General features: G+C 39.5%; 5 protein-coding genes across 9 annotated transcripts; 3 read left to right on the top strand and 2 right to left on the bottom strand.

Annotated features, from left to right (window-relative positions):
* Positions 1-12896: 12896 nt before the first annotated feature.
* ABHD18 (abhydrolase domain containing 18) lies at positions 12897-50014 on the bottom strand. Its single transcript, XM_080929164.1, has 13 exons — positions 49911-50014; positions 40457-40564; positions 39615-39699; positions 35206-35306; positions 29343-29421; positions 29153-29247; positions 26152-26169; positions 21411-21549; positions 18536-18625; positions 17756-17857; positions 16996-17374; positions 15895-16057; positions 12897-15595 (listed from the first exon to the last, which is right to left on the bottom strand). Exons 2-13 carry the CDS (start codon positions 40546-40548, stop codon positions 15544-15546), a joined length of 1395 nt encoding a protein of 464 aa, XP_080785290.1. The 5' UTR covers positions 40549-40564; positions 49911-50014; the 3' UTR covers positions 12897-15543.
* LOC308430376 (cytochrome c, somatic) lies at positions 27810-28338 on the top strand. The gene has a single exon (XM_080929526.1). The coding sequence runs from the start codon at positions 27875-27877 to the stop codon at positions 28190-28192; it is 318 nt and encodes a 105-aa protein (XP_080785652.1). The 5' UTR covers positions 27810-27874; the 3' UTR covers positions 28193-28338.
* On the top strand, positions 43099-43647 carry LOC308430155 (FUN14 domain-containing protein 2-like; the record flags this gene model as incomplete). The annotated part of the gene is made up of 1 exon (XM_080929280.1): positions 43099-43647. One exon carries the CDS (start codon positions 43099-43101, stop codon positions 43645-43647), a length of 549 nt encoding a protein of 182 aa, XP_080785406.1.
* Positions 50015-50261: 247 nt separating the features above from the next.
* On the top strand, positions 50262-77487 carry MFSD8 (major facilitator superfamily domain containing 8). 2 transcript variants are annotated; one of them, XM_080929191.1, is made up of 12 exons: positions 50262-50395; positions 58035-58129; positions 60437-60480; positions 62218-62458; positions 63403-63516; positions 65178-65322; positions 66591-66646; positions 69195-69303; positions 71217-71351; positions 72787-72890; positions 72976-73223; positions 75245-77487. In XM_080929191.1, exons 1-12 carry the CDS (start codon positions 50331-50333, stop codon positions 75449-75451), a joined length of 1563 nt encoding a protein of 520 aa, XP_080785317.1. In that variant the 5' UTR covers positions 50262-50330; the 3' UTR covers positions 75452-77487. The 2 variants fall into 2 exon arrangements, with proteins under 2 accessions (XP_080785317.1, XP_080785318.1); XM_080929192.1 differs by lacking the exon at positions 71217-71351.
* Positions 77488-79808: 2321 nt separating this feature from the next.
* Positions 79809-95546, bottom strand: PLK4 (polo like kinase 4; the record flags this gene model as incomplete). Of its 4 annotated transcripts, none has more annotated exons than XM_080929377.1 (16): positions 79809-79911; positions 81123-81229; positions 82546-82665; positions 83259-83403; positions 84105-84196; positions 84276-84409; positions 84884-85033; positions 85520-85622; positions 85929-86033; positions 87186-87547; positions 89399-89499; positions 90475-91390; positions 93739-93853; positions 93933-94028; positions 94689-94784; positions 95517-95546. In XM_080929377.1, the coding sequence occupies 16 exons, from the start codon at positions 95544-95546 to the stop codon at positions 79809-79811; spliced, it is 2775 nt and encodes a 924-aa protein (XP_080785503.1). The 4 variants fall into 4 exon arrangements, with proteins under 4 accessions (XP_080785503.1, XP_080785504.1, XP_080785502.1 ...); XM_080929378.1 differs by having other exon boundaries at positions 86010-86033; XM_080929376.1 differs by lacking the exon at positions 95517-95546 and adding an exon at positions 94918-94950.
* Positions 95547-108921: the final 13375 nt, after the last annotated feature.

The following is a 108921-nucleotide window of genomic DNA, read 5'->3' as shown; positions in this document are numbered from 1 at the left end:
AAGGCTACTGGGCGGGGCGTGCAGAGGGCGAGGAGGGCCAATGGGCGGGGTGGGCAAAGAGGCGGGGCGTTTATAGGCCGAGGCGGGCCGATGGGCTGGGCGTGCAAAGAGCGAGGCGGGCCAATAGGCGGGGCGTGATAAAGACTAGACAGCCAAGAGAATCAGCGTTTAGTAGGCGAGGTGCCCCAGGACCAGGGCGAGGTGCCAGTCGGGGTGAGGGGCGGGGCGGGTAGAGGGCGAGGCAGGTTAGGGGGCGGGCACCCTGGTGAGTGACAGGCTACTCTCGGGCACCCCTAATCGCTGCGGGCGACCGCGGCCTGGGGAGTGATCGGGAGTGCGGCGGGCGTGGTTTGGTGAAGGCCCCGCCCTAGCGGCCCGGGAGGTTGAACCTGCGGGAGCACCCGACAAATGTGACCCAGGGACAGGGAGGACTTTTCTCGGGAACCGGGAGGACCAGAAAGTCCATTTGTGCTAAGGTGAAGCGCTTCTGGCTTTCCACGAGGACCGGTCCTTAGGACCCGGGAAAAGTTTCCCTATAACGCTATGGGCTCCGTAAGCACTCCTGATCCGGAGCCAAGTCCAGGTGTAGACCCAGCCGCGACCTTACGAGAAGTGCACTTGTCCGTCCGGATTCTAACCAACAGGCAACCAAATGCTTCTTGAGTGTTCTTGAGTAAAGCAAACACTTCACACCTCGCCACCTTCTTTGATTTTTCACTTTTTCAGTGGGTTTTGATGTTTTCAAACTAGGTCTCCTGTAGCACAAGTTGACCTCCATCTCGAGGCTAGCCCTGAGCTTTATTTTCCGTTTGCTTTTGAGACAGTGAACCACTCTAATCCAGGCTGCCCTGGAAGCCATCAATTTATACCAGTCTGGTTCTGAACTCAAAGGAATGCGCCTGCCTCAGCCTTTTAAATGTTGGGATGAATACAGGCGTAAGTGCTAAGCACCAGCTAGTCTTGAACTTTTTTTTTTTCTTTTGCGATTCTTTTGGAGTCCCTAGGGATGGGATTGGAGCATAAGGACCACACCGAACTGGCTTTGCACATTCACAGTCTCCATCTAGATTTCTTTTTTTAGATCCGACTGCCTCTGCCTCCCAAATGCTATGATTAAAGAAGTACACTGCCTCACCAGCATGAATTATTCTATTTTTAAGTACAGGAATGCGAGTACGTGTGTGTACGTGTTTGTGTGCACAATTGTGTAGGTGCCCTGGATCACCAGAGCTATGGGATCCTCCTTGAGTTGGAGATACAGACTGTGGTGAACTGCCCAGCACCGTGCTGGAAAAAAAAAAAAAAGTGGCAAGCGCTCTTAGTCTTAGAGCCATCTCTCCAGCCCCTTAGCTTTGGACAATTGACTGGGTGAAAAAAAAAAAAATACAGAGGAAAGAACATGGCTGCTCCTAGGAACAGGAGAGAGGAAGGAACAAACTACAGAAGCCAGGAAGCCAAACGTACAAAAGGGACATGCCACCAAAATGGTTGCATTATATAGGGAAGAGCAACCCAGTCGCCGGGGCTGAAGAGTGCAGTGGCGGGGGGGGGGGGGGGGGGGGGGGGGGGGGGGGGGGGTGTTGTCCCGTAACTTGACCCGGACCGAGGAAAGCAAGGAGATCCCTGCAGCCAGGTCCCCTTTGATATGTTAAATAGGCACCTGGGGCCATTTGACTCCACCTCCAATGCTGGGATTAGAGGAGGTGAGCCATCACTCCCCTTTTGTTGCTCAGTCCTTCATTTGTGGAAATAGCGCTTGATTACAGCTTAACTATATTTCCAATATTTCTTCCCAGCAATGTACATAGTACAGATAATATTTTGGTAAGCCTAGCAAGCACTTTCTTTTTAGCACTGAAATTTGATCTGCGATGATATTGGCCAAACATGCTTCTGGTTTAATTCTGCAAGGTCATTGAGAGCTATGCCTACTGGTGAAAAAGTTTTCTTCCCCTCAGGCCACCCCCAACCATGTTAAATAGTGTACTCACCACCTCATACATCACATCAGCTATGAACAGCGAGGCTTTACTGGTTTTCTACACAGAAATCTTCAGGTTAGCTGACCCTAAGCAACCTCCTTAAATTGGTTGATAGTCAGTGAGGGCTATACTTCATCTGTATTGCCCAATGCCAACTTTTTTTTTTTTTTTTTTTTTTTTTTTGGAGACAGGATTTCTTTGTGTAGCCCTGGCTGTCTTGTAACTAGCTCTGTAGATCAAGTTGCCCTCTGATTGACAGAGATCCCCCTGCCTCTGCCAACTGAATGCTGGGATTAAAGGTGTGCACCACCACTGCCTGGCTGCTATCTGTTCTTGTAATCAGTGTTCGTTTTTCAAGACCTGTTGGGAAATACTTATTTCTTGTATAGGATTGTACCAACAAATACCAGTCAAGAGGATTCTGCACACACTGTATTTGCTTTTTACCGTCAGTTTATTGAAATATAAGACTGAGTCAGTGGGAGAAAAGGAAATATGACAGTGTCTCTCTATAATTTCATTTAGTTGTGCTGTTGTGTATATTTGGTGCACGAATGTGTGTGTGTGTGTGTGCGCGCGCGCATGAGTACATGTATAAAGGTCAGGGAGATTTCAGGCAGCATCCACCCATTTCTATTTTTTCAATATTTTGTTGTAACACCTTTGATTCCAGAAATTAGGAGGCAGATTTCTGTGTTTGAGGCCAACCTTGTCTACAAAGTGAGTTCGAGAACAACCACGTCTACACAGAGTAAACCCTGTCTGGAACAACTATCTTCCCCTCCCAATAAGAGAGACAGACAGACTCCTTAAATCAAAGTGAAGAATGAAGAAACAATGTTTCTAGGGACAGGATTTGCTTTGCCTGAGAGAACTGAGAGCAGCTGTGGTGTCAGGGCTCCAGAAGATGGTGGCAGGGTTTAAAGCCTTTATTGTCCTGCATTGTTACTACTTGTGGCAGGAGCTGTCTATTATCTATCTTTCAAGTGCTTAGAACTCCTGCTTCCTCCTCCTGCTGTTGCTACTGCTGCTCCTCCTCCACCCCACCTCCTTCTCCACCTCTCTTTCTTTCTTTCCTTCCTTCCTTCTTTCTTTCCTTCCTTCCTTCCTTCCTTCCTTCTTTCTTTCCTTCCTTCCTTCCTTCCTTCCTTCCTTCTTTCTTTCTTTCTTTCTTTCTTTCTTTCTTTCTCTTTCTTTCTTTTTTTCCCCTGGAGGCCCAGTTTCTCTGTGTAACTCTGGCTGTTCTGGAATTCACTCTGAAAATCAGAGATGCCCCTGCTTCTTGCTAGGAAGTGTGTGCCACCGTTGCCTGGTCATAACTGCTTCTTGTAAAGAGCTTATGCTTCTATTGTTGTTCACTCTAGCCTTTTTCTGTCCTTTTTGTTTGCTTCATGTTTTGTTTCTGAAGAGCAAGCATGAAAACTTTTATTAAGGAGTACTATCTCCCTAGGAAGGCATCTGGAAAATGGGTTGTCCTGTGTTTTGTTTGGTTGCTTTGTATTTTTTGCTTCATTTTATTTTGGTTTGTTTATTGTGACGGAGTCACTTGGTAGCCCAGGCTGCCTTGAAATTTGCTATGTAACCTAGACTGACTTCAAATGTAAAATTGACCAGATTAAGTCTCCCAAGTTCTTCCTGGAGCTGTAGTTATACACCGTCCAACTTGGCAAACCTCCTTCTCCTGACCTTGCACCAGAGAAGTCTAAGCACCCTAGATAGTGGCAGCGTGCAGTCTGGCCCTCCAGTATCTGTATATTACAAAGGTCTGCAGATATGGAAATTCACAGTCCTCACTCCCCAAGGCGGATCACCAATGTTTATCAGCACAGTTTTCTATCTACCTGTTCTTTTATATTTTTTATCTTTTTCTCTTTTAGGCATAGTTACAATAACCACCAGCCCTCAGGGTTCTGTGCTAGGGTCCGATTCTCTGAAGATAATCCATACCTCTGTAATTGGTCCTTTTAACAATTTCAAATTATGCACTTTGAGTGTTCCATCTGTTACTGGGCACCTAGCTGAGGCCATTTGCCATTGCTAACCTCCCTTTTTGTTCCTTGACTTTTTCCTTTATAGCTGGAATACAGTTTATATCTGATTCTTCCTGTTTCCTAGTTCAAAAACTTGAGTCAGGCAAGGTGTCAGGCACTTATAATCTCAGCTACTCAGAAGTACCAGAGGATCACTTAAACTCAGGATTATGAGGCCAGCATGGACAAACAGGGAAACCTCTGTGTCTAAAACAGTGCTGGAAGGGAAAGCTCATGTCGGCGGTACCAAGTAAGCACTTTGCCATTTGTGCCCATTTTTTCTTCTAGTCAGAATAAATGAGTTACTAGCCAATATGTGAAATATTTGTCCTTGAATAGGGATTATTCATCCCAGCCTAAAGAAACAAGTTACTTGGTTCAAAACTCTACTATGAAGGCAAATGAGAGGAAACATCCTCTAGCTAACAGCTCCCCTTTTTTGAGACAGTCTCATGTTACCCAGGCTGGCACTGAATTCTTTAAATACCGCAGGAAAAACTACGAACTCCTAATCATCTCACCTGTAGTTCCCAAGTGCTGGAATTACAGGCCTGTGTCACCATATTCACCTAAATCCTTGGTGAATGGCAACCACCTTCTGGTCCTTACAAGTCAAGAGACATGATTGTCATCCCCTTCCCTCCCTCACCTTCTATACTAGTTCTGTAAGAGCCAAAGCTATGCTGTGAGTTTTAATTACCGAGCCTAAGAGAGTTGCCTCAGTTACAGTTTTACTGCTGTGAACAGACACCATGACCAATGCAAGTCTTATAAGGACAACTTTTAATTGGTACTGGCTTACAGATTCAGAGGTTCAGTCCATTATCATTAAGTTATTTGCCTAAGTATGACAGCATCCAGGCAGTCATGGTGCAGGAGGAGCTGAGAGTTCTACAGCTTCATCTGAGGGTTACTAGCAGAATTCTGGCTTCCAGGCAGCTAGGTGAAGGTCTTATTTCCCATACTCACAGCGACACACTTACTCCAACAGGGCCACATCGTCTGACAGTGCCTTTCCCTGGACTGAGCATATACAAAGTATCACAAGATCATGAATCAAAATACTTCTTATCCAGCAAACTTTTTGTCCAAGGACAGATAATTCATAAAATGGTGGAAGCTATTGTTTATGGGACATAACAAGCCGAGTGTTTTAACAGCCCTAAACAGTTTGTTTGACCCTTGCTCTACTGGATATGCTTTATCACATGTAGGTAGGAAGCATGCAGACAGGAGGTATATAGGTAGAAAATACATCAGGATGTATGTCTGCCTCCTCTTGACTGGATGGGAAATCTGGAGGCCTTACAGGTTGCCTTTTTAAGTCTCCACAAAATGTGACTTGTCATTTTCTGGATGCCCGAGAATGGACCTGATCAGAGTCCATCATTCTGGCCAGTATTTAATTAAAGCTTTCTTCAAATTGGGCTTAAAAGTGTGTAGTGGTTTTATTCTCGCCTGGTGGGATTAACAGTTCCTTCAGCAACAAGAAGCTGCCATCAGTGTCCGAGGCTCTCGCTAATCTTACCAATTACTGGATCTTTTTACTGCTTCCTCCACACTGCCATCACCCTTCCTTAATGTGCCACTGCCTGGTAGTGGCTTCTCTGCCTCCGCTAAGGCCCACTTCATATTGTGAGGACCATGAGAGATAAATATAAAATGTAGCAGGTGTATTAAGTTACTTGAGATTACCCCTGTAATTTAATGGGAATTAAAATCTAGAGAACATAAGGTTGCTTCTTGAGCATGGACCTCTGTGTCTTGAGAAGTTATGAAACATAAAATCATTCTTAGACAACCTTGATGGCTGGATTGTTCAAATTAGCCCTTGGAAGAAAAGTCTTGTTTAGAGTTTGCTACCAACCCCTCAGAGGATTGAACCTGCTCCCTCCCCCCCAACCCCCACTCCAGGACATGTTTATTTCATGAGAACATAAAATTACTATTACCAAGTTACCAAAAACCCAAGGTTCATGGAGTTTTCCCGGATGCTAGAGGCTTTTCAATGCCCGATTAGATAGAATTTGTGTTGAAAACCTACAAATCCAGGGAGAAAATAAAATGGAACTCAAAGATCTTTCAAACTTTCTGCAAAATAGCCACTTTTAGGGTAAGTGACTCTTTAAAAATCAAGATGGTGAATCATCCTTGCTTCCAACTGCAGAACTGTAGGCCTTTTGTCTTGTCTATTGTAATAGGGCCCAGTACTGTTTCCTATTCTCTCTAACCTATGAGCCAGGGTCAGTGCTGATCACATGTTAGGCTTTCTATCCTCGCAGAATCACTGAAAGGAAAAGCATCTGTGCAGCTGGTGGCCCAGCACTAGGAGGCTGAGTCAGGGGAAGTGTGTGCTTCAGGCCAACCTGAGCTAACACAGTGAGTCCTGTCTGGCCGACAGGAGACCCTATTTCAAAAAACAAACCAAAACAAGAGCTAAAGAGTTGGCTTAGCATTTAGGAACACGTGTTGCTCTCACAGAGCACCTATACAGGTACACAAACATCTATGTTCCAGTTCCAGGGAATCCTCTTCTGACCTCCATGGTGCCAGGCACACATATGGTACACATACATCTATGCACATAAAACACCCATACACATAAAATCAAGGTCAATGAATCTAAAAAGTCAAAATGCATTTTGAAAATAAACACTTTAGAAATAAATTGTATATCACTGTAATGTGACCCCTCCTCCCACCCCCCACACCCCCACCCCCATTTTTCCTATTTAGTCATTGACAGCAAAGTAGTAGTTTCGTGGGCTCTATTTTCAAGTAACACATCACAGTATAGCTCTTAGAGCAACAGAAAATTTGTATCTTCAGACATTTTGTTTTTATTATAATTTTCATACTCCAGTCATTATACTTCTACTGGTCTACCCTTTGTTCCTCATCCCATTCCTCCTCCTCCTCTCCCCCAGCCTGTCTCCAAGAGGATGTCCCCACACCCACTCCACCAGACCTCCCCACTCCCTGGGGTCTCAGGTCTCTTGAGGGTCAGATGCTGCCTCTCTGAGGCCAGACCAGGCAGTCCTCCGTCCTCTGCTGTATATGTGTTGGGGGCATCATATCAGCTGGTGTATGCTGCCTGGTTGGTGGCTCAGTGTCTGAGAGATATCGGGGGTCCAGGTTAGATGACACTGCTGGTCTTCTTATGGGGTCACCCTCCTCCTCAGCTTCTTCCAGCTTTTTCCTGATTCAACCCCAGGGGTCCCTGGTTTCTGTTCATCAGTTAGGTGTAAGTATCTGAATCTGACACTTTCAGCTGCTCGTTGAGCCTCTTAGAGGGCAGCCATGCCAGGCTCCTGTCTGTAAGCACATTATAACATCAATAATGGTGTATGTCAGGTCTTGGAGCCTCCCCTTGAGCTGGATCCTAATTTGGGTCCGTCACTAGACCTCCTTTCCCTCAGTCTTCTCTGCATTTTTGTCCCTGCAGTTCCTTTAGGCAGGAACAATTCTGGGTCAGGGATTTTGACTGTGGGATGGCAACCTCATCCCTCCATTTGGTGCTGGAATCTACTGGAGGTGGACTGTACAAATTCCCTCTCCCCACTGTAGGGAACTTCATCTAATGTTCCTCCCTTTGAGTCCTGAGTCTCATCTCCCAGGTCTCTGGTACATCCTAGAAGGTCTGTCACCTCCTACCTCCAGGGGTTGCCTGATTCCATTTTTTCTGCTGGCCTTCAGGGCTTCACTCCTGTCCCCCCCCCCCCATACCTGATCATATTCCCCTTTCTCCTCCCTGTCCCCTCTCCTACCCAGATCCTCCCTCCTTCTGTCCCCTCCCCTCTGGATTGATTTCTTCTCTCTCCCAAGTGGGATTGAGGCATCCTCACTTGGGCCCCTTGGCTTGCTAACTTTCTTGAGTTCTGTGGATTGTAGCCTGGGTATTCAGTACTTTTTTGGCTAACATCTGCTTATTAATGAGTACATACCATATATGTCCTTTTGGGTCTGAGTTATCTCACTCAGGCTGAAAGTTTACTTTTGACTACAAATAGAAAAATGTTCTGTAAGAGTAAAACCTGGCCAGGTTGGTAGTGGTGCATACATACCTTTAATCCCAGCATTGGGGAGGCAAAAACAGGCAGATCTCTGTGTTGGAGGCCAGCCTGGTCTACAAGTGAGTTCCAGAACAGCCAGGACTACATAGAGAAGTCATTGTAAAACAGCAAAGACAGTCTCACCGTTTAGCGAAAGCTGGCCTTAAACTTGAAATGTTCTTGTTTCCACTTGAGAATGTAAGGCACAAAACAACTCTCCAAGCTTAGGTAGCTTTCAGTATAGCAGTTTTGCTAAAATAGGAATTTAGTATCCCAAAGGCTAATGTGTCTGGGCTAAGAACTTCCTGTCTGTAACAGCAGAACTAGAATTGACAGCTGGCTGTCTCTTTCCCTTTCCAAACTAGTTGGTGTCTTTCTTTCTCTCTGTCAAGCTTTTTGATACAGGGTTTCACATAACCCTAGATGTCTTTGAACTAATGGTCCTCCCAGCTTCACATCTGTGATGGTTTGTATGTGCTTGGCCCAGGGAGTGGCATTATTAGAAGGTGTGGCCCTCTTGAAGTAGGTGTGTTATTGTAGGTGTGGGCTTTAAGACCCTCATCCTAGCTGCCTGGAAACCAGCTTTTTCCTAGCAGCCTTCAGATGAAGATGTAGAACCTGCACCATGCCTGCCTGGATGCTGCCCTGCTCCCACTTTGATGATAATGGGCAGAAATTCCGAACCTGGAAGCTAGCTCCAATTAAATGTTGTCCTTATAAGAGTTGCCTTGGTCATAGTGTCTGTTCACAGCAGTAAAACCCTAAGTCAACATCCCAAGTCTTTCTTTTTCCATAAAGATTCATTTATTTTATTTATATGAGTACACTGTCACTGTCTTCAGACACACCAGAAGAGGGCATAAGCTCCTATTACAGATGGTTGTGAGCCACAATGTGGTTGCTGGGAATTGAACTTAGGACCTTTGGAAGAGCAGCCAGTGCTCTTAACCACTGAGCCATCATCTCTCCAGCCCTTTTTCTTATAAAACAATGTTGGGCGCTGGAAAGAAGGCTAGGCTATTCAGAGTGCTCAGCTCAGCTCACTGTTCTTGCAGTTCTTGTAGAACTTGTTTTCCCACATCTATAGCAGATAGCTCACAGCTACCTGGATACCCTTTTCTGACCTCCACGGGCACCTCCACTTAGATGCACACACACATATACAGACACACACATAAAATAAAAATTGAAAACCAATAACTTATAGGGCTGGAGAGAGAGTTCAGCAGTTGGCTCTTGCAGAGGACATGGGTTTACTTTCCAGCACATGTGATGGTTTACACCTGTCGGTAACTCCAGATCCAAGGGATCTATCTAATGCCCTCTTCTGACCTCTTTGGGCACCAGATACAAATGTGGTACACATATATACATTCAGACAAAATGCCTATACATATAAAGAAAATCTAAATTAAAAACTTTCAATAACACAAATAATGGTAATATTTAATCCCTTAGCAATATTTTAATGAATAAAATAAAATAATCAAATAAAAAAAGAGAAAAGTAGACTGCTCTTTTCCTATTCTGAAGAAACCAACTTTATTTTTTAAGTTTATGTATATGGGTATTATACCTTCATGTATGTATGTGTACATGTATGTATACACACTATGTTCCCACAGAGGGCATCAGATTCCATGGAACAGGAATTATGAATAGTTGTGAGCCACCATGTGGGTGCTGGGTCTTCTCTAAGAGCAAGTGCTCTAAACTTCTGAACCATCTCTCCAGCCTAATGGAACAAGTATTATTGTTTTGAGACAGGGTCTTCTTGTATATCCCAGGTTGGCCTCAAATTGGTGAACCCCCTGCCTCATTTGTCAGTGCTGACATCATGTGCAGTTACCACTACACTCACCCGCCATTTCAGACAGCATTCTCTGAGGGTCTAATCTAGCTTACTATCGCTTTCCCTATAGAGGAGGGGTATGAATGAGTGAACTCTAGAGTTGAATCTATTTTTACATTTAAATTAATTCATTTTATTTACCGTTGTGGATATGTGTGAGAAACATGTGTTTGTGGGTATGCATGTGCCGTAGCACACATACACATCAAGGAAAACCTGAGGAGTTAGCTCTCTCCGTCTATCTTTATATGAATTCCAGAGATTAAACTCAGGTCATCAGGCTTGCATGACAAGCATGGTCACCTGCTGAACCATGTTGATGGCCCGTCCATGTTTGTGACGCTTGCATTGCACACTAGGTAGCAGAAGCTCTGCAGACTTCTGGGTCTTCTGTGTGGTCTATGTGGTCCTTGGTGAAATGCTCTGCTGCTTTTGTTATCTCTGTAGTACACTGTGTAGTTTACCACAGTCTGCATTTATTCCTTTGAGTTTCCCACTGAAGAACCTGCCTGGTGGCCAGCAAGCCCCCAAAGAATCCCTGTTTCTTCCCCATCTAGTGCTAGAATTACAGGTATGTGCACAGCTACATTCAGCTTTTAACATGGTTGTTGACATAGAAACCTGGACCCTGTGCTTGCACAGAAAGCATTCTAACCCCGAGCCACCTCTCTAGCCCTTGAATGTGATTTTTGGTATGTGCTAACATTAGGAAGATCTGCCATAACCCTGTGACCTACAAAGTCATTGATGGGAAAATGAAGGGAAAAAAGGCTCATGGCTTTCTTTCTTTTTTTAAAATTATTTTTTATGTATATGAGTACACTGTAGCTGTCTTCAGACACACCAGAAGAGGGCATCAGATCCCATTGCAGATGGTTGTGAGGCACCATGTAGTTGCTGGGAATTAAACTCAGGACCTCTGGAAGAGTGCTGAGTCATCGCTCCAGCCTGACTTTTTTTCTTTTTTTTATTTTTCTGATATAATTTTGCCTTTATTATATTAATGAATTATTATTTTGTAGTGGTGGTAACAAACTCAGAACCTCACAAATGCTACCCCTCTACCACTGAGGTGTAACTAGACAAAGTGTTTTTGTTATTGACTGGCCTTTGAGTGGGAGCAGCTGTATTCCTGGATAGCTGCTTCCATCCCAAGGAGATGATACACAGTAGTTTAAAGATGTTTGACAGGAACAAGTCAGGGCTCCATGGGTTACCTGGCTTGGGCACTGGCATACTATAGCTCTGGCCAAATCCTGTCCACACTTACAGAATAGCTTCCCCACACCCCTGCCTCCACCCCACTGGTAGGTATTGAATCCAGGCCTTGAACATGCTAGAAAAGCACTCTAAAGATGAAAAGAGGGATATTTTATGGCACACGAAAAATCACATGAAGTTCAAATTCATTTCCTCCTTTTTTAAAAAAAAAAAGATTTTTAAAATTCTTATTTTATGTGCATTCGTGTTTTCTCCTAGTATATGTGTGTGTGCTCGAGGATGCCAGACACCCTGGACCTGGAGTTAGTTACAGACAGTTGTGAACTCCATACGGGTGCTGAGAATTGAACTTGGGTTTTCTGAAAGAACAGCCAGTATTCTTAACCTCTCAGATCATCTCTCCAGCTCTCAGTCCCTTAAGTAGAACACTGCTGGAACACAGCCATGTTTACTCATCTGTTTTCTATGGCTGCTTTATAATGTACTAATTCAGCAGTCACAATTGATACTGTGTGTGGTACCATCATTACTTTATGTTATTGTGACAGGTATGGAGAACAATCAAGTATAATTTCATAAACACACTCCAAAGGGTCCAATTTGTTCCAGACCCCTGGGAGGCAGAAGCGGGAGATCTCTGTGAGCAGAGACCAATCTGGTTTATCTATATAGCAAGTTCCAGGCCAGCCACAGCTACATAGAAAATGAAATAATTTGCCTAGGGATTATCATCAGAGTATCAGGCAGAACCTATCAGTGCAGACATTCTCAGAGCAAAATTATGCAAGATGTCCTGGTGGAACAGCCTTGACACATGAATATTTGAACAAAACTTTGAACCTCAATTAAATAAATTATCTCCTTTGGGGGAAAAATCTGACTCTCAGTTCAGCATGGTACATAGCCCTTTGGTACCAAAGCTCAGGAGGCAGAGGCAGAGAGGCGAAGACAGAGGCTGTGGCAGATAATTCTGAGTTCAGGACCAGCCTGGTTTACATAGAGTTTCAGATCACACAGGGCTACATAGTGAAACCTTGTCTGAAAAGAAAATTATTGATTTTTTGAGACATTTTCTCTGTGTAGTCTTAACTCTCCTGAGTTCAGTCTCTATACCAGGCTGGCATATGACTCAGAGATCTACCTGCCTCTGCCTTCTGGGATAAAGGCATGTACATGCATGTAAGATGCATGTACACACCAATGGTACAGGTATGGAGTGAGTCCAGCTGACTTTGAACTTTAGACCTTCCTACCTCAACCTCTCCAGTGTTGGGATTACAGATCTGAGCAACCACATCTGCCTTCTGAACCATTCCTTGGCAGCCTTTGTCCAGGATCCCATTCCTCCCAGCCAAAGGGACTCCTTGGTTAACCGACACCTTGAGGTTTTGTTTGCAGTATGTTTACTATCTCTAGTGTAACCACATTGGAGCTCAACACCGAGAGACATGTGTGAGAATGTTCTGCTCCCGAGACCACATGGTGCAAAGCTGGCTCTGAAGAGATACTGATACTGTGTTAGAGCCCTCCTTACTTGTTTCTACCTTACCATATCGGTACACTATCTGGCAAACAAAATCAGCTCAAGTTTGGATACATAAACCAAATGAAAACATGCTTCTGGTAGTTGGAATGATATACTTCTTTATAAAGAAAAAAAAACACAAAGCAAATAATTTCTAAAATAGATTTTATTAGGAAATATAAAATTTGGCAAATAGTTTAAAAACTGTTATATTGTCAATATTATAATAGAGAAAGCACCACACTAGAAAGACATTGATAAAATGATCGAATTACAAATTTAGTAAATCATGAAGTCTAACTACAGAACTGTATCTCCAGGGTCTTTAGGGCTGAGTCAGAGATATAAAGTAGCAGTTACTTATGAGAATACCTACCCTTATGTACACCAAATAAAATTGGGTCAAACTGGCCTGTAGTTAGCTACCTGCAACTCTGTTCTGAATGAATCTGTAGTATTTGATAGACTTAATCCACAAAGTAGCAGGAAAATGGCAAGCAGGACTCCTTTGAGAATATATTCATTTCTCAAAGAATATGTACAACTTGTGTGTTTGTGTGTGTGTTGGGGAGTGGCAAAGTTCAGGGTAGGGGGCTGGAGAGTTCAATACAGGAGGCGGGATTTGGAAACCAGGCAAGAGCTGAGGGATGGTGGGAGAACCTGTGGTCAGGTTTGATTTGATATGTTAGATAGGTTTGAAATGCCATTTATCCCAAGGATTTTAGATTTTATAGTACTTAAGCTACTATTTTGCAGAGTAAATTTAAAGAAATGTGAGTAAAGGCATTTTCTTCTCTGAGTAAGTTTAGGTAGTTTGGTGAATGCTGTCTTGAAACAGCCACTTAAAAGATGAAAGCCCTTGGCTAGTCTGGAATATACTATGTAGACTACCTTGGCCTTAACCTTGTGGTTGATTGATCCTGTCTCCCAAGTGCAGAAATTTCAGGCATCCACTGCCAGTAACACCCAGCTTATCCCTGGTTGTCTTAAAACTCCTTTGTAGACCAGGCTGGCCCTGAACTCCTCCTCCCAGTGCTAGGATTAAAGGCAGGGTGGGGGGCTGGGAGTGGGGTCGGTGTGCCACACTCTTGGCTTGATACCTACTTCTTTTGTTTGTTTTAAAGACAGGTTTTTTTTCTGTGTAGTCCTGGATGTCCTGGAACTCACTTTGTAGACCAGGTTGGCCTCCAACTCCTGGGATTGAAGGCATGCACCAGGGCCAGTACCGTCACCACTACCGCCACGGCATAGTTTTATTTTTAAGGAACATTTTGTACCTGTAGTCAAAAGTAAAAGTTCTGAAAATACAAAACTGATCTACTTCTAACAGCTATAAGGTAATGTTACTTGAAAGTGGTGGCCAAGCGGCTAGAGAGACGGCTCAGTGGTTAAGAACACTGACTGCTCTTCCAGAGGTCCTGAGTTCAATTCCCAGCAACCACATGGTGGCTCACAGCCTTTTGTAATGAGATCCGATGCCTGCTGATGGTGTGTCTGAAGACAGCTACAGTGTACTCACATACATAAATAAATAAACCTTAAACAACAACAAAAGTAGTGTTCAAGAATATATTACTCTGCCATCAATGACTTCACAGTGAAAATGTTTAAATGGCTGTTAGAAATGTTAGTGACAGAGGCATAGCCTCTTTTTAAAAAATTGCAGAAGGCAAGTTACAATCCACATATCCTCACTAGACCAGCAAGACCTAATTTAAATTTAAGGACAATACAGATTTCAAAGTAAACACATTTCCCTTTTAAACATTTTAGCTCGAAGAAGTATGACATTAGCACCAAATATCTATCCATATAATTTCCACTAAAAAAGTTAGCAGTGTGCAAAACCTCATGTTCTTCTGTACAATGGTTTAATTTCATATGTAACTTAAATTCTGAAATTAAAAGGTCAAAGCTGTTAACTCATTCATTTAAGCAACTGAAGAACAGGTATATAAGAAATGTCTGATAGAACCCACCATCTAGTACAAAGTTCTTTTATTATTTCCATTTTCAACATAAAACATGTATAACCCCCATTTCCCAAACACTTCAAGCTTTTCATTTCCTTTGGCAGTGCTGGGGACTGGCCTCAGAGTCTAGATAGGCTGGCTGGGTTACATGAAGCATGGTCTCAGCCCTGGCACTTCAAGAGACAGATCTGTTTGCCTCTGTCTTCTACCTGCTAGGATTAACGGCATGAGCTACCATGCCAGGCATATTTTTTGAGACAGGGTCTCATGTAGCTCAGGTTGGCCTCAAATTTGCTATGAAAAAGAGAATGACTTGATTCTCGACCCTCCTGTCTCCACTTCTCAGATGCTGGGATTACAAGTACACTACCGCTCAGGACTCAGGATGTTTTCACAGCCCAAAGCTAACACTGGTTTAACATCTTAGGTATTTCTATGGCAATAAATAACCTAAAGTTGAGAACCAGATTGTAAACCCACTACACAGACAAAAAGGATAGACACAGGTTTTTTAAAATCAAGTTAACAGCAAAAGTGCCATATAACAGTATACAGTACATGTGATGTTACAATCTTAGTCTCAACAATTCTATTAAAAACCAATAGTTTCTATTTATTCTGAATCAATAAATTATTCACAATTAAAATGTTTTCATAAATAGTAACAACAGATGTTATATAAGGTATATGAGATTTTCTAAAGAGTTACAAATGCTTCAGAATTGTATGGTTCAAGTACACTTTTACATTACTAAAATATATCTACAGTTGTAAATGACCCGTAACACTGGCAATACAGACTAATTTGGCAACAATCAGGTATGTAGAACTGTCTGCTTGTTTTTCACATCATCATAGGGCGAACTCTTTTAGCAGGAAACAGGATGTTATACAATACATCAATCGAATTACTTAGCATATTTATGAAGGAAACGTTCAAAGGCATCGTAGATGGCTCGTCTAAAATGAAATGTAAAGAATTAGTCATTGACAAACATGAGGAAGGACAGATAACTATTAAATTTCTAAAATTATCTCTGGTTAAAACTATGTGATAAAATGTGCTTCTAATACCCTACATCCTTTATTCTCTAGAGAATACAGAAAAAGTATACCTCAAAGTAAGAAATAAAATATTATGTATTTTTGTTTTATGTCTTGTCCACTTAATTCCTTGTTGGCCTCCATATAATTGTTATAGCAAAAAATATCCCCCAATCTAGCAACAAATAAATAGATGGCTAGACAGATCATCTTACCTGAAGAGTCCTTGTTTAAAGAGATAAGCACTGATATGACCCCCTTCTAGATACCGGATTTCACAACCAGGCCAAATTTCTTGTAAGCTTCGAACTCCTGTCCGTGGAATATAGGCATCCTCTTTGGCTTGTACCACTATAATGAGGCTTGGATCAACTGGAACTAAGTATAGAATTTTGATGCATTAAAAAGTTGTTTGATTTTTTTTCTTTGATAAATACCTAAAAATCATATTCTCAAAGAAAACGCACCATAGCTGAATCTGGCATCCTAGTTACTTGGATTTTTCAGCATAAAAACATGTATCCAACTACAGTCTGACAACGTAGACCCTGCCTCGGATCCTGGGGTGATGGCTAAGTTAGTAAAATGTTTGCAACACAAACATGGGCACATTTAGATGCCCAGAGCCCATGTTAAAAAGCTGAGCATATGGCTTCACTTAGAGTTCAGCTCTGAGTAAGTACAGACACTGGACAAGCCAGTCTAGCGGAATTATTAACCTCAACTGGGGTGGAGAGTGACCGCAGAAGACACTTGTGTTGGCTGGTTTCCACATGTGTACATACAAATCAACATACACACAAAGAAAAAAGCAATGTACCATGATACCCCAATATTCATCCAATAAAATGATTCTTAATATAAATTTCACATAGACTGGCCTTAAACTCACATTGTAGCCAAGGAGGATAGCCTTTTCCTCCTGTGTGCTAATGCTAAGATTACAGGCATGTTCCACCATTACCAGTCTATGCCCTGCTGGGGATTGAACCCAGACATTGCGCAAGCTGTATCTCTAGCCCTGAAAGGAATATCCTAAAGATACATACAGAAGTGAGATCAAAAACACAAGACTGCTAAAGAGATGGCTCAAATGGTTGAGAGCGCTGGCCACTATTCCTGAGGACCTGCGCTTGGTTCCCAGCTCCCACATAGTGGCTAACAATCAGCTGCAGGGATCTGACACCCTCTTCTGGCCTCCATGGCATCTGGACTGTATGTGATGTACAAGCATGTATACAGGCAAAATACCCACCCACACATGAAACAAATATTTCCACACTCCCGGTGTTCCTAGTTTCCTAGGCAATTCCTACCTGAGAAATTGGCTACATGAGTGCATTCATCCATGACTCCTTTCATGAATATTAAAGATCCTTTTTGAAGATTGCTTCTTCTTTGTTCTCTGCTGAGTAGGTGTAATGACCGAGGGTTGTAACTTGCAAAACAACTTTTGTTAGTTGAGAGTGTTTGGTTCAAGCACTCCATCTTGGCTGTCTCTTGCAGCAGCTGTCCTTTTGAAGTAGCACTGATAGATGTTTTACCAGAATCATGGCACTCAGCGTGCTTTGGGGATACAACTTGGTCTGTCATATCTAAATTTAAAGTTCTGGAAACCAGATTCAGGTTAGTCAGCTTGTCTTCATTGCTAGGGAAGTGTTTCATGAACTCGTGTCCCATTTTGAAAGAATCTGTCTGAATAGAGAAGGAAAACCATTTAATATATATTAGAACTTTATAAAACATTTAAAAAAACAGAAAAGGTAAAATGCTTAAAATGGCATTTTTTTCAAATGGTAAATTTCATGTGGGTGAATGTACTATCATCCTTACAGGGCCAAAGGAAAAACCAGATGACAACATTTAAAGAGGATGAAGATAAATGGCACATTACTGTTGAACGTTTCCTAATAACATCAAAGTTGCCAGACAGTAGTGGCACACGCCTTTAATCCCAGGACTCAGGACTCAGGAAGCAGAGGCAGGCAGATCTCTGAGTCTGGTCTACAGAGTTCCAGGACCTTGGCAAAAAACCAAAAAGGAAACAAAACCAAACCAAACCAAACCAAAACTTACCCCACAGTATTCAAGCATATGAATAATTTCATCTTCATAAACTGTCTGTGTATAATACTGCTTTTCCAGCTCCCGCCAATTAATTGATTTACTCAGTACACCCTGAAATAAAGAAAAAAAACCATGACATATGACACAGCTTGTCCAGCATTTATTATTATTATTATTAATTATTATTAACTAAGATTGTTATTAATTACTGTATAAGAGTTAGTGAAATTGGGCTTGAGATTACTCATATCCTTGAGTGGAGTCTGGGAATTTGATCAATAAGCAGCCTTTTCACTGATAAGGAATTTTCAGATAAGAGTGGACAATCGGTCACACTGTTTGAACAGGTCTGTGCTGTTTGACACTGCGGTCCTTCTGACTTCTGGCACACTGGAGACAGGGCACCTAACTCACTGACTGCAGACTCAGTGAAGAGCAGCATCTATCTCACTGTGACAGTGACTGCAGGGTTTGTTGAGCATAAACCATGAGACTCAGCTGAGCAAGCACCCATGGAAGCCTGCATCAGGTTTGCCTCATGTACCTTTTCCTTGTATTGATTTTTCTGTCACATCCTTTTGCTAAAGTTAGGCTACACGAGCGTGTGTGTGTGTGTGTGTGTGTGTGTGTGTGTGTGTGTGTGTGTGTGTGTGTGTGTATAAAATACAGAAAGGAGTTGATGTGTTCTGGTATTTCTTCTTGTGGTTACCAAATCTAGAAGTGACTTTGGGGACCCCTAATGTAACTATGTAAGTACATGTTATCAAGTATCAACTGCAATCCAATTACCGTAGTGAAGACCCCAGACGCTGTAGACCAAGACAGACATGGAATCAACGGCATGGGCTTGGGCCAGTTGGACACTGCCAAGGAGGCCATCTGTTAATTAGAAAACAGCAAGTTTACAGAGTTTCTGTTCTTTAATGTGAAGAATATAAAATACTAAAAAGTACTCTGTATAGTGGAAAGTGGGTAAGATATTGAACACAAGGGGTGTAAGATTTATAGAATGCCTGTACATTATAGATTCAACAACATATATGTTTCCTTTTAGAAAGCAAGAAACTATAAAGGCTTTATTTTGAAATGTCTGAGGTAGTCTTGCTGTGTCCACAGGCTTCTGCTGCTTCACATGTGTGCTATTTCTTCCTTGGTCTCTCAAGTTCTGTGGTTACAAGCATGCACTTGCCACACCTGGCTTCGAGTAACATTTTGGATTTAAGTTTTTCTAATTCAAATGATCATCTATAGCAAACTTCACATACATTTTAAGACCTAAATCACATATACATAATAATGCTAATGACAAATAGACGTCACATAATCAATAAGCACACAGGTCAGGTACTAACCACTAAGTGCTTCACTAAGTGCTTCACAAAAAATACAGTGCAGCAAGCAACTAGGGTATAGTACCATGGAAATGTATGGAAAGTCAAGCACAATTTACAGGTGAAGTTGGGACTCAAAAATGGGTTTCTTTAGGGAGTTGTAAAGCTGTCTCCTCAACTAGGTGATACACTAGTGCCTGACATAGCTAGAGCCCTGAGGAAAAAATGTGCATTTTAAGCAGGAGGAAGCAAAGACCAGACTTAGAGCACTGAAGTAAAAACAGAGAGGAAAACCTTAAGAGAATCCAGGCTGTACTCAGATCAGTGCCTTGCTCACTTAGCTCTCATCAGAGAGGCTTCTTGAAATAGTTGAGAACAGAGACCTACACTGGACAATGGGAGTTGGAGGGGCGTGGATCTCTGAGTTCAAGGCATGATCTATCTACAGATCTAGTTCAGTGTAGATAGGGCAACAGAGCAACCATGGGGAGAGGGGAAGGGAGAGGGGGAGGGGGAGAGGGAGAGAGCTCCAGAGGTAGTGGATGACTGTAAGGAAACAGTGTCTTCTAGACACAATGGAACTGATAACAAGATCTCACAGAGACAGGAAGCAAGAACAGGTTCAAGCTAGATTGGCTGTCTGCCCAGAGAGAGAGAGAGAGAGAGAGAGAGAGAGAGAGAGAGAGAGAGAGAGAGAGAGAGAGAGAGAGAGAGAGAGATAGATATGAAGTGGGAGTGAGTGAATTGGGGTAGGGGTGGGGGTTGGTAGTGGTGTCCTCACCCCCAACCGAAGGCTGTCTAAAATTGGTACCCACTTAAAAGGAAACAAAGGAGTCTTCTCCAACTGAGTCTCACTGAGCATACTAAACACAGTTCAGGTAGGCTACAGGGCCAGGAACAGATAACCAACACAAAACAAATTCAACCGCATCTTTGTAGACTTTTCATCTCATTTAGCTTTGTTTGGACAATTTTGTTTGGTTTTGTTTTGTCTTATTGGCCTAGTTTCCAATTTCGTGGGGTTTTTTTTGAGGGAGGGAAGGTGTGTATTTATTGTTTCTATTTGTATGTTTTTGTTTGTTTGTTTTTTGAGACAGGGATTCCTCTGTGCAGCCTTGGCTGTCCTGTCCTGGAACTCACTAGGCTATGAACTCTGAGATCCACCTGCCTCTCCTCCTGAACTGCTGGTACCAAAGGTGTGTACCACTACTGCTAGCTACCACCTGACTTTTTGCTTGTTTTTCTAAGAAAGATAAATGGTGTGGATTGGGTGGGTAGGAAGGTTGTAGGGATCTGGGAAGAAATGGGAGAAGGAAAAAATGTGATTAGAATATATTGTATAAAAAACATTTTTTCCAATAATAAAAAGGGGGGGGAAGACTTGGCACAGAGAAACCAGTTAAGAGTCTGTTCAGTGTAGTCTAATAGACAATGTAAACATTCATGGTACTGGGATGGAGAAAGGTAATAATAAATGAAGTGAAAATTATCAAAATACATTCTATGTATGATGAAGTGTCACAAAATATGTTAGACAGTTAATATGTACTAAAAAAGATGAACGGCAGCTTCCAGTTCATTTCTCTTCCAACCAATAAAAGCAAGGATATACTCTGAATATACCGAAAAGACCCCTGAAATGTTAGATTTTTGTAATCAACCTTTTTATTATTTTTTTTTCCCTGAAAGGTGCGTCTGTGTATGACCAGCTATCCTAGAGCTTGCTCTGTAGATCACAATAGCCTAAACACAATCTGCCTGCCTCTGACTCCAAAGGGCTGGGATTAAGGCATGCAGTTTCTTCATTTCCTGAAACCCACTCTGGAGGCCGGGCTAGCCTTGAATTTAAAGATCTGCCTGCCTCTGTCTCCCAAATGCTGAGATTAAAGGTATTCACCACCACTGTCTAGCTGTAATCAACTTTTCTTTTAAAAATTATTTTATTTATTTATTTATAATATAAACACGCTGTAGCTGTCTTCAGACACCAGAAGAGAGTATCAGATCTCATGACAGATGGTTGTGAGCCACCATGTGGTTGCTGGGATTTGAACTCAGGACTTCTGGAAGAGAAGTCAGTGCTCTTAACCTCTGAGCCATCTCTCCAGCCTTGTAATCCACTTTTAATAAAACATGAAATCCAAAATCTGAGCTATACCTGAAGTTGTACAATATATGCTTGTCTACATAAATTACACAAAATAACATTACTTTCTTATTGGAACTATCTCTACTTTCACTGACGTTAAATTCATACTTCAAGTACAATTAAAATTACTCCTATTTATAATTATAAGCATGATGGTAATAAAATATAAGCCAAAAAGACTCACATGTCCTCCCATGGATATTCCAGTCATCCCAAGAGGGCCATAACCTTCCCTCTCCAGCCAGTGCAGGAGAGCTGCGGACTCGAGAATAAGAGCACCTCCCATCACAAACAGGTCAGACACATTTTTTAAGCTGGATCTCCTAGCCTCACAAAACAAAATAGAAGATGTTTTATTTCATGCATTACATTTTAAAAATGTATTTACTTATCTAACGATCTATTTATTTTATTTATGAGGGCTCTAGCTGCATGTCTAGCTGCCTATCAGAAGAGGGCATCAGCATTCATTTTCGTGGTTGTAAACTACCATGTGGTTGCTGGGAATTGAAGTCAGGACCTCTGGAAGAGCAGCCAGTGCTCTTAACCACTGAGCTATCTCTCTAGCCCAAAATTTACTTTTATTTTATGTGCATTGGTGTTTTGTCTGCATGTATACCTGTGTGAGGATGTCAAACCTTGAGTTAGACAGTTGTAAACTCCCATGTAGGTGCTGGGATTTGAACCTGGCTTCTCTGGAAGAGTAGTCAATTGCTGAGTCATCTCTCTAACCCCTTAAGTGTATTGATTTTTTTTTTTTTTTTTTAGACAGGATTTCAGCTGCCTTAGAACTCTGTAGAGCAGGCTGGCCCTGACCTCAGAGATACACCTGCCTCTGCTTCCTAAATGCTGGGATTAAAGGTATAAACCACCATGCCTGGATAACATTTATATTTTTTTTATAAATCTGGGCTACACCTTTAATCCCAAGGTGAGTTCCAGGACAACCAGGGTTATACAGAGAAACCTTGTCTCAAACCACTCCTCCCCCCCGCCCCCCGCACCGAAAAACCCTAAGAAATTGTGTACAGTTGTGTCTATTGATACATGATCACATCTATACATGCCACAGTATCTGTCCAAGTCAGAGGACAATTTGGTAGGTGGAATTAGTTTTCTCTCTTCACATTTACATGGTTTCCTTGAATTACACTCAGGTTGTTAAGCTTGTGGAGCTTTTTAAAAAATCAGTTTAAGCATTTTCACTTGCCCACAATTTCATTTTATTTTCCTCCTGAGAGGAATGTAGCTTGGGCTAGCAGTGAACTCATGTCACCACGCCTGACTACAAAAACAAACTTACTTTTGAGACTGGGCCTTGCTGTGATACCAGACTGACCTCAAATTCTCTCTCCATCTTCCTGCCTCAGCCTTAGTGCTGGGATTACAGTTATGTGACATGAAACTCGACTACATTAATCTAAATAAAAACCAACAAACCTCAAATTTTCTGTTTTCAATTTTTTAATACAGGTCTATTATAGCTCAGGATGACTGAACTTCTGACCCACTAGCCTTTGCTTCACAGGTGCTGCTGGCATTACAGGACGGCTACTCTGCCCTGCATCAGGAGAGTTCTCACAAAGAGAAGCCTGTTTTCTGCAACTAGAGGCTCCATAGATAGTAGACGCTACACTGTGGGTGGCTGAGGTTCTGATTCCATACTGGTATCTCATCACAGAATTAATGTAAGCGGCACCAACTACATGATCATTAAGTGAATTTGTACGTTTTGACGGGATTTCACTGGAATGCTGAAGCAGGAGCAGGGTTCAGGTCAGCCTGGGCTCCACAGTGAGCCGTTTCAATGTTGACAAGAGCAAACCATATGCTCTCTTCCTTTAAAATGGATCACATTCTATTTGAAAAGATGCCACTTTTTGTTTTCCGTTCTTAAGGCAGTTTTCTAACTCATTATAAAGTTTATTTCGGCCTTGCATGGAAGTTATGAATTCTGGAGTTCTGCTCCCTGTTATTCCTTGATTCTTTTCACAGCACAGACTAGTGTGAGGTTCTGAGACAAGGATATTTATGGTGGACCTGGTCCAACTGTTTTCTTTTGCAATCTCTGTTTACTTACTTTGGATGACTTTTTAAAAGAGAGAAGGGAAACAAGATGGCACTTGGCTGTAATCCCAGTACGTGGGAGGTTCAAGTAAGCCAGTGTGGACGACTGACTGAGGCATCTCATTCAGTTGTCACCTCCCTGACCACAGCCAAAGCAAGAGCAGTAAACTGCCAGCCACTGGTACTCCTGTTGTGTGCTCTGAGAAAAAAAGCAAACCAACTGGACCACCATCACTACTCGTTTTCAGGACTGTGGATCAAATGCTGGGTCTTGTCTACATTGACGCCAGTTCCACCAGCACCACTGCATTCTTGAGTACATAAGAAACAATGGTGGGTTTTGTTTGTTTGACACAAGGTTTCTCTGTGTAGCCTGACTGCCCCTGAACTCAGAGATCCACCTGCCTCTGTCTCCTGAGTTCTGAGATTAAAGGCATGTTCCAGCACACCCAACAGGATGATTTTTACACCTGTTCTATGAAGAAGGTGTAAGTGGAACTAAAAAGGCTAGATTATATAATTAGCAAATGACAAGTTATCATTCCAACCTCAGTCTGTCTTTTACTAAGTCAGACTGCTTCTTGTTAGTCTAAATAAACTCTATTCTTTCTTTTTTGTCCCAGGGACAAGGTTTCTTAATATTTGCTGTCCTGGAACTAGCTCTGCAGACCAGGCTGTCCACACAGATCTGCCTGCCTCTGCTTCCTGAGTGGCAGGATTAAAGGAGTGTGCCACCACTGCCTGGCAAACTTGGTTTTTAAGCAATTTATGGATAAGGAAAAAAATAGCACCTATATTTGATTTCTGGGTTTGGCTCCAGACTGAAAATTCTTGAACTATTTAGCTTGGACTTTAACTTTCACATGGTTTTACAAAGTTCATCCTAACACAGTCCTCACAGTAAACAAGGAACACCGAGTGCTGATTCAAGGCATTTTCCTCCTCTGTAAAAACTGCCCAACCCCCTGCAATGGTCTTCATAAGGCCATTCCACTCTTCTGTGAAGACAGCTGCTTGGGAACAAGTGGGTTCCATGATCACGGGCCCACTGTCACACTATGAAGTGAGTGCAACACTGTGTGGAAGACCATGACTGGATAAGGCATTGTTAAATCAGCAGATGGTACTTCTGTGCAGGAAAGGAAAATCTATAACCAGAACTAAATACTGTTAGGGCTCCCCAACCCAAAACAACCCAAGGAGGCACAAGATCTTTCTTTGGATTAGGCAGCAGAAACTGACTCGTGAGGAGAGCAGTGCAGACAAGGGAGCTGATGGTGTCCGTAAGCATTCATCGTTAGGGAGTGGACAAAAATTGATTGTACTCAGTCCCCTACTGATCACCAGGACAGCAGAACTGAACTGCAACCCCTGAGCCAGAATGTTACAGAGCTTTTAAGCTCAACCCCCACTAAGATCTGTGCCAGGTTACAGCCACAATTTTCTATCAATCAGAATCATTTGTTCTTTCACAGACAGGAACAGTCATTATGTTTTGGGAAACAAAAGAAGAATAAGGAGGAAGTTAGCTACCTATCTGGAATGCTCTCCTACATCTTGGGAACTTGAACTTAATTTCAACTTATGATCAAAATAGAGTGTGAAAACAAAATGGCAGTACTTAAGGTTAAGTCTCATTTGTTTGATCCCAGTAGTATTCAGATAAGGACAAAACTTTGCCCTTTCCATGAAGGAAAGACCAATGTAGTCCATCTATCAACAGGTCGCTGGTCACCCTGGAGAAGAGTGCCAAATGGGGCTCGGTGTTAGATCTGGTGCTCAGCAGCAGCTATAGCCAGGTCAGCCTTGGTGAGTGAAAGCCCCTGTTACCCAGGTTATTCGTAACCTCCATCTCTGCAACCATAGCCACTTGGTTCATGGATCCACTGGGCAAAGACAGGGAAGGGATGACTGAGGAAAAAAAGGCTGACTAAACTTTTTCTTAGCCAAAGTCACCTTTTGATGAACATTTGAGAGACAAGTATCTTTGCCCATTTGGAGAAATTACCCAATATATATTTCTGACCAATTTTCTAATCACACTCCTTCCAAGTCTTTAAGGGAAAAAAAAAGTACTTTAAGAAGAACAAAGTTTCTGGTGGCAGAAGGACTGCTGTGGCATAGGATGTGGATTTGGTTCCCTGTCTCCACATCAGGTAGCTCAGGACCGTGTGTAATTCCAGCTCCAGGAGAATCCAGTGTTCCAGATTTTACGGGTACCTACACTCACATGTACATACCAACCACTCCACTCCTCAACAGTGATTTAGAAATATGTATTTAAAAAGGACAAAATTTTATTTTTTGTCCAGGTATGATTTCACAAATATAATCTGAATCAACTAAGGTTTTAAAAATCTATCACTTTATCAGACATTAAAATGTAAAAATTTTTAAATAAGAATTAAATTTGGAGGGTGCTGAAGATATGGCTCAGTGGTTAAGAGCACTGGCTGCTCTTCCAGAGGTCCTGAGTTCAATTCCCAGCAACCACATGGTGGCTCACAACCATCTGTAGTGGGATCTGATGCCTTCTTCTGGTGTGTAGGAACATAGCAACAGTGTACTTATATAAATGAAATAAAAGAATTAAAAAAAAAAAAGAATTAAATTTGGAGGCCATACAGGCCTTTAGGAAGCACTTAAGAGGCAGAGGCAGACAGATCTGTCAGTAAGAGGCCAGCCTGGTCTACAGAAGAGTTCCTGAACAGCTGGGGACTACACAGAGAAACCCTATCTTGGAAAAACAAAGAAACAAAAAGAATTAAATCTATATCCTTACTAAGTTTTACATGTCAGCCAAAGACACTATCCTAAAGACTGCAAAAATAGAGATAATGAGAGTGATATATACTTACACTTGGTCCTTGGGCTTCCTGCAGCCATTTAAGAAGATGGGTCAAAGAGAAAGTTTTAAAATAATTAAACATACTCATTGCAGAACATATTATAAGCAAAACAGTTAAATTTGAATACAATACCCAAGTAACTACTTCCTAGTTACTTCAAAAGTTGCTTACAAGTTCTCATCTCTTTTAACTTAATTGTTTTTAAGACTTACATAACTTTATTTAGATATAATCACAAACCAAATGATTCAATTATTTGAAATGTATAAATTAATATACTCACTATACTTAAAAGGTTGTGCAATCTTCAATTTAGATAGAAGTTAAAATTTATTGATATAATTTTATATACTTATTTTAGAAATCTAAGAAATATAGAAAAGCATTTAAAACTACTTTCTATACAGACATAGACACTAACATTTTAAAAATTATCCAGTATGGGTTTTTTTTTTTTTTTTTTTGGTTGTTGTTGTTTTTTTTCTTTTTCCATTCCACATGTTTGTGCTTCTGTCTTGCTTTTAGGGGCCAGGATTTACCCAGGACCTTTTACATTTGCTCTACCACTGAGACAACATGGGTTAATGCCCAGTTTTTACATCTTAAATACTTTCATACATAACTCTAAACTTTTATTTAAACCTAAAAACGGTTACTATTTTGTACTGAGTACTTAATATTCTGTATTACCTAAGAAATTACTCCCACTAGGAAGTGAGAAAAGAGATATAAGGTAAGTGGCAGGTCTGAGGGGATGAGCGCAGAAGCAATAAACAGCACAGCAACTGTGTCCTCCAGTGTCACGAGCCAGGCTACTCAGTAGTTTCTGTACAGTGCACATTTCTTCTTTTTTTTAATTGAACAACTTTATTTTAAAAAACAAAGATAAATGTACGGATTTTAAAAGCATTTTTGCATAACAGTATATGAATACATTTTTGTCAGTACTTGCACATTTGCTTCTAATGACTTATATAAGTAAAGCCACATGAGCACATTTCTAACTGTTTCTGTTTTGTTTTGTATTGTGTTCTTAGAATAAATTTGCCAGACTGAAAAAAACTACTGTCAACGGATCTTCAAGTTTACATTTCCCTTTTATTCTCCTGTGTGGTGGAAGAACTGAATCTGGGAACTCTCACATGCTAGGCCACACTGGGCCACTTCTGTGCCAGGATCAGAAATGACTCTGTCTTGAGTGTGTGTGACCTCAGACCTGCCATTTACCTTCTTATACCTGTTTTCTCACATATAAGTGGTAATTATTTATTAGGTTACAGTACAAAAATATTCACAATTTTTTAAAGTTTAAAATCATGTATCAAAGTATTTATGATGTAAAAACAGGACATTTACCCATATTGTCTCAGTGGTAAAATAAATGCAGAAGGTTCTGGGTAAATCCCTGGCCCCAAAAGCAACTCAACCACATATCTCTGCCTTCCTAGTACTACTGGGGTTTAGGCTCTTTCATGGTGTTCTGGAGATCTGGACCCAGGCTCTCAGATTCTGTGTGCAGGTACTTTACAGGTTTATCTGTTTCCCCAGGCAGGTATGAAAAGTTTTAAGAGATTGAGCTGAACTGATTTTTCAGTCATTTGTAGTAAGTTTCTCTTTCACAGTAGCTTTCCTAATACTGTGTTTATTATTTAAGAAACACTGGTGAGAGAGCGGGACGTCTGGCTAAGAGTCTGAGCGTTTGTGCTGTTGACCAGCCCCGATCGACTTTAAAATGGGTGATGTTGAAAAAGGCAAGAAGATTTTTGTTCAGAAGTGTGCCCAGTGCCACACTGTGGAAAAGGGAGGCAAGCATAAGACTGGACCAAATCTCCATGGTCTGTTTGGGCGGAAGACAGGTCAGGCTGCTGGATTCTCTTACACAGATGCCAACAAGAACAAAGGCATCACCTGGGGAGAGGATACCCTGATGGAGTATTTGGAGAATCCCAAAAAGTACATCCCTGGGACAAAAATGATCTTCGCTGGAATTAAGAAGAAGGGAGAAAGGGCAGACCTAATAGCTTATCTTAAAAAGGCTACAAATGAGTAATTTCACTGCCTTATTTATTACAAAACAAATGTCTCATGATTTTTAATGTGTACCATAATTTAATTCATACACCAAATTCAGATCATGAATGGCTAACAATGTTTTTGTTGGACAGTCCTGATTTAAGTAAAACTGACTTGTGGTAACGTGAAAAAAAAAAAGAAAAAGAAAAAGAAACACTGGTAATTGTCAAATTATTCATTCCTCTTATTAGCAGAAATGTGCATCAGTTTCTTTTTCTTTTTTTGAATAATCTGACATCATCCTGAAAATTAAGTATTGTTCTAAACCTCTACCTTTACTATAAATGCATTTCAAAAATGAACACTTCTTTAACAGCAAATGTTTGACTTAACATAAGAACCCTAAGAAATAGAAGTATAGTTTATCATTATTATAAATAAGATGAAACTATTTATGTTAGTCTCACTATACATCTAAAGCTGGTTCCATCTCACAACTTTTCTGCTTCAACCTTCTGAGCACCTGGGGTTACAGGAATTTCTCTCTATACAGGGCAAACTGTTTACTTTTTTTTTTTTTTTTTTTTTTTGAGATAGAGTAGTTGTGGCTATCTTGGAAACTGCTATGCTTCAAATTCACAGAGAACCTCGTGGGATTAAAGGCATGAACCACTATTCCTGGCCTTTATTCTTTTTTCTTCTTCTTTTTTGTTTGAGTCAGGATTTCTTGTACCTTTGGCCGCCTTCAAACTTACTATGCATCCAAAGCTGGCCTTGAACTCTACTTTCCATTACATTTCTTTTTATAAGGCATAAATCATCTTTTTCATTCTCGCTTTTTAATAATTTTCTGAGCTGATAACTGGATGCAACTAGTTTTGAAAAGTTAGTTACCATGGGGGCTGGAGAGATGGCTCAGTGGTAGAGAGCACCAGATGTTCTTCTTTTGAAGAGTAAGTATATAAACAAAGAGAGAAAGGAATGTTTTAAGTATCACAAAAGGATATAATAAGGGTTTTCTAGCAACAATGAAGCCATTCTGGCCTCCTTAATCATAGGACGAGCCATGAGCGTTCTGCGCCTCCAGTAATGCTTTGGAAAGAAGAGATGACACATTAAGAATGTGTGCTGAGGAGAGGTGCTAAGAATTTTCTAGGTTTGAAGTCCTATGACGTCACAAGTCTTACATGGTCTCCTGTTCCAGCCAGATGAATGCATACAGGTCTGTATCTGCTGTTCCATTCCTTAGGGACAATAAACTGGAACCTATAAAAACATGAGATTAAAAAAAAAAGAAAATTAGCTATAAACTACACATACACATAACCATGTATATGTTTTTAATTATTTATGTTTAATTAATTCATGGAGAAGGTCTGGCCATTCTATAACTCAGGTAGGCCTGGAACTTACTATGTAGGTAAGGCTGCTCAAACTTGTGGCCTTCCTACCTTAATATCCTGAGTGCTGGCATTACAGGTGTGACTCATCATGCCCAGTTCTACACTCTCAAGTTGAAAAGTAGCATAATTAAGCTTTCTCTCTCTAAAAGGATGGGCCAGTGGATTTACATTTACTAACATTTATTCGTATGTGTGTATATATGTATGCGTGGGGGTGGGTGTGCCCTGGTGCAGGTCAAAGGTCAGAGAACGACTTGCAGGAGTTCTTTTTCTCCACCACCTGAGTCCTAGGAATTGAACTCTGTCAGTCTTATCAAAGTGTCTCTATCTACTCAGCTATCTTACTGACCTGAATTTTATCCTGAAGTAAATACTTAGAAATTTGGCATTTGACTTGTAACTATGTATCCAAAAACTACAGTATTATAAACCTAATTTCTGTTAGGAGGAAAAAACATGAAAGCAGGAGGAAGACTTAGAAAGATTAGGGATTTGGTGGGAGGAGTAGGAAATGAGAATACTGGAATGCTGCAAAGGATATTATGTTTATAAATGAAACTGTAAAAGAATTAAAAAAAACAATTAAAAAGGGAAATTACCTATGAAACCACAGATGGGGAGGAAACAACAAATAAATTGCAGGCATGCCAAACTTTTGGACACGGATTTATTTAATGTGGCATGGTGTTATTGTCAGACAAAACTGGAGCGATGTATCAGCAGTTAAGAGTACTTCCTGCTTTTTCAGAGGGTCTGAGTTCAGTCCTAACAAGTATACATATCAGATTGAGTAGCAGATAGCTTACAACACCAGGAACTCCAGTTCCAGGGAGTCAGAAAGTCTCTTCTGGCCTCCATGGGCACCTACAAGCATGTGGCATATACTCACAGAAATAAATACAGACACACTTGAAACTAAACAGTTGCTTACAGGATACTTGCTTGCCTGGCATGTGCAAGGCCCTAGGTTTAATCCTTACTGCTGCAAATTAAGTATTTAAGAAAAGGAAAGAAAGCTAACAATCTATATAGGGAAAGCAGGCTTCCTAACATGCACTTCTGTGTCTAGATTCAATTCTTCATTCTAACAGTGGGGTAGGAGCAGCTTTCTTGACTCAGCTACCTGTACTTAGTAAAAGTGAATTTAGCAGATAACATACAGATCTGAAGTACAACTCAAAGTCAACTTCACTTTCAGGAGAAATAAAACTTCACATATTGACAAAACTTAAGTTAAGCATCTCTTTCTCCCCCTGCACCCCCCACCCCAGGGTTTCTCTACATATCCCTGACTGTCCTGGAACTCTCTGTATAGACTTGAACTCAGTAAGATACACTTGCCTCTGCCTTCCAAGTATTGGGATTAAGGGAATTCACCACAACCAGCCAACAAAATAATTTTTAAAATTCCATTAAGATAGTTGTATGACTTGGTAGTTACAACAATTATTAAATTATATGCTTAAATTGAGCAGCTCATATTTACATAGATATATGAAATGTATCTATATCTTTATGTATACATATACACACCCATATATATACATATATACACACATACATATATTTATCTTCAATCATGATAATTAAGATATACAAATTCTCCTAATTTTTATCCCTATAACAAAACAAAACCCAGAAAACTCCCCAATGTATAAGCATTTCTAAGGAAAAAAGATAAAAAAGGGGGTTGATCAATGGCTCAGGTAGCAATGTGAGACTTCCAAGAGTCACTGTAGTAGCTAAGTAGATGAGATGTAAGCAAGCATTTTTATTTTTACCCATGTAAAGATCTAGGATGTAGCTCAGCTGGTGGAGACTTGCTTTACCTGCAAAAGGCCCTGTGTTCAATCCCCAGAAAAACATAAAACTGACCTTAGTACATTCCTGTAATCCCAGCACTCATGAGTTAGAGGCAAGAAGATTAGAAATCCAAAGTAATTCTCAGCTATACATCGAGTTTGAGGCCAGTTTGGGATAGGTGAAACTATCAAAAAAAAAAAAAAAAAAAAGGGGGGGGTGGCAGGGATGGGGTATGGTATTCACTTGTGATCTCAATGCTGGGGAAGAATTGGCTTGTAGCCCAGCTAGTCTAGTCTAATATGTAAGCTCCCTGAGACTTCATTTTAAGAAAAAAGGTGGATAATTCCTGAAAAACAACATGGGCTGTTGACCTATAGCCACCAACCCCCTTCATGTGGATCCACATATATAAGCCCCCCCCACCAATAGACACACACACACACACACACACACACACACACACACACACACACACACACACACACACGAGAGAAAGAGGAATTACATTGAAAATTATAATGTCTGAGAAGCTTGGTGAGATGGCCTCAGCAGGAGGAAGTGCTTGCTGCCTAGACAGATGGGTGCACTTGAACTCTGCATCCCACATTGCAGGAGAACCAACTTCTTCAAGTTGTCATTTAACCCCTGCATGTATGCACATCCACACACCAATATTTTTTTTTTTAAAAGAGCCCTAGAAAAATAGGATAGGAAGCTTTTTTATTTGTTTTACTCTTTTTAAATTTAAAACATATTTTAGATTATGCTTCATTCCATTTATTTGTTTGCTTGTTTAAAATCTGATTTCAATAAATAAATAAATCTTTTTTAAAAATGGGCTGGAGAGATGGCTCAGCAGTTAAGAACACTGTTCTTCCAGAGGTCCTGAGTTCAATTCCCAGCAACCACATGGTAGCTCACAACCATCTGTAATGGGATCTGAGGCCCTCTTCTATTGTGTCTGAAGAGAACGACAGTGTACTCATACACATAAAATAAATAAATAAATCTTTTAAAATCTGGTGTCACTATGTATCCTAGGTTGGACTGGAGCTTGTCATCTTCCTACCTCTAACTCCTGAGCTCTGGGATTTAAGTCAGTGAAGCAGTGCATGCTTGTCACCCTAGTTCTTAAGAGAGACAGGAGGATGACAAGTTCAAAGCTAGCCTGGTTAGGAGCCCTTGCTGCTCTTGCAAAGGACCCAGGTTCAATTCCTAGTACCTACATGGTGGCTCGCAATGTTAGTCTCCAGAGATGTGGATGTCCCTCTCCTCTACCTTCTGCGTACTCATGGTACACACACATGCAGGCAAAACACTCATGCATAATGCATATGTATAACAACACATACATATATATTTAAAACACTATTTTTAATATCTAATTATATGCATGTTAACTCTAGGTATGGTGGTATGTGCCTTGGGAGGCAGGCTCACAAGTTCAAAGCCAGTCTCAATTACAGGTGAGGTTTTGTGTGTTTTGTTCTTACACAGGAGCTTACAGAGCCATCTGCCTCTGTCTCTCAAGTGCTAAGATTAAATAGTTTTAATAGTCAGACATAGTTTGTGTTACTATGCCTGACACAAAGATGATAAATGTAGTTTTTTAAGATTTTTCTTTTTAAATTTTATGTGTATGTAACTGTGCATGTGTTTGGATCTCTTGGAGACCAGAAGAAGACATCAGATGTTCAGGTGGATCTCTGAGTTTGAGGCCAGCCTTGTATACAGCATGGATTCCAGGACTGCTAGGGCTACACAGAAAAACCCTGTCTCAAAAACAAAAACAAAACCCAAACAAACAGAGAATGTCTCAAACAAAACAAAATCAAAAACAAAAAAAAAAAAAAAAAAAAAAAAAATCTCCCAACAAATCCAGCAATTCCATGACAATAGACAGGTAAAAAATATATGGAAGGATCTTAAGCTGCTTTAATGAACAAAATGTGCCATTTAAGTATGAGCCTTGGAGATTTACTTCCTTCACTGATTAGTTAGGCCAAAATGAAAACAAGCAGTCTCATATGTGAATGCCAAGGAAAAAAAAGATGTTGGTAGATGTAAAATAGCAATGATCTCTTCATGTAGCGATTATTAATACTTTTATTTGTATTTTATTATATCTTAATGCAGTATGTTACTATGCCCACTCACCCCCAACCAGATGGGTAAAGAACAGAAAACCAGATGTCAATGTGCATCAGTTGGGAATTTCTACTCATCAAAATAAATGCTTTAAGATTATGCCACTGCAAACCAGCACCTAGGAGGCTAGGCTCGAGGCTTGACAGTTTTGAGGCTAGCCTGGACTATATCTAGTGACTGTGCTCCAAATACTTTCTAAAAACAAAAAATAAATGCTATTGCAGAGTTAAAGTTGGTAATTTCCCTATTATTGTTGTTTTTATCAACAAGAAAGAACTCCCTTAACTCCTAATAAATGTTGAAATGATATTTCTTGGACTGAATGTCTCTTTCCTCCCTCAAGCCACGTTACCCACGGCCTTTTAACCAAGCTCTCCCCCTTTCTTTAAGCTAATACCTAAACAATTTTCTAGCTAAGACTGAGAAGATAGATACAAGAGGGCACAGATTCAAAGAGTACAATTACAGTATATAAAAACAGCAATTCCTTTACCACATATACCATTAATATACAGTCTGAGGAACTACATGTTTATTGAGCTCTTTCATAGTCACTGAATACAATTTTCATTCCTCACATCACTTTTTAACAACCATGTGAGATGAACAGTCGTCATCTCTATTTTACAATATACAGTTCAGAAAAATACCTGGCCCTAAGGTCACTGGATTAATAAGTAGTGGAGTCAGGGTTCAGTCCAGATCTGTTTAATGACAAAGTCCTTGTTTATTGCTCTATACAACATTGCTTGCATTTTATTTTCATTTTATTAAAAGAAAAAAAAATCAAACCAAAATCCGATACCAAAAACCAAACCAAACAAACAGGTCTGGGAAAACAGGTCAGTAGTTCAGAACACTGGCTTCTCTTCTAAAGAACCCAAGTTCAATTCCCGAAACTCACACGGCGAGACACAAATGTCTATAACTCCAGCCCTAGATCCAGCACATTCTTTTGGCCTCCTGGACACTAGCATATACATTATACAGACATACATGCAGGTAAAACACCCACACACATACAATAAATAATAAATAAATAAATAAATAAATAAAATTTAAAATGTAATTATCTTAGAACAAATGAAAAATACTGACTACCTTAAGTAAATTATGTTTACTTATGTTGGCTCTGTTTTGCTCTGTTTTTCTTTTTTGGGCTTTGAGACAGGGTTTTTCAGTGTATCCCTTAGCCATCCTAGAGCCCCACCATCACAGAAATTTAAAAATGAAATTTCATTAATTTAGTGTGTGTGTGTGTGTGTGCGCGCACACACACACACACATGTGGAAACCAGAGGACGACTTGTGGGAATGCTCTCCTTCTACCATTTGAGTCCTGGGAATTGTCATCAGGTACGGTCAGGTGTCTTTATCAGGTAAGCTATCTCACTACCCCTCAAGGTGAAAATCTAAAAGGCAAACGCTACTTAGAAATGAGCAGAGCTGGCAAATGACTAAAGTCCGTTGGAAACATTTCCATGTGACTGTGCATGTCTGAATTTTTATGAGGATGGTGTTGACTTCTTAAGCTTTCACCTCACCTTGATAACAGTAACTCTGCGTGTGAGGGTAATTAATTTCCTAGAGTGAACATTCAGGGCATTATCCACTCTGAAAGCATAAGCAGTACTTACATTGAACACTGTGATGCTAGACATAAGTCACTCATCTTCCTTGCCAGACAGATCCTTACCTTGCAATAACAGACTCAATTGGCATGATACCAGGCACATAGTGGGCCATGGGAGAAACAAAGTGTCCATCTAGGATCTTACAATCTGACTGTTCTTCAACCTAAAAGAAAAGAAAACTGAGGTGTATACAAAGTAGACTAAGATACAGGTCTATCACAGCCTTTTTTTCTGATAAAATATTCTATTTAACTAGTCACTAACATTCTCTTTGCTCTTGCACATGAACGTCGTCTTTACCTAAAACAATTGAGCTACGTCCTCAGAACCAAAACTTTTTCATTGCTTACTATGTTTCCTTTTTGTCCCATTTTTTTTAAACCCAAAGATATTTGATACCTTCTGAAATATTTTATGCTTTTCTTTCAAACTCCTCCATTTATAATATTCCTAACAGGGAATGATCCATTGTCCCTTTTTAAAGACAGCTTCACAGTATTTGTTTTCCTTCTATGCTACAGTATAATTGGGATATAATAATAAATTTAGTTCACACACTGGCAGGCAATATCTCATAAAATACAAGTTAAAGGAATTCAGTACCATTCAACAGGGCTAGGACTATGGTTTAGTTTAGAGCATGTGGCAAGTGGAGAGACCCTGTATTCAACTCTAGGTACCACAAAACCAAAAACAATCAAAGGCATGCAACCATATAAAAACAATCAAAAGTACAATTTGTAAGCAGCAATAATTTGGTACCATCTAAGCTACTATCAAGTGTTCAGGGTAGTATCACGTTTCATTATGTGATAACATACTGGTGCATTATATGAGGACAAAAGGGGATTTTTTTTTTTCTGTAGTGTAGGCAGCTGTGGCAACATGTTTAAAATCACTTCAGTTTTGAAGCTGAGGCAGGAGGCTCATGAGTTCAAAGCTTGCTGGGGTTACATAGCAAGACCTGTCTTAAAAAAATTCAAACAACAATAATAAAGAAGGCAATTTGCTAACATTTAATACCTAAGCTTACTTCCTAAGAAATTATTTTTTAGTATTAAAAAAAAAATCATCGTTCAAGTCAAAAGTTAAAATTAAAGTAGCAGGAAGATATATTTTCACTATAATAAAACAAAAAACAAAACAAAAACATCCATGTCGGTGGCTGCTGTTGTTCAAATTCAGTATTTTGTATCTGTGAGTTAAGATTAGTAAACTGTTTTTTTTTTTCCCGTTTTTCCCATACAGCAGGCATCCTACCAATGATCTACATTCCTTGGTCCCACCATTAAAATAACAAAAATGGGTCTGGAGAGATGGCTCAGTGGTTAGAAACACACAATGCTCTTCCTGAGTCCCAGCAACCATATTAGGTGGCTTACAACTGTAACCCAGGCTCCAGGGGAATCTCACACCTCCACCTCCACAGGCACTTGCACTCAGGTGCACATACCACCCCCATGCTTACACACAATTTAAATAATAAAAACACCAGTGCACATAAACAAAATAAAACATCCCACCCAAAAAATCCCAACCAACCAATAACAAAACCCAAAACAAACCACAAACTGATTGTTCAAACATTTAACAAGCACAGCCCCCCATCAAAAGATTAAAATGCCATTTTTACCAGCCCAGTGGCATCAAGCCTTGCTTATCAGATTCCAATCAGCCTATATATTTTTATATCAGTAGAATACTATGTCACTAAGTACAGGTTTGTAACATTCATTAAACTACATTAATTTCTTTATGATTCTTCCTTTTCAGAGTATTCCTGATCTGATTGTACTTTCCAGTAGTTTCCCAAAATAGAGATGCCTTAACAGTATATATTACGCATCTTTTGTCTTTGTATGTGTGTATGTAGCTCAGACTTGCCTTGAATTCACGGTGTAGTCAAGGGTGCTTTTCAACTTCTGATCCTCTGCCTCCACTTCCTAAGTTTTAGAATTACAGGTGTATGCCACCACCACAGGTTTAATGCAGTGCTGGAAATTAAACCTCAGCCTTTGTGCAAATTAGGTAAACACCCTATCCACAGATCTATATTCTCGGCTCCCTAAATTCTACACTGATTAACAGTGTTGGTGGGAATGTAAAATGGTGCAGATATTCTGGAGTTTTGGTAGGTTAGATATAGAGTTACAATATGAACCAACAATAAACTCACAGGTATAGTTAACAGAACTACCCCATATAGAATGTTCATGTAACATTTATGCTCGAGTGTTCACAGTAGTTTATAGTTTATTCATAATAGTCCCAAAATAGAAACAACCCAAATGCCTACAAATTTGTGAGTAGAGAAGAAAGTTTGTGGTTACAGAAAAGATTACTGATGCAAGGTGAACCATGAACAAGCCTTATAAACACACTAAGAGGGGCAAGAGAAGGCAAATGCACTTGTGGTACTAGATTGGCAACCTGAGTTCAAGTCCCAGAACTTACCTAAAAGTGGAAGGATAGACCCATATCTCTACAATGTTGTCCTCTAATCTATTAATTGACATTCATGAGATGGCATGTGTGCCTACCCACACAGACCACGTACACAACAGAATAGTGAAAATTAATAAACTGAAAAATACTTTCTAAGTGAAAAACCAGAGATTATATACTGCATAATTCCATTTATAAGAAATGTCCTAAAAATGAGACTCCATAGATGATACAGAAAACAAACTAGTAACTGCCAGAAAGTGGGAGCAGAAGCCATAGGAAATCATAGCTAGAGTGACAGTGTGTATTTAGGGTCAATGAAAATGTATGGAATAAAATGGTTAAAAAAAGTGATAGGTAATAGGTATATACTTAGGTAACAAATCTAAAACATTCCATTGTATAATTCACATAATTTAAAATTTTAAACCAGGGTGGGAGTGTCTTGAAATTAAGAGTATCCTCTGTGGCTGTGAAGAGACAGGACTAGGAGGTGGAGACTAGCGGAGATGAGAGGAGACTGGATCTGTACTTGGCACTTTGCTTAAAGGCCACTATTCTTGCTACGTTCACTTGTACATGTATTTCTTTACTGTGTGTTTGGGTGTTTATCCACCTAAGTATGTGGGCACGCTTACCTATATATGTGTGGTGATTTCTGGCCCTAGCTGTCATAAACTCCTTATGCAGACTGGCTGGCTTTGAACTTAGAGATTTGCCTGTTTCTGACTCCTTTCTGTTGAGATTAAAGATTATTTCTTCCACGCTAGGTTGCTCTATTTTTTGCCACAAAGTCTCTCAGTGAACCTGGAGCTTGCAGTCTCTAGCTCAGCAGGCCCCAAGATTCGTCTGTCCTTGTTTCTCTAGTGCTAGTGTTAAAGGTACCTGCTTCCACGGTTTGTATGAGGATACTGGGAATCTGAACCTGGGTCCTTATGCTTGTGCAATGAGCATGTACACACTGGGCCATCTCAGTCTGTAAAAGACCATTACCTTTTTTTTTTTTTTTGAGACAGTGTGTGTGTGTGTGTGTGTGTGTGTGTGTGTGTGTACTGTGGGGGCTGTATTTCTTAAGGCAGTGTTTCTCTTTCTCTGTATAGTACTGGCTGTCCTTGAATTTACTCTGTAGACCAGGTTGGCCTTGAACTCAGAGATCTGCCTGCCTCGGCCTCCTGAGTGCTGGGATCAAAGGTGTGTGCTACCACCACCCAGCCCAAAAACCTTTAATTTTTAAAAGAAAAGAAAAAATGGGGGCCATCTTTTTATAAACATTATATTTTATAAAGAGAAAAATACTCACCAAAATTTCAATCATAAAGAAATTCTTAAAATCTAGACCAAATGTAACATTCTTTCTGTGGAAAAGACTTCCATTTTTAAGTTTCTGGGTTTTTTGGTTTTTTTTTTTGTTGTTGTTGTTTGTTTTTTTGTTTTTGGAGAAACTTTTGGTGAAGAAAATCTATATATATCCAATATGTAAAAGATGCAAGCATACTTACTTCAGCTGAAGGTCAGGGATAGATTGCAAAACCAAAATCTAGTTCCCTTCTATTACACAATTACACAAACTTAGATTTTATATAAAAGCATCTGATTACTTATGAGACAAAACAATTTAGAAAATATTCTTCTCTCATGTGCAGAGCACTTTCTAGCTTTCTCTGAGCACTGTGTTCTACTATAGCTCCCTGGTACTTCCTAATAGTGCTTTCGCAAATATGCCTAATGTGTTCATCCTCTAAGTAGATCGCTTTCTTTTAATACTTACTAGTCTTCTTTAATATTCTTCTTTAAGGTTGAATAATTGAACCCTCAGGAGCCTAAGGATACAAAATGAAACTCAGAAAAATGCAGCCTAAATACTATGTATTCAGGCAAATGCTAAACATATGTTCCCCACTACTTATGAGTAAAACTAAAACACAGTTGGGACAGAACAGCACTCTTGAAATATGCATACACGCTCCAGTGCACTGCCTCAGGGCCACTGCTACAGGACTTCAGTACTTGGTTTGTTCTTACGTACCTTATCGATGTGTACTGGATAGTCACTTGAAACCAGGTTCTGGCACCTTTCTCGATTTCCAATCATTTTTCTGAATTCAAAAAGTCTGTTAGGAGACAATTTTCTTTAAATACAAAAATAAATCTTTTTTTGTTAACTATTAGACCTATGTTATGAGTGATGAACAGTGATTAAAATTAGCAAATTCAATTAAAAGGCCTTGTTCAATTTAAATTTTATCATTGATAGAAAAGGGTACTTTTTCTTCTCTTTTAGGAATTGAAAAACTTCTCTTAAAAAACATAACAAACAAAATTGTTCAGAATAAACACATTTAAGATTCAGAATGAAATGGGTCAATCCTGAAAATAATTTTTCTTAGGTCCAGGTTTTGTCGTGAGCCCCAGTGTATTACAGTTTCACAGTCACTGACAGTTTGCACCAAAGTCATGATGCTATATGCTAAAGTGTACAAAAATACGTAAGAGGATAAGAGAAAAAGGTTTTCTGAAGTTCAGTGTTTAATGTCATCAATACACTACTCTAGATTTGAAGCTACGATATATTATAACTAAAATAAAAATTAAATTTGTATTAAACAAGAAATTAAAAATAAGCATTCAAGGGCTGGAGAGATGGTTTAGTAATGAAGAGCACTTGTTGCTCTTGCACCCATGTGGTGATTCACAATCATTCACAGTTCCAGTTCCAGGGGATCCCATTACCCCTCCGACCTCTACAAACACAAGGCACATATGTGGTACACAAACACTTAACATGCAGGCAAGTACTCACACAGTCAAGCATTTATGAAACACACACACACACACACACACACACACACACACACACACTCACTCTACCTCTTAAGATCTTCTGGCCTTCCCCATCCTCTGATGAAAAGTTTTGTGAGGAGAAGTCTCCGGTATAGAATATCTAACTTGCTTACACCCATGAGTGCCAAACAGCATCTAAAAGTAAAATTTAAAATCACTTTATTTTTACTTTCCATCAAGGCAACAGGTCAACTTTCGAACCACTTATCTGAATACCAGGCAAAATTAAAGACTGAAGAGTAAATCCCTGAATCTGTCCCTGTAAAAATATAGGAGGAGATTTAGAAGAACTGGGATGGAAAGTAGAGAAATGAAGAGCCTAATGCCTTACTAAACAATGAGTTCTTCATCTTAAGTACAGGGACTGACTTAAGTAGCTTGTGTGTTGGAAAGCAAGATTAACGAATGATACCCACATAGTACTGAAATACTAGCCAGGCACTACTTAATTTAAATAAGAACAACTACATGTTCTTATTTAAGCTATATAAGAACCCTCACAAAGGATTACTTGAGTTGCGCAGAGGAAACTGAGGCATAGAGAAATCAGTTATTTATCCTAGGCCACGTTGCTAGTTGGAGAGAGGACCAAACTTCAGGGATAGTAAAATGTTCAAGATTTATCGAGCTCACCATACTAACTCTTTTTAACAGTAAACAAATAGTAATAGTGCTTCTAGTTGGATACTATTTACTTCTAAATATTCTTGTTTCTTTCCCCCTTTTAGTTTAGTTTAGTTTTTTTTTTCTCCCCAAGACAGGGTTTCTCTGTGCAGACCGGGGCAGTTCTCAAATTCAGAGATCCACTTGTTTCTGCCTCCTGAGTACTAAGATTAGAGTTGTGTGCCACCACTCAATATTTCTAAAAAAAATAATATCTAGCCCAACCTTTCTCAATTAAAAGATGTAGTTCTGGGCTTGAGATGTAGCTGAGGCAGAGTTCTTGCTTAGCAGACATGAAATCCCAGGTTCAATCCCCAATACTATAAAAATGAAAGATACATATGGATACATTCATATATATATATATATATATATATATGGATAAAACATGATTCAGATTAAAGTTTCACTGTAGATATATGAAACATGAAAAATTACATTTCTATCAATTAACTTTAATAAATATTTATTTCTTCAAAAAAATCTGAATGACTTTTACCTAAACTTTCTTTTTGATATATTAAAAAGTTCAATTTAATGTTTTTCTTTTTTAGCGAAAGGGTCTCAAGCAGTAGTCTGATCTTCAACTCGCTATGTAACTGAGGTTACCCTTGAACTCCGGATCATCTCAGCCTCCAAAGTTCTGGATTATTATTATTGATATGAATCACAACACATAGCTTTGCTTTGTTATGTTCTTTTTTGAGATAAGCTTATCTAGCTCTGTAGTCCAAGGTTGTTAGTAGTTCAGAGTTGGCCTCAAATTTGTGGTATTCCTTTTTGCTTGAGCTCTCCAAATGTTACAATTTCAGGTGTGCAACATTCCTTAGATGCCTTAAAGTTTTCCTTTGTATAATATATGTGTGTGTGTGTGTGTGTGTGTGTGTGTATATATGTATATATATATATATATATATATACATACATACATACATACATACATACATACATACATACAAACATACAGTGTAACCCACCATCAACTGGACTGGTACTTTACCTTCTTAGGACTGAACCAGCAAAACAAGTTGTTCCCACTGTTTCACAATTCTCATAACCAGGAATATTTACTAGATACTGTTACTCCTTAGGCCAGCACAAAAACTGCCAAGCCCACAGCTTTGCATTAAGCCTACTTGTACCCACATCTTTCCAGTGACAGACAGCCCTAGGTGCATAGCTGCAGTTGTTTGACCCAAAATTTTACAATCAGAATTACTTTTGTGAAGACCTCATTCTCGAAGCAAGCTGCTATAACCAATAACTTTTTGTTTCAAAACAACCTATATGTACGTCCTTCTTAAAAAACAAAACAAAACAAAACAAAACAAAACAAAAAAAACAGTTTTCACTTGTAACTTGATATGCCATGTTTGGTTGATATAGATATCTACCCTTTTCTGAAGAGAAAAGTAGATGGGGTGGGGGAGGGAGGTATGACCTGGGACAGACAGACTGTATTAGGGATAAATGAGAATCACTTGTCTCAGTCTCCTTAGATGTATCTATTACAGTACACACATCCTGGGCTGTAATCACTTGCATAATCCCAAATAAATTCACGTCTTTAAAGGGTGTTTCTGTTTTAAAATGGAAAGAAGCAACATTTCTAATGATAAATCGTTCATTTGAATTTCCTGTAAAATTTCCAGCTAAATGTATAAAACAAACATTCATGGCAATACCTTGAAATTCACCTTTGAAAACCTTGGTTGTACTTAACAAATCTCTTGTTCAAGTATTCAGTAGAAATCCATTTTCTTTTGCAAAATTCACCAACTCTTCCAACCACTATTTATAATATATTTTCCTTTCCCAGTCTTACACACATAGACAAGTGGGTCAATTTTAGCCTTCTTAGGACACTCAGGTACTTAATAAAGGCCAAGGTGGCTTTATGACGCAGCTGGAGCCGGAGGCAGGCCGAGGCGCGCGCTCTACCAGCCCTCTTCCGCCGCGGCCGTGGGAATGGACACATCTGCCCACGTGCGGAAAGCCAGCCGGCCATGACAACGACCACCACCATAACCGCAACCGTGGCACGCTCAGTCTCCTCCTTTACTGACCCTCTACACTTCTCCTCTCACAACCAGACTACAACGATGGCCTCGGCAAGTCAAGGGCACTTTGATGCTTATGAGGCACTAGATCTTACAGAATTTGCCAAAACCCAGCCTTGGTGGCGCAAGCTTTTCGGGCAAGAGAGTCGGTCTTCAGGTGAGAAGTACAGCGTGGCAACCCAGCTGCTTATTGGAGGTGTCACTGGTTGGTGCACTGGCTTCATATTCCAGAAAGTTGGAAAGCTGGCTGCCACAGCAGTGGGAGGGGGCTTTTTTCTCCTCCAGCTTGCAAACCATACTGGCTATATCAAAGTTGACTGGAGTCGAGTAGAGAAGGACATGAAAAAAGCCAAGCAGCAGCTGACGATTAGGAAGAGCGCCCAAATACCAACTGAAGTCAAGAGCAAAGCTGAGGAGGTGGTGTGCTTTGTAAAGAAGAATGTTTTAATAACTGGAGGATTTTTTGGAGGATTTCTGCTCGGTATGGCATCCTAAGGGGTATCGCTTCACTTCCACTGTTCACCAGCCTCAACACTCCATCCTAGGAAAATCCAGACTCTTCCGTCTCCTCAGGCCCTCCTCTCTGTTGTAAATCTGAATCGCTTCCATAGGCATCTTGCCCATGCAAATTTACACAGGCCCTCCTATGGGCTTGACAGCAAAGGGGGAAGTATGCTCTCCATCTGGAGGCCAACAAGAATGGTCTTTTTCCTGTGTGTAAAATCTGCCCTAGAACATCTCTAAGATCTGCCCCTAACAGTTGAGCTGGAAGAGCGACGCGCAATTACCTTACTATGCTCTTCACGGAAAGGAACTGAATATACCTGACTTTGAGCACGGAAAGAAAGAAAACACAAAAGGGACAGTTGTGGGAGTACCATGCACTAGCCAGCTATTTTAGGGGGACAGTCTCCTTACAGAATTTTACAAGTAAATTGATTGATGCTTTATTTTCCTCTTGACAGCTACCCCAGTAAACTATAATTATAATAGTTATCTTAGTTAAGAACTCAGAAGTATGATACTTCAAAAAGGGCTATAACTTAAATACTAGGGCCTACTTTTTGGGTCCTTTTTTGGAAGGGGTTGGTTGGGGTGCACATAGGGCCTTGCTTATACCAGGCAAGGTCTACTCCTACTTCTTAGCCTTTTGGGTACTTTTTATTTTGAGAGAAGATCTTACTAAATTGCTCTAGCTGGCCTAGTACTTGACATCCTCATGTATCAGCTTCCTGAAGAGGTGGGATTACAGGCCCAAGCCACCAGGAACAGCTGCCCCAGGACCTTAAGAAAGAACTGAAGAACATACTTCTCAGTCTACTTTGCCCCTTCTCAATCTTCTCATTTGCCTTTTCCTCCAGGAATAGGTTGCAAGAACCTATCTAGTTGGGTTTCCTGTATCAGGGCTTCGTCTTCTTCAATCAACTATCAGCTGGGTGAAATTCTCATCTAGAAGCTTCAATGGAGAAGAATCTGCTTTCGGGCTCTTAAGTTTGGGGTACAATTTATATACTTGCAACTATAGGATTTATTCATATTTTGTCCTTTGTCATCAGAGGACAAACTCAGCTCTGGGAGGCTATCCACAGTTCTTCATCTCACGCTGACTTTGGTCTCTCCATACAACTCAAAAATGGCAGACTTCTTTTCTTCATGGCCAGGTGGAGAGATTGAGTATGCCCTGGGAGTCTAACACCTCTGTAGAAAGGGCAAGTGTGTTGTGAGTGCCACTAGTGTTTCCATTTTCTGTTGCTTAGAAAGAAAAATCTTGGGTCCAGCCCAAACTCAACACTGTGAGTGCCAGAAAACAATGATCTTAAAGAACAACGTTGGAAAGAAATACTACATGGGAAGAAGAAACTAACTGTACTTCTCAGTCTTCGAGTATATTAAACCTTTAATACCAGGACTAAATTCTTCATATTTCCACCAGTAGGGGAAAAAAGTACCCACACAAATTCAAAAATAACAACAACAAAAAATATATAAAAACCATGGACTCCATAGACCTGAGGAACCACTTGTTTATAAGCCAACTAGCTCTTTGCAGTTTGTTTAAATCATGTTTATATTCTTCCATTCACTTAAAGCTGTTACTTAAAAATAATACTCGCCTGCAGAGTAAATTTGCCAATTAGTACGTTGTATTTCAGTTATTAAACAAATGGGAAATGGAAATTGGCTTTTATGGTGTTCTTTTTGAAACGGGATCTCATGCAATTCAGGCTGACCTCAAACTTCTAATCATTACCTCTACCTCATGCAACTGGAAGAGTTTTTAAATGTTAGCAACCCCATATCTCTACTATATACCTATTCTACTAAAACAATTAAAATCATTTAAGCCAGTGTATTCTTTACTCATTAACAAAAGTCTAGGGCTGGTGAGAAGGCTCAGTAGTTAAAGCACTGGCCACCATGCCTGATATTCTTTGATCCCCGGATATGCATGTTTGGAGGAAGAGAACTGACTTCTGTAAGTTGTTCTCTGGCCTTGCACATCTCAACATGTGCTTACACACAGGCACACACAGTTAAAAATAATATTCCATACTCCCAATGAGTTCAGGTCTTTGAACATATGGAGTAGGATGGAGATACATTTTAAAGAAATATAATTCTAAATGATGAACAGCTATTATGGTTTGGATCTGAAATGTCCTCTGGGTGTGCTAAAAACTTGGTGCTCATTTTATAGGGAGGTGGTACAACCTAATGAAGCAGTTTAGTTCTGGGTATGTGTGCTTGAGGTATATCAAGGGCCTAGGTATATCTCTTTTCTCTGTCCTTCCCAGTTCACGACTGGAAAGGAGCTTCTCTGCTACACCTTCTGTGTCATGATGTTCTTCCTGGCTATAGGACTAAAAGCAAAGCCATCACATGAACTCTGAAACCATGAGCCCAGATAACTTTTTGTGGTAGTTTGAATGAGAATGGCCCCATAGGTTCATATACTTGAATACTTGGCAGAACTATTTGGGAAGATTAGGAGGCATACATAGCCTTGCTAGAGGCGTGTCACTGGGGGTGGGCTTTGCGATTCCAAAAACCTACACCATCCCCAGTTAGTTTTCTTTACCTTCTAATTGTTGACCAGGATGTGAGCTCTTAGGTACTGCTCCAGCACCATACCTGCCTGCTGCCACATCCTCACCACAACAGTCACTGACTTAATTTCTGAAAGTTTATCCCCACATAAACTTGGTCATGGTGTTTCCATTGCAATAGAAAAATGTTTAATTTTTTTTTTTTCAGTTTAGGTTGGTTTTTGAGATATTTTGTCACAGAGACAGGAAGCTAACATCCATTTAAATTATTTTACTACTTGGATCTTTCTGTAATAGTTCACATACTCATGTTCGTCTTTCTCTAGTATCATACACTAAGATAATTCACCTTTGGAATATTCACATATTATGACAATAAGTCAATGTGAGAAAACAAAACCCAAATATCCTTCAACAAGAAACAGTATGCTATCCAAGAGCTAATTCACTTTTTTTTTTTTTAAAAAAAACAAGTTCCCTCTACATTGCCCTGGCTGTTGTGGAACTCTATGTAGATCAGGCTGGCTTCAAACTCAGACATCTGTCTCTGGCCCATGTATTTTAAAGGCAAATGTCAACATGCCCAAAACACTTTTCAGAAATTACATCAATTTCTGCATGTGTATTAAAGTACCTGATGTCAATGAACTATCAATTATTTTGTAATGAAAAATATTCATTATAAAACAAATTGTTCATTCCTTTGTTTTTCAACCCAACACTATAAAAATTCCCCAAATCACTTTGTTTTCCTATGTAATAAACCACTTCAAGCCTAGAGGCAGTATATTTTCTTGCTATATTTACCTACTAGCCACAGGTAAAGAATAGAAACCAAATCAAACACATACAAAGCTTATTATGTATTTGGTTCAGAAATTTGGTATTATACAGATATTCTTAAATCTTATTTCAGTCTCAGAACAGTATAATATGAATTTCTGTATCTCTAAATGATATAGTTCTTTCTTTTTTGGTGTATGTGTATTTGTGTATATGTGTACGCTGCATATATGTAGATTGACATGTCAGTTACAAAAATCACTTAGATGGTGTGGGGGTGTTATAGACACATGCATCAATGACCAGCCTTTTACAAAAGTGTTGATGACTTCAACTCAGATCCTCCTGCTTATGTACAAAGTACTCTTACCCACTGAGCCATTTCTATATCCTCTAAAAAAACAAAACAAAACAAAACAAAAAAAAAAAAAAAACAAACAACTTTCTAGGCAGAGCTGGCTATGTTCAGGATATCCAGAACTATGAATCTTCGAAATTGGGATAAAGATAACATCAGTTTACATTAAAGTGCCATATGGAGCTATTCCAAGTACTAAAAGCTTTAAGGTCAAGCAAGACACCAGCAAGATCCCGTAGAAGTAGCAGTCACTTTTGAAGCACCAAACAAAATGGACACAACAGCCATCTATGTTTTTAAATAGCAAGTGTAAAGGAGAGAAACAAAGTGGACCTAAAATAGAAGTGTGATCACAGTGCCAAGGAATAGAATGTCTTTCCTAGAAATGAGTTTTATTGCTAATGTGGCACTCGTCATCTACGAATATTACTCCATCTAGTACTTTTTAATCTCCTATTACTTTGATATCTAAGTATTTAAACAAACATTACTTTTTCTTCCTAAACGTTTTTGTTTTTGAGACTGGGGTTCACTATGTAGCCCTGGCTTGTGTCCAAGTCATAGAGAGTAGCTTACCTCTGCTTCCCCAGTGTACCTTAAAAGCATAAGTAAAATTCAAAATTGTTATTGTGGTGAGAAACCCACTTCTGCAAGCTGTCCTCTGACCTCCTTACATGCCCCGTAGCATATGTGTACTGTAAAATAAAATTTAAAACTATAATATTTTTAATCTACTATGTACATTAACTTCCTTCTTACCCACCCTCAAAGAGTTGTAACTTTCATTTTTTTAAAAATGTGTGAGCATCTGCCTACATGTATACATATGCCTAGTGCTTGTTGAGGTCTGAAGAGCGCATCAGATCCCTTAGAACTGGTTGTATATCTCAGTTCAGGACTTCAAAATTGAACATTTGAAAGGTCTAGTTCAATCTCCAGCATCACCAAAAGAGAAAAAAAAAGTGGAGTAGGGGCACAAATACCCAACAAGTCTCACATTTTTGAATCATACATTCAGAAAGGCTTAATCTCTTCAATTTTTGCTCTTTTTTTGATAGACTATTTCAAAACAAACAACAACCCAAACCAAAAAAACCCCACTGTTGTCCTCCCCATGTTTGCTTTGATTGCTACATTTGTTTCTGAGAAATAGCTTATTTAGACTTCATTGTCTATATATTCTCTGAATGTGTTTTTGTTGTCTGAAGTCATCACTTGGAGACAGTGATGGAAAGACCTGAGTTTCTCCACTAGCTGTGTGACCTTGAGTCAGCCACCTCAACTGGAAAGTGGAAAACTATACTTGGCCTAATACAGAGCAACAAATTATTTCATTTAAATAAACACTAAATGCTTGTTTTGCTATTAAGAAATATGAGAAGATATTATTGGTATTCTGTTTACAGGGAACCTGGTGGAAAACAGTACAACTTCTGCTGTCAGAGGAGTCCTGCTTTTTTAATTCAAGCCACTGTTAGCCCTCACCAATCTACCTTTTCTCCCTGACTTTCACTGTCAATCCCTCTCCTCTTTAGAAAACCATTGTAGGGATGAAATGAGGGGGCTGAAGATTTCTTTCAACATACACATTCTGCTTGATGAAATGCTAGTTAAATTTTTCTTCCACTATTTTATGAGCCCAAAATTGTGGCACTGTCCAGGGATTAGAAAAGACAACCACGACACAGGAAAAAATAGCATAGTTTAAAAAGTACTTTCTTTTCTACCCATCTGTAGTATTGGAGCCAATTACACAAATGTGCATTTCTGTTACTATAAATAAATCTGCAGGACTGAATACAATTACATATCTAACATCAGGACTGGACTCGGAAGATTAATAAGACATTTCAAGTTTAGTTGTTCTCTAGTGGGGTATACATAAGATGATCCTAAATGAAAGATCAAAGTTGAGGTGATGGTAATACTACACACAGAGAGCTCATGAGGCCGGACAAATGCTAAGAGCTATCTATGATGAATTCAAGAATTGAGACCCGGTCTCAACTCTGAGAGATTACTGGTTTATCTCGACCTCAGGTCAAGATAAAATAGACGCGTTTCTACTTTACACATCTCCTAGGATAGATGTGATCCAACGAAACCACATGACAATATTATCTAGAGTTAAGAAAACATTAATTTATGAGACACAATGACTTCTGGCACCAATTAGCTTAACAGCCCAATGGCAGGGATAGCGACTAGGAAGTAAACAGCATCTGAGTCAGTGGAGTGTTTATGATCCTGAGGCTGAAAGCTGCTGGTTGGACTAAATAGGCTTTGCTGAGGGACTGTTTTTGCGAAGCTGAGGCTGGAGGGCCGGGAACCAGCGAGGTTAGCAGCAGCTGGCTGCCATCAGCTCGACCCTCAGTCCCCTCAGGTGCGGAGACAGCGGGACAACAGTGGCTGGCTGCCATCAGTCCCATCCCTCAGTCCCTTAAAGTGAGGCGCCGCGGGCCAGCAGGGTTGGGGCGTAAGGGTCCCCTACGCCCTCTGACCAGGACACTGCTGCATTCATGCCGTCTTGCACGTACGCAGAAGCCAGCCACGCACCGGCTGTTACTTACAGGCCGCTCGCGGACGCACACCTGAAGGGGAGCTCGCTAACCTCTGAGCACCGCCGCTCTCCAGGCTCTGGGGACCGGACTTTCGCCTCAGCTCGGACGGCCGAGAGCTGAATCTCCTCAGGTACCAAGCAGCGGGCTAGCTGCCAGCCAGGCGGGCAAGGAGGACGAGCTCGGGGCGGGGCGACAGCAGGACACGCCCCCAGCAGGCGGCTCTGGCCTTGCTCCACCCCTTCCGGCCGGCTTTCTGCTCGCTACTACAGCCTCCAGCGCGGCCCCTACTTCATACTTCCCCGAGGCAGCCGGTCCGCTTCCGGCCTCACGGTGCGCAGGCGCACTTGCACGATCGTTTTGACAGCTCCGGCAGAGAAGGAGCAGGTGTCGCGAGAGTGGGCAGCGCGCCGCCTAGTGAGGGCTGTCATTATGGCGAACCTGGGAAGCGAGGATGAGCGGGAGCCCCTCCTGGGCCCTGGCTCGCCCGGAAGCAGGTGAGCAGGCGGGTGGGACTAGCTGGGTACTGAGTCCACCGCCCCGGCCCAGAACCCGGCTGCACCTGCGCATGCCCAGCAACGCCTTCGAAGCAGCTTAGGACTGGCTCCCGGATAATCACGTTTACTTGGGAATAGTGGAGAATCTAAACCCCGGTACCAAGCTTGGTACTAGGAGAACTTGGGTACCCAGAAAGCTGGGGAGGAGGATGCTTCACATTGTAGCCGGTGTGGACTCTGTGTGTTTTAAGTAACTACCTGAGTTCTGTTATGGGAATTCCTTCTTGCTTGAGAGCTTCGTCTTCTTCACTTTCTATTTTTTCCCTTTTTAATATATAAAGAAACCTAAGCTGCCTCTTTTACAGCAGACTCTACATTCTGTTGACCCTTTATAGCTGAGCACTGTCACAGAAGCCCCAAATGGTGGTTTTAACCCCTCTAGGGTACGACCTTTTCCTAACCTGCCTAATAACCTCTTTATATTTTGCAAATAAACTCCTTTAAAATGACTCATATTTTGCTCAATATTACAGGTACAAAATAATGACTAATCTTCAAGCATTTCATTAGTATTTTTATCATTATAAGTTTCATTTTGATCCTAATTTAAGAGCACTGATTTAGGAAAGTTTGGGCTTGTCTTACTGTACCAATATGTATTTTTACCTTTAGGAAGCAATAAGTATTATTTAACTGAGTCTTTTATTTGAAGCACAATGTGTATTTTACTAGGTGTAATTTTTGAGAGGGAACAGGTGGCACTTTGTCACGCTCTGTATAGAGGTCAGAGAAAAACTTGTAGTTCTGGGTTCTCTCCATCTACCATGTAGGTTCCCAGGCATGGGGGCAGCAAGCATCCTGACCATTGAACCAACTCCACCGCTGTTTGCTTTATATTTTGAGACCAGGTCTTCTGGAACCCTGGCTGGCTTCAACCTTAGTGTATAGCTAAGTGTGGTGTGAATTCCTGCCCCTCCTGCCATCACATTGATGTGCTGGAATTACAGGGATGTGTGGCCCATACATAGCAACACATAGTAATCATACTAAGTAAATTTTTCCCTCTTTTATCTATCTTCAGCACCAATCTTTTAACCACAGGGAAACCTCGTGGTCTTTGATTTACTAAGGAGAGAATATAAATTGCAATTGTATGTTACTTGATTTTATCGTGAAGTAACTAAAATTAGTAGCAGTGTTGAAATTTGTTTTAAAAGAGCTACATCCCCTGGGCCTGTTGAGGCCTTTGAAGCTGCTGGCTTCTGCCCTATTTTTTGCTGTGCTGCTATCCTTTTGGAGTTAGTTCATTCAGCCCTGTAATTGTCCGGCCTATTCCATTCCTAGAAGACTGTCCTTCCTCTCCTTTTTGAAATCTGTCAGCAACCCTTGTTTATGTTACCTGCAACTACTGCCAACAACTTCTTTTCTTCCAGGGTTACTAATTGCTTCGGCCCTGAAAAAGTTATTTGTACTTAATGAAGTTTTGTGCTTATGGTATACAGGCCCTGACAGGGGGCTAGAGCTTCCCTCGTTAGGGAAGTATTTAAGTCTGAGACATTTCTATTTCTTAGCATTCTTTTTGCTGCTTGCTTCTTATCTGTTGTATTTTATGTCAGACCTATGTTTTCCAGAAAGAGCATGGGATCTTCAAGTCATAGATGTACATTTAACTGTATAAATATGATTTTATGATTGTATATGTTAAAATAGATCCACATAATTTTACTTAAACATTTTCTATTACTTTTCTCTCCCTTTTAAATGAGTGATTGTGTTAGGATTCGTCTGTAGTCAGATGTTCCTGTCCATAAAGAGTTCATTAGATTGAGGTTTTATATTTAGCATTTAAAAAATTAAAAAGAAATATTTTCAGAACAATTCAACAAATATGCTGTCTTTAGATTCATAAATTGATTCCCTAGTTATGACTAACCACAGGGTTTCCTCACTTTTACTTTACTGTACAGAGTTCAGTTTAGTTAGCCAGCAGCTCTTTATAGCTAACAAGATTGACTATTCATGATTTATTGATCTAATTGGCTTAGATCTTTCTTCTTTTCTTGAATGTCTAGTGCTCTCAACTGGCTTACTTTATGAATTGTATTTAGAGAACAGGGGCTGATCACTTTTTCTGTAATAGTCCCACTGGTAGATAGTTTAGGTTTGTTTCAGGCCAAAAGGCAAAGTCATAGATAGTATAGATACTTAGAAGAGAAAACCTACAAATCATACTAAATGAGTGCATTGTTTACTGAGTAGGTTGATCTATTGATGAGAAAATTGGTTTTTGAAGTTAGTGTTTTGTCATTTGGTAACATTTCAAATTCTTATTTCAATGTTAGTCTGTGAAAGAAATATTACTGCACCACCTTACATGTCTGTACTCCTTCTTCCTCTCTCTTTCCCTCCCTTCCTCCTTCCCTCTGTCCTTCCCTTCCCCCCTCTGACTTTCTGTCCCTCCCTTCCTTTCTTCCTTCCTTTCAAGTAAGTTCTCACTTTGGAGCTCAGACTGGCTCACAACTCAGTCTGGTAGAAACTGGACTTGAACTTAGGGTCTTCCTGCTTTCCCTCTGAAGTATACTGTAACAGTAACAGGCAAGCGCCAGTATGCTTGTCTTACAGTGCACACTTTTCATTTCTGTGGTATTTCTCCAGTTATATTCAGTACTGCTCTTGCAGAACGCACACCCTTCTTGCTCTCCAGCTCTGAGTCTGGCTATTCTGCCTTTCTTTTCTTTTTTAAGATATATTCATTTTATGTGAGTACACAGTAGCTGTCTTCAGACACACCAGAAGAGGACATCAGGTCCCATTACAGATAGTTGTGAGCCACCAAGTGGTTGCTGGGAATTGAACTCAGGACCTCTGGAAGAGCAGTCAGTGCTCTTAATCACTGAGCCATCTCTTCAGCCTTCTTGTAGTTCTAATAATGAAATGAACATACATATGTACTAATATAAGCCAACTGTTCATATGTTGGTTCTATCCTGTCTTAAACTCTAGAATGGTCCCAACCCTTTGGGAGGCAAAGGCAAGCAAATCTCTATAAGTTTGAGGTCAGTCTGGTCAATATAATGAATTCCAGGACAGCAGGGCTACATAAATCCTGTCTCACAAAACAAAGCAAACTTTTCCTGGACCTATCTCTGCTCATGTTATAATTGACTTCTAGATCTGGTCAGTGCATCTAAGGGCTGGCTATCTCACAGTCTAGATCCATGGACTGTTTCTTAGTCACAAGACTGTCTCATAAATGATACCGAGAAAAGCTAATGTATTCCATCAGAAGTGCAGGCTGCTAGGCCCCCATGATGTTCAGTGCACAGATACATATGAAGGCAAAACATTCATGTACATAAAAGTAAATTTATTTATTTATTTATTTATTTTTTTATTTTTTTAAAACAACTTTATTTTACAAAACAAAGATAAATGTACAGATTTTAAACATTTTTTGCTTAAAATTATACATTTTTGTCAGTACTTTTTTTTCAGATTTTAACATAATTTTTACATAAAACTATATGAATATATTTTTTAGTCAGTACTTGATTTTTTTCAAGGTTTGATAGTATGCCTTGAAAACATAATAGTTACAATGAGCTAAAGTACATGTAAAACAAAATGTAACATGGAAATAGTTAAAGTTTTCTTGTTTTGTAAATATTTTTTTTGTTTTGTTTTGTTTTCTTTATTTCTTGGACTTCATACAGTCTGTGAGTTGTTTCTGGGGGAGTGCAAGCCTCTGTAAAAGTAAATTTAAAATGTAACAAAGTAGATTTTAAAAAATGGAGGCAAAGTCTTGCTGTATATTCCAGGCAGATGTGGAGCTTCCCATCTCAGCATCTTGCCCATTTTTCCTTCTGGAGTGTCTTGGAGCCCAGGCTGACTTGAAGTTACTATGTAGTCCCATAAAGTAACTATGAAGTTACTATGTATGACATTTAATTCCTGATCCCCTCTTTAGTGTTGAGACTTTGGGGGTCAAAACACCACACCTGTTACACCTCAGTTTCTTAAGTGCTTGGATTATGGGTATGGCAAGCAAAGCTTGTTTTTGTTTCCTTTGTCCACTCTGTAGTTCAGGGTGCCCTGGTTCACTAAATAGCCAAGGTTGGCACTGAACATGTAACTGCCTTTTGGCTGGGAAAGTTTTGTTTTTTTTTTAAACTAAGGTCTCACTATATAGCTATGGCTGTCCTGAAACTCTCTGTTTCAGGCTTCAAACTCACAGAAATCCACCTGCCTCAGTTTCCTGAGTGCTAGGACTACAGGCATGTGCCACCACCACCCTGATCCTTCTTATAAAGTGATCATGTATTTAATTTCTAATTATCAGAGATTAATATTGAGTTTCTAAAAATATAATACTAACAAAGTATTAAATTGATATAAGAATCCATACTCTGAGATTCAGTGATACATGCTTTTCCCAGTATGTAACTGCAGTGGTATACATTAAATTCAAGTATGTTGATTTTGTAATAAATGAATCTTGAGTTTATCTTTTTTGGGTATCTTATATCACAATTAAAAGGTCTGTGTGTAGGTTACTATATTATATATGCAGTGTTTTCAGCACTTAGAATGTATCAGTATTGGGGGCTGGAAAGATGGCTCAGTGGACGTGGGAGCTTGCTTCTGAGCTTGATGACCTTTGATTCTTAGATCTTCTGGGTAGAGAGAACTGACTCAGTTTATCCTTTGACCTCCACATGCATGCTGCAGCACTCAAACATATATGTAATAAATAAAAAAACTAGTAAATATAATAAAAACGAAGCACATATCAGTAATAAATATTCTTGACAAATAGTAGATCTAAACATGTTTCTTCTTCCCTGCCATTTCTTGTTTGTTTCTTTGTTGGAGATACGGTTTCTCTGTGTATCCCTGGCTGTCCTGGAACTTGATGTAGGCTCCCCCTAGAACTCATAGAGATTAGACACCAGCTCGGGAAAACAACATGGGTCCCCCAGGGCCAGAGGGAGTATTGAAAGAAAAAGGAGACGTGGTTAGTTAAAGCTGCAACACGACTTCTGCCGGATCTGAGGCCTAAGCCTCAAGGCCAAAGCGAACCTTGGTTTAATCCGTCTTCTTTTTAAATCATTCTATTTACATACAAAAAGGTGACGTCAGTTCTGAGACAAGGATCAAGTGAGATAACAACCAAAGATCCTGTAAACATCTTACTGGAGGTGAGGTGAAAAAGGTCAGAGACAAAAATGGATACTGCTGAGCCTACATCTCAAAATCTGCCCTGCCCTGAGCTGCATTCCTAAGGATACTGCCTGGAGCTACAAATACCAATGTACTTCCCTATGCCACATTTTATAAAGCCCTGCCCTGAACTTCAGTGGTGGATGTACTTATATGTTCCTTATATCCTTATTCTTGAGAGCCCTGCCTGGAGCTACAGATGCCAATGTGCTAAATACTAGGCCTTACAGGGCGTAGCACAGAAGCCAGATTCCTGCCTTGACCAGCCCCAAGATGTCCAGGGATAATATTAATATTACTCCACCATCAACTGTTCAGAGGTGCCAAAAATGCTCTCCACAGAACTTGATGTAGGTTGCCCCCAAGTGCTGGGATCAAATGTGTGTGCTACTACTAGCCTCTTTCTGCCATTTCTAAGCATCTTACATTAAAAAAAAAAAGAAGAAGAAGAAGAAAGAAAGCTTTTCAATGATGATTTACTTTGACAACATCACAGTCTATTTTATAAAATACTCTGGAACTACAGACATCATGGTACCAGAACTTTACTGAGGGAAGAAGAGTTAGAGTCTGTGGTCAGCCTGAGCATCATAGAACTATCACTTAATAAGCAACATTAGCAACAAAAACAAATCAACTAAGTCCTTTCTCCAAAAGAAAATAGTCTTGGAACATAAGTGGGGAATTTTTTTCTGTTTAGTGTTTCTGGATTTTTAGAAAGAGTAGTGCCCACATCAAGGTAAATTTGCCAACTGTTTGGTATTTGTGTAGTCATTTAATGAGCATAAACACTTAGGTAGCACCTAACAGGTAGGATGTCAATTATATACTCACTTTTAGTCTAGGTTATAAGTTGAATCAGGGGCTGGAGAGACAGCTGAGCAGTTAGGAGCACTGGCTGCTCTTCCAGAGACCCTGAGTTCAAATGCCAGCAACCACACAGTGGCTCACAACCATCTGTAATGGGATCCAATGCCCTCTTCTGGTGTGTCTAAAGACAGCTGCAATGTACTTATATGTGATAAAAAAAAAAAAAAAAAAAAAAAAGCTGCAGAATCTAACCATTATTTTTTAATAAGTTTACTTAGAAGACAAAAACCAGTCTGCTGTATCACACCATATGCTGTATCCCATAAGTAATGTGCTGTATCACCATACACTCTTTAGTCCACAAGTGGAACGTACTTGGCAATCATGTCAGAGCAAAGGGCAGTGCTCCAGGAAGCTCCAGGCTGGCACTGTCTTAGGTTAGACCATTCCAGCCAGAACAGCTTACAGCAAGAGTAATATGCTTCCATGAGGAATGAATGCCAGAAGCATGAGAGTAATTATGGAAAAACAGACTGGATTTGCTCATTGATTTTTGTGTGCACGCAGGCACGTGTGTGCCATGGTATACCTGCAGATCTTTAACTCTACTATGTGGGTTCTAGGAAGGGCGTTCAGGTCATTGGGCAGGAACCTTTACTCATCTCACCATTCCTAACAGTAATTAATTTTCAATATATCCCATTTGGGGGAGATCTATTTCTTGTAGTTAGTTTATGTAACTTTTCTTGAGAAAACTTGTTCATTTCATCCTATTAGATTAACAAATTTTTCTTGCATGCAGCAATAGGAAAGGGGAGCCTGGGCAATGGCTCCATGGCTAAAATGCTTGTTGTGCAAGCAGGAGGACTAGAGTTCAGATCCCTAGGAACTCATGTAAATGCCGTGTGGTTATGATGGTCCACCCATGATTCCAGCATCAAAAGTAAGAGACAGGGGTCCAGAGCAACCTGGTGAGCCACACCAGCCATGTCTGCTGTCAGACCACCATATGTACACACATAGCATATAAACATGAAAACCTGAAAAAGAAGAAAATAGTATAATGATTGCTTTGAAAAGTGTCTTACTTTTTAAAGTAAAACTGTACAGCGGCGCATTATTACAGTCCTACAATCCAATGAAATTTAAAATGCCTTTTCAGAGGTGAACTTACTGTAACCATAGCCAATTTTAACACATTTTGCTGGTTATATAATTTCATTTTTTTTTGATACAGGGTTTTCTACATAGACTTGGTTGTCCTAGAACTTGGTTGATTGGCTAGCCTCCACCTCAGAGATCTGCCTGTTTCTGCCTCCTGGGTGCTGGGATCAAAGGCCTATACTATCACTGTGTGCCCCATAACTTTCATATATTTAGAGAAAATAAAGTAAAATTATTAATGTATAAACATATGCTCCTAGTGATTAGGAGGAGGTCCAGACCTTGTGCATTATCTGAAATGCATGGAGCTTCTAGTTCCTGAATCTTTCGAGGAGTTGGTACCCTGCATTCTGCTGTAATTCACTGAACTCAGGTGGTAGAATCCCCACATGCAGTTAACATTTTTGTAGACTCTCAACTCTGTTAACTCTTTTCTTCCTTCCAGTAGAGAACAGGACACGATAGAAACCCAAGAGCATTACAAGAGTAGATGGAAGTCTGTGAGGATTCTCTACCTTACTATGTTCCTCAGCAGTGTGGGTAAGTGCCAGAAGCTACACAGTTCTACAGTTCAGAGTAAAATGTTTTAGTTTTGGATAATTTTAAAATTAGTTACCTATCTATTTATTTGTTGTTAGCTTTTTGAGGTAGGTTTTTCTGTATAATCCTGGCCGTCCTGGAACTTTCTCTGTAGACTAGGCTGGCCTCTGGGATCTGCCTCCTCCCCACCCCCCAAGTGTTGGGAATAAATGCATGCCCAGTTCACCTATGTAGAAAAGGCCTCCCTATGTAACCCAGGCTGGCCTTGAACTCAGGGTTTTGCTGTCTCAGCCTCCCTAGTGTTGGGATTACAAGGGGTATACCATCATACCAGACTGATTTTGATTTCTTTAAAACAATTTTTATTACTCAGCTGTCTAAGAAATAATTTCAAATTTTATAACAGAAGAAAATACTTCAGATGTTAATTGGCATGTTAAAGATTTTACTTGACATAACTTTACTATAAAATATACTTTTTTAATGTTCTGGGTGGGAGTGATTTTGAGACAGTTTCACTGTGTGACCTACACTGTTGATCCTCCTGCATCAGCCTCCTGGTATTGAGATTACAGGTGTAGGCCACCAGGCCTGTCTAAGAATTGGCTCTCTAACTTCTTTATTCATCAGTCAATTCAGTTCCAAAAATGTAGAGTTGTGTGCACCTCAGTGGTAGAATGATGCCTGGTATGGTCAGAGCCCCAAGGTCTCCAACACTGCCTAAATAAATAAATAAATATCCCCCAAAACAAACAACAACAAAAAAAAAAAACTTAAGAAAAAACAAAGTAAAACAAAACCAGGAAGATGAGACTAATAATAAAGTCTGTTATATTTCAAAGCAGATGTTAGAGACATCGAGAGGACTCAGTGGATAAAGTTTAACTAGGGACCTCATTTCAGTCTCTGGAACCTATATAGCAAAGGCTACATACTGAGACTCTATCTCAAAAATACTTCAATTTTTTTCTTTTGCAATTATTTTGTCTATGTGAGTGTTTTGCCTGCACGTATATGTATATATGTGAAGGAGTTAGAAGAAGGAAACTGTTGGATCCCTTGGAACTTGGGATGCAGAGTTTCAGATGGCTGTGTACCACCACCATATGGGTGCTGGGAACTGAATTCATGTCTTCTAGAAGAGGTATTCTTAACCACTGAGCCATCCCTCCAGTCCAAGCCAGTAGACTTTGTGAAAAAAGCACTAATAGATACTACTACCAAATGCATGAACCTTAGGGCATTATGCTTAGTGAAAGAAGGCAGACCTGCCTGAGCCTTTCTCCTCTCCTCAGCACTAGGATTAGGATGATGACCTGTGTCTGCACCCAGCTTTTTGTGCTGCTGGGAGACCAAACTAAAGTCTCCATGCCTGTGTGGCAAGCACTTCACAGACTGATGCATTGTCCCAGCCCTATGTAGCAGACTTGAATACAGTCCCCCTGTTGCCCTCTTCTATCCCCTACATGAATTGTATACTTTAAAAGGGTGAGCCATGTGGTGTATTTCTTAATGTAAGCAATGTCTCAAGTTGGTTTGAAACTCTTGATCCCCCTGCCTCAGCCTCCCAAGTGCTGAGATTATAGAGATGGGCCAGTACACCCAGAAATAAAGCTAAACATTTAAGAGTAGGTTACCCATACTTTCTGACTGGATTTGCCTAGCATTTAGAATGGACAAATAGGGCGGGGCTGTAACTGGGTAGTAGAGCACTTACCTAGAATTTATGAGGCCTGGTTTGATACCTATCACTACAGAAAAGTAGAAAGATAAAAATGGCAACATCGACAGTGTAAGAGCTTTCCCATTATAGTTTTTGAGTGGGAAAACCAACAGAAATCAGGAATTTACACTTAAAGTGTGGCCATATTCAAGTAACTTAGTTCATATTACTTCCCTTGTAATATGTTCCTGCTCGCTCCGTTTCCTTACAGTGAACTGATCTTCCAAACAGTACAACACTTCCCTCTGACAACATGGCCATGTTTCAGTCGTGTGTTATGAAAACTCAACAGAGCTTTCAGTAATGTCAGCTATGGCGAACATATATGAGGGAAGAGAGACAAATTCTATGACCTTACTAGATCAAGCATAGTCAGGGACTGTAATTACCTTTTTGTTTCTATTTTATTATTAGAGTTTATTATCCTTCTGATAATTAACATTTCACTGCTTAATAAATTAAGCATTGTGTATATAAAATTTCAGGTTCAGAATATTTTAAATGTCTTTGCTATATTTACAAAAGCTATGTCTCTAATGGTGATTACATCATTATAATACAAATAAACATATCTGCCTCTGCAGGTTTTTCTATTGTGATAATGTCCATCTGGCCATATCTTCAAAAGGTTTGTATATTTTATTCTGTTTTTTGAACTGATAGTAGAGGTAACTCTAATGTTATTAAGTACTGCCTAAAGAGTACCTTTAGTATTCTGTAGTTTGATCTGTTCTAGAATAACTTAAAATACTAGTTCCTCCATGGCAGTACAAGCTGGTCATATGCTTCATTGTACAAAGACATTTAAAGCAGAAAGGGTGCTATGCCAAGTAGCAGACATTCCTGGAGAGTAGCAGGCAGAGTGAAGGAGTGGTTACCGACGTGCACAGCTATGTTCACATCTTGTCACTACCTCCCTAGAGAAAAAACAACTCAGGCAGACAAGTGAATTCTTAAAAATGATATTTCTGATTACAGATGATATTTGAGGGGTAATTTCATGATTTTCCTGTGGAATTAATTTGGGTTTTTAGGAAAACTTGTGAAAAGGATAGGCAATATTGCTGTCTCTTGATATTCTTGGGAGATTGATTTTCAGGTCCCCCTAAAGTATACTAAAATATGTGGATGTGCAAGCCCATTACATAAAGTGATGTAATATTTACTTATATTATATGAACATTTGGATGTATACTGTATAATCTCTAGATTGCATATGATACCTAGGACAATGCCAACATTATATAGTTGCTAAACTGCTCTGTCCTTTAACAGTGACAAGAAAAGACAGTCTATGTTCAGTTCACTTTCGTCCTTCATGTGTGAAGGTCAGGGCTTACACAGTCCTCTCCTGCACCTGGAACTCTTAGCCTCTTTGTGCCAGCTTCTGTCTTAACACTGATTGCTTAGCTTAAATTCTCTGTATCTTTATCAGCTCACTCGTTGCTTACTGATTTTCCAGAGATCCATGTGTGTTAGACTTTGGCCTATGGCAGACAAGTAGACAGCAATATGTAAAACCTACTTCAGTGACCCAGGCTCTGCAGGGCTGCACACAGTCATCCCAGCTCCTTTCTGTGACTCAGGCTCTGCAAGGCTGCACACAGTTATACTTCCTAGCTCCTTTACTCTCCTTCCTTCCTGTGTTTCCCTTCCTCTCTTCCCTTCTTTCTACCTTTTGTTCACCCTTCATGTCTCTGCACCTTCATGTCCTCCAGAAAGCTTTCTCTGGTTGTCTTCAACCAGAAAGCCTGTATATTGTTGCTCCTCTTCATCCTTGAAGCTAAATCCAAAAAATTCAAGAAACCATGGTTTGGAAATATCACTCCCTAAACTGTACTGTGTGGCAGCTATGTTCACAGAATTTACATTGTAGTAGGCATTATAGGTTATCACATCTGTAGATGAATGTGTAGTAGGTTTGCAAACATGATCTATGTAAAGAGTTTGTGTGTGCACTCATTCTGGTGTCCTCTGGAATCCTGGAGTCAATTCTGAGGATATGAAGGGATGACATCACTTCATCTATGTATCCTTAGAACTTACCACATTGGGTGTAGAGTGATGAACTTCCCCATGATTGTTGCCTGTTCAGAAATTCTCTACAGAAATACTAACCCACAGGGTTCTGGTAGGTATGCAGGTGGCTCAGTCACTCTACAGTACAGCTTGGACATTTGTCACAAAGCTAAATATAGTTTTACTAAGTGACCTAGCAGTTATGTTCCCAGGTACTTAGTTACCAGTGTCTGAGACTTATATGCATGGTTTCTTGAATGGTTTCTGCCTTGGAATGTCTGTGACTGCTAGAAGCCAAAGACTGCTGTTGTGTAATGACTCTCAAAGCATTTACTTCTCTCTGCAGATTGATCAGACAGCTGATGCAAGTTTTTTGGGCTGGGTTATTGCTTCATATAGTCTTGGCCAAATGGTAGCTTCACCTCTATTTGGCTTATGGTCTAATTATAGGCCAAGAAAAGAGCCTCTTATCGTCTCCATCTTCATTTCGGTGGCAGCCAACTGCCTGTACGCATATGTCCACGTGCCAGCTGCTCATAATAAATACTACATGTTGATTGCTCGTGCATTGGTGGGATTTGGAGCAGGTAACTGTGCATGCATGTGTGTGTGTGTGTGTTAGGTCACATTCTTCCTACTGTTCGTAGCCATGTCTCCCCAATGTCATCCCTTCCCAGTCTCACATCCCCAGTTCAGCAAACTCTGCCTCTGATGATGGTCCTCCGGCTGCATGCGGGTTCACTGGTCTTCACCAGTGAAGTATTTTAACTGTCCTGTGCATCCTACAGAGTCTGTAATATAAAATAAAAACTTTTATTATTTGTCTGAAAATTTGCAAGTGTGAGTACCCTCAGAGGCCAGTAGATGGCACTGAATTCCCCAGTGCTGGAGTTGCAAGTGCTTGTGAGATGCTGAAGTGGTGCTAGGAACTGAGCTCGAGTGTGCTACAGGAGAGCAGTGTGAATGCCTAACCACTGAGCCCTCTCCAGCCAAAAGTATTTTACCTAAATTCTTAGTGCAGTTTTTCTGTTTCTGTATTATATATCTGTGCATGCAGTTTGGGACACAATTCCTTATAGCATAGCAGTCTGCCGTTAATGTTCAGCTGCCTATTACTTGATAAGAAAATCTTGGTATTGTATGTCATTTTACATTATCTAAAACCATGTCTTTAGTCCTATGGGTGGCTTGTTTTATTTAATTCTTGTTTTGTTGTCAGTGGTTGGTTTTGAGATTAGGGTCTTATTACATACACCTTAGGCAAGCCTAGAACCCTATATGGCCCAGGCTGGCCTTTGTCTCCCAGTTGCTGGGATTACAGATGTGCACTCCCTAGCCTGGCTGCATTGTTTCTGTATCAGGAACAATACTGTGTTCCATTAGTTATGTGTTTGATCAGTGAAAATCTTACATGGTTTGTACAGTGGCATAGAAGGGACCATGATATTCAGTAGTATTTCTTGTTCTGTGTAAAGCTTGGTGAGGTGAGCTTTAGAGCTGAGGGCTGATTCTTTCCCTTTACTCTCTCTAGGAAATGTAGCTGTTGTCCGATCATACATCGCTGGTGCTACCTCCCTTCAGGAAAGAACGAGCGCCATGGCTAATACGAGCACATGCCAGGCCCTGGGCTTCATTCTGGGTCCAGGTAGGTGGTTTTTACTGACTACTCAAATTCAGTCAGGATAACCTTTGAGGTTCAGATTTAAAGTAATCCATCTGTGACACTTTGTGGCTAAAGGGAAAAGGAGAGAAACTTTAAAAAAGAGGGAAGGAGCCAAGGAAGTAAGAGTGGTTAACATGGACAAAAATACAGTGATACAAAAAAAAATACAGTGATAGATATACATAAAATATCATAATAAAACAGTTTGTATGCTAAAAATCATTACAATTGTAAAAAAAATAATGCACTAATTCTCTCAAATTGTGTGTGTGTGTGTGTGTGTGTGTGTGTGTGTGTGTGTGTAAGTGTAATTTTGACCGAACTCAAGGTTTTATGCATGTTGGCAATCACTCCACCACTGGTATATAGCCTTAGCAGGGAGAGACAGTACTGTTTTTAATGCACTACTATTTGCCTCAATACCAGAGCCCTTAGTTAAGTGTCGTCTGCTCATTTTACAGATGAACATGATGTCTGCCTCATGGTATAGAGAGTCTGTCTGGAATCACCAAAGTAGGTGGAAGTTCAGGGCTCAGAACTGACATTTTTCTGGCTGCTTTGAACCTAGTGCTATTGTAAGGATAGCATCTGCTTCTGTCCTCAGCTGAAGTTAGATCCTAGTTACTGACAGGGCCCATGGAAAATCCTCTCAGCCAAGTTGCAACACAGACTTAATATTAAGTGATAGTAAATATATATAATTTTAAGGACTGCCTACATAGTAATATTAAAAATATTTGACTTGAAAATTTTACATTTTCTTCTAATGAAGGTGATTAACAAAATTAGTTTGGCCAACAGGATTGCTCATTGGGTCTTTACCTTTGCACTCACTGCCAAACTTGGTGGACTGACTTTGCTCCCTGGGGACCACACTGTGGAAGGACAGATCAGATCATTGAACTGTTCCCTGACCTTCACAGGCACACCCTGGCAAGTGCAAGCCTCCCACCCTACATGCACATATGGGCATAAATCAGTAAATTTAAAATTCATAACTGATCTACTGAATAAATTGTAGCTTAACTTTCATGTAGAGTAGCTTTCTTTTTATTTTTAGAAAGTAGGTGCTGGGGTTTTGAGTGCAGTACAGTGGCAGGGTAGATACTTGGCATGCCTAAGACCCCATTCTCAGCACTCCTCCTCCCCACAAAAATGAAGACACTAAATGGGTGGTAAATATGATAAGAACACATTATACATCCATGAAAATATTATAATAAATAGTTGTGTAAAATTGGTATATTCTAATAAGAACAGGAAGAGATGAGTTGGTTTGTTATAATTGCAATGCACATTGACGTCTTTAATGAGACAATGCAGTTGTCTCATGTCTTTAATACTGTCTCCCTAAAGAGCCTTCTTAGATGTTTTTCCTTCTTATTCCATCCTGCCTGAATGTTAATGTCACACAGTTATCACATATAATAATATATGTGCATATAAATACATATGTATGTCAGTAATTTATAAAAGAAAATAATAAATTGTCTCCACTAACCAAGAAATTTTTCCACTCTAGTGGAGGTTCCTTAGTACATGTGGTAGCTCTTATGTATTAGCAGTCTGTGGTAAGCATCTTTTATAGTTTTAAACTTTTGGCTCCCTTATCAAAACTTACTTATACACAATTTCTTTACTAGTTTTTCAGACTTGCTTTGCACTCATTGGAGAAAAGGGTGTGACATGGGACTTCATCAAGCTGCAGATCAACATGTACACAGCACCAGTCTTACTTGCATCCTTCCTGGGAATTCTAAACATTATTCTGATTCTTTTTATATTAAGGTAACTACATAGAAATGATAAGCTATGCTTGTAGATTCTAAAAGTTAGCAAGTCTTGTTATTCCTGAAGGATAATTATTCCTATGAAGTCTTTTTGTGTGTGTAGTAATAAACCCTCTACCACTACTCTCTATCCCCAGGCCCTAGACCCCTTTAAAAAGATTTACTTTTATATTTTAAAGTGTTTATCTACAGGTATATATGTGAACCACATGCATGCAGTGCCTTCAGGAACCAGAAGGGAGAATTAGGTCACTTGGAACTGGAGTGGCCCAGTTAGGTTTCAGGAACAAATCTGGGTCCTCTGAAAAAACAGCAAGTGCTTTTAGCTGCCAAAGCTCCTTTCTAGCCATTTTTACTTTTTACTTTGATAAAGGATCCTGCTAAGTTGCCTAACTGTGAGTACCAGGCAGGCCTTCAATATGCTATCTCCTGCATTAGCTTCCAGGTCACTGAGATTATAGGCCTGAGCTATGAGGCCTGGTACTGTGAAATCTTTATGATTTGCTGTCTGTCGATGGGTTCATAGTTTTTGACCAGCTAATAATGTTATATTGGCAATTGCAATAATAAGAGACTAGGACCAAACACAATTAGGAAGTTCTATTCTTGATTTACTAACTGTAATTTTTTAAGTATGGAAATGGTATTTAATTTTCTAAAATTAGTATTATTACTTTGTATTTCTTGTTCTTAGTTTTTAGAAATGTCTTACTGTATGGTCAAGGCTGCCTGAGAACTTAGGCTTCTTTTGCCTTAGCCTCTGAAGTATTGGGATTATAGGTGTATGTTACCAAACCTAGCATTGTTAGATTATATTTTTTTAGAGTGCTTCATTCAATTTTACAAAACCACTTATAGCTAATGTTTAAAACATTGAAAACTTTGATTAGGTAGTAATCATGTATGCTTCTAAATGAATTTTGAAAGAGTCTTGGTGATATGTGGTCTTCCTGACCAGGACAGTGAGGCCAGAGGATTACTGGATCCCAGTGTCTGACAGCTGGGCAGCAGGGCCTTTGCTCACCAGAGCTCACACTGGAGATACAGCTCAGGCCTTGTGTATGGAAGGCCCTATGCCTCATGCCCAGTACTGAAAAAAAAGATATTTTTAGGTTTATTTGTTATATTTATTAGTAAATCATTAATAATCTTATTTCTCAGAAGCCAAAAAGAGAAACTATGTCAGACTATGACAAAGACAGGGCGCTGATAAGCAAACTGCTTCTGAATTAAGGTCTTGTTAATACTTGTGCTGTTCTTTTTAAGAGAGCATCGTGTGGATGACTTGGGACGTCAGTGTAAGAGTGTGAATTTTCCAGAAGGTACTGTTAGCCTGTGCGGCACCACCTGAGTCTCCTGATTCTGTTTGCTTGGTATTCACATGGCTTTTGCCCCTCAGCGCAATACAGTGGGTGACTGGGGAATATTTTCAAAGGTAAAGGAAATGTACATTAATTTACTTAACAAACCTATACCTATCTGTTATGTGGTGTTTATGATTGGCAAGACTAAAGCCATTGCTAAAGATCACATGTATATTTCAAAGACCCCATGTCCTAAAACCCTTGTATTCCTTGCCAAGCTTCTGGTAACTCTGGTACAGGTTCTGTCTCATGCAGTTTTTGTTGTTGTTTTGAAACAGTGTCTCAGTATGTAGCTCAGGCTGGCCTATAACCTGAGCTCCTTCTGCCTCAGCCTTGTAAGTACTGAGGCCACAGTTGTACAGCATTGGCTTCCAGTTACCAGTAGCTTAATCACAATAGTAGGATTCTGTTATTATAAATTATTTTGTGGTATTTGGTGTATGCACGTCTGTATGTGTGCAGTTGCATTTACCTGTGTGGGTGTAGACAGAGGTCAGACATCTACATCAGATGTTTGCTTGTTTGCTCTCCACCTTACCTTCTGAGTCAGAGTCCCTCACTGACTAGAGCTTGCCATTTCAGATGGAATGGTTGGCCGGCGAGCTCACAGAATCCACCTGTGTCTGTCCCCAGTGCTGGGTTACTAGCGGGTTAGCACCACACCTGACTTTCACGTGCACACTGGGGACCTGAGCCCAGATCTTTAAGCTTGCACAGCACACACTTCACTAATCTTCACAACCCAGTTCTTTATACCTTTTCTTTGGCTTATTTACAAGTTCTCAATCTGATGAGTAGGAATTTTTTACTTACTAAATTGTCATTTTATTACTGGTTGTGGTCTTCAACCATAGAAAGAATGACAGCTGGTACTTTCTCAGTGACTTTATAAGTTATACAAAACAAAGATTTATTTTACTAAATACTCTCATATAAAATCATTTTAATATTTCAATAAATATTTTGATGAAATGCATGTGATAAAAACTCATTTGATCTTTGTTCTTAAATTTAGAGGTTGTCACATTTAAAGAGGTTTTCAGTAAGCGGGATAGTAATTTCTAATTCCATAAAGTTGGGGGTGGGGTAGAGTGATGGCTCAGCAGTTAACAGCACTTAATGTTCTTGCAGAGGACCTGGGTTCAGTTCCCAGTCCCCACATGATAGCTCACAGCTGTCTGTGACGTCAGTTCCAGGGGCTCTGAAGCCCTCTCTGAACCTCTGCAAGCACTAAGTATATACTTATGTGCAGGCAAAAGACTGATACACATACAAATCCTTTAATTAACTTATAATGGATCAATATATTGAAGCAGTCTTTCCTTAAAATCCTTGTAATTAGGGCACTTAGTCAACTTCCTCAGCCTGTGATACATTTCCAAAATTCCTGCAGCAACCAGTGCTGTGAGGCTGAAGGAAACTAACCATGTATGTTGGAAATTTCACTCTGACTAGGGCAGCATTCATACTTGACTCAAAGAAGTCAAAACAGGCTCTGGATAGTAACTAAGAATTAGAAAGGTGTTCCCCAGATTGAACAAAGGTCAGAGAGCAAGGGACTGACTGGTTCTGTGAAAGGACCCTGATGAAGGTGACTCTTGGTGTGACTAGAAAGAAAAGTTAGAAGTGACTCCTATAAATACTACAGACCATTTCTAAACTTTCTTTCTCCTGAGATAGAAACTTACACTTGCTTTCTATGGCTTTCCCCGAAGAAACCATACCATGCTTCTCCTTTGCCAATACACACACACACACACACACACACACACACACACACACACACACACACAAACACACATGGCCTGTCCATTCCTGTGTTATTTACGTCATCCACACTGAGTAACAACATGAGGACGGGATGTCCTTGGATTTATATGGCTGTATGTATAACTTTGAAGTTGTGTCTGGAATGGCCTGTACTGAATACACGACTTAATTGCATAGTTCAAGGTGAGAAATTGTGCTTTGCCCTCTAAAGCCAATGCCATGCAAAGACATACACGATTTTTATTTTGAGATAGGTCTTGTCATATAGCTCAGGCTGGCCTTCAACTCATGATTCTGATGCCTAAGCGTCCTGAGCATAGGGAGTAACAGTGTATATCACCAACCCTGGCATTAACATAACTTTTAAGTAATATATTCTTAGATAGTTTAAAGCAAATGCATTTTCATGAAGTCTATAAAATACACATGTGGATTGGCAGATACCAACATCAGCTAGCCTGAGTACTTCTTGCAGACAGTGGACTCCAGTGTGCTCCCTTCCCTGAAGAGTAGCCAGATTACTTTAAATACCACCGAAGACTGCTTACTCTCTGAGCCCTGTCCCCCACCCCACCCCACCCCACGCCACCACACACCCTGTTGTCACCATCCAGCCTCAGCCTCCCAAGGCCTGGGATTACAGGTGTGAGACCAGTCCTGGCTAAGAATTTCCTATTACTTTACCATCATGGGAAAATTAGATGTATAGCTAATACTACTTTTCTTCTATTTATAGAAAATACAGATCAACTTCAGATTTCTGAAGGAAGTATTGATCAAGTTGCTGTTGTGGCCACCAATATTGTGTTTTTTGTGGTTTTGTTTATCTTTGCCGTTTATGAAACGTAAGTTTTATTCCATCTTTATTTAAATCAGATTATTTACTAATCCATGTTTCCTAATGCACTCTTACTCATAGTTTTTAATTAATTAAAAACTTATGTTAGATGTTAGAGCCAGGCAACGGTGGTGCACACCTTTGATTTCAGCACTCAGGAGGCACACACACACACACACACACACACACACACACACACACACACACACACACATACACACACACACACACACAGCAAAAAGGCACTTTTTGTTTTCACCCAGAAAGGGGAAGAATATATAACATTTGCATAAGCTGTAATGTTACCATTTGAAAACTTGTTTTTTCCCATACACTAACATTTTTGTGTTAATACATATAGATGTGCTTGGTGTATTTTCAGAATTATTCATCTACTACATGAAAATCATAATTCATCTTAGGGAAAGTTTTTAATGCAAAATATACACATAAAACATACCACATTAACCTTCCCCCCCTAATACTGGGGATTGAATTTAGGCAAATGCTTTACTACTGAGCTAAATCTGCAACCTGCTCAGTTTTTGAGAAAAATTCACAGAAAGTTGTCCAAGTTGGCCTTGAACTCACTCTGTACCGCAGACAGGCCTTAAATTTGGGATTCTCCTATCCCAGCCTCCTGTAATTAGGCTTATAGACCTGTACAACCTGGCTCAGTATTTTAACTGGTCTAAAAGTTGTTTTTAGATTTATTTTTATTTTTAAATGTGTTGTTTTGCCTGTATGTATATATGTGCACCACATGTGTGCATGATGCCATTGGAGCTCAGAAGAGAGCATAGGTCCCCTGAAAATGGAGTTGCAGGTGGTTATGAACCACCATGTGGTGCTTAGAACCAAACCTAGGTCCTCTGTAAGAGCAGCACATTCTCTTAACCTCTGAGCCATCTTTGCAAACCTTTTAACTGTTTTTGAAATGCTAAGTGGCATTATGTATGGTCACAACGTTGTGAACCCATGACAAGAACCTTACCATCATCACAAACAAGCTGTTTGCCCTTTCACAGTTCCCTCTGCATCTTTCCCTGCTCCTAATGACCTGTATAAGGTAACTCATAGAAGTTACATCATGCAGGAATTTGGTTTTACACATCTCAAATACACATCTCATTTCATTGAGTGTGAGGTGTTTAAGGTTCTGCATGTCATGGTGTATCAGACTTTTCTAACTTTTTATGGCAGCTGCCTGTTCATCTGCTGCTGAGAGGTTTGTTGGTACATGTTAACTGTGTAGCCCTTGGAGAAACCATGTATCTGCTTTCTATATCCACTCATCTGAATTCAAAGGTTCATATACTATACTGCTCTTTTTAATAAAACATTTAAAATATAAATTGTTTTGTCCGCCAACAGAAGATGGCAGAATATAGAAACAGACCTGGCAAGGAGGGAAGACAGCCATATAAAGGCAGAGGTGTTCAAAGGGATAGGAGTTATATTACATAGCAAGAAAACTCTCATGAGGGGGAAAACATCGAGAAAGTATACTCCCAGTAAAAACTGAAAGAAGTTTCTGATTTTTGAAAAAAAGTGTCAACATAAAATTTCTCTTTGTAGAGGCTCTTTATAGGGAATAGCTATCCCCTGTAGATGTAATGTCATACATATATCTACATAGAGAAGCTAGTCAGTCACCCAGAGTCCCAACCTTAAAGCTAAAAGCACCACCAAGAATAAAGATCAGTTTCAACCATAGTTATTGCTGAGTCATTGCTGGGAGGGTAGGGTTGTAATTGATTCGTGTTGTCTTCTGTTTGCAAGCCATCTGCAGTTTAACTGTTCCCTATTTAAATTTAACTGAAATTTAAACAGCCGCATAGTCTTAATGGTATTATTAATGTTTATATTAATAACTCTTAGCTAACAACTGCCTTTTAAATAAGCCTGGCCTTCTCTTAGAATCATCACTCCATTAACGATGGACATGTACGCCTGGACTCAGGAGCAGGCGGTGCTCTATGATGGGATAATCCTTGTGGCTTTTGGAGTCGAGGCAGTTCTTGTTTTCATGGGTGTTAAGTTACTTTCCAAAAAGTAAGTTATATGCTTTTACTATCTTTTTTTGGAAGAAAAAAAAAAAAGCAGAGCTAATGTGTTAATAACTTTCAAGTTTTCTCTCATGTGTTAGTTTGTTTTGCTCTTCCTTTTGCTAAGACAGGGTCTTAGTAAAACTTCCTAGCGAGGAAGTCACTGCATAGACCTATAGAACTGACTGGAATTCATAGGTCAGCCTACCTCTGCCTTTTGAGTGCAGGGATTAAGGGCATACACTACCATGCTTGGCTGTATTACAGTTCTTCAAAGTTTGCAAAACCATCTATTTTATACAGTTTGTAATGTATATTACTAAGTGTATTTCATAAAACATCGTCTTGCTAGAGTGAATGAGTAAGTTTGGGAAATTCTGGTTATTAAAGCCTCTATTGATAGCTGAGATAAGAGGACCATGAGTCCCTACATGCTAGATATTGACACTGTCTCAAAGAACAAACTGAATTTAGATTGTTTGTGTGTTTAGGTGTTTTGCTTGTTTTTATGGATCTGGGTCTCATGTACCCTGGCTAACCTTGAATTTCTGATGCTTCTGCCTCTACTGCCCAGGGTCTGGGATTATAGGCACACATATTTTAGAACTTCTCATTAGGTCTTCAGCTTACAAACACTATATGCCCACCATGGCAAGTACAATTGTTATTTCTCAAAGTTATTTGACACATAACTTTTTATATACATGGTGCTGGGAGTTGAGCTTAGTTGAAATGTTCTATCACTATATTTCCAGCCCCTAGATAACTTGTTTAAAAGGAATAATATTATGAAAGTAACTTAGGAACCTGATGAGTGAGGAATATGGGAGTGCATGTATAAATTGAGTTCTATCATGTAGTTCATTTTTCTCTCTGGGTGCTGGGACCTGAGCCAGGGCATCATGCCTGCTAGGCAAGCACTGTACCACTGAGCTATCTATTCCAACTTGTCTTACATGTGAACACAGGTTGTTAGTCACGGACAGCTTTAATGGTTTATTCTTAAACTATTGATTGAAAGTGAGAATAAGCATAAGTATGAAAATTCTTCACACTGGCGCTGAGTCTTTCCCCCAGCAGTCACAGACCAGCCCCACTTTCCGTAAGAAAAGATAAATACACTTGTCTTCTAGAGTCCAGCGCCCTTGTCTGAAATCAGCAGTTTATTAGGGAAGTCTTTTTTTTTCTAAGACAGGGTTTCACTATGTAGCCCAGGCTTGCCTTAACTCCCTACCAGTCTCCCTGCCCTATATCTGGGTGCTGGGTGCTGGGGCTACAGTGTATACTGACATACCTGGTGCTGGTTGCTTTTGGTGGGGTACTCTATGTAGCATCACAGTAATTCATAAATATAATATACTGCATAACAATGTCACTTAAGCTTTTTAGTTACAGTAATGGAATTGTGTATTCGGTTCAAAATCAGAGTTTCTGTTTCACAGGTTTGGCGAGCGTGCTATTCTTCTGGGAGGATTCGTGGTTGTCTGGGTCGGCTTCTTTATCTTGTTACCCTGGGGAAATCAATTTCCCAAAATACAGTGGGAAGGTATGGTGATTACAATTCTTTAGCACTTAGCCCCTACATTCTTTAGAAGTAGCAGGTGATACCTTGTCTTATCTTTATCTTACAGATTTACACAACAGCTCAACCCCTAATACTACATTTGGGGAAATTATCATTGATCTTTGGAATTCTCCAAGAGAAGATCACAGTGAAGAGCCAACTGGATGCCCAATTGAACAGGCCTGGTGCCTATACACCCCAGTGATTCATCTGGCCCAGTTCCTGACAGCTGCTGTACTAGTTGGAATAGGCTACCCAGCCTGCAATGTCATGTCCTATACATTATACTCCAAAGTTCTAGGACCCAAACCTCAGGTAACCTAGCACTGCAACCATGTGAATTTCAGTCTCCACATTTCCTTTTGTTATGGTTCTGTTCTTACACAAGCTGGCTTAGCAGACTTTGGGGGAGGGGTAGAATTTTAGACAGGCTCAGGGACTGGAGCTCATATCCCTTACAGGTCTGAACTTAGGTTCTACCTATCTCTGTCTCTATCCCCCCCACAAAATTTGTAATGTCTTTGGTAAGATTTATTTGGTGAAAGATTAACATTGTTAAATCAGAATTCAGATGTCAGTAATTATGAGTTCAAAATAATTTTCATTGAAAAAAATCTCTGAAATTTAAATTCTAAAACTCATTCTTAAAGTAGACAGAAAAAAACCAAAATTGGATTGTGCTACACTGAGATCTACCTGCATGTATTTTTACTGTTAGTTTTGTGGTGCTAGGATTGGATCCAAGGCTTTGTACATGTTAGGTTAGTACCCTTACCACTGAGCTAAAATTCATTTCCAAGTAGGAATGTCAGGGGCTGAGAGTGGAAAATCACTGTGAGTTCAAGGCCAACCTGGTTTACCTAGTGAGGTCCACGACAACCAGGGCTATATAGTGAGACTAGTCTCAAAAATAAACAACACAAAATCACACACAAAAATTCATAGGCTCGATAGTACAGGATGAATAATAATACTTATCCTGGAATATGTTGATACCCTAGGTTTGATCCCCAGCCTGTGTACACACACACGCTCACACACCAAGTAATTTCTGTATTCATTATGTAAAACTAAAAATATACAGATGCATTGTGAACAAGTTTTGAGAGAGGACATAACTATTAATTTACTATTTTAATCAATTCAGGCTCAATTTCTAGCCTCTTCTTTATGACTACATAGGGGGTTTATGTAGTTAATAGGTCTATCATGGATTCTGTAAGAGATTTACCTATGACATGTTGTACTTCATTTTATATATGATCACATATTCATAATCATACTATTTTCTGTATGTTCCAAACTCTTTTTTTATGGCAGTTATTTAAATGGCTGCAAACAATTTTACTCTTTAAAAGTTAAACTGAGGGCTGGAGAGGTGGCTCAGTGGTTGAGAGCACTGACTGCTCTTCCAGGGATCCTGAGTTCAATTCCCAGCAACCACATGGTGGCTCACAGCCATCTGTGATAAGATGCAATGTCCTCTGGTGTGTTTGAAGACAGCTACAGTGTTCTCAAATACATGAAATAAATGAATAAATCTTAAAAAAAAGTTAAACTGAGCTGGCTATAATCCCACATGCTTATAATGCAGGGAGATTTCAAATTTCAGACCGGCCAATGGTGCCTGGCTTACCTGGGCAAATGTATACTGAGATCATCTTGAAAATACAAACTAAGGGAATGGAGACAGGCTTAGTGTGCTTACTTCTCTTCTAGAGAACTGGAGTTGAAGTCCTAGCAGCCATATCAGGTGCCGGATCTAATACCCTCTTCAGACCCCCACAACTATCTGTACACACACACACACACACACAAACACACTCCCCTCTCATGTCTAATACCAGGACTCCTTGGCCCATAGCTAGGCTGGTTGCTGCCTGGGGAACCCAAGTGTTCTGCTTGTCTCTTAATTTATTAGCTCTGGGATTCCAAGCACATGCTACCCTGCCCCACTTCTGTTGTTCTTAGTATTTTTATTGAGCATTCACACAATGCATTTTTACCATATTTACCCAGTTTTCAGCCCCATACCTCCCAGATCCTCCTCTATACTTAATTTTAGTTTTTGGATTGAACTCAGGCATTTGAACTTAAGAAAAACACTACCAATTCATTGAACTACCTTGTTAGCCCAGATGAGTTGAGACAGGTCCTGCACAGGTGATCCTCCTGCCTCTACTTCCCATGCACTAGGGTACAGGCCTATAGCACCATACCGTTTATTGCTGTGTTCAGAGACATTTCAGAGAAAAGGTGATTGACTACAAGTTTGTTTTTATTTAACAATAACTACACTTGAATTAATCTGTTGTCCTCCGTCTTTCCCACTCCAGGGTATATACATGGGCTGGTTAACCACTTCTGGAAGTGCGGCACGGATTCTTGGGCCCGTGTTCATCAGCCATGTGTACACTTACTTGGGCCCACGGTGGGCAGTCAGCCTTGTGTGTGGAATAGTAGTGCTCACCATCTTGCTAATAGGAGTCGTTTACAAAAGACTTGTTGCCTTCTCTGTCAGATATGGGAGGATCCAGGAATAAGTTAGCAGAGTCTGTGCTGGCTGCCTATTGTCTTCAACTGAACATTGAATAACTTAACTTTGAATGGCAGGATGTGTAAAATCATTCTGGGTCATAATTTCCTTATCAAAGGTGAACTGTTTTCATATCATACCTTACTGGAGTCCCATGAACTCAACCATGGATGGAGAATGGTCTGTAGGTATGAGATTATACTCAGTGTTAATTGTAGCGCTGTCTAAAGCAGTGGACTGACTCTGCAGTGAAACTGGACAGAGTTCTGTATTTATTAGCCAGCGTACAACACTTAGTTTAAAAAAGGTTTCACTTTTTCACTTTTTAAAACTAAATGAAATATTTTTTCATCTAAGTTTTTAAAAATAAAAATGCATTATTATCCAGCTTCCTAATGAAATAAAATGAGCCTTAAATTGTTACAGCTTACCTACAGCCAGAGTAGGCTTTAGTTTTTCTTTCCCGCCCAGGGTCAATCTATTCTATTACCCCCCCACCCCCCGTCAAAACTTGCAAGTCACACATTGCACCTTTGTCTATCTCGATTTAGAATCTGGCTTTAAATTAACCTATGAGCAAGAAATAATGCTAATGTCTGAGGAGTAAAAAGGTTAGAGAGACAAGTTGGTTTTTACTACCTTCAGAAGGGCTTTCTTTCACAAGCTTGCTAGTAAATTCATATTAGAAACATAAGTTAAATGTGTTTTTAAAAATATATTTATAGCAAGTGGATTCTTAAAATTACTATTTTTCAAGCCCTTTAAATTCTAGTGCAAACTCTGACCTTTTAATGCCCCTTGTCAGTAATGACAGAGAAGAATAGCTGTTTGCAACCTCCCTGTAGACCCATTAACAGCAGCAGAACTGAAGCTGGACCATGGATGCTCTGACAGTCTCATCTGCCCAGGTGGGAACTTGAAGCAGAATGGCCAAAGATGACCAATCAGTTTCTACCTCTGTGTGAATGGAATACTGGAACGTCTGTAGGAATCTCTGCAAACTATGCAGAAGTGTTTTTACTGTTTTGGTATCATGGTTTCAAGTCTGAGCATGAACATCATACTCTCCTCCTCATCCTGTCTGCTGAAGCTATCCGCATAAATGCTGGTAGCATTTTGCTTCAGTTTCTGTTTTGTTATGCCCTGGATGCCTTTTTGTCCTCTTACCTGCTGTTCTGCATTTCCTTTCTTCTTTTCGGTCACTGCTGACCTTTTAAATTCCACCTTTGTGTGGTTTGCCCAGTGGCAAAATAATGATAACCCGAGAGAATGAGAGCACTCCACATTCCTTTGTAATACACAGTAGTTTCTCACAGCAAGCTTAGAGGTGAAGATAAATCCTGATCCATTATCTGTGTGAATGAAGGGTACAAGTACTTTTCTTCAGAGGCTATCTCATGACTGCTGCACTTTGTCAGAACAGGAAAATTGACCTGAACACTAACAGTTGCTTAACTTCGAGGAACTACTTCCACTCAGATTTTCAGAAATATTTGGGGAAAAAAAAATAAAGTACACTGAGTAAAGAAGGCTTTATCTTAGCATACATGTTCCCAGCAAGAACATGACATTTCCCAGCCCCAGAACTCTAATACTGCAATTCAGAAAACTACAACCCAGCAAAATGACTGCACTGTCTTTTTTACCAAGGCACTTGCTTCCTGGGAGATTAGAGTAATATCACCTCATCGGCAAAGTAAAGGCAGTGAGAGGTTCAGGGAAAGAAGCTGGGAGGCAAAAACTCTGAATAGTGTATTAAAGGAGTAAAAAGAGTAAAGAAGGGTGGTGGTTTCATTTTTGAAAACCTAGCAAGGAATTATTCCTTCATTTTGAATGTACTGTCACTTCATGAAGCATCACCAGCCATTGTGCTACTCAAAACAAACTCTTTTCTCATATGAAAATGAGATAAACTTGTGATTTTTAATTTAATGAAGATAAACTACTATTTGGATCTGGCTACCATTTACTGTTGAAGATTTCTTTGTAACTTTATTACATTGAGAATATTCATTTCAAATAAAGAAGACTAAGACTTTTTAATCTGTTGTATTTTCAGTACATATGAAGAGGACCTGAATACATTCCCATGTACTTGTTGAGACTTGAGCAGTAACCGATAACCTCAGACACTTAGCTGGTACAGGTCTTATGGTTGCTGTGAGAAGGGTGATACATAAGTAGGAGGCAGAGGCAGGTGGATCCCTGTGAGTTCAAGGCCAGCCTGGTCTACAGAGTCCTAGGACAGTCAGGACTATACAGAGAAACCATGTCTTGTAGAAAAAAAAAAACAAACCAAGTCAAAACCATAAGCAAGTATAAAGTCCAGAGGAACCCAACCTGAAGAGAAGCATTAAGGGATTTCTCTAAGAAAGTAAGGATTTGTCAGGACTTGGTGTAAGAGCATGACTGGACTGGGAAATGGTGGGACAAATGCACTGAGGCAGAAGACAGGGCTTGCAAACAACCTAGAAGTAGTAAGACATACTCAATCTGGATTCCTCAATAAATTGAAGGTCCTCATAAAGGAAATATGAACAGTGTACCAAAATATATTTCCAAATCTCAGCGTAAGTGAAATGATAAGCCTCAGTGATTATGTCTAACACTTATAATATTAAATTTTTATTGTGGTTTTAATGTGGTTTGGAAGTTTAGAGTGCTTGCTTACTTCTTTTGTAGTAGACTCAGAACCAACATGGTGGCTTATAACTGCCTATAACTCAGATCCAGGGTGGTATCTGATACAGTCTAACCTTATTAGGTAAAATAAGGTTCCTTACAAAAGGTACCTATAGGGCATAGTAAGGGCTGCTAACAAAGTTCCTCCCTCTTGACCAATCCCATCCTAGCAAGGCAGGGAGACCTGTGTAGGTTAATAGCCTTGCTCTGCCCAGATGGATCTATTGTCTGAGTGCCCAGCAGCCTGTATGGTTATCACCCATTCCCCCCTCAGATCCCATGTCTGTCTGCCCAACATACTTTTCTCACTTGGGCGAGGCAGAAAGCCCTAGTAGAGGGAGATGGAAAAGACAGCATGTGGGTTAAATCAATAAAAGCACAGCCTCAAAAGAGGGTGTGGGCTCACTGATAAAGGGATACTAGCCGCAGAAAGCTCTGAATACCTAAGAAACAATTCAGACATGAAGCCCAAAAAGAAGGAAGGACAAAGTAGGGATGCCTCAGTCCTTAGAAGGAAGAACAAAACACAGGAGGAAATGCAAGGTAAAATAGTGGAACAGGGATTGAAGAAAAGATCACTCAGAAGCCGTCCCACTTGGGGATCCACCACATAGCAGCCACCAAATCCAAGCACTATAGCTGATCCCAAAAAGTACTTACTGGGGAACCAGACAGAGATGCCTCCTCAGGGACTATGCTAGAGTCATATAGATACAGCTGAGCGTGCTTGCAGCTAACCATCAATCTGAACTTGGGGATCCCAATGAGGGTGCTAAAGAAAGGACTGAAGGAGCTGAAAGGGGTTGCAACCTCATTGGAAGAACATTATCAACCAACCAAACCCTCCAAAACTCCCATGGACTAAAGCACCAACCTTTGTGCACGCATTGAGACCTATTTATCCAGTTGAATATGTAGCTGAAGATAGTGTCTGGCATAAATGTGAGAAGAGGCTTTTGGTCCAGGGAGGGCATGTTTTCCCAACAGGGGGATCAGAAGGGAGTGCACCTTTGTGAAAGCAAATGGAGGGGGAGGGGAAATGGGAGCAGGGCGTGGGGTAAAGGGATAACATCTCAAATGTAAATACAGAGTATCTAATAAAAAATATTATAAAAAAAAGAGGGTATGGGGATGGTGCTCTTCCTAAACAGCAATTTAAGAATCAATTTATAGTAACTTATCTAATACTTAAAACAAGTATTTAACCAAATAAACCAGGTTAAAGAAAACTTACCACTGTGTTTATTTTACAAAATGCATTTGCAGAAATCTTATCAGACACAAGTGCTATAAAAATAAATATAAAATATACAGTTTACATATTGCTTATATACACAATATTTACATATCCAAAGTTGCAAAACTATAGCGTGTTTTATCCATGATTCTCAATGTCTTATTAGTAAAGACAGTAACGAAAACAAACATGGCATACACAACTTAGTTCAATACAAGTATAGGCACACAAAAAGTCTGAAGTATTACATGCTTGGAGCAAAATTAGCTTTATGACCACTATATTTGGTAACTAAAATTTTATTGTTTTCTTAGTATATTTTTATGGTGTAGATTAAAATCCGGTTTAATAGAAAGGCTTTCTGAAGTTAAAGTAAATTAAAAAAAATCACTTACTGGAAAGCCACACAAAGTCATTTATTAAATATAGACATCTGAGACTTAAATTACTGAAAACTAGGAGTTGAATTAGAAAACATCAGAAGGATGGAAGAAAGACATTGCAATTTCTGTTTGATGTATTCAGGTAATTTTTCATTTTCTCCATACCTAAGCAGAAAAACAGACAGAACTTCATTACTTGGACCTTAATACTCAAACACACATTTCCCAGTAATCCCTCAATGACAAGATATATCAAGAAAACAATAAATACTAGGTTCTAAATCAACTGAAGCATGCCTAATTTCTTTCAAAAACACAACACTTTTGCTTGATAGTTGTGTACAAGCATAGTTTAAGGAAACAAATACTTTGATCTGTCATTAGTTGAATACTCAGAGACAGCACTTGTATATTGGAAGGTCTAGTGTGATTTGCCTTCAGAAATGTCTGTCAGTGCTGGATTTTTAGAGGGCTTATATAGCATCTGCAAGGCCTGAGGTTCAATGCTTAGCATAAATAAAAACCAAACTGTTAACAAGGCTTTTAACAGACACAACTTTTATTTGGGAAAAATAACCAAGTTTATTTAGTTAATTTAGCGATAGGATGACCTCAAATTCCTGTTAACCGTATGTGTACTACCACATCCAGCCCGAAGTCAATGTTGTGTCTTCTTCAGTCACCTTCCACCATCTCATCTTAGACAGTGTTTTTAGTGAAGCTGGACTTCACCTATTTGACTAGATTGGGCAGCCAGTGAGCCAAGGATCCTCTTGTCCTCAGTTCCCTAGTATGGTACACACTGCCTTGCCCTTTTCATGGGTGCTGGGGACCTGAACAAATGTCCTCCTGCTTGCAAAGCAAGTACTTAAGCAACTGAGCCATCTCTTCAGCCCTCCATAACCTCTTCGTTTTCATTTTTTGAGACAGAGTTTCACTGAATAGACCCTAGCTAGCCTGGAAGTCATTATGTAGTTAAGACTGGCTTTGAACTCAGAAAAATCTACCTATGTCTGCCTCTCAAGTGCTGGAACTAAAGGTATATACCAGCACACCCGGCCACTCCATGTTCTTTTAAGTAAATATTTTATTTTACTTTCATAAGTTCATTCTGAAAAGAGTCAACCCAATTAGGTCATGGAATAATAAAGGTTACAAAGAAATCGTATCACTTGAGTTAATTATGGGTACATTATTCATGTAGATAATCACATTTATATTAAAGGCTATAAAGAGTTAAAAATAATGAACAGTGTAAGTAAATTATTAAAATATTACATTTATTAAGTCATTTATTTCAAGCACAAAAAAAAAAAAAAAAAAAAAGAGCAAAAGGAAAGCAAGCACTGAATCCACCCAGTGCTGTAAGAGCTTACCTAGTTGTCTGACCATCCGGCGATGTGTAACTGATGGAAGATACTCCTGCCTGGACAACCAACTGTGACCCATCGTTAAACTGAACCCAGACAGCTCCGCTAGTTAGCTAGAAAAGCAAGCAGCATAGAAAGTGACTACACTGAAGACAATCTGATGTTTTTTAAGGGATCGCTTATAAAGTGTTCTATATAGTTTTGCTTTATTCATTCTTGGGGTTCTTCCACCTTTTCAAAAGTGTCTCCCTATATAGAACTAACTGGTCTTGAACTCACAAGAGTTCTACCTGCTTCGCCTTAAGAGTTCTGGGATTAAAGGCACACATCACACTTAGTTATTTTATTTCTCATGTGTATGGGTATTTTTCTTGTGCATTATACTTCTGTACAACTTGCTCACAACACCTGAAGAGGCCAGAAGAGGGCATCATATCCCCTAGGACTGCATTACAGACCACATAGGAATAACTTGGGTCCTTTGCAAGAGCACTAATATGGAGCCAACTCCACATTTTGGTAGGGTTTCTCTCATTACATAGCCCATACTGGCACTGACTTAACTCCTACTTCTGCTTTCTAAATGCCAGGATTCTAGGCCTGTGTGATTACTCCCAGACCCAATACAGCCTTAAAAAAACTGCTGCCAGTTATCTACAAACTGGAGTTTAAGATCTTAGTACCGAAAATATTCATGCCCCCCCCTTCAGATCATTCCTCTAGTGGCTAAGGTAACATAATATTAAAATAACTCAATAAATTTGGTTACTTGAAATTATCCACTGAATTAGGGTTTTGTTTTTTTTTTCTCCATTAATGCATTTCTCCCAAGATAGGTCTAAGAATTAACAAAAGCTCGCCTGTGTTATTTCCATTGTAGCTTGATTTGTGCTGCTATAAACGGAAAACTAGATAAGAAGACATCAAGGCCACCACACAGAAAGTCCTGTATCTACACCATACCAGTTACACACGCTGGACTATGCAAGTCAGTCTACCACAAAGGACTGATTTTACTGTCTTTAAAAGGGTAGTTAGCATCACATACTTGACAATGTACGTGAGAAACAGGACTTCATGCTTCACACCTTCAAAGGTCACACACAATGTAAAGCTATAAACACCAACATAAAACTGTAAATTTCAATTCAATGTTGATTCAGTTTCTACCATTTCAAATGCCCTCGACATCATTCTCTATTCTGCACAACCCTTATCATTACATCATCCACATCTCAAATCAACATCAGACAATTTCTGATATAGAACAATTAGAAAAAGCTAAAACTTTTGGGAATATAACCAATGTAAAAAAAATGCACACACATACACTTTCTAAAAAAGAAGAGTTGTTAAAATTATATTATTGGGTTAATAGTTTAATCAAGAAGTTTGCAGTGAGAAAATTACTTTCTTAAAAATGTCTTACCTGTGTAGCCCAACCAACATTTTTCACAAAAACAGATTTCAAAAGCTGTGCTGAGTTAGGAAGACTTGAAGAGACGCTTGTTCCCGTGGCAGTCGCTGTGTGGCTTTCAACTGTCACAGTCTTCAAGACATAAGGGAGAGAAGATATTCCTTAGCACATTCATAAGCCGCTTCAGTAAAAGTACAAGATTGCTTCATGGTTTTAATTTTCTTAAAACAAAGGTTCTAAAAATATCAACATCATTATACAAAATAAAAATAAAAAGGCCAGATCATGTCTTCTGTTTTCATTTTAGTGAATCTCTTTCCTTTTCTTTCCTCTTATTTTTTTGTAGCTAAAGTCAGTGAATGTACATATGTGTGAATACATATGCATACACTGTTTCTTACACACTATATTTTTGTATATTTACAGTCTTTACTGGCATGACAGTTCCCTGAGGAAATCTAATTACTTCACCATGAGCCACAAGGCAGCTGATAGCACATGCAAGGACCTTTAGTTTATTCCGAAAAACATATGGTGAAGTAGCTCAGTGAGACTGAAATATGAAACAGTGATGTTTTACTTTTCTGGGTGGTGCTGGAATCTAACCCATGGACTTTGAGCATCTATTTTATAACTGAGATGTACCCGGAACCTACAGCTTCACTTTACAAGGAGACACTGGCACTCACTTCAGGGTCTGAAGTATGTGATGCACATTTACTTACAGAAGGACTGAGTACTGGTGACTGTGTTGGGAAAGCCACACTATTCACGCTCAATTTGCTTGGTGATGCTCGCTCTCCCCTTGAGCAGCCTGGGTCCACAGGAGACGGTGATAAGGCTTTAGGTGAACTAGTATTACCAGGTTTTCTGAAGAAAAGAGAAATCTCCTGAAATAGCTCCCCTAAAGCTTTTTAATATACAGAGAACTAAGTACTTATTTAGTTTTGTGTGTGTGTGTGTGTTTGACATAGGAACTCACTACACAGAGATCCACTTGTTTCTGCCAATGCAGTGTTGAAATTAAAGGTGTGGGCCACCAGGCCTAGCTACTAAAAATTTTAAATTTAAATTTTATTTATCATGTATGTCTGTGTGAACAATGTGGGTATATAGGCACATATATGCCCGAGAGTGTTTCTGGAGGTCAGAAAAGGAAATTCGGCACAAGTTTTCTTCTTCAATCTTTATGTAGGTTTTGGGGAATCAAGCTTAGGTGAGCAGCAAGCACTTTTACCCATCAAGCACCTCACTGGCTCTTGGAGGTTGACAGGAGAAGATTGCCTCCTGTCAACAGTTCCTGCTTTAACATGCAACTGCTAACTGGATCAAGAGCAGGTACATACCTCATTAGCATGGTCCATATATATTTTTATTTCTTCTCTCAGAAGAAATAAAAGTATATATTTCTTGTTTTGAAATGGAGTGGCCTCCAACTCCTCCTGCCTCTGTCTCACAAATGCTAGGTTTATGGGTGTCACCATGGTGCAATTCTAAACATCATTTACAAGAAAGTGACTAGATTCAATCTTAAAGATTTTTAGCCATTGTTAGGAACTTTAAGCTCTTACCTTCCTACAATTATTGGGAAGAATGAAGAGCCCCTGCTTCCTTTTTCCTCTTCAGAGATTACGGATTCCAGTGCCAAGCAAGTGCGGTGACCCTATCAGAGAAGATTGCCTCCTGTCAACAGTTCCTGCTTTAACATGCAACTGCTAACTGGATCAAGAGCAGGTACATACCTCATTAGCATGGTCCATATATACTTTTATTTCTTCTCTCAGGCTGGTAACTTCATTTTCATTTTTCAAAGTGTATGATATCCCAGTTTTCTCAATTATGTGAATTAAATCTCCTGTTTTATGTATTTTGGCTCCTGAAAATTAAGTAGAAAACCATTTGCCATCAGTTCTTTTATTATTCCTGTATTTAATTATATTAGCACACAGTAGCTGACAGGTTATTCACACTCATTTATTGGCCACTGGTAAATGGCATTCAATATTCCACAAATGGAAGCCATCATTTCCCTTTTCAGCACAAAGGCTCTGTACAAGTTCCGAGCAGCATGTGCGGCACGCACACATGGAAGCCCTTCATGGAGAGACAGGTAAAGCCATATCAGTTTTCAGAATGCTCCCAGAGACTGGGAAACCATCGCTTCTGCCTCGTTTTAGCTGTCAAAACTTGCATGTGGGTTTCAAGTAAGATATGGGATACTGCTTTTCATGCGGTGTAGGTACCACAGACTGATGAGGAGCTAAGCAGAGAACAAGGACCAGATCACACTCCTATAACTGATGAGCTCCTGGGTACAGCAATAGCCTTGGATCTCATGAAGGACACTTACCATCATAAAACCAAACTTCAAAATCAGCAGCAGGAGAATTTTCCATCAAAACACACTTAGCATATCTTGTAAAATAAGTGATTTTGGGAGTTTTAGACCTTACAAGTTGAATGAATCTGGAAGCATACTGATATTTCCGCCAGTATTTTTCTAAAGAGAAAAAAATACACCTAATATTAAGGAAGAAAGAGTTAACTAAACACACAGTTGCACCTGTGTTCTAAGTCCTAGTCAGGTTAGATAGGCTTCCTTCTTTCTGAAGTTACTTCACCAAGATGCGCTATTCAGTAATTACTTCAGAGCTTCAAAGCATCTGCTTGTAGGCAACAGTCAGTTACCAACACTTACGCACTTTATAGTAAAATTTCTGATGATTCTAGATAGACCATTAACTAAGCAAGAACATAGGCTACAGTTCTGATGTTACCTCAGAGCTAGTTTTTACTTAAGAGGTTCATGGTAGCGTTCTATAACCAGCAGAGTAACAAGATGCACAAGATCTTCCCAGACACTAACTACATGAACCTGACTGGTAGCTCAACTGAACCAAGGTAGTTACAACTTACTATATCCAGTGAATAGAATATATGTATATGTAAACCTATGATCTCACCCATCTCCAGCTTATGTACATACCTGGTAAATTGTCAAAGCTGTACCTGCTGATGTTGTCAGTAGGCAAGGGTGGTCTATCAGCAAGAGGAAAGCCTCTTCCATCATTTGGGTAATAAACAGTGATCTGATTAAAAAATAAATAAAACTTCTAATTGTAGCCATTAGGTATTATTGTTTGTCACCAAAAAGTACACAAGATTCTATGTTAAATGTTAATTTAAACATTAATTTTTAAAAAAATATTAAAATAGTTTCTAAAAGTAATAAAGTATTTTAAACTAAAAATTTAATTTTATTACTAATAGTAATCATTTTTAGTTTTCAGTTTATAAATCCAAAGATAGATTAAATACCATATTGTAAAAAGAACTGAATACCAAATGTTTAAAGCCACGCCTGAAATTACAAGGTAACAAAACTAGTACACTACCATAGTCCCATCACTGGATATTTGAAGAACTTCTTTCACATATCCTTCAGATGTACACTCTTTTAGAAGCTCCACACACACCTCCTCTGAATCAAGGATGCTCACCTAGGGAAACAGAAAAATCAACAAAATGTTTCTTTAAAAACACTTCTGGCACATAATACTTAAAAGGGAAAAGTACTCAACCATAGTAGAAATAACAAAATCCAACTGCTGCTTTACACTGGCCGTCTAGAACAGATACACTTGGGTGCAGCTGTGAGCCAGAAGGCATAAAGGCGAGAGAGTGTAATCCAGTGTGAAATGCTAACCAATGAGCAAAAAGCAAGCAGAAGGTAGGGTGGGGAGCAAGGAAGCTGAAGACAATAGGAGCCAAACAAAGGCAAGACTGGAAGACATGGGAAACAAAGAACAGGTAGGATCAAGACTGAATCAAAAGAAGTTATTTCATCTTCATATATGCTCATTAACTTCTAAACACAGAAGTGTGTGTGTGTGTGTGTGTGTATGTATTGCTTCTTGTTTTTTAAAAAGCTGTATTTACTAGCTTACTCTTGACTTGAAATTAAATTCAGAGACAGAAGCTAAACCAAAGGGCTAATATGAAATGTCAACTCACCAGCTGTAAGTATAAAAATATTTAATACAGTACATAGCCAATATAATTTAACTATTTTTAAGATATAATTTAGGGTCTAGAGAGGTAGCTCAGTTGTTAAGAGCACTGATTGCTCTTACAGAGGTCCTTGGTTCAGTTCTCAGAACCACATGGTGGCTCACAACTGACTCTAACTGCAATGCCAAAGAACCTAATGTCTTTTTCTGGCCTCCCTGGATACCAGACGGCATGGAGTGCCTATAAATATATGCAGGTAAAACAGACTCAAAAATAAATACATTAAAAACCATCATTAACTTAAGAGTTCCAAACTTATCAGCCTCAACTTGCCATTCTTATAAAGCTAGGGGAAGTACCAGGCTAGGGTACACACCCACAATCACAGCATTCATGAGGCAGAGGCAGAGGCAGAAGAAGAATTCCACGGCAGTACTGGATTACCTACTAGGAACTGTTTTAAACACACCAAACCAAACCCAATAGAAACTATGCTATTTCCATGAATGTTCAATTTCTTCCCCTCATGTTGTTTATAGAATACCTCAAGTTCCAGAAATATTATAAAAATAAAAAAGATCACACTCAATAATTTTATTCTAAAGACATCAAAGAGTAATTTAGAAAAATAACTGACATACCACAGCCTTTTTGGTTTTCTGTCTGATTGGTTTTAGTCTGTGAGCAATCAAAGGAGATGTAATGCTTCTTAAGGTTGGTTTCTGGTAACCCAATGTTGATTCCATACTTCTATTCTTGCTTTGTTCAGAATGAGGATGTAAGGCCGGCTCTTGTTGCATGATCTCAGGTTTATGATGATGCGCAGTCATGTATTTTATGGTACTCAGCTGCTTTACGGGATGGACATTAGCAGAAGTATCAGCATTCTTGATGGCTCTTGTATCAGTCCAAGCATTTCTTAACGTGTCTTGAAAATCTGGATAGTCCTGGAAATCTCTGTTTGGACTAACGGTGTTGTGCTCATTAGTTTCTCCTAAAGGTGCTAAAACATACATTAAAAAGCAGCTTAGTAAACTGTTGCATAATGTGCTGATTCTAATAGCATTTGAAGGGGCAGTTTCCTGGAATTTACTATGTAGATCACACTAGTTTTGAACACAAGAGTCGTAGGACTGCCTCCCACCTTCCAGATGCTGGGATTAAGGGCATGCGTACTATGTCCAGCTCTACAACAGAAAAAGTCAGTTATAAATACTATTTTTAAAAAATATTTTAAGTATTAAGTATTGTATTTAGAAGTCTTTTTATTTAATTAAATCAGTAAATTGTAGCAGTTCTTGCTAAATGGGGAAATATGTAATTATCTCAAGATGACAGAGATGCAAATTCTTCCACAATAACTAGCTTACTATATATAACATTATATACTTTATAAGGACGCTATTACATAAATGAGCTCTTAACTTTTTAAATAAATAAGGACAGAAGTAGTTAATGGAACATTTAAGAAAAACCTTTAGCATCCTTATGGCTGTAAAAATGTACTAGTATGAAATCAAATTTTTAATCGAAGCAAAAGTTACTCATTCTAAGGCAAGTCAATGTTCATCAAAAGTCCCAGTCTATGGAAGAAAAAATATGTAAATCTTTTTAAAGCCAAGGATTGTTTAATCCCATTTCAACTTATAAAATAAGCAAAAACACTATTTTTAGTATCTATTATAATTAATACTACAAATGCATTTGTACCTACATAAGAATAATCTAATTACATGAAACTTTCTAGGATAAACTGTAATTACCTTATTTCTTTTTTGATAAAGGGTCTCACTTATGTTGCCTCGCTGGTGTTGAAGTCATGAAATCATGATCCCTGTGTCTCAGCCTCCCAAGTGGTCTAATTAAAGACATAGGCCAGCACAGCCTGCTGCCATTGTTTTTTCAAAGGTCTTAAAGTTTTTCAGCATTACACTCTCAGAATTTTCATCATAATTTATTCTTAAATAACTTGTAAAGCTTGTTATAACTTATTAACATTCTCATTATAAGGGAAAATATTTTATATCAACCAAAATACTTTAAATTAGAGCATAATGACTAAATTATTTATATAAAAGGTTTTTTCCATCTCAGAAAAGCCCATATTACCAAAGAAAAAGAACTTGTAAACAAATAAGTACAAGAATGCAAGACTAACTGTACTTAAAAAAAAAAAAAACCCAAACCAACCAACTGAGCATATAAGGTCAGGTTAATTTCCTCTTAGACCTGTGAAACTTAAAACATGTCTCCTGAGAAGGAAAACAGACTCCTTCACAAGACATAACAACTCTGCCTAATGAGAGCCACACTTCAACACTCCACAGACAACAGTGTGTGGTGAAAGACAATCTCCTCCTCCTCCAGATGCCGCCTTCTAATTCTCTTTTCCCACCATTCTTCTGTGAGTGCTAGTCATTAATGGTGAACATTTAATCTCCACAGTATTAACAATGACCTAGGGGCACCTGCTTAAAAACATTTAGGTTTCAATATGAGGACTAAAAATTTCACATCAGCTTCTTACAAGTAAAGTTAAGCATTTTTTGATGACTTTATGTGCACCAATAACAGCGGTTTTTGACATAGGCATCATCTGAACAAAAGGCGTCTGCATCTAGTCTAAGCTAGGACTACTTGAGAATCCTGGCTCTTCTGCCTAGTCAGAGGAGCTGCATAAATTTGCTCATGTATAAATAGCTTTCTTCCGATTAAAATGAAAATGTAAGAAACTAATTATATACATAAATATTAAGGAGTAGAAAGAATAAATATTCCAAATCTCAAGCAATGATTTTCTTAGACAAAAGTAGAAAACTGCAATGTTTGTGGGTTCTAGGTCATTAAAACTCACCATTCATTTGCAGATTCCCAAACCACTGCTGTACCATTTCCATCTGAGGTGTCTGGTCTGCAAATGGAAAAGGAGTTTTTCCTAGACAATGATGATTGGAACTAAAGAGGGGAAAAAGAAATCCCATAAACCAATTATTGGAGAAGGAAGGAAGGTTGGGGAGAGAACCCAGGGCTACAAACATACATACATGCTGAATATGTCAGAGAATTCCTAGTCTCTAAACATTTTGAGGCAGAAACTGTAGAAGGAATTTAAATACCTGAAATTTTAGAATAACTATAGAAAACAGTGTTTGTAGAAGCATCTCTAAAACTCCTGTACCAAATGCCATGGCACTACAATGACACAGCTGTATGCCTACCATCCTTTTATAAGCGTAAAATTCAAGCATTAAAAGGTCACACAAAGAACTACAATCAGGCAATAAAACTAGCGTTTCTATCAGAAGTAGTCAGCACCACAGCTTCTCCCCCACTCAGCCCGGTTCCCTCTACACACAGCTATGAGTTCTTTAGCCATCACACTTGCTCAATAAATACTATGTTCTGCTAGAGATCTGCTCCAAATAACTAACCTACAAAGTTAAACACTCATCAACACTTCCTTTTTGCAGTGCTGAGGATGCTGAGGGCACTATGCATGCTAGCCATTGTTCTCCACTGAGCTAACCAGCTTACGCACACTTAAGAGGCCAGAACCAACACTAACACCTAAAATCCCTTTTGTCTTGAAAACACACAAGCTTAGAACTTGCTGTCATGTAGACTGGACTGAGCTGCATAGTCCTTTCTGCCTGTACCTCCCAAATTCTAGGAGAATAGACATGTACTACCACACCTGAATCAAACTTATAATTCTATTTCTGTGAGGGAAACAAACACCTAGACATTTTATACCACTACCTTGTTTAGATGTAGCTTTGTATTTGTGCTAATACAGTTTATCAAAATGCTTTTGAAAGATTATCCTTATATTGCTTGTTCATTATAAGGTCTTTCAAAAGATCCATAACTATTGGCTGTTTTGTCTTTAATGAAGTTAAAACTTTGACATTGCTGGTGGTGGGTGAATACCTGTGTTTATTTTCATCCAGTGATCTTCTGGGCTTTGAAAGTATTTCTACTGAGTGACAGCGTTCTATTGAGTATGTTTTCACTCGAGACTGATCAGAGGGGCTGGATCTATCAGACGAATGAGCTCTGCGAAGGTATCGAGAATGTGGCCTTTCTTCTGCCTCTTCAATTACTCTTCCCCGTCCCCTATTATTAGTTTCTTGTTCTGGATTCCCCCACTGAGTACAAAAATTACTTCCATCTCCTGAAGAAAAGTCACTTGAATTCTTATTTTTTTGAAACACAGTAATTTTATTTGGAAGTGGTTGACCAACCAAAAGTCTTCTTCTGTCAAGTAGGCTGCCGCTCGAACTGGTACCAGAAGAAGCTGTAATTGTTGTGGAAAGTGTGGCATGCCCACTGTCCATTGAGTCCTCTACAGTCCCTACATCTTTACTCTTTGTTAAAGGATTTCCTGACATAAAAGGATGGTCCAACACGGAAGACAGACTTAACCGATCGGCAGGGTTTCTGCGAAGTAACTGGTGGATCAGGTCCTGGGCCTCTCGTGACAAAAAGGCTGGCATTTCATAATCTGCCAACACTACTTTGTTCAATGTGTTCTTGACTGTATCAGTATCAAAAGGTGGTCTTCCAATAAGTAATGTATAAAACATACAGCCTAATGACCAAATATCAGATTCTAGCCCATGTGCACTTCGAGTTGCAATTTCTGGTGAAATATAATTAGGAGTCCCACACAGGGTATAGTGCTTTTCATGTGGCATTTTCAATTGTGTTGCTAGTCCAAAGTCAGCAATTTTTATGTTCATATTCCGCGTAAGTAAGATGTTAGAGAGTGTGAGGTCCCGGTGTAATATACCATGAGAATGAAGATACAACATTCCTGTAATGATCTGGTGCATGAAGTGCCTAGCTGCAAGGATGGAAACAGTAACAATTCAAACTTCTGGGAAGCTAGTGTTTAGAATACACAATAAAGTAAATACATAAATTTTATATATAAAACCCATACAATACAACCTAGTACACATGCCAGAGTATCAAAATCCTAGCCTGTGGCTTAGACTTACCAACCAAAACACCACTCTATCAATATAATGAATGCTATCTAATTCCCCTTAAGAAAACTAGGTACTCCTTTTAATCTTTGCTTTTTCTAACTTATGAGCTAAGAGAAGGCAAATCTTATACGAGTTGAAAGTGTTTAGAGTAACTAGGTCAACAAAGTTTTTTAAGTTGTACAAACAATTCATAAACATATTATTTGTAAAGCAAAATGTACATTTGTTTAATGCTTCTCAAACTCTGCCCCAAAGTGTTTAGTATAAACACTTCTTTTTGACATGTATAGTATACACACGCATGCTTACTTATGTGTGAGTACGTATGTGTGCACGGTGGCCAGAGGTTGATATAAGCTGCCTTCTCAACTGTGTTCCATCTTACAGACTGAGGCAAGTCTCTCGAATCCAGAACTCACTTATTCCAGTAGTGTAGACACAATAGCAGGTTGCCACAGTCAGCCAAGCATTTCCTTGAGTGCTGGGGTCCAAACCCAGTTCTCACACTTGAAAGGCAAGAACTTTACACACAGCCTACACTGTAGACATCTTATGTGCTTCTTAATATGCTCTGCATAACTACATATAAAGCTATGAACACATAATGCTTTTATAATATTAAAAAAGGCAGCGAAGGAGTTTTATTACTTTTCCTTCTTTTGCACATTTCAAAGTTATTTCTATAACAACATCATAGATTTAAAAACTTTTACTTAATTATAATTTCTGATGTTTCAAGATTACAAAAAATATAAACATTCTTGTGCTTACTTTTTGTGTTATACATATGTGAGTTTCTCTGCAATACAGACACACAGTCATAAGACAGGGTGATGTCCCAGTGGTAAAGGTGCTTGCAGTCAAATTTGACAACCTGAGTTTGATATCTAGAACTCACCTGATATAAAGAGATGGCCAAGTCCCTAGAGCTAATTTCTGACCATAACACACAAGATACAAATGAATAATGGATATTAAAACCAAAAGCCTATCAGTACCTATATTCCTTAGTTCTGTCTTCAATATCTGTTATAGTTTGAAAAAAAAAAAAAAAACCCAGTAGTTTAACAACAAATGGAGCTTATCTGATTAGAGAAAATGGGGAGACAAATTGAAATTCACTTTGTATTTCATAGAAAAATATTATTAGGTGTTAAAAAGTTTTGTCATTATGTTCATTTAAAATCTGCATTGTAGATATATTATCTGGAGTCTGAATCACTCCGTATTTTCAGAAATTGAATAATAAGCTAATAAGCAATATGTAATAAGAATAGTTCTCTGCATTTTAGACTTTTCATATAGTGATGTTCTCAATGTTTACTTGAAACATTAGTCAAAGACATTCTAAGTAGCTTTCCAGATGTGAAAGGATTTACTGTAAACTGTTACTAACGATTTAATTTAAAATGTGTCTTGGAGGACAGAAGGCTTACAAACTTCTCTACTTTTGTAATACCTGATTTATAAATAACTGCTTTTGTGAGGACTCTCCTTTTTTAGTTTAAAATAAATACATACTGTTAAAAAAAATACAAACACACACTGTTCTTACAAAGGACCCAAACTCAATTTCCAGTATCTATGTTAACCCTCCACGGGCAGGGTGAGGTGGGGCACCTACCTACACTACATCCACATATTCAATAGAAGCACGTTAAGCATGTGACTTAAAAATACAAGAAATTGCTGAGGCTGAAAGGATGGCCCCGTGGATAAGAGTCCTAGATCATCTTCCAGGGACCTGGATTCCCAACACCCACATGGTGCCTCACAGTCAGGCTCTTGGGGATCTAATGCTTTCCTCTGGACTCCCTGGGCACCAGGCATACATACAGTATGCAGACACACAAGCAAGCAAAATCCAGTACATTCAACATAAACAAAAATAATTAAAAATGTATTACAAAGCTGGGTGTGTAGTGGCTTACACTTTTAATCCCAACACTCAGGAGGCTGAAGCAGGTGGCTTTGAGGCCAGCCTCATCTCCTCTATATAGTCAATTCTAGGTCAGCTAGTACTAAATTACTGGAGTCCTTGTCTGAACAATACAAACAAAATCTTTACTAAATATTACAAAATTGCACATTTTTCAAAACTACACCCTGAAAAGCCAAGTGTTTACCAAACAGGAAAAAAAAAAAAAAAAAAAAAGAGAGAGAGAGACAAATTCCACCCCAACCCCCAAAAGACACCCACCTTCACTTTCTGAGAAAGGCTTCATTCTGTTCTTTAGATACCTGTTCATTTCTCCATTGTGGCACATTTCTAATACCAGGTATACATAATTGTTATCTTCAAAGTAATTATAGAGCTAAGGCAGAAAAGGGTGCAGTCAGTTACACAAACATCCAGCTTTCTGTAAATACTGCAATACAGCTCTTATATCTTACCTCCAAGACAGAGGGGTGTTTCAACTGGCAATGTATTTTCACCTCATTTTGGACTCTCTGTACCATTCCAGCTTTGTACATAGCTTTCTTATCTATCTAAAAATAAGAGGCCAGATTTATTTATTTGATTTTTATGGTTCTATGGCTTGATCTAGAGTCCTGTGCATGCTAGAGAAAAGCACTCCACCACCCAGCTAGACCCCTAAGCCCAGACAAAAGCTCAAACAACAATTTGTAATTGGAAGTTTTTTTTGATGTAGTCTTTGAAGTCAATTTACTTTTATCTGTGCTTTGCCTTATCAGAGTACATTCGAAATATGTCCAATGCATTTATGTGATAGCAGAGGCTGGCCTTGGATTTAGGATTTTCCTCTTTCCAACTCTTCTCAGCTGGGATTACAGGTATTCTTGGACTGTTACAGCCACACACAGGCATGTTATTATAATAAATAAATTGCTGACTTCTTCCCATTAACTTAAGTATTCAATGCCACAGAATGTACTAGTCTCCTGAACACTATAAGGTATAAAAACCTCGCTTAAGCAAGGTTAAGAGTCTCTTAAATATCCTTAAATTCAGATGCTGCAATTAACAGCACTGTCTTTTGGATATACAATGTATTATATACATGCACACATAGGGGAGGGTGGCAAGGTGCAGTCTAGTAGATGAAGAGTGGGACATTTTAAATAGCATGCCTCTATTGCTCTCTAGTACCTTGCAAAATACTGAAGAGACAACTAATACTTTCTTACCATTTTGATTGCAACTTCCAAACCAGTGTGTATGGACTCAGCTCTGTAGACACCAGCAAATGATCCTTTACCCAGTAGACTTCCAACTTTAAAGTCCTTTAAAAAAAAAATTAAAGATTACAAGTGAGGAATCACAGAACTAGAAAGTAAGTAAGAAAGTTGGGTAGGGACTGGAATGTAAAATGGGCCAGAAGAAAAAAATGGGACATAGTTTCAGCAACTGCCACACCTCGATGATGTAGGTGTCTGGGGTGGAAGGCATCTTGATGATCAGAGCTCCTGCCTGGTTGGAGGCTAAGGACTCGAATAAACTGGTTAGCTCGGGTCCCTCCTCCGGTCCACCCGGCTCCCGCCGCAGCTCCCGCCACGGTAACCGCCATCCCCTGGGAGGGGGCAGGCGGAGCGCGGCTTTGGAGGCGGGAGTGCGGACCGGACGCCTAGGGATCGGGACGGGGCGCCTAGGGACCCGGACCAGGCGCCTAGGGATCGGGACGGGGCGGGGCCCACAGCTGGAGACACACCTGCTAGGTACCAGGCTCTCCCCTCCGGGCGGGGCTCCAAGGGGCCGGCCGCTTCGCGGGTCTCTCTACAAACGCCCACCTTAGCGCTTTCCCGCGGCACCCCCGCGTTACTTGTGTCACTGTGAGCGCCTTATCCAGACCGTCCCATAGCCTGCGCTCGCTCGCTCGCTCGCTCAATGTTTATACCAAGCCATACTCGGATCTTCACTCAGCACTGTGCTTGGTGCGCCTCAGTTCAAGTCGGTCCCCGAATATCGCAGCCCGCCTCACTCCGACCTTCCCTCGGCTCCGCGCCCGCCCGCCTCACCTCGATCCTCTCTCCGATGCACGCCGCCATGTTCCCGAGCCGCCGGCGCCCCGGGCTCGGCCGTCTCGCAGTCCCCTCCGAGGCAGCGCTCCGAGAAGCCAGCAGGTCTTGGCGCCCATCAGGATGCCTTCTCTATGCCGCCGCCGCTGGCGACGCCGCCAACGCCACCGAAAGGTACACCCGGTATCTTCCGAGGCCTGGGCGGCGCCAAGAAGCTCCCATTTTGAAAAGTTCCCGCCGGCCTCCGAACGAGCCAGGCTGGTGGTGACGTCAGCATAGTATACACTTTTGAGTGGTTGAGACCGGCGCGCATGCGCAGCAAGGGCTTCCGCGCTCTAGGCCGGAAATAGGTCCAAGTTTGACGGAAAGCGGACCAGAACGCAGACACTAACAACGGGTGTTTGTAGATGGTAGGCTACGTTTTGACCTGAAGGACGGCAGAGTTTCAGGGCCAGGAGCAGAGCGCAATACCAGAAGGTTTCTCTAGCATGCGTCGGACTTTGGCTTTCCCTAGAAAGTTTTAAATGTTTAGACTTGACCTAAGAACTTCCTTAGAACAGCCCCGCCCCTGTCCGCCCACCAAGCATACCTTTGTGGTGTTTTCCTTCTTACAGCTATTCATGTGTGGTGCTTTAAGGAGATGAACTATATAGGGAAAATACCGACTCTGCGTTAAAGTAAAATAAGGTCTGGGGGTGTACTTTGAGATAACGAAATTAAGGCCAATCTCCACACATATTTAGATGAACAAACACATTGTTACCCAGCAAGCTAAGCATCATTTCACAAGTTCTTGGCCCATGCTTTTCAGTTACTGTGAACATCCCAGGGACTGAAGATACAACACGGTGATTGAGAACTTGCTGTTGTGGGAGAAGGAAGCCCATATGTAGTTATCAGTACTCACTGCTGTCAGCCTCCTATAATCCAAGTCTGGGGCCTCTGATGCCTTAATATCCTCACATATACTCACGTTATAAAAATAAAATCTAAAAAAGTTGATCTCATTATGTGCTGGACATTTTCAAAGCTTCTTGAAAACAAATATATGCCTGCCCGGTGGAGTTTGCACTTTTGTGTGAAGAGATACTTTATAATTAACATGGAATTTACATGCACACAGGAATGACTGCACATCAAAAACAAAAACCTGTAATTTAATAGGTTCATTTGTAGTTTAAGGAATGTTTACATTCATAGTACTCTCAATTATCAACATGATTTTAACATTCTAGAATTTTAATTTCAAACACATTGGCATATAGAGTTTCTTTTGTAGTTTTTTTTTTTTTTTTTTTTTTTTTTTTTTTAAGATTTATGTACAGAGTTCTTCCTGTATGTATACTTGTACACTAGAAGAGGGCATCAGCTCCCATTACAGATGGTCATGAGTCACCATGTGGTTGCTGGGAATTGAACTCAGGACCTTTGGAAGTGCAGCCATTGCTCTTAACCTATGAGCCATCTTTCCAGCCCCCACTTTGCGGTGTCTTAATAGGCAAATAAAATTTTGACACAGGGTCATGCTATGCATCTTAGATCCAGATTTTAGATGTGTGCCACTGTATCTAGTTTCATAGATGAATTACTGTTGCTTAGAAGTCTTTACAAGCAGAGAAAAGAGGTAATCACAAATTAGCAAATTAGTTGTTAGTAAATAAACCGGCAAAGGTTTGCCTTTTTAGCTTAGTTGTCCTGAGATTTTAAATCAGATACAAAAAGATCAAAAGTAATGACTTGTTTTCTGAAGGCCCCAAATAGTGTGTTATCTGTTTCTGCTTGTGTTTTATCTGCTTTAATAGAAGTCCTAATAGTGTTACAATCCAGGTCTAGATTGCTATCCCCAAATGCCAGTGACTCCAGGACAAGTAGTAAGTCTTAAGAGTCGGTACAACTGCCTTTGGTATCCTTGGGCTTTACTTTGTGGCCTCAGTGTTTTTGTAAATTTTTCACGTGTTTAAAGTTTGTGAGTCCATTAATAGTCCATGGCTATTAATATACATTGATGACACCCGGTCACTATTGTTTTATATATTTATTGCCTTCTGTTAAAGTACACCCTCTTTATGCTCTACATGTTTCATTTGTACTATTCATATTTACAGAAACATTTTCTTAACTACTGAATCACTTTTTATCTGAGCCTTTCACTTACTTTTGGTTCTTAGTGTAATGTTTCCTCTGCTACATCATTTTTTGGTCTTTCTGTAAGCCACAAAATACTCTTCAAATTGGCAAATGTATGAATCCTATTAAAGTAGTTATTGGTGTTAGGCTTTTATTTGCTTACTAAGACAAGGTCTCTGTAGCTCTGACTGGCTTTGTATTTACTTGCAGCTGACACCTCTCCTCTGTTTCCCTAGTGCTCATAACCACATAAGCAATCCACCTGGCTACTAGACTTTTTAATGTGATTTCAATGCTTTTATTCTTTTAGCAATGTAGTGCAACTTGGTTTAAGTTGACTTCTATTAATTTAATGTTCTTGTCATCTCTAATTACTAAGGTAATTGGTTTTATTCTAATCTGTTGACAGTGAGATTAAACAGGTGGCCAAAAGTATCACTGTGGAAAGAGTGCTCAAAATCTGCTGACATCATGCTGCCTGTAAGATTTATGGGCTGTGTGAACCATCTTTGTCTTCACAAAGGTGCACTCTCTCCTAATCACCCTCTCTACCCCATTGTCTTGGCATTCCCCTTCATTGGGAAAACGTGCCCTCCCTGGACCAAAAGCCTCTTCTCACATTTATGCCAGACACTATCTTCAGCTACATATTCAACTGGATAAATAGGTCTCAATGCGTGCACAAAGGTTGGTGCTTTAGTCCATGGGAGTTTTGGAGGGTTTGGTTGGTTGATAATGTTCTTCCAATGAGGTTGCAACCCCTTTCAGCTCCTTCAGTCCTTTCTTTAGCACCCTCATTGGGATCCCCAAGTTCAGATTGATGGTTAGCTGCAAGCACGCTCAGCTGTATCTATATGACTCTAGCATAGTCCCTGAGGAGGCATCTCTGTCTGGTTCCCCAGTAAGTACTTTTTGGGATCAGCTATAGTGCTTGGATTTGGTGGCTGCTATGTGGTGGATCTCCCAGTGAGGTGGCTTCTGAGTGATCTTCTTTAATCTCTGTTCCTCTATTTGACCTTGTGTTTCCTCCTGTGTTTTGTTCTCCCTTTTAAGAATCCCCATTTTGGCCTTCCTTTTTGAGCTTCATAATGTCTGTGAATTGTTTCTTGGGTTTTAAGAGCTTTCTGGGGTTAATATCCGCTTATCAGTGAGTGCATACCATGTGTGTTCTTTTGTGACTGGGTTACCTCACTCTGGATGACAGTCTCTAGTTCCATCCATTTGCCTAAAAATCTCATGAAGTCATTGTTTCTAATAGCTGAGTAGTACTTCATTGTGTAAATATACCACACTTTCTGTATCTATTCCTCTGTTGAAGGACATCTGCGTTCTTTCCAGCTTCTGGCTATTATAAATAAGGCTGCTATGAATATAGTGGAGCATGTGTCCTTGTTATATGTTAGAGCATTTTTGGGGTATATGCCCAGGAATGGAATAGCTGGGTTCTCAGTTTTTTTTTTTTTTTTTTTAAGAAACACTTTTAAATTTTCAGCTCATGAGCAGCTGAACTGAATAACCACCTATAGCTCACTCATCTGAGACTTTAGAGTATGTGCATCTCATTGACACCTTGAGACTGGGTTTCTCTGTGTAGCTCTGGCTGTCCTGAAACTTGCTCTGTAAACCAGGTTCAAGAGATCTACCTGCCTCTGCCTCTGCCTCCTGAGTGCTGCGATGAAAGGAGTGCACCACCACCACCACATGGTGGCTGAGATCATTTGGAAATTTAAAGTGTATAGTATAAATGTCTTTCTAGATTGAGGATACATATCCTTTTGTTTTTTTTTTACAAGCTATCTTAATCCCCCCAGAAGATTAATATTGCATATATTTTTATCAGGAACATTTTTTGTTCCTTTATTAATATGTTCCTTAACAGGAACACACACATATATATTTTACTAAGAGCAGCAATTACTTTTTTACCCAGGTCGTCCTTCCTCTGCCTCCCAAGTACTGGGATCGAAGACATATGGACTACATCTGGTTTTGAGATGTGGTCTCTCACTAACCTGAAGCTTACCAAATGGTCAAGTTCTAGGGATCTCTTGAGTCTATTTCCTCAGAGCCACTAACTGGTTTTGGTTAGTTTTCTTTTAACTGGGTGCCCTGGATCCATGTCCTTATAGTTGCATTTACTGAGACATGCCTTCAGTCCCAGGAGCAGCAGTTCCTTTTTATTTTACATGTATGTGTGCACGCACATGCATGCTGCAGCCAGAACCATTTTGCACAGTTGGTATTGCCCTCTCCATCATGAGATCTAGGGAATAGGCTGAGACCCTCAGTCCTGCATAGCTTTCATTGGCTGAACCACCTGCCAGCTCCAGGAACAGCAAGTCATAAACCAAAGACCTGGAAGACATTCTTCTCAACCTGAGACGTTCCAAAGCATTTCTTCACTCTCAAGTTTTATCTATTAACAAAGCTAACACCCAGAACTACCATATGAATCTTCAGAATCAAGTGTCTAAAAATTACTAAAAAACCCATTGTTATACAAATTCCTTATTTAAAAATTGTTGGTGACCTGTTGTGTTTCATGCAATTAGTAAAGTTCAACACTTAAACATTAAACCTCTGGTGTGCAAAACTCATGGTTCAAGGAGCAGGTAGAATATGTATTTATTATTATTACATGACTTCGTGACAATGTGGACTGACACCCAAAACTGAATTGCATTTATTATCAATTGTTACTTGTTTGCTAGTATGAAGATGCAATTTACATACAGAAGAAATGTTTTATATGCTTTCATCATTCCATATGCAGACATTTTGTGGATATATTTGTGAACCAGTCAGATTCCAAAATATTTATAGAATATTACCAACTAACATTGAAAGCCATTCTTATGTCTGTGTGTGTCTGTTAGGTCAAAATTATTTTATAGACATGTCACATTTTAATATACTTTCTGCATTGCATTGCAAAGAGAATTGAGAAATCACATGTACGACTCTTCTAAAAGGAAGAAAACTAAGACTAGTTACTAAGAACTAAATCGTCCAAAGTCCTTGTACACGAATGACTGGAGAATACTTGAGTCCCTTCGTACATGGTTGTAATAATGGTTGTGAGGATGACTGGAAGACTGTTTACTGGAACTAGACAATTTAGAATAGTCCTGGTTGTGTGGTTGGTAGTGGCACATACCTTTGTCCCAGCATTCAGGAGACAGAGGCAGGAAGATCTCTCTGAAACAATCCTGGTTTATATAGTGAGTTTCATTTCAGGACAGCCAAAGCTATACCAGACTAAAACAAAAACCTTCTGTGTAGTGTGACATAACACTATACAGTTAAGTAACAGTGGCTTCTTCCTCCAAAATCTAAGAGGTGACAGTTTCATATTAGGACTCTCCTTCTAAGACACTTTAAGCCACAGAAGTTTATTTTAGAGAAAAATGTATACTGTAAGCCTAGTTTTTCATCTTAAATTGCTTTTTAACATGTACATCCTAAGCAGGGTGACATTATTTTAAAGGTGTTTTCACTTACTCTCTCAGAAGAAATAAATTTAGGAAACTTAAAAAGAGAGATGTAGAGTGCTTTTCCTTAATCAGAAGTCAAAGGTGTCTGCTTTTTACTTGGAACTTCTCCCCCCTGCTATTTTGTCATACTTAATGACAACATTCACAAACTGACTTCTTTTGGTCCAGAACTACTTCAATGCCACTGTTAAAACTGAGATGATGAATATGAAATATTCATCCTGGTTTATTACATATCATATATGATGTAAGAGCTCCAAATCCTGGCTGTAAGGCTTAGTATTAAAAAGAAAACAAAGGGCTGGCCAAGTTGGCACACACAATTCCAGCACTCAAAGCTGAGGCAGGAGGATCACAAGTTGGAGGCCAGCCAAGACTACATATCTAGACTAGTCTCAAATATAAGGGGAAAAGGGCTCAGTTATCTGAACTGCTAATTTAATCATTAACATGGCAGATGCATGTTTTAAATATTATGAAGGAGAAAAGTTAAAAGAAAATCAAGGTTGTAAGAGCAATGTATTTGAAAACACTATTTGACATTTTACATACAACTGATTGTGAAAACTAGTTATTTAAATTCTATAATACAACTTAAGGCATGTTGTATCTCATCATCTCTATGTGACAAGTACATTTTTGGGTCTCTATGTTTTCTTAATAATAATCCCGTGACTTGGGTAGCATAGCTTCATACTCCAAGCCAGGATCATGTGGTTTTCAGTACCTTGGATATGACTGCATCATGTATCAGATCCTCATCATTCAGTTACTACCTTTGACTCCCTCATTTGAAAGCTCTGGTTTCAATATATTTTAACATATTTCTCTTATATAATGCTAGATGCATCCTTAAGAATCCAGTAGGCAAGAAAGCCTTTCCAGCTGCACAAGGCTGACTAATTCCACACAGTTTCTGACTTTCCTTTGAAGCAGTTTGATTTTCAACATTCTTAACATTCTAGATGCCCCTTTACTGTTTAAAATAACTCAGAATTTTGCCAAGTTTAGCAGTTTGAATGAGAATGGCCCCCATAGGGGGCTAGAACTGGTTTGAGGAGGATTACAAGGATTAGGAGGTGTGGTCTTGTTGGAGGAAGTGCATTACTGGGAGTGGACCTTGAGGTTACAAAAGATCATACAAGGCCCAGTGTCTGTCTCTCTGCCAGCTGCTTACAGACCAGGATTAACTCAGCTCCTTCCCCAGCACCATCCTGCTTACCTGCCATCATGCAAACAGACTCAAGCCCCCAGCTGAACGCTCTCTTTTCTATGAGCTGTCCTTGTCATGGGGTCTCTTTACAGAACAGTGAACTAACACACCAAGAAACTTAACAAAGATTTGACAGTACTGTGATCCTAGTACTAGTTTGTTAAGAGACACTGGACATGTGAAAAGGTTGTTTTGACATTGTATGTTTATTTTATGTGTATGAATGTTTGCCTGATGTTATGTTTTTGCCTGCTGGGGCTAAAAGATGGCATTGGATCCTCTGGGAAATGGAGTAAGAGGTGGCTATGAACAGTCGTATGGGTGCTGGGAATTGAGTCTTGGTCCTTGCTGAGTTATCTTTCCAGATCCAAATATTTAATTTTGTGTACTTTAAAGAGAAATATGATAGTTAAATAACAACAGTTTTTAGTTAAAATGCTGGTCTTTGGTTTACATTAAATTTGTTATTTTAAACAAAAGAAAATCTTTTATGCTTTCTTGGAATTGCTTTTAAAATATTTAGATTAAATCTTGACAAAACCCCGTAAATAAATGTTTAAAGTTGATAATCCTTTGGTCAAATGTCTGCATCCTCTAAGATTTCCTGGCTGCTTTAAAATTACTTAGCTTGTTAAAGGGTGTTAAAAATACAGACTGGAGAAAGAGGATAGCAATGATCAGAACCAGACTCTGGAAGCACCTCTCTTTGTGTTTCTTGTAAGTCATCCACGTCTTCAAATACAGACTAAAAAGTCAATTAGCTTTTTCATTAAATTTTATACAACCAAATATCACAAAACAAACTCTGCTTTTATCTAAAATAAAGTTTTATAAAGTGTGTATATATCTAAAATGAGTCACCTCTAGGCCTTCTAAAATATGACACTTTTTTCTACTTAGGGATCTATCCCAGTGTTAAGAATGTTAGTGAGGCTCTCTACACCAAGAGCTGTCTCCACCCCTAGCCCTGTTTCATAAAATTACTACAAGGGACTTCATTTGTCTGCATGACCAACCACATGGGAATGCCTCCTGGAATGGTTTCAAAGGTTACCATTACATTTCAAGTGCAAGAGTGGAACAATGATTTACTTAGTTTAGGTCACACTGAGCTAGTAATCACTCTTTCAAGGTCTCTCACCTTTTCCCAAGCCACACAAGTGCTAATTGTGATAAAATGCTTAAAAACTTTTTTTTTTTTTCTTTTTTGAGCTAGGGTTTCACTAGGTAGCACTGACTGGCCTGAACTAAAAAAAAAAAAAAAAAAAAAAAAAAAACCTGCCTGCCTCCACTTGAGGGGTGCTAGGACAAAGGTATTTCCACTATGAGTGGATTAACACTGCCTTTAAATTGATTATTGAGCTCTGATATTTAAAGACCTTGTTAGGAAACAGTCACCTGATGCCCACCTCCAACCCAGCAAAGATCTGGTTACTGTTTTGAAACTGACATGTTATTCTAGTATTTGGATTACCTGATGTTTGTAGCTTTTTGGAATTCAAGGATTCTGCTAAAGAACCGTTTTCTGGGGTAGAATCTCAGTGTAATCCAGCATGGCCACAGTTAAAGTTCAGACTCTTTCAGTCTCCACTCCTGGGTGCTTGCACTCTATCTTGCATGAGTTTTCTTTCTTGCTTGCTTTCTCTTTTTCATTTTTCTATCATTTGACAGTCTTCATATAGTTGGTTATTAAGGATGTTTCTTTTTCTTTTCGGGGAGCAGATGGCTCAAGGAAGGGTTTCTCTGTATTGCTCTAGCTGTCCTAGAACTTGCTTTGTAAACTAAGCTGGCCTCAAACTCAGAAATCTGCCTGCTTCAGCCTCCTGAGTTCTGGGAGGTGCACCACACCTGGGTTAATGGTTGGTTTTCTGAAAGGAAGATAATTTGTACTAGCAGAATTACACCATACTATCTTATATTTTTAGTTCCTATCTATTTTAAAGTAGTATGGATAGTAACATTGTTTTGGCTATGTGTTCTTTCAAATTGCACCTTTTTGCTTTGAAAACCCTTGGATCTAGCATTACCCATTTCAATGCATATTAAAGATTAGTTGAATCATACTGTCTACACAAAACTACTAGGGAAAATACATTTTCTTTCTTTTAAATAACTGTTTTTTTTTAACATTCACATCAAATTGGTAAAGTATATAGACTATCTTTGGATGTACTAAACTTATTAAATGAGATATTATATAATTATATTTTTTTCCTCTGACTAAAGCATTAAACTAGTTACTTGAAAGTGACTTAACAGCAGGATGGAATATCTAAGACTTTTCTGGACATTCAGGTGCAGGGAGAGATGTTTCTTCTACTTCCAACAGGACCTGAAGGACAGCTCCTTACTGAGTGTAAGCCATAACCAGGAAGCAGCTATAAAATCTGTGTGGTTATACATTCCCTTTACAACCATGATTTTTTTTTTCTGAAATGAACCTATGTATATATTTGCCATACAAATTAAAAGTAACTGATATCTACTTAAAATTAGTATTTTGTTTATTGGATCTAATTGTTTCACTGTAATAAAAGGTATAGACATTTAAAATATGTTGGGACTTTATGATTTTCTTAATAAAAAGGGATGATATCTATCCCCAAAATCTGAATAAAAATTCCTGCAAAATGACCACCCCACCCTCTTCCATTCTCCTCTCAGTGCAGACTACATTGTAGGAACAAAATCTCTATTAGAGAACTCATTTGAGAAATGACTATCCCTAAAGATAGTAGACTCTCAGTCTTTAGCTATTTAAGAAAAAGTCAGTACTGTGTTTAATATAAAGATTTAGCTTTGGGAAAACAAAGAGCCTCTGAAAATTGTAATTGGTCGTCAGTGAACAGCATTAGGAACACAAGGGCCCATGCATTTTGTCTTGCTTCTGTCCCTTGAAGACTGAAACATCACTCCAGCCTTTCCCATGGTTAAATAAAACAGTTCCACGGCTCAGGACACCAAGGCTCAGGACATAACTGAATGTTGTGAACAAGTCTGGTGATAAACCACAGACCAAGTCCTTAATATGGCTAAAGTTCACTGTGCCTTTTCCCCATTTAAGAAGCACCAACCCTGGAGCCAAGTTTTCAAAAGGCAAGTTAACAGCAGGAACTATAATTTAATCACATCATATCATATTACACTATGTAACATTATGTATTTTACCTACTGATGTCACACAGTTAAGTTTATTACAAGCATTATTTCCTAAGACTTGGTACAGGTACTCCTTTCAAGGAATTACTGCTTATTTAATAGTGTCTATCTACATTGGAACATTAAATCAGTGATAGGTATATATAATGCAATGCATTGTGCAACGTCTCCCTACCCCAGATTAAGGTATTATTAACAAAAATCAATTAAGAAAATCAACACAACTATAAACTGAACCAAGGCTGCCAGCGTCACAGATGCACACCTGAGCAGGTCAGCAGTGCTTTCCCTTAGTGTTAGTGTGGACATGTGTGGACATCAGCTGGTGTTCTGGACAAGTAGATCAATAGTTTCAAGTGAAAAGTTCCTCTGAGAAAACATAAGTCCACACTACTAACAAAAGCAGCAGATGCTGGTGTTATTTGAACTCAAACCGCACTGTCCATTCTCTGAGTGTCATTTAGATCATTTATGTGATGACAAGACTGGATTCCTTGTGGTGCATCAGTGAAATGGTCTAAGATGTCAGAACCTCCCATCTGTTTTAATATTTAAGTGACAGCATTAAGGAAACTAGGAAAGGGTCAGTGCTGGTGGCTCTAAACCGCATCATCTTCAGTTTGTTTTCACAACAATAATGCAGTTAACACTGCCTCTGTAACCAAAGAGCAATTCGGTAGGTATCCCTTTCTGCACAGAGGAGCTGAGGGCTATGAAGTAGAAGCTGTGACTACAGTGGATGGTTGCCGAGTACATAGCAGTCCTGCATACTGACACAAAGTATGTAAGGAGAGCTCAAACTCATTTGTACATCTATATTCAGCTAAAGCTTCACAGCAGCAATGGACATCAATAGTGCACTCAATATAGACACTTTTCAAAACTACTCCAAAAAACAAATGACAAAAGTAGTTAGGAACAACTGAACATATGTTGTGTGTACCGGGCATAAAGGATGAATGGACCCTGTAGTTAACCCACTGCTTGAATTACATGAAACTTAGTCCACTTCCATCTCTCCAGAGTCGGTGTGCTGAGAGCTTCCTTTGGGTGGATCTGGGCTGGTCTCTGAACCACTCTGTCCATCCATTGGTCCATTGTGCTCACTACTAGTTTTTGCTTTGTCTTCAGGAGCTTCTACTTTTGGTTTAGGCTTATAAACGATGGGGTTACAGAAATTATCCAGTTCCTGAAGACAGAAATGAGTCGTGTCAGTTATTACACACAACACTTAGATATCTGCCTGTGTTCTCTAATCTCTCTTGCACCCTCATACACTTAAATACATCACTATGTTTAACACTTTTATCATTGTACCTTTTATTTGTTTATTTTAGTTTCCTGAGTCAGGGTTTCTTTGTGTAGCTCTGGCTATCCTGGAACTCACTCTGTAGACCAAGCTTGTCCAGAACTCAGAGATTAGAGGCCTCTGCCTCCAGAGGGCTGGAATTAAAGGTGTGAGCCACCACCACCCACCCAGCTACTGTACTTACTCAAATTAAAAAAAAATTTTTTTAATTTAATATACACTGGTGTTTTGCTTGCATGTATGTCTGTGTGAGGGTATCACAGCCTCTGGAACTGGAGTGACATACAGCTGCGGGCTGCCACGTGGGTACTGGGAACTGAACTCGTGTCCAAGATCACTTACAGTTTGTACACAATAAATTATGTCCTTATTTCCTTTCAAGTGAGAGCTGTGTTCAATGCCTATAAATGTGATTTTATTACAGTTCTGTAATTCTTTTTTACATAATATGTTCTAATGTCTTTATAACTAAAACATCATATTTGATAGCTGTGTCACATATATAATAACAATTCCTCAAATTTATATAGTAATTTCTAGAATTGTGAGTTTAGGCTAACAGGTATATACTCACTTCAAGCTTTTACATATATGTGTGTGTATGTTCTGACACAATGTTCCAGGAACACTGTATATGTATAAATTGGTCATGGAGAGTGCTCACTATTCCGCATCCTTCTAACTGTGGTAGAGATTAGGAACACAAGCACAGTGAATGATACAGACACAGCCACCTGCATTCTTGATGGGTACTGGGTACACACCTCTCCTTTGTCAGCCCTCCAGCTCAGAGTCTTCACTTATCACAATTTGCATAGTTTCGCTGCCATGCTTTTTATAGGTTTGACATTTCTATTATCAACGTTTATTAAAACTCAACATGTATCTGAGATTGCATAAAATTATAAACAGGATTTCACAGTGAAGCTTGCACATTCCAAAGACAGACCTGTTGACTAACAGACTAACAAAGTTGTTAGAAGTCTCAAGGAATCTGGATATTTAGGTTGATCACATTGCTGTATTTCATTCTGCATTACTTTCAGAACTTAAAAGCCAGAAATGTGTGGTAACTTTCAAAAGTTGTAGAGCCTCATTACACCTAGAGTTGAAGTCAGCAAAGCAAAGCCTGGCCTTAATTCTTCTTCTGTAAGTTGATTATTTCTCAGAGGGTGACATCCATTAGATTTTTAGTCCTTAAATATATTTTAGTGCTTACACTTATTAAAGAGGAAGTTTTAGCCAGTGAGAAGGCTCAGCAGGTAAGAGTGCCGCTAGGCAAGCCTGGCCACCACCTGAGTTCTATCCTTGAACCCACCTGAAAGTGAAAGCTGAGACTCTACACTGCAAAGTCGTCCTCTGCCCTCCTGTGAGGCACGGTGCCTGTGCCCACACACTCACACAATCGTTAAAGTACGTTTTAAAAGGGAATTTGAGTTCCTTACCTTTGACTTTGTAACTATTTCTGACACTTTTACCACGGGATCTTGAGTAAGACTTAATTTATTCTGTGCATTCATCTTACTGTTTAGCCAATTCATGGAGTCACTGATGTACTTTTCAACTTTTTCCATTTCAGCAGGATCCAGATGATCATATCTTTCTTCCTATTAAAAATTAATAAAATGGTAAAAGAAAAAGAAGTAACAGTTTTGGTAAGTAATGGCTTATTGATAATTTCTCCCTAAAACATTCATATTCTTACTTATGACATACTTCATGTATATTCATGTAAAATGCCACATCTGAGATGACACAAACTAAAGAGACTAGAGGAAAATATAAAATCAGTGCAGACTTGCAAAGGATTCTCAGAAGTCAGCTCTGCAAAAAAATAAATAAACACAAAAACAAAAACAAACAAAAAACCCACAAACTACTAGTGGAGGCTCTATATTGGGCCAGAGGGAAGGGACTAGGGCTAAGTAGAATTTACACAGATTAAGGAGAAAATAGGTTGCACAGGTATATAGTAAGGGAGAAAGAAAATCCTGAACATACCATAAAACAAGGTAGTGCATTCTTGATTAAGAAATATGACAATGGAATTGTCTAAACAACACAGCTGGTATCTAGGAAGCCACCCCCAAATCAGTTCACACC

Source organism: Micromys minutus (genome assembly GCF_963924665.1).
Source record: "Micromys minutus genome assembly, chromosome: 15".
NCBI lineage: Eukaryota > Metazoa > Chordata > Mammalia > Rodentia > Muridae > Micromys > Micromys minutus.
The sequence above is the reverse complement of the archived record's forward strand: the minus strand, read 5'-3'. Positions and strand labels throughout refer to the sequence as shown.

Excerpts from the sequence above, each read along its gene's own strand:
- LOC308430376 (XM_080929526.1), top strand. The coding sequence starts at position 27,875 with ATGGGTGATGTTGAAAAAGGCAAGAAGATTTTTGTTCAGAAGTGTGCC.
- ABHD18 (XM_080929164.1), bottom strand. The coding sequence starts at position 40,548 with ATGGGTGTAAGCAAGTTAGATATTCTATACCGGAGACTTCTCCTCACA. Across the intron at positions 29,248-29,342 it reads TGGCTGGAACAGGAGACCAT|CATTACTGGAGGCGCAGAAC; the intron begins GTAAGACTTGTG and ends TTCTTTCCAAAG. Across the intron at positions 16,058-16,995 it reads TCATGTAGCCAATTTCTCAG|TTCCAGTTGATCCAAGCCTC; the intron begins GTAGGAATTGCC and ends TTCTATACTTAG.
- MFSD8 (XM_080929191.1), top strand. The coding sequence starts at position 50,331 with ATGGCGAACCTGGGAAGCGAGGATGAGCGGGAGCCCCTCCTGGGCCCT. Across the intron at positions 50,396-58,034 it reads CCTGGCTCGCCCGGAAGCAG|TAGAGAACAGGACACGATAG; the intron begins GTGAGCAGGCGG and ends TCTTCCTTCCAG. Across the intron at positions 65,323-66,590 it reads CTGATTCTTTTTATATTAAG|AGAGCATCGTGTGGATGACT; the intron begins GTAACTACATAG and ends GTTCTTTTTAAG.